The sequence below is a fragment of the Misgurnus anguillicaudatus genome, chromosome 10 (genome assembly GCF_027580225.2).
Source record: "Misgurnus anguillicaudatus chromosome 10, ASM2758022v2, whole genome shotgun sequence".
NCBI lineage: Eukaryota > Metazoa > Chordata > Actinopteri > Cypriniformes > Cobitidae > Misgurnus > Misgurnus anguillicaudatus.
In genome coordinates, this window is record NC_073346.2 from 16,968,351 (window position 1) to 17,112,529 (window position 144,179).

The 144,179-nt window shown below is 37.5% G+C and overlaps 6 protein-coding genes, 3 long non-coding RNA genes and 1 pseudogene across 13 annotated transcripts; 4 read left to right on the forward strand and 6 right to left on the reverse strand.

Moving 5' to 3' along the window:
• The first annotated feature begins 2,020 nt into the window (after positions 1-2,020).
• On the forward strand, positions 2,021-7,307 carry trim109 (tripartite motif containing 109). Its single transcript, XM_055209752.2, has 6 exons — positions 2,021-2,542; positions 5,022-5,117; positions 5,552-5,785; positions 5,982-6,076; positions 6,154-6,269; positions 6,360-7,307. Exons 1-6 carry the CDS (start codon positions 2,093-2,095, stop codon positions 6,863-6,865), a joined length of 1,497 nt encoding a protein of 498 aa, XP_055065727.2. The 5' UTR covers positions 2,021-2,092; the 3' UTR covers positions 6,866-7,307.
• Positions 6,730-25,778, reverse strand: rusc1 (RUN and SH3 domain containing 1). Of its 4 annotated transcripts, XM_073871991.1 has the most exons (13): positions 25,165-25,778; positions 21,105-24,221; positions 17,163-18,146; positions 16,601-16,720; positions 16,427-16,503; positions 14,938-14,955; positions 14,532-14,706; positions 13,909-14,014; positions 13,763-13,809; positions 12,519-13,308; positions 11,508-11,666; positions 10,886-11,001; positions 6,730-6,865 (listed from the first exon to the last, which is right to left on the reverse strand). In XM_073871991.1, exons 2-13 carry the CDS (start codon positions 24,133-24,135, stop codon positions 6,852-6,854), a joined length of 5,637 nt encoding a protein of 1,878 aa, XP_073728092.1. In that variant the 5' UTR covers positions 24,136-24,221; positions 25,165-25,778; the 3' UTR covers positions 6,730-6,851. The 4 variants fall into 4 exon arrangements, with proteins under 4 accessions (XP_073728092.1, XP_073728090.1, XP_073728091.1 ...); XM_073871989.1 differs by lacking the exon at positions 6,730-6,865 and having other exon boundaries at positions 7,649-11,001; positions 25,165-25,544; XM_073871990.1 differs by lacking the exons at positions 6,730-6,865; positions 14,938-14,955 and having other exon boundaries at positions 7,649-11,001; positions 25,165-25,539.
• Positions 25,779-25,923: 145 nt separating this feature from the next.
• Positions 25,924-110,611, reverse strand: fdps (farnesyl diphosphate synthase (farnesyl pyrophosphate synthetase, dimethylallyltranstransferase, geranyltranstransferase)). Of its 2 annotated transcripts, XM_055209753.2 has the most exons (10): positions 30,106-30,262; positions 29,376-29,531; positions 28,716-28,856; positions 28,501-28,581; positions 27,734-27,856; positions 27,472-27,560; positions 27,180-27,252; positions 27,020-27,097; positions 26,734-26,868; positions 25,924-26,627 (listed from the first exon to the last, which is right to left on the reverse strand). In XM_055209753.2, exons 2-10 carry the CDS (start codon positions 29,484-29,486, stop codon positions 26,427-26,429), a joined length of 1,032 nt encoding a protein of 343 aa, XP_055065728.2. In that variant the 5' UTR covers positions 29,487-29,531; positions 30,106-30,262; the 3' UTR covers positions 25,924-26,426. The 2 variants fall into 2 exon arrangements, with proteins under 2 accessions (XP_055065728.2, XP_073728093.1); XM_073871992.1 differs by lacking the exons at positions 28,716-28,856; positions 29,376-29,531; positions 30,106-30,262 and adding an exon at positions 110,477-110,611.
• Positions 43,405-46,852, reverse strand: LOC129448616 (uncharacterized). Its single transcript, XM_073871986.1, has one exon. The coding sequence runs from the start codon at positions 46,840-46,842 to the stop codon at positions 44,761-44,763; it is 2,082 nt and encodes a 693-aa protein (XP_073728087.1). The 5' UTR covers positions 46,843-46,852; the 3' UTR covers positions 43,405-44,760.
• Positions 54,384-100,830, forward strand: LOC129447633 (uncharacterized). The gene is made up of 4 exons (XM_073871988.1): positions 54,384-54,746; positions 98,815-98,843; positions 98,983-99,467; positions 99,556-100,830. Exons 2-4 carry the CDS (start codon positions 98,821-98,823, stop codon positions 100,065-100,067), a joined length of 1,020 nt encoding a protein of 339 aa, XP_073728089.1. The 5' UTR covers positions 54,384-54,746; positions 98,815-98,820; the 3' UTR covers positions 100,068-100,830.
• Positions 55,986-65,591, reverse strand: LOC141367220 (uncharacterized). The gene is made up of 2 exons (XM_073871987.1): positions 65,489-65,591; positions 55,986-59,634 (listed from the first exon to the last, which is right to left on the reverse strand). The coding sequence occupies exon 2, from the start codon at positions 59,618-59,620 to the stop codon at positions 57,539-57,541; it is 2,082 nt and encodes a 693-aa protein (XP_073728088.1). The 5' UTR covers positions 59,621-59,634; positions 65,489-65,591; the 3' UTR covers positions 55,986-57,538.
• On the forward strand, positions 86,774-88,010 carry LOC129423612 (uncharacterized). Its single transcript, XR_012371463.1, has 2 exons — positions 86,774-87,361; positions 87,700-88,010. It is a non-coding gene; the product is annotated as an uncharacterized lncRNA (long non-coding RNA).
• LOC141367221 (uncharacterized) lies at positions 88,160-92,261 on the reverse strand. The gene is made up of 4 exons (XR_012371462.1): positions 90,169-92,261; positions 89,971-90,039; positions 89,794-89,900; positions 88,160-88,984 (listed from the first exon to the last, which is right to left on the reverse strand). It is a non-coding gene; the product is annotated as an uncharacterized lncRNA (long non-coding RNA).
• Positions 110,612-130,219: 19,608 nt separating the features above from the next.
• Positions 130,220-136,823, reverse strand: LOC141367351 (uncharacterized; annotated as a pseudogene).
• A 3,498-nt stretch (positions 136,824-140,321) lies between these two features.
• LOC141367352 (uncharacterized) lies at positions 140,322-141,317 on the forward strand. Its single transcript, XR_012371707.1, has 3 exons — positions 140,322-140,368; positions 140,906-140,934; positions 141,055-141,317. It is a non-coding gene; the product is annotated as an uncharacterized lncRNA (long non-coding RNA).
• Positions 141,318-144,179: the final 2,862 nt, after the last annotated feature.

Genomic DNA, 144,179 nt, shown 5'->3' on the forward strand with positions numbered 1-144,179 from the left:
TTTTTGTGATATATCCCCTTTAAACACAAGTAACTGATTCCTGCATTTTCTGGATATCAAACCGATAACCTTGGCATTACAACTTTTCTGTTTGAATTACAGTAACTTAAGTTAAAATAGTGATGTTTAATAGAATGAGGTCAAAGTTTTACTCTCTCTAAAAAAAGTTTAAAGACAGTAGTCTGAAAAGGGAGCTGGGTAGGAGGCTCCAAAAATTATACAATTTTAAATATATTTTAAAATATGTTTACATAAAGGTAAATATATTTTTTGCGCCATTTTTTTGTATATTTTGAAATATATTTTAAAAATTAATATATTTTAAAGCATATTCACGTCGATTGGAAAGAAAAACTTTATTATATTTTGCAAAAATATACTTAGAATTGTATATTTTTACATGAACATTTTATATTTTGGCCATTTTTTTTTTTTTTTTTTTTTTTTGCTGTATGGGTTGTACAATTACAAATGTATTTTTGGCCCTGGAATACATTTTGAAAACTATATTAATATTTAAAGGTTAAAAATGTTTTTTTTTTTCAAATTAAAAAAATATATATTTAATTAAGCTTTCTACAAAATGTATTTAGAAGATTTAAAACATATGTTTAGCCAAATACATTTTTTGCCATATGAGCTAAACTTAACTGTAAACATCAGATAGTCCTGCTTCTATAAGTTTATTTCACATTTCATAATTATTAGTACTGGAAGGAAGAGGAGTTAAATGAACCTTACATAACATCACAACCTAGTGGACTAAATATCTGAACACATAATATATGAACACACATCCACATCTTTTAAAATGTCTTTTACAAATCAAGTGAAATAGTTTTGTGTTTGTATAAAAGTAGAAATGTACGCTGATATATGTGACCCAGTCTGTAAAAACCCAGGATTTATTGTTTTCTACATATAATCATCCTACATAATGTAAAGAACATTCTGTGAAAAATTTTAAAGTTTGATTTCACATTGATTTAAATCGTTACGACTTTCAATATTAATCAATATTAAAGATTAATATTGAAAGTCGTAAAGATTTAAATCAATGTGAAATCAAACTTTAAACTTTATCTAAAATAACAGAATATAAACCAGGAGGATGAGGTTTTCTATAAAAAACTGAAATTTACACTGCAAAAAATGACTTTCTTACTTAGTATTTTTGTCTTTTTTTCAGTACAAATATCTTAAAAGGAGTTAGAAATATGTTTATTTAAGTGAATTTGTGCTTAAAACAATATGGTAGGGTAATTTTCTTGAATTTTTCTTGAATTAAGTGTCAAGAAAAAAGTAAACTTATTTCAAGATTTTGTTCTTACCCCATTGGCATATTTATTTATTTTTTTTGCTTGTTTTAGGCATAAATTTACTTAAATATTATTTTGTTAGACTTATTTTCTTCGCTTATCAAGAAAATGCTTCTTAATTTAAGAATTTTTAGATATTTGTATTGAAACCAAGAACAAAAGTAAGAAGTATTTTTTGCAGTGTAAGCCATATCAATAAACCAAATAAAATGTTCTGTGGAGTATTTCTGTGTCAGAGATACTAATAATAGACGTGACAACAGTATAGCTTGAGCACTGACCAAGCCCTGCTGGTATTATATCCTCATGTGATTTTTCAACCACCTGTTGATTCCTTGTATATCACAGAGAAGGTCAAAGCTAACTTTTGTAACTTAAGACAACCATTTGTTTTGTTACATTTGAACACACATTCTTGGTAGAAATCAGGCTGTAATGTAAAAGTGTTTGTCATGTGATATGATTTATATGGGGAGTTCATCAGTGTTGGGAGTCAAATGACTCACTTTATTTAGACCAGTAAGACAAACATGTGTTAGTCAAGTATGGGCAGGGGGAGACTTCCCAAACACCTATCCCATCACAGCGCATGTGGTGGTGGACGTGTTGTTATTTGTCCCAAAGCCAGAACCACAGCTGTTAGGACAACACCTCAAACAGTATCTAAACCCTCTGTGCCAGAGACTGCTTGGGACATTTAGGGGACACGAGCTGTGTTGTTTCATTGTGGAGACACCTAACAAAGCAACAGCCATATAGGCTTTACATGAGCAATGGATTCTCTTCTGTCCAAACAGATTCAGTGCTCTGTGTGTTTGGGGGATTTCACAGATCCAGTGAGCTTGCTGTGTGACCACACGTTTTGCAGACAGTGTATCAGCAGTCATTCCCACAGCAGCCGGCTCAGATTGTGTCCGGAATGCCGCAGACCCTACACCATGTGGGATCTTCGATCCAACCGGGTCTTACGGAATATGGTGGATGCGGTGAAGGAACATTTGACCGAACAACAAGCCCAGAGGGACATGGTTGCTTCTGGAGCACACAGCGGGGCCATGAGACTGTTCGAGGAACCTGAGAAGCTGGTGTGCTCCGACCATAAGGAGAGACTCAAGCTCTTCTGTGAGACAGATCAGAAACTAGTGTGTCTGATCTGTAGGGATTGTGTGAAACATCAGGGACACACGTTCAAACCTGTGGAGGAGGCAGCAGAGCCCAGGAAGGTCAGTGAAGTATGGTGAATTAATGTCTATAAAATACCGAGACTTCGGGGAGGTTTCCTGGACAGGGCTTAAACTTAGTCCCAGACTAAACTGCATGTTTGAGATGTCTTACCTGAAAACAGATTGCACTGATGGTTTCAAAAGCAACAACATAAACAAACGGCTTTTGAGGACTAAGCGCAACTTCCGGTGGACTTCCACATAGAATATATAACAAGTAGTTTATTTCAGAGAACTAGGGAAATAAATGACAAGTGAAGTAAATAACTTTTATTCATTTGTCATATCTAACACGTATCAACTATTGTGCTGAGCTAACTTTACTGTTTAAAATGAATGTATACAATATTAGCTACAGGACCTTGAATTCTTCCCTGGCTGCCAAACCTCTCTGCACAGTTGTGATATATGCTCGTCTTCTTTGTCAAAACCAAAACATTTTATTTTCGACAAGGTATTTGTTTTAGAGATCAGTTAAGCCACTAGCCTGACCAATAAATAAATACAGACCGGAAGTTCACTTCGGTTCAGGCGTGTAACCGCGACAACGTGTGTGGGTTTAATGAAAACATTGGGTGTTGCATGTCGGTCTGACGTACAGATGTAAAGTCGGTTTGATGTCAAAAACCAATATGAGCCTAACTTCTAGCTGTAACATTGGCCTGACATCAAAAACCAACGTTGGCCTGACACCAAGCGGCAATGGGTTGACGTCAAAAACCAACATCGCACTGATGTCAAGCTGTAATGATGGGTTTACCTCAAAAACCAACATCGGATTGATGTTAAAAACCAACACCGGACTGACGTCAAGCTGTAACGTCAGGTTGACCTCAAAAACCAACCCTGGATTGATGTCAAAAACCAACACTGAACTGACGACTAGCTGTAACGATGAGTTGACATCAAAAACCAACGTCGGTTGACATTAAAACCAACATAGGACTAATGTCAAGCTGTAACGTCGGATTGAAGTCAAAAACCAACATTGGTTGAAGTCAAAAACCAACATCGGACTGACGCCGAGCTGTAACGATGAGTTGACATCAAAAACCAACGTCGGTTGACATTAAAACCAACATAGGACTAATGTCAAGCTGTAACGTCGGATTGAAGTCAAAAACCAACATTGGTTGAAGTCAAAAACCAACATCGGACTGACGCCGAGCTGTAACGATGAGTTGACATCAAAAACCAACGTCGGTTGACATCAAAACCAACATTGGAGTAACGTAAAGCTGTAACGTCGGGTTGACGTCAAGCTGTAATGTTGGGTTGATGTCAAAAACCAACGTCGGTTGACATAAAAAACCAACGTTGGTCTGACGCCAAGCTGGAACGTCGGGTTGATGCCAAACACCAACATCGCACTGACGTCAAGCTGTAATGATGGGTTGATCTCAAAAACAAACATCGGGTTGACTTTAAAAACCCACACCAGACTGACGTTAAGCTGTAACGTCGAGTTGACATCAAAAACCAACACTGGATTGATGTCAAGCCGTAAAGTCAGGTTGACCTCAAAAACCAACATCGGCTGAAGTCAAAAACCAACACTGAACTGACGCCTAGCTGTAACATTGAGTTGACATCAAAAACCAACGTCGGTTGACATCAAAAATCAACATCGGACTGACGCCTAGCTGTAACATTGAGTTGACGTCAAAAACCAACGTCGGTTGACATCAAAAACCAACATTGGAGTAACGTAAAGCTGTAATGTCGGGTTGACGTCAAGCTGTAATGTTGGATTGATGTCAAAAACCAACATCGGTTGACATCAAAAACCAACGTTGGTCTGACGCCAAGCTGGAACGTCGGGTTGATGTCAAACACCAACATCGGACTGACGTCAAGCTGTAATGATAGGTTGACCTCAAAAACAAACATCGGGTTGACTTTAAAAACCCACACCGGACTGAGGATAGTCCCACACCTCAATACTGTAACGTCGAGTTGACATCAAAAACCAACCCTGGATTGATGTCAAAAACCAACACTGAACTGATGACTAGCTGTATCGATGAGTTGACATCAAAAACCAACGTCGGTTGACATCAAAACCAACATTGGAGTAACGTAAAGCTGTAACGTCGGGTTGACGTCAAGCTGTAATGTCGGGTTGATGTCAAAAACCAACGGCGGTTGACATCAAAAAACCAACATAGGACTAATGTCAAGCTGTAACGTCGGATTGACGTCAAAAACCAACATCGGACTGACGCCTAGCTGTAACGTTGAGTTGACGTCAAACACCAACGTTTTTGCTTTTAGACACAAAAATGTATTATTCCAGTTAATGAGTTTCTAAATATACTTCTAAATGTGTAAAAGATCTTAGTAAAGAACGAGTTAGTGACCGTAAATGTTTGAACAATAGATAAATTAGCGTATTTCAAAATGTATGTTTGCATGTATAACTTTGAGATGACGTGTGAAATGTGATCAGACACAAACAACTCTGTCCTGTGTGTTATAGAATTCGTTGTTAGAACCCTTGAGTTTCCTCTCAAAGGAGAACGAAGACCTGGAGGCCCTTATGAAGAAACAGACTCACGAGATCTCTAAAACTGAGGTAAAAAATACCAGTCCATACATCCATTCATACTGATTCTCATACTGACTTATGATTTGTCATTTCTGCACTTATGTCACCATTAATGAGGTAATGACACGTTTCTACTTTTGGCTGGTAGATAGTCCCACACCTCAATACTATACTCTAAAGCTAATATGTCAGGCTGGTCAAAATACTCTTACTTAGCAATGTTTACAGCACTGCATAGCTGGTGTGTTTACTTTTTTAGAAAAACCAACCCAAAATAAATGGCCACATTAAATGTATTTTTACATTTTAATAGTAGATTTTTTTTAAATACTGCTTTTTGAAGTTTTGAAATAAATAGAGACACATCCTATTTTTAAGGCTGACATAATGGTAAACATAGATAACCATTACGAGCACAACATTTACCCTTATTTTAGAGATATTTTTGTTTTTTGCCACAGGAGAGATCCAGACAGCTCTCTGCCCAGATCTCTGCTCAGTTTGAGGAGATGCATCAGTTCCTGAAGAAAAAAGAAGAGGAGGTGAAGAAACTGTTGGAGAAAGAAGAGAAGGACATGGTGGAAAAGATGAAGAGAAACAGAACAGAAATTGAGGAAAAACTGAACGATGGAAGAGAGAAAGAAGCAATTCTACACTCGGTCTTAGAGACGAATCAGCCAGATGGGTTTCTGCAGGTTCAAACTAATTGAGATGCATCATTTAGGATGTAGAACAATTTGTACATAAACCAAAGAAGTAAAACACGGAAAACAAAAATTATCATAAAGTACATTATATGTTTATATAACTGATCAGCTAATAATGTAATTGTTATGTATTCATATTGTTGCTTTAGTTCTGTTATTAAAACTGTTTGGCCTTTTCCTATAGTGGTGGATTGAGAAAGGGATGGAATTTGTTGAAGAAATGAAAGATGAAGAAAACCACAATGATGAAAATAATGAAAGTGTTTCTCAAACAACACAGTAAGTACTCAAGAGTACCCAACATCATTCTCAATGCAAATATTATAGTCAAGTTCACCTAATCTTCTGCATTTTAGGTTTAAATCAGCGGTGAAAGATCTGAACGTGACACCTAATAATCTGTTTCTTGGCCTTCGTGAAACTCACTTGCAGTTTAGTGTGTGGAAAGAGATGTTGGGTTCCATCAAACCAGGTTAGGATTAGTAATATCAGTACAATATCAGCATATCATGTACATGTCTTATTAACATTGTTCATATCTTCTATTGTTTTTTCTTCTTAGTCCCTGATCATAATGTCATATATGACTGTCACGACCCATACCTGCGGGTGTCCACGGATAGTCGCTCTGTCGTCCGCACATCCAAAAAGGGAATTTTTTTGCGTCACAAAGACTACAGGCCTGTGGCAAGAACCCACAAAACCTTTCAGTCAGGACAACATTACTGGGAGGTGGACGTAGGAGGGAAGATAGACTGGAGTGTGGGCTTTGATGGCGGATGTATAAGTAACTTGAACAAAGACATTGGACTTCACCTTAAGCATGACCGAGGATACTGCATCAAAGAGTATGACACAGTGAAAGAGATAGATCTGACAGTGAAACCACAAAGGATAGGGCTGTACCTGGACTGTGACAGGTGTCAGGTGTGCTTTTATAATGCGGATGATATGACATTACTGCACACCTCCACATACCCTTGTGCCATACCGTACTCGCTCAGCCTCTCTCCAGGTGCTTATCTTGCCGGAAAGAATGCTGATCCACTAACAGTTACCTGGAACTGACTGAAATGGAAAACAATCAGACGGTTATTTAAGATGGTGTAGTTACCAGAGATTGCAGATATAGTGAAAACAGCTATTTAATATTCTGTCTATAGGAAATATTAACTGCTTTAAGAAGATAAGAAAAGCCTGTTGTATTTACTGAACTTGTTCTCAAATGTGCGATTCAGCAGGTGTTGGTTTCAAAGGTGCAGTGTATAACTTATATCAGTGGTTCTCAAACTGGGGTCCGGGGCCCCCAGGGGGGCCGCGAGATGGTGCCAGGGGGGCCCCAGTTTTATGACATTTTATAAAATACATTAATTTATCATGAATTCTGTGAAATTAAACCTAAAAAAAATAAGGCAGCACTACTTTGCATAATTTAATGTTGTGTCTAATTAAAATGTGAAGTTTTAGAACTGTTTTTTTGTGATAAATTTTCTTTGGGGGGCCCACATTTATTTATGTAATAAAAATGAAATGTTTTAGAATAAGATGTAAGATTATGGGATGTATAGTCTCTGCTATAAATGAATCTGGTTGAAAAATACTTTTCTAAATCTTAGTCATGATTATTGCAAAAGGTCTAATTATTCTCTTGATGATCAGGTTTTCATGCCTGTGCATTATTTTTATCACGTTTGTCCTTTAAGGACCTTCGATCCATTAAGTGAATTCCTTACATTGCAGAAAAGACCTTAAATTGCTGACTGGAAGAATTGACTGGAAGAATCTGGAAGTTATAAAACGCACTGTATCTCATAGAGATACTTCACCACAACACACGTCAATAGCCATACACATTTTTTTCATGTTTTATTGGGTTTATTTACAAACACCAACATGCATAGAGCTGTTTGACAGGGAATGAGAGACCTCAGGAGTGTGGTACATTACATATTATGCTTTAAATGTGCTACCAGCAATGGGCAATATCACATAGAGCTACACAACTCACACAAAAGTCTTCTCACACACAACAAGAGATAGATAGAGAGATAGACAAGAGGAACAGATAGAAAGCAGGCCATTTTATATAATTAACAACAAACAATGCACTACTGTATATTTATATATATGATGCAACAACTCTTTCTTTCTCCAAATCACATGTCAAGTCAAATGTTAACTCACAATTGTAAATCTACATTTCACACTGTCCCACAACAAGCTCATAATCATTTGAATTTGTTAAGACTTTAATGACTTTAATGGAAACCAGTCAAGTAGTCAAACAATTTTAAATAATATCAAATGCATTACAAATAATATATTTAGTCAAAAACCTGTAGGTTATAAGTTTAATCAATTTGTTGCTAGAATGTGTGTATTATTTTAAATAAATTTCAGCGGGAGTACAGGTCACACACTAATGATTTTGCCAAGTGGTTAACCTAAAAAAGAGACTGGGTTGTACATATTTTTAATGAACGCTATTAGGTTTTATTATCAGCTATCAAATAATAATGAAAATAATAAGTTAACAAAAATTCCTTAATCATTTATGATTGCAGTTTGCACTGTGAGGTAAGATTATAACTGAATCTCGCGTCACTGTAAAAAAAATAGCTGGTTCAACTTTAAAAAAGTAAATAACCTGGTTGCATTAAAGGTACAATTTGTAAGATATTTGCAGTAAAATATCCAAAAACCACTAGTCCAGTGTTATATATTTTGTCCAGCTGATTACTAACAATATCTATAATGTTTTCAACTACTTGTAAATTGCCATTCTAAACAGTGACACGGGGCAGTGCAGTCGCCTGTAAATGACGTGGATATCTACGTTACCCTTTACTGACGTAAAAACCACATGACAACAGTGTCGTGGACAAATGCGGAAGTAATAGCGTCTGTCGGGCCACTCGCTTTTTATGGTAAGTTTGTTCATCTGAACACTTAATTCTGTGCTGTGTTAACAAACCATCGTATTGGACTTATACTGTAACATCTATGACTAACAACTAACAATTGCGTTTTGAACATTACATGAAACCTTACATAATGAAAAAAATGATGTCATCAAACACAACATTTATAAAACGTGATTACTTTACCTCATGTGTAACATGATTTCTCGTTCCCGTCTGATTGATGGCCATCAGCGTTTGAGTTAAAGACAAACAAATCCCATCAGTCTACGCGGCTTCAGAGCGTCATTAATCTACGTCATTGTTATTGATTTGATCTGGCGCCCTCTAGGGGCGCAGATTATACAAATTGCTTCTTTAAAATTAAAACAAAATTTAAAAATATTAGTTGACACAACAATTTTTACACAATTGATTCAACTAATATTTTAATTTAAGGCAACCAGGTTACTTACACTGAAAAAAAACCTTCTGGGCATCGGTTGCACATGAATTATGTTTCCTTAAAATTAAATTAACAGTAATAAAAATTATTTTCATTTTAAGAAAACTTGACTCAATCAATGTTAAACTGGTGTATATAATTAAAGTACGTAGATCCAACAACTTCAAAATTAAAACTAAACTAAAACTTAAAGCTGTGTTTCATGCAATCTAGCACATTAACATGACAACTTTCTCCAGATCTCTGACAGCTTCAGTTTCATCCGTCAATGAGTGTGCGATATAGCAGCCTAGTGTGCATACTCTGTTTCTTCCTTAATGTTTATGTCAAGATACGTTTGATTTGAAATTGCTGTTGTGTGACACAAATGTTGTATAGTCACATTCATGTTTTTGGAAAATACAGTGTCATTTAATAGATGAAGCAAGCTCATATTAAAAAGATCTTTCTTACTACAATCCAAGCCCATATCCTTAGCACAGAGTGTGAATATTTTGAGTTATGTACCTATGCATGCTCACAAATGAAAAGGAAAGTTGTATTAATGATTAAGTGACAATTTAAAGACACATTCATACACATTCATGCAGGTTTTATATGTAGACCTCCGATTCAAAGTATTTAACCAACACAGAATATCCATTCAAAAGAAAATCATTAATGCTATCAATCATACAGTATATGGTTTCTCCAGCAACAAACCTCATAAATATTACAGTACAGATTATGCATAGTCATCACTATCAAGCTCATGATGATACAGATCTTACCACATTACCATCACATTGTAAAGAAAAGTTAAACTATTATCTACACACTACAGCTCTGAGATATTTGACTATTACCATTGAGAGTTACAACAATTCTTATAATGAAATTATATAAAGCTACACCAATCTGATATTTCAAAAAAGAAAGATTTTGCTCTTTTTGGGGCATATTTAGGCAAAATCAAGTGTTCATCTTTCTTTTATTATTAATTGTTGGTGTACACAGGATAGCAAATATAATTATTTTAAAGAATTCATTTTAATTGTTTTTACTTTTTTGGATTGACTAGCTCAAAATATTTAATAACACCAAATCATTGATTATAAAATAAACAAATTTTAGTAAAATAGTCTAATACAGCCCCAAAATAAGCCAAAATACGGCTGATCTTATGGTATAATAGTAAAAGTGGTGCAAACTGTACCAGTATTGGTTATATTTATTTATAGACTTGATGTGATGTGATGTAATGTAATGTAATATAATTTTGTAAATATTATTTTGTATTTCGATAACTATGTGCTAAGCATTTTTCTGGAAGCATTTTGTTATGGCAGAACACCTGATAATAAATACAATATTATTATTTTATTTTATTTTTTTAACATGATTCTTTTCATTTCACTACTTCTATTTCTTGTTTATCTGTCTATCTATCTTAGTAAAGTCTATGGTAAATATATAACGATTTATTTATCATTTATACAGTAATTTATAGTGTCTGTATATACCACCGAAAATATTTCAGACATCACAAACCAGGCAACAAGGCTCATAGATAAACAAATAAGCACATAACACTGCTACGAATTACTACATCTTAATATGGTTTCATTTTCCTTATTCAGTAGTCTATATCCCCTGATATTCACACAAACATACAAGTGGAAATAAGTATAAGTCACATGACAAGTGAAGCATAACCAATGGGAACAAGGCCCTCTTTGTCACCTTGACGACACTGTATCCAGTCATGGTCCACACCTCCTAACAGAACAAGCTCCTCCCCTTTCCTGAAGCTCAGCTCTGCACCAGTGCCTGTGTAGTCACACAGAGTTCTGATCACCCTAATAAATCACAAAACAATATTCGTCAAGACTGAGAATCAGGGGGAAACAATAATACAATATTAAAATAAATTAATATCTGGGTCTTGATACAACAATTACAATTCTTTATGTTTGATATAATCTCTATAACTAATCGCTTAGCTGTTTCCTTGCTTCGAGATGTTTTAGAGTACAATGTCAAAAGATCTAGAAAAATAATTTAATTGGTTAAGTACTCTTGTATTTGCATCTTTCTCATGTCCTATTAAATGCATTAATCAGTGGGCGTGGTTAAAGAGACAATGAAGTAGGCGTTGCTCTTCTGCAAAGGCATTCTTTCATCGCACTATGACATCATATTGAGACAAAATCTCACATAAAGCTTTTTGGCAGCTTTGTTTCAATAAAAGCTGGGTTTGGACTATTGAGTTTCATTTCTCAATTTATCACCCAGAAAACCAGATAGTGAAGCCTGAGCATTTAACAAAAAATCAAAACAATAAAACATCTTACTGAAACTTTACCTCGGGGGCTTCGGTTGATCTCTGGTTTTCTTGCAATTTTCATTTTCATCTTTTTCCTCATCTGTGTTTCTCTCTCTCTTTTCAGATGGAGGATCCTGGCCACGAATCACAAAGCGGTTAAGAACAGAGACCCCAGGTGAGAGCCACTGCGAAGGCCGTCTGTGGAAGAGCATCAGGAAGATGAATTGAGAAAAGGCACAAGAGACTACAAATAAAAACATCTGACATGAAATACTCCTACACTATCAGAATAAAAGGTACAAAAATAGGGCTGTGACGGTTGCAGTTTTTTACCATCGTGATGGTAATGCACCAATTCACTGAGGTGGTGTGGTGGTTATAAAATGTGTGAGTGGGCGCACATGTAGTCATGCATGTACGTGCACGCACGCATTGATCCATATAGGCTTATATATATGCATACATATATTTTGAAATATAAAAATGTAAACAAGGATCAGATATACATTTCTTAACAAACGTGCATGTTCATAGTTGCTGATTTCTTTTTCCGCCAATGGGTGCTTGTCACAATGTAAAGCAATGCTTGGGTTACTTAGCAACGGCAGATGCTCTGGAGATGCTCTTGCCTCATTGTTCTGCTCACAAGCCAGTGGGTCATCGCTAATATCAGTTGCCTCCCCTTACAAATACCGCATTAACTCTGTCTGCTAGCCATTTGCGTTCACACAAACTTGAAGACATCTCGCTGGGCGAGACTTTACTTTTTCATAGTTTGTGGCATGCACACCATGTCACACGATGGTGCTGTGGTTATGACAACATTACAAACCTATACAAGAAGGTCCAAAAGTTGTCACTTGTGTGGTGCCTTTTCAAAAAGTAGACTTTTGTATCTTAAAGGTGGAAATTGGTTCCTCAAAGGTGCATACTGGTACCTCAAAGGTACATCCTTAGAGGTACATATTATAACCCAAATGATACATACTGTAGGACCGTCCCAGTGACAACTTTTGTACACAATAGTCCTAGACACAAGTATAATCAAACCTGATTGTTGTTGGTAGGTTGTTGGGGCTCTTAGAAGCTCCAAAAAGCCTTCCAAAGCTCCAAGGAACAGTTGTCCCACGATCCCACAAGGAAAGCTCCTCTCTTGCTTGCTGTCCGTTTTCAAATTGACTTTTCGGATGCAGTGGGAAGGCCGTCTTCAAGTCATCTTGTGAATTGGGGCTTTTAACATCCTCTGAGGAGCTAGAGGTGGCCAAACCAAAGTTTTGCCCCAAACGCTCCCCCAAACGCATAACCGCCCCCCAACCTTGCTGAAAAGCCTGGCCTGCCTGCTGAGAAAGACTCGCTCCACTCTCACTACTAAAATGCATTGGAATATCATTTCCCTTCAGCCATGATAATGAAGGACTGGCTTCTTCTTTGGTGACACCTGAAACAGGATTGCGATAGGCTGAATCTTCAAACACATCAAAAGCATGACTGGACAGGCTTGTGAGGCCTGGATTGGAATTAGGGCCTTGTAAATCCAAGGCCTTGTGGTCTTGCTCTAATACGCTTCCAAGATGATGGCCACTGCCATTGAAAAGCCCCTTTGGAGACAAGTAGAAGCTGAAGTCTTCATTTGGCGGACTACGTACGTCGGAGCTGTGACTGGCTGGAGTGAGAGTCGGGGAGGTGGGGTCTAGGTGGTGATGCTGAAACAGCAGATCGAGGTTGAAGGTCAGAAGAGAAAGAGGCTGTAGCAGAAGAAGAAGCTCCTCAAAAAGATGCTGACAAGAAGTGAGTGACAGTCGCATGAAGGACGAAGGCCGATAAAAAGTCTCCAACACATCTGCAGGAGAGGAAATGCTAGATGTTATTGACAGGAATCAGGTAAAAGCTAAGACCATCAATTAATCCTGTATAGTCTTGCAGTGAAATCCAGCTTAATAGTTTTTTGTTTTGGAAAATGGTCAAGGCTGGTCTGTGCTGGTGGACCATCTTAAAGTACAAACAAACCAGCTGATCTAATAGTTAATCAAGTTCTAGTTTTTAAATCTCAAGACCAGCCATAAAAAATTATCATTTTAGACCAACTACCATGTTATGTAAAATAAAGCAAAGCTGTAGCTCAGTTTGCAGACCATTGCATTTGCAGTGCAAAGGTAATGGATTTGATTCAAAGGGAACACATATACTAATAAAATGTATACCTTGTAATGCACTATAAGCCACTTTGGATAATGCATGAATGTAAATTTTACAAATGGAACCACAAAGGTACTACAGGACATGTTGATACCTACCACAGCAGGAGTGCAGATGGGAAAACCAGTAATCCAGAAGCTTGTTACTGCGTGACAGGGTTAAAGAACAGGAAAATAGTCAACTCATTTAGCCAAAAACGTTATTGTAGAGTACTTGAGGTAAAATGAGGAAAGCTGTGGCTTACTTGAGAAGACCAAACAGGAAGGCGTTGAACCTGTGTCTGCTCTGCTTAAGCTGGGGAAGCCCCGCTACTTTAGCCTGAAGGTTGTGCAAGGCCTGTGTGCTTGGGCCTAGACAACCACCACACACAAAAAGGGAGGAATTTAAAAGACATTTTTAAATATTATTACATTTAGAAAAGAAGGCAACAGAATCAGTGTGTGCTGTACAGAAAACGAGTGCCAGGAACAAAGAGAATAAAACAAGGGAGATGCATAGAGAGAAGATGATGTGAAAAGCACTGGGGAACAATAAATATGATCTTTATACCTGCCATTAAAGAGATACATCACCAAAAAATACAAAAACTGTTAACTGTACCTTTAAAGGTATAGATACTTCATCTACAGTAATGTAGGCTACCCAAAAAGGTACAAAATTGTATTATGTTTAGTATACCTGTAAAGGTACAAAATCTTTAGGGTACAGAAAAGGTACAGTTGTGTTTAACATTCATGACGCATGACAAAAAACACATGAGGTCAGATGAAGTCAGAACACCCGGTGTAAATAGATGTAGGAAATAAAAAATGACATGGTTACCAAAGTTAATTTTTTGCCAGTTATAAGGGTCCAGGTGTCTTATACCTGGTTTGGTGGAGGCTAAAACCAATCCCCATGGTGAATTTGGCCTTCTGCCTGAAATGAGGTCACTCTGATGGGGTTTGAGTCCATCACAGAGCAGACTGCGCAGGGCTGGGCAAAGGCACTGCAGTACCAGGCGACCCAGAGAGGGATTTACACTGCTGTCTCCAGAGAGAGCCTGTAAACAAAGGTCAAGAAAAAGCAATGGAAGATAGAAGAGAGATGCAAATGTGCAAAATAAGAAATATAGGACATAAGAAAGAAATATATAAAGTGTTTAAAAATGAATAAAAGAAGTAGATCGAAAATGAAAATAGGTGATAGAGGTGAAAGCAGAAAAGGTGCATGAGGTTAGTGAGCAAATAAGTTATTGACAAAGCTCATGTTTACAATATGAACTTTGCAGTACCGGATCTACTGTGTGAAACTTGAGAAAGAAAAAGATAGTGTATGAACGTGGCATGAAGAGAGAAGGAACAAACAAGCATGATTTACTAATTCTTTATTTGTTTATTAATTCTATTCCAAGACTTTTAGGATTAAGTGGGAATGTTCAGATCAAGTTGAAGTGGTGTTAATGGTTTGACTTTATGTAAGGGATAATATATAGGCAGCCGGTTGTTATCTCAGAAATAAGCCAAGACTGTGTGATTGAAGGGGTTTATTATTTTGCGATAACATGCTGCCTGTACGTTTTCCTGATTGTTACACAGCTATTTAACTTATAAGTAAGGTAAGGAACATTAAATATTGACTTGAAAATTTTATTTGCTCATTTTTAACAAATGTTGACCTTCCATGAGGAAAACCTATTTACTTTTGGTTTTAAGATAAAACAAGACGTTCAAATATCACAAACACACTATTTGGTTAAATCATTTGTAAATATAATGTCATATATGTTATTAAAAGACATATTTATATTTCATTGTTGTGTAATATTAAACTAAAAACATACATTGGAATGCCCTGACAGGCCAATCAGAAACAAGCATTTTTATACAGGGAGTGCAGAATTATTAGGCAAGTTGTATTTTTGAGGATTACTTTTGTTATTGTACAACTACAGTGCTCTTGGTCAATTCAAAATGTTAACAAACCCTCAACCCTGAACATTTAAGTAGTAAAAGTGAAATTTTGGCTTTATTAAGAGAATATTTCTATGTACATCATTATTAGGCAACTATTAGTGTGAAGAATTACTAGGCAACCAAATTAAAAACAAAGATTCTACCATCTCACCTGTTCCCTTTCACCTGTCAAAGTGAGAACAACAAACAAACTCTACATTTACAAAAAAAAACAATAAAAAAATAAAAAAATATATAGACTCAGTGACCAATATAGCCACCCTTCTTTTCGATAACAGTCACAAGCCTTCCATTCACGGATTCAGTCCGTGACTTGATCTGGTCTGAACAAACATTTTGTGCAGATGCAACCACAGCCTCCCAGACACTGTTCAGAGAGGTGTACGGTTTACCTTCACTGTAAATGTCCTGCTTAAGAAGGGATCAAAAGTTCTCAATAGGGTTTAAGTCAGGTGAAGAAGGGGGCCATGGCATTAGTTTTTCATCTCTAAGGCCTTTACTGGCCAGCCATGCAGTGGAGTACTTAATGTCAATGATTAATATTTTATAAGGTTAAATTTGGTAATTAACCCCCCAACTCATAAATATAAATTGCACTTTGTGTGATGTTACATATGTGTCACATCCTGATTAAAAAAATACATATTTTGAATATATTGAATCTGTATTTTGAATTTTAATCAGATTTCAAATGCCCTAGGAATGTGGTTTAAAATACAGTTTTTTGTACAAAATTTGATTTTTGCTGTTTGTCTGAACAAGACCAATGATGGTAAGTTTGAAAGAAAACACTGGCAAAGAACAAACCTTCTGCACAAGGGTCCTAGATGACTTGAACTGAGCCAAAATGGCCTCCACTGCCACACTGACTGAACTGACAAGAGCTGTATCACAAAAATACAAAAAATGAAAGTATTGATTTACAAATATGAACCAATGCTGTATATCAATTGGATAACGACAAGCTATGTAATACTTTACATTTCTTTTCCTGCAGGCACGCAGAAGACAGCCCTTCAGTTCTCATTAGGGGCCTTGCATCATCTCCTATCCAGGCCACGTTTTTCTGCTCAGAGCCAGCAAATGAGACGCTGCGAACAGCTACAAGGATGGGAGATAAAAGGGTGGGGTTAGAAACTCGATTAACAGAAGATAATGCATCTTGGTGAATGCAGTACATGATAATCACGTGTAAACTTATATCTTATAGAGATATTAATGAATAAATTATATAAAATATTTATTCATTTAAGAACATTGGTTGACCCAGTTGGAGTTGCCACATGCATAAAACGAGGTGAGTGAACAACAAAACATGCTAAACATCATTATATGACATGGTAAATAACGCAAACAAAAAGAAACATTAACAGTGTGACAGTAAAAAAGTAGCATGAAATAATGAATAATAAGTCTTCATGCCACATACAACAAAACAAGACTTGAAAACACACCAACAAACAAACATGGTGCTATACATTTAAATAAAGCAGATGGAGGTGGAAAATAGAGCGAGATGAGAATGAATGCACTGATCTCTTACTTAAAGTATGTGGTGAAGGAGTCTGCTGAGAGTGAGGTACAGGGACTGATGGCTTCTGCAGAGGGGCTTCAACAGGTGGGGTGTAAAGGTAGGGGTAATAAAGGGGGGCAGCAAGGGCAGGAAGGGTGTGACTTCGAGGGAAAAGGGGAGAACAGAGTCGGGCAACATCTGTGCCAGGAATAGGAGGTCCAGATCTATGGGGAGGTGAGATTGCACCTACGGGGGACAGCCGTGGGGGTGCCCCTTTATGCAGGGGGCAGTTTTTGGGATGGTACAGGTAATAGGCAGGAAAAGACAGAATCTGCTCTTTATTTTGTGTAGTGGTTTTATTACTGTTGTGATCTGAATAGGAGTAGAGTGAATCAAACTGTGTATCTTTGTAACTGTTGTTGTTCGCGTAGCTCTGTTTTTTGAGCTTTCGCATTGTTATGTAGCTTTCCATGTCAATGTTCTTATATGGCGTTATGTCGCCGTCATTGAGTGTGTTAATGTAAGTTGGTGGTTCTGGGTCTGTGAAAAGCTTTAGGGTGTTTCTTTTGTATGTTTCATTGTAATAAAGGGACTCGTCGTTTTTTGTCGAATCTAATTGACTGTTATACACAGAGTTGGTTTTCTTATTTTCTGAATCATGTTCGTAAAAGTACAACGAATCCAGAAAGCTGTTCCCATGCTTACACTCATGATACAATGAATCCATGTTAGCATTAAAATCATTTCCTTGGTTATAGAACAAAAACGCATTGTTTTCTGTATCAGTACAGTACAGGGAATCTGTATAGTCTGTATATTTTCTGCTAGGGTTAAAGGTGGAATTTATGCTTGATGGTTTTGAAATGTTTATGGAACCCTCGCATTGATGCACGGCATGATCCCTGTTAGAGTCAGTGTGGTACAATTGTGAGGCTTGTGACATGGGACCAGAATGTAGGAAATAAGGTGAGGTCAAAGGGTGAGGCGTGGAGAGAGACAGGGGAGGTGTGGACACTTTAATAAGAAAATGGTGTAGAGAAGTATTAATGTGTAAGATGGTGAAGAATTATGAAAGTATAGCAATGGAGGAGATCCGGAATAAAAAGAATGGGCAAAATGACAAAACACAGCAAACAGTGAAGAAAGGGAGAGAAAAAGAGAGAATGGAGAACATGTTAGTGTCATTTTGAAAAAGAAAGAATGCATTTATGTAAACATGAAGCAAGATGTTACAAAATTCAATGTATTCAATGTATAGAGTACTTGATGGGTCTAAACCATACAAAGATTGGAACCAGGGTTCAAAATTAACTTTACGAAACTTTAATTCTTTGTACTGTTTTCTTGACTGTAGTAAATGCTTTGGTTTTAACCATTGGCGACGCTTATATAAGCAAGGGTCAGCCCTACAGTTTATTCTCAGTAATTGCAAATTTTCATGAGAATTGTCTCATCATGGTAATTGTTAATTTTGGACCCTGATTTGAACACTGTATAACATAACACACCATAACAAATGAGGAAAGAAATATGGATAACAGTCATTGTCCAACGATGAATTAATTAAAAAAATATAGTAATTACTAGATTATAGGGATAGTTCACCCAAAAATGAAAATTCTGCCATCATTTTCTCTCATGTTGTTACAAAAGTGTATAAACTTCCTTGTTCTGATTAACACAAAGCAAAATATTTTAAGAAATGTTTGTAATCAAACCGTTTGTGAGCCCCATTTACTTCCACTGTAGGAAAAAAAATACTATGGAAGCGAATGGGGCTCACAAACATGTTCATCAGAACAAAGAAATGTATTCAGGTTTGTAACAACATGAGAGTAAGTAAATGATGACAGAATTTTCATTTTTGGTTGAACTATTCATTTAACTCCTGATAACCTTCACAGAGTGCTGGCGGTCACAACTTTGTTTTTAGTTGCTGTTTTTAACTCTAAAACATCCTCTTCAGAATTTTTTTTTACAAAAATCCTATTTGTATGGCAGTTAATAGTAGTGATGCACCGATGTATCGGCCGCCGATATTTATCGGCCGCCGATATTTATCGGCCGATTTTTTATGAATTTGAAACCATCTGCATATCGGCAATAGCACGAGAAAGGCTGATACCAATTGTTTATTAATTAACTGCATTAAGAAATCCATTATAAGTAAAAAACGAGTTAATGTTGTTAATAAAATAAATGCTGAATAGCAAAAACCACCTTTGAAGGTTGTCATGCTGTCTTATTATATTTATTTTAGCTTAATTTGTGCCTCTCTTATTATGTTGGTCAGTTGAATGTTAATTAGATCCAATCCATGTTCAGTAAAAATTATTTGATGCAGAAATAAACTAGCAAATAGACCAACTATATAGTATTGTATACAAGCGTTTAATATCCGTATCGGCATCAGCCAGAAGTTGTCTGTTTAAATCTGTATCGGCCCAAAAAAATCCTATGGGTGCATCCCTAGTTAATTGAAACCATAACAGCACCGTATCTGATCTAAACTTTGTACGAGAAAGCACTCCCTAACTAGAATATTACTGCATGAGCTGGAGTAGGATCACATTTCACCTGCCATGGAAGGACTCCAAACACACAGGCTTCTCAAGATAAACACTTTCTGTAGTATACTGAAAAAGTATAGCCTAATTTTTTATCATCCTGTGCACATCTCTAGATTATGATTTATTCAGGTTTTTCCGTTTACTTTTCCCTACTTGTGTCTGCTACCTCTTATGGCAAATCAAAATCTGTCAGCTTGTACTGTGATTGGTTAAAAGGTCTAAATGATGCATTTACTACACTTAAAAGTCCCTGTGAACCGGAAAGCACAATCGACTTTACTTACGTGTTGTGACGTATTTCCGAGTGAAACGGAATATCACACAAGAAAACTAGTGGACATGGCTTGTGTTTGCCACCGTGAATTGATTGGATATAGAAAAGTAGGCATTTTGTTTAGAAATGGAACTCACAGCAGACTGACAGTTAAAGGGGGCGGGGTTGACGGATGCTCCCGGCCAAGCCGTCTAGTTTAATGATTGCCACAAGAGAAAATTTTCTGATTTTGATTATGCAAAATAATAATAATTACCCATACGGATAAATTATTTATAATGAACACTGCCATATTATATTAATAAATAAGATTAGTCAGTTTTGATGTTATGGCGACTTTAAAAGCATAATGTCATGTTCACTGGCTATCTGACAACCAAAAGAGTGAAGAAAAATGCAACAATAATGATTCAGTTTACTCATAAAAAACAAAACAAAAAAATGCATGGATACACAGCCATGCAACTTTAAGACAAACTAAAGTAGTAAATTGTTTACTTACTAATATCTGTGAATAAGATAAATGTGTATATTGCTAAGGCACGTAATATTATAGCTTTAATGTATTAACCTTGCAAACAAAAATGGGGCTCCGTTGAAAATACATTTGCTACTCGATTTCCAGGCACATTAGAGGCCATAAATATATCTGATGTCAAATGTGAAGTAACCTGATCTAGGCAAATTACCATTGGAGAGATACAGAAACAGTACAGAGAGGAGCAGTGCAAATCAAAAGAAAGAGATGTAGAAAATATTCTTTACGTGGTGACATAATTTAAAGTTGCTCATGAAATCCCTTTGACTTTATTTGAGGTAGAAATAAAATACAGTATATGAGAAAGTTGTAAAGATGTACAGAATATGGTGTAGGTGAGGGGATGAATAAAAAAAGCTTTATGACATCAAGAGAAATAACATACAGTAGGACCATTACCCTGCTGCATCCTGAAGTTCTCCCCAGATTTGGCTGAGTGACTCTATTATGGCTCATCACTATGTCATCAGCTCATTGTCATTTAACTCTTTTATATACTATCTTTCTTAAAAATTTACATTGGTGTACAATGTGAAGAACTCTGTAAGCTTTATAATTCAGAAACCAAAATGTAGTATTTGCAACTTTACCTGTTGTCCTGGATTCAAAGGTCCATGCTCCATCTGCCATTCCTCTAACTTCCACTTTCTCTCCATCTTCCATCTTTTTGGGTTGACCCTCTTTATATCTTTCATCACAAATAGTCCTTAGGCTGCCATCACTGACTGAACATCCAATTTGTTGGAAAGCTTTGGGTTCTGCTGGACTCTGCCGGTCTTGTATATTCAGGTGGCACATTTCCCTGAAAAGTGACAATGAGGCAGGAGTGGGTGGTGGCTGGAGAAAAGAGGCTTGTGCTTGGGAAGTATATTCCCAGCCATCTCCATCAATCTTCCCTCTCCTCCATTTCAGGTTGTACAGAAAATCTGGATCTGGGGTCACTACAGCTGGATCAGGTTCTGATAGAACATGGGCTGGTGGTAAACCCTGCTTGCTTCTATTGCGTAGTTCTTTAAAGGTTGTGACTTTTGAGCCTGAAGTTGATTTTTGTAACGTGTCATCATTGGTTGGTTTTTGCTTCTCAAGGGGTGGAGACTCTGTATCTGGGGTGAAAGCTATCAGCCAGTCAAATCTTTCTGGACGAGAGGCATTGGCAGGTACAGTGCATGGCTTGAGACGGGGAAGTTCAGGAGGATTGGAGACTATTGGTGGACGAGGGGGCAAAGGTCTTGGAGGCGGAGGAGGAGGGGTGTCAGAAATTGCTGAAGTATAATCAAAATTCCCAAAGCTAACATCTGGAATGTCTGCACTGCTAAGTCCCGTACTGTAATAGGCGTTGGAAGGTAAAGTAAGATCAGATCCAAATGTACAACTGCAGCTATAATTACAGTTTCCATTATTTCTCTTACGTCGTCTTGCCATTTCCGTGAAGGTTGTTGTTCTGTGTGCATCTTTATGCTCTTCTTTAGAATCTTCCTCTTCACTGAGCACATCTAATTCCTTTGCACTTGAGGACCTGACTTTCCCAAATGTAGTTCCCTCTCTCAATCTGGAATCCAACTCCTTTTGTGTACTGTTTAATCTAAGTTCTCCTACCTCAGAGATATCGGATGCTGACTGTTTCTCATTCTCCAGAACAACATCTACGCAGACTCCCAACTCTGGACTGAGTTTAAGCAACTCAGCTTGGGTAAGACCTGCCAGTGCAAGCAACTTTCGGATTTCTACATCCAATGCATGAAAAGATGGAGGGGGTGGGAGCGATGGTGGAGGTGGAATAGCTGGAGGTGTGGTCAAGGCAGGTGGAGGTGGCAGTGGAGGAGGTCTGGAAATTGGAGGTGGAAGGGACTGGGTGGTCTTTTCTCCTTTAAGCTCAGCAAGCCTCTGGGCCTCTAGACGGGCTTTATGACGTCTTCTAGGAGGTGGAATGGGTGGTGTGGGGGAGATGAGAGTGGATGAGTCTGTATTTAGAGTAAAGTAGGGCACAGGCTGTGATGGAGGAGGAGGAAGTGCAGGTGGTTTTGAGGTTGGGGGTGAAGATGACAATGTAGGCAATGTAGGATCAGACACAACTGTTGAAGTTTCATTGGTGGACAAGACTGAGAAAACATGTCTGCTGATGTTTGTGTATATGTGAGATTCTGGCTGGGCACTTACATGCCTTTTTGGAGGTTTTGGGGGTCTGGGAGGGGGAAGAAGATCCAGTGGTGACGAAGCCAGAGAATCAAGAACAGGGGTTTCATCAAAGTCAGAAGGGGCTGTCAGATCCACCCCTGCATCAGAAAATTCCTGGGAATCACACGATTTGTTGCTTTTATACAATTTCCATGGAATGTCAGTATTTTCTATTTCATCCAAAACTCTGGGAATATCCTCATTATTAAGGTCCAATCCTTCTTCCTGAAGTTTCACAAGATAAGCCAATTTAACTTCTTTGTTGACCCTCTGAAGCTTCTGTTGGTGATCCATCCTATCTCTCACAATCAACTCATTGTCCAGTTCCCAACGTGCCAAATGAACAATGCGGTAGAACAGATCCACTTTGCCTAACTCTTCCATTGAGTCTAAAAAATTAAGGAGATTTACTTTAATAGATTTTCCTTCTGATGCCTTTCTGTCTGTGTAGTCAGAGCCGGGGGAGGATGGGGCTGAGGGATAGCCTTCATCAGGCGAGCAAAGAGAAAATGGTGGTCTTGCAGAAGTGTTGTGATCAAATGGTAAGACACTGGTCTCAAAGGCAGGGCAATGAGAGACGGGGGAATGAGAAGACGGATCAGGGACCTCTTGATCCTGTGATGACATTGAAAATGTATCGGGGAAGTCGCACTCCAGATCTGAACAGCTGCTAATGGATGTGGAAGAAGATGAGGTAGAAGATGTAAGAGAGAAGTCCAGCATGGATTCTGGGCAATTGCAAGAAGAAGGAACAAGAGTATCATCATCTTCATCATCATCGTCATCATCACCACCATTGCCGTTTCCATTCACATCAATGTTGCCATTCACATTTACACTGTTGTCACCGTTCTTGAGGTCATCTCCATCTTTTGCATCCACATTGCCATTTTCTTCATCTCTCTCCTCCACTGGAATGGCGTGAGGTTGCTTTACTTCTGGCTTGCACTCATCTTCTTTGACATCATGTTTTAAAATAGCCAATTTATCCTTGTGAGGAGGTGGAGGTGGTGGAAGTTTCATTTGTTGCCTGATGGTTACAGTGTTATTATTGTTATGGTTGTGATTAAAAAGGCTGTTACTATCCTGAGGTGAATGGCCATCACAACACAAACAAGGTAGGCTGGGCTCGTTGCAGTTTGGATCCACAGCTGGGGCAATATTTGATACAGTGTGTCCACTTTTTGGTTTTGAGATTGCTGATATTGCGTGAGCACCAATCTTTTGTGGACGAAACAATTTGGGCTGAACTACTGGGGCTCGTGGACCTTGACTGGGGCCCTTTAACCTGGAAGTCTCAGGTGGTCCCCGAGTGCCACGACGAGATGATGCAGGGTTCATGTTTTTGTCCTCCTTCTTAGTCCCTTGGCTTGGTTTTGCCTCTATGTGCCTATTGTCAAATCTTCGGGAACGAGGGGGCACGGATGGGCGAGAGGAAGGGTGCATGGTGGGATAGTTTTATATGTGCCACTTTTTTTGGAAATTGTTTAAGAAGCCTGTTAATTTATGAACATCTTGGGTCCTGTTAGTACCTGAAATATTGAGAGATATCTGTCAATATCAAGACAACATCAATGACAAATGAATCACCCTGCTTGGGCAGAGATAGTAATTTACTACAGCATATTACTCGGAGCATATTATTTTGGACTTATTTAAAAGCGCGTTGATATTTTAATTTTTAACATTATTCGATGGGGCTGAAATACATGCAAACAGTGTTTTGTCTTATGTTGTACCAATATCATAAAAGTATACGCCTGTTGAATGACAGACAATGCTTATAAACACTACCAACTGTTAATTTAATTCTCACAATCTTTACATTATTTATTCAATAATATATTAAATATCAGGGCAAGCTTTTTCAGATACTACATTTTAATTAAGCCGAACAAGTGTATTCGCAATATCTAGACTCAGATTCCAGTTTAGACTTTATTCAGAAATTAAAGTAAAGTAAAAATATGTATTTCAAAAAATGTAGCATATGGAGCAACATAGCAATGACTAACGCTGAGTTATCCGCTTTTTATGCACACAGTGCCGTGGGCAATGCACTGCTCGCACATCCAATGTCCTTGGATACAGAGGATGTAAATCTAGGCCTAGCCTGCGCTTTAGTAAATAAGCTAATTTTAAAATACCTTTAAACATCGTGCATTGTTATAAGCCTATGACTGTTAGTTTATGTATACAAAGTAGTAAATGTTTAATAGTATTATTATTATTTATAGACCGTAACGTTATAGGCTGTAAGATGTCTTATAAGATGATACATTAATAAAATAGCACTGCCGTGTCACCTCTTCAAAGACTTTGAGGGACTGTATAAATAAGAGCTGGACACTATAATCATTTCATCGTAACGTATCGTTTTGTTATTTACATTCGATGTATAACGTTACTGTGATTGATAAAATAATCGATACACCAGCAAATCCGACAATAACCCAAAGTAACAGAAAAAATTACCTCATTTTCGAATGGACAGAAAGGACGTTTTCTTCTGGCTCTTGCTCTTTATTTCAGCTCATAAACCATAGCTCCGATATTATTTCACACCGTAATTCTCTTTCCACTGTCTATCGCTCCGTCATCTAGCCCTCCCCTCTCTTATCCCATCTATGTGACCCCACCCCTCAACAGCATCTTTCGAGGCGTGTTCGACTGTATGCGGCGCGCGGTGCGCAGCTTGTGACATCGAAGTACCGCGAGAACGACTCGAAAGCGAATCAAAACGCGGTACTTCGATGTCATACGCCGATCCGTCTGCGCAGCGCTGCGTGAACTGTGGCAGTGTTTGGAGCGGAGAATCTTTAAATTTTCTTTAAAATTTCTGTCAAATGTCCAAAACAAGCCTACTAGCCAACATGCCTTAATTTGTATTTTAGATTTTTTTAATCTTTACTGAAAGTTAACATGGTTTTATGGATTTGCTATTCACCAACAACATGCATGATATACAGACACTACAGATGAATTTGCTTTGATATAAAAAAAAGAATCACATTTCTTATCTGTGTGTCTCATATCTTCTAAAAAGGTAGCCTATTGTATAATAGGATCCAGCATTTGTATATAGATCAACACATGACAAAGGTATCTAAGGGGTTTACAATTTACCATTGACATCTTAGCAAACTTTCCCTTATGGAGGCTTTTTTAAAACCTATTATTTTACACAAAATATTGATTTAAACCAAAATCTCTAAATGCATAGATACATGAAAATATTTGAGCAAGTTATTTATTAAACGCATGTTGCTGCCTTTCTATAATCCAACATTGAGGGTTACAGTTGTGATGAGGAAAGAGATCACACGACCAAAAGTTGACAGACAGACCTAAGTTGTAACAGAAGTGGTAAAATTGTGATACGCCCCAAAAAATACAGAATTATGGCTCTGGTAAAGTCTTAAAATGTACAAATGTATATTTTAAGGTATAAGAAAACCAACATATCAGACTCAGAATAGTTGTATCACTTCATATCACACAGCTGACACTGCATGCACGTGTTTACCTGGAATACAGGTTACAATATACTGAATGTTTTAAGAGTCTCTAAACCATGTGAACAGATTTAAAGTGCAGATAAAATCTACTATATCCAAATTTAGATAACAACTAAAATACCCCACATAGCATTTCACTGACTCGAGTTTGTGTGCCTAAAACTCGAAAATACTAATCTCAGTATCCATTCAAGTCCTTTCTGTTTACATATCCACACTTCATTTGTTCCTCCTATATATTTTCTTTGCAAAATTAAGAAAAACAGCATGTGGCAAATTCTTGGCGTGAAGCTGGATGAGTTTTTGAAGGCGCTGATAACTCTCCTCTTCATGTTGGTGGTATCGGATGGGCATTTCCAAGGTATCATACAAAGCCTTGACCCTTTCAACACTTTCAGCATCGGTATGCCCATAACAAGCCTGAGAGATAAGGTTATTTAGATTAGTTTATTTTAATAGTGAACTGACACTGATTGCAAGCCTAGGATATGCAAGGAGGAGTTGGGACTTTGTCACACTTTCTCACCTGTAGTTCTGCCCTCTGTTCTGCAGTCATGATGCCCAGCGCGCTTACCACCAGCCAGCTGCATTTGTTGTCCTGGATATCTGTGCCAATCTTTCCAGTCACTGCGGGATCACCATAGCAATCAAGGTAGTCATCCTGTTAATGGGTGAAAATAAAGTGTGTGCAGCAATATTTTTCATATATGTTTGGAGTCATTCTGTTAATGACATCAAGATACTAAACCTTTACTATATTACAACCAGGAAATGTGAAATTCTATATATCTGAAGATGCAAAGAACTCATACCTGTATCTGAAAGAACTCTCCCATCTCAAGCAAAATTGTTTTTGCATTATTGTGTTCAGTCTCATTCTCAATTCCTGCCTGTATTCAATGATATAAAGACCACAGATTATTTAGATAAACATACACAAACACACATACGCCAAACACATCCAAAACTCACCATGTACATAGCTGCAGCCACAGGGAGGTAAAAAGAGTAGAATGCTGTCTTATATCTCACAATGGCTTTGTACCTGAGAAAAAACGCTGTAAATTAGTCAACGACAATAAACCAGCAATAAAACTTTGTTCGATCATTTTTTTAGTTTAATGTTAAGTCTAGTGTTGGGGTCTTCAGCTCCAACCATTGCACCAGCCTGTAATTTTACATTACGGGACACCCCGCTCTAAAGCCCCTTATTCTTTCCTTTGTCCAGTTCCATTTACATTTATGAACACCCTCATCCTCTTACCTCTCCATGGTGAAGCGGTCAAGGTCCACTTTGTGTGGTGGTGCAGTCATTAGATCTAGTGCTTGACCCAACTCTGTCTGGAAAGATACCTTGAAAGAAGAAGTTTTAAGATTAAACAATGCATCTAATAAGCAATATCCAATATAGAGGGGAGACGAATCATATTTTACTATGGTATGGTCGTAGTGTGCAATGATTAGTTGTGTATAAACGTGTACATGTTAGTTACAGCATTTTAATTAATTAAATGTGGGTGGTTTACCTCAGTAAAAAGCTCCAGCAGGTGAATGTAGTAGGGTTGTTTTCTACAATGTCTGCGAAGAAGGCGATAGATGGCCCCCTCCAGAAGAAATGCATCATTGATGGCATCCAGACCAATACCATCCTGATATAAACAGAGTAGAAGTTAACAAAGAAATGATAAACTGCACACAAAAGATATATACTAATAAACACTTAATCTATAACATTAATCCATAATACAAAAATGTGGTAGTACTGAAGTTTCTGTTAAAGGTAGCATTCTTTATCCATCTTAGTATGTGAATTAGACACATAAACTTATAAGGGGACATGTACGCATTTAAACGGCAACTTTGGGCGGGTGTCAGCTTTGGATGAGACTTTTGTTCTGTTTATCAATCGTTAAAAGATGCGCCAGTTGGATGTTGTGATATTTGTCCTATCCCTCCTCCACTGTGATTGGACGGCAGAGAAAAAAGTGACATTGATGAGCAAAGTTAAACACTTTGAATGCGAAAAAAACCCGGCAAGCACCGATGCTCAACGCTGACAAAACCCACCAGCTGCTGGTGTTTTTGAACAGCGTGGCGCTTAAAACATACACCGGTGTACACGCCCCCTAAGATTAGACACTTCTCAGCTATCAAAAAATTAAAATGCTACATTGTAGAGAAGCATTGTATCTTTAAAATTATGAGATGCAGTCAGTTTGAACATATTTTTACACTCTTTCTTATTTAAATTTAAGCACCATCAACATTCTCACTAAAAACACAAGTCAATCACCTTCTTATACCAACAAGGTTGACCCCTTCGTGTCACAGATGCATCCATGATGTCATCAGCAACTAGGAAGAATGCCTGAAGCTGAGAAGACAAAAAAGAAGAAAAGAATGTACACCTCCAACTTTTTAATGCTATAATATTACACTTCAGTCTCCTCAGGGGTGGACAACTGTATAGCAACTAAAATACAAAATAAATGTCGTGCCTTTACATACCAGTTCAATGCACCAGCCAACCAAAAGTGCACGGTGAACTTCATCAGGAGAAAGCTCAGATGGCGAGACCAGCTCCCGTAAAGAGCCAATCACAGACAAGCCTCGGTTTCTCTTGCCTCCAGGGGCATTGTACCGAAGCACCTAGAAAAAAATAATTTATGCTAAATACTTAACAACAAAAGCAACAACAAAACTAACAAACTAACATTTCTTAAACCAAAAGGATAAAGAGCAGATTTTCCTAAAAATGGTCAAATAAATCCAGACTGAATCAGGTTGTGTCTCCTCTCCAAAATAATCTGTTATTTCAACATTTAATATTAATGTGCTATGCAGACATTTGGTGGCTAAAATTACAATTAGTCATTTTCTATGATTTTAAATAAGGCTGCTGCAGTCGTCATTTTAATTTCAGTCATAATCTATGCTTCTCTAATGAAAATTCTTCTCCATTTATATACTGTACGTGCCACAATGTTTCTCTTTTTTTAAATACTGTATATTATATTATTTATTTCTAATTTTCTAAAACTTGTTTTTGTGTAATGTTGTTGTTGTACAATGCGGGGTTGAGGGAATGTAATTTCTATACTCTTTATGTCTTGTACATTCAGCAGAATTGACAATAAAGTTGACTTTGAAAAGTGAAGTTTAGTGCACCTCTCTGAGTCTGTGTAGGGCATCAGATAGAAGTGGATCTGTGAAATCTTGCTCTGTAAGTTCAGACACCAGATTGTCAAACTCCTTGTCAAAGAGCTGAGCATCACCCATTATTTTCCCCTGCTGCAGGACACTGTTACTGCCCCTGCTGTCTCCCTGAGGTAAAGAAGATCAAAAAATGACAGAAATGTATGTGTAATCATAAATTAAGGAGAGATTAAATATGACAAGATACCATTATTGTTGTAAACTGGGAGGCTATATTACAGTACCCTGGTTTTATGTAAACGTTTGTGTTTTTGCCTGACCAGATTACAGTATTACATTATTTTATAAAAAGTCCAAGTGATGGGTCATAATAACTAACATAGTTACTATAGTAGTTAGTAAATAACTATTGGAATCTTAAATATAATCTTAATCTATAAACTATAATATAACAATAATCGAATAGTCCCGTAGATCACTGGCTATTTACAGTGATAGCCTTAAACAGTGGAAAATAATTTGTCAGATTAACAGTTGATAAACTCACTATGTGCAGTCTTTAAACAAAAACTGCTAACTACTGAGGCGATGCAGAAAAAGCAAAGAACACTTTCAAAAAACATTGTTATTGTGTGTTGTATGAGATTGCTAGCTTAGCTTAGAAAGTAACTAACTGTAAACCAGTATTATAATAACACTTTATGTTCTTCTACATTTTTCCAATACGTTTATTTTCACTTACCGTTACCAGCGGGTCCTTGCCTTACACTACCTTCCGTGACACATATCTGGGTGCTTTTATTTCACCTGTCGTATGCTAAAGTCAAGACGGCCCATAACACAGAAGGCGTATCTCATATTGTAGTTTTTCAGTTCATTTGTGGCTGTTGCAAGTGTAACAATCAAACTACAACTACCATAATTCCTTGCGCATGATCTGTTTCGACGTTTATGGAAGGGCTCATATGACATCTCGGCCGTTCATTGGTTAAAGCCATCGAACGAGGATGGGCTCCAGAGATATCAACCAATGAGAAGAGAATTTGCCGAGTCGAGGGTGGAGTCAATATCATTGGACCTATCAGACTTTACAAAGGAGTGAGCTTAAACACATGACGCTTTGCTGTTATTTTTCCTACACTTGCAAGTTTACATTGCTTTTTTGTAATACATGTTGTACTAGAATGTTTTGCTGCTGTCCTGTTCACATTATTGTATGTGCATATTTATATTTAGCTCGTGACAACATGCCCCACTACTGTAAATTCTGTTTTGCAAATTCTGTTAATATCACTACACTTGTCCAACGTTTTTTCAGTATGTAATGTTAAATTTTATTCCATGGTATCACAGCAAATTCTTAATGCAGATACATTTCTGTTCTTGCTATTATTGCAAAAAACTTTTATAATTTTCTCTTATTTTCCATGTAAGCTGGAAAAGGGCATGTTCAGTTCTATATGAAACCTTTTATCTATCATATTATGTCACATACCCTGAGAAAATTTTATACTGTTTTAATAGATTACAGGTTTAATAAAAATGTGCAAGAATGATGTTTATTCTATCCTGTATATGCTACACAGTTAATTATTGATTTGTGAACCAAACCAATTCCAGAATTATGTAAAGAGAATGTAAAAAATTTAATTTGCTTTTGACAATAAATATTGCAGTTAATAAATGACACACATTTTTAACAAATGCAGCAGTTTGTCCCCTTAAAAACAACAAAATCTTGCATCAGCCAGACACACTCTTGACACAGACAACCGTTTGCTTAAAAGATAAGTTTACCTTCAATATTTAGTTGAATTTGCACAAATTTATGCCTGTATGTTTAATTGTTTACACAACAGCTTAGCATTAATATATGGATAATATTCACAAATATGTTTCTAATTTAAGAGGCTTTAAATGAGGTGTTTGAAACCAACATACAACACAATATTGGTAAAAACTCCTTTAAAAAGTGTTTTTTAAATTTTATTTAAAACCATATAGTTAGCAATATAAAAATTTATAAAAATAAAAAAAAAATTTTTTATCATGGGACTTGTTGTTTTTCTCTAGGGGGACGTCTAAAGGACATTTCTTCTTAAAGGGATAGTTCAGCCAAAAATGTAAATTCTCACTCTCACTTTGTTACAAACCTGTATAAATTTCTTTATTCTGATAAACACGAAGTAAGATATTTTTAGGAATGTTTAACCAAATCGGTCATGAACCACATTCACTCCCATAGGAAAAGAGAATACTATGAAAGTGAATGGGAGTCATGAACGGTTTGGTTACAAACATTCCTCAACATATCTTCCTTCATGTTCATCAGAACAAAGAAATTTATACAGGTTTGTAACAATATGGAAGTGAGTGAATGATGACATAATTTTGGATGAACTACCCCTTTAATGTTTTGTAGTTATAATTGTGAATATTTTTAGATTACTTAAGTTAATGTTGCTCAGACATCTTTTCATAGTCTTATCTGGTTAAGTTCATGTGTGCTTTAGATTGTTTTGTTAATATATGTATGTATGTATGTAGGTAGGTAGGTAGGTATAGACCCTTTTACAGCTCACGTGATCAAATAGCCTGCGCATGCATTTTGGCAACAGAAGTGTTATTCCCCATTGGTTCTAACGTGGTAGCAACTCAGAAAGTTTATTAAAACGGTTTCCCAGCATCAAAATGTCTGGTTGTTGTGTTTGGTTGCACTAATATAATATACTAATATACGTATATATGTATCTGGCAACTTTATTTTTGGCCATCTGCTAACGTCTTCTATCCACTCAGTACACGGATGGATCTGGTAGCTGTGTTGAAAAAGTTAATAAAGTCAACTTTTTAAAATAACTTTCTCTGTCTGTGTTGCTTCACTGCTGATTCTTACAATACTTCCGTTGCCTAAATGCGCGCGCATATGCAGCCACCTCATCATTGTGTACAAACAGTAAAAGGGTCTATAGATAGATAGATAGATAGATAGAACTTGAGAATTTGTCTTTTGTCTTCTGCTATTCTGAAAAACTTTAATTTAAGAAAAACATATTCATATTGTTTCACACCACCTCCCTCTTTGGTTCCCAACTGAGCAAAACTAGGTTGCCATTGTTGCTCAATAAGCAGAAATGGGAAAGCAAAATGTATAAGTGATCTGTTACAGCATTCTGCATTTATTGTTTTTAACAGGTTTCACAGAAAGTATTAAACAACCAAACATAAAAGCTGCGAAACTACAGCTTTATCATGGTTTCAAGTGTCCATCAAGTATCCTTTCCATTACATGACATTAAAGTCACAAATAAGCAAGCATGCATACATATGATATTTTAAACAGTTCATGTGGTTATACTGTATGTGATATGTATGTATGTATGTATCCTTTCCATATAGGTGACAATGGAGTCAGAAATAGACAAGCATGCATAAGGTAAGATATTTTATTTGGTTCATGTACTGTATGTAATTTGTCACATCGTGTTTTTCCATTGAGTGACAGAGTCAAAAATAAGCAAGCGTGCATGTGGTTTATTATTTTAAACATTTCATATTTAGGGGTCAAGCACCAAAGGTGCTGAGACACCTATTGGAATTGTCAGTATTATTATTATTATATTTCCCCAATGGGAGTCTATGGCAGCCCTATGAACCGTACATAGGAAAATGCTGAAAAGTCAAGTGACCAAAAATGGGGTCTCTAGCACTAACTCTATAGCGCCACCAGCAGTACAAAAATGCAATGTTCAAATGGTTATAACTGCTGATCCGCTTGATCTATGAAAATTCTACTTAGTTCACGTGATTGCCCTCCTCATGCTTATTGTTTTTAATGCCTTACAGTAAAACTCCACCCATTACAGTAGCGGCCATTTTGAAATGTACAGTATTCCGTTTATTCGCTACTCCTCCTTCAAATTTGGTTCAATTGTTATGAAATTTGGCACAGGTGAACTTTCGAGTGAGTCGCACAGAAATGACTGAACAGAATTTTGATATTTATCTTTGTTCAAAAGTAATAAATGCGCAAACTTAACGAGGTTGACGCAAAAATGGTTCTGAAGCTGTAGCTCGGTCATTCTTTGATCAATTTAAATGAAATTTGGTACACTTCATGTGGACCATGAACTTGGGGTTCATGCCAAATTTGGTGACAGCGCCACCTATGGGTCATTAGATATGAAAATAGGCTATTTTTGCCCATAACTTCTGAACTGTTTGTCAGAAAATTATGATCTTGATGTCTATGGATTGCTTACCTCATGCTGCATCTGTCGATGTGTATTATGCCAGGTTTGACTAAACCGCCTGTCCGCCATATTGAAATTTCACATAATTTGTTATATTTTTTAAACTGTTGGACAAATCTGCGCAAAAATCGGTAGGAAGCTTCGGAATGATGTCCTGAAGGTACCTGGGAAGTCAGAGTACACCGCCACCTAGGGGTTATGAACAGTTCTTATAGAACTGCTTATAACTTCAGATTTCTTTGTCTGATATACATTTTCTTTGTGAAATTGTATTCACTGGTTTATGCCAATCGCAACAATACCTTGTTTGTCATTTTTTATCATTCTGTTCATGTGTTATTGTAAGGCATATGGTAAATGATTTTTTCGCTGCTACTTTTACAAATTTTGTTTATTTTATGCCAGGTTCTGCTAGTAAAATGTTTGGAGCAATCCGCACAGACGTGACTGAACAGATTTTTCTGCTGCGTGTCAAATTTTTGAGAAATACCTCTGTAAAGCGGACCATGCCTGTCATGCTGTCCCTTTGTCATATTAAAAAGAATCTGACAAAATTTGCCCATGTTGTTCATTATTGTACAAAATGTTCTTCACGAATTTAGTGCCATTTAAGTTATCTGATTGCCCTACACTTTGTATTTCTGTTTATTTTTGCTTTGTTGTGTTATTTCTGCACTTTCAGTGATTGGCATGTCAATGTTTGCAGCTTTGAAGCCTCTTTTCCACAGCCTTTCAACCCATGATTACTCAGTGGCACATGCAGTAAGTGCTGTGCTTTGGGAACCTGAGTTCATGGGTTCGAATCCCATGTGCAGTGGTTTTTTGTCTTAACTTTTTTTTTCACTTAAGTTTTGTGATTTTCATACTATACATTGTATTTCAGTTATTTGTGCTCTCTGTTGTCATTTCTGCACTTTTGGTAATTGCTGGATATCAATGTTTACAGCTCTAAATCTCTATTCTATAGCTTGGACACACCAACTCAATGGTTTAATCGTTTACTCAGTGGTGCATGCGGTTAGTGCCGTGCTTTGGGAACCTGAGTACATGGGTTCGAATCCCATGTGCAGTGGTTTTTTGTCGTAACTTTTTTTCTCACTTAAGTTTTGTGATTTTCATACTATACATTGTATTTCAGTTATTTGTGCTCTCTGTTGTCATTTCTGCACTTTTGGTAATTGCTTGATATCAATGTTTACAGCTCTAAATCTCTATTCTATAGCTTGTACACACCAACTCAGTGGTTTAATCGTTTACTCAGTGGTGCATGCGGTTAGTGCCGTGCTTTGGGGACCTGAGGTCATGGGTTCAAATCCCAGCTCTTACTTTCACTTATTGAGATTTCCTTTTGTGTTTCCTTTAACACGTTCTTCTCGACCTGTCTGATTTCCACACGTGTTATATTTTTGCCATCTTTACTGTTGTTGCTCTGCACTGCAGTGGTTCTGCTCTGCATTTGCTTTGCTTCGGGTTCGGGCTCTGTATTGCGCGCTTTCTGCGCTTTGCGCATTTGCTGCGTCGTGTGGTTTTTGCTGTGCTTTGGGTGCTCATTGCGCTGAAGGTGCTTGGCCCCGCAATTGCTGCTTGCAGCTATATTGTTATATAGTATGTGTCACTTTATATTCAAAATATACAAGACATTATAATATATTGTTTTGCTATTCAGTGACATGTCATGTGTTACTTGAGGTGTGTCCCACATTGTTTACATCCTCAGACAGACATTTACACAATTCTTAATCCTGTTCCAAAAGTCTCTCATATTCTCATTGTCTGCTTTGGATGGAATGTATATTATTTATCTTCTGTTTGCAAACTAAAGCAATAAACCCCAAGAAGCAGTGGGTTACCAGTGCATTTTATAACAGCTAAGGTGTGTTGTTAAACCCCCTTAGCTGTTATGAAATGCACTGGTAACCCACTGCTTTGCGGGGTTTATGGCGTTTATAAAACGGTTACATCATATGCATAGCAGGGTTTCACTAAATAAAACACAAATAAGTTGTAATTATATTAGTACAGATATTACTCTTCCGCCAAACAAAGTAGTTCCTCAGAATCAAGTGAGACTGAAACAGAGCGCAGTTCCCAACCAACACAGACGCAACAAAGACACAATGAAAATATGATTAAAGATTGTGGTGTTTATTAAAGCAATAAACCCCAAGAAGCAGTGGGTTACCAGTGCATTTTATAACAGCTAAGGGGCATTGTTTGCGGAGTGCCTAAACCCTGTAAGACAATTTCCTGAATAAATATAGCACCTCCCCAAAGGATACTGCATGGGGGCAAAGTGAGTGCTCGGGAAAGCAACTCTCTACGATTCACAGTGGACTTCCCACTGAGAAACATTTGGGTTTCAAAGACACACCTTTAGGGTGTCATACATTTGTATTCTTATTGTCTCAAAGCAAACTGTATCTGAAATGCTACATGCACAAAGAATCTAAAATCTGTATCTTATTTGTTTTTCATTGAAATATCTCATTGCAAGTGGTTACAATGGTCTCACCCATATAACAACAGAATACAATGTTAAAGTATATGTGAAACTTCATTCAATGTTAATAGACACCTCCCATTCTAAGCATAAACCAATCACCCACTGTATACAGATTAAGGACAGCCCTTAGATCTACAACAACCAATCAGTACCAAATTCCTATATGCTTTGTTCTCTGGTTATTTAAGGAGATGTGTAGAAGATTTAGGCGGGACTTTCAATATCTAGAAATGCACCCCCATGATGCTGTATCTTTGATATAGCATCATGTATTTTATTTTATTTTGAGGAATCTGTAACCAGATCTTCATCTCCTCACCAGGTATGCAATGGTTTTTCGTTTGTTTTGTATTTGAATTGGAATGTAAATTGGCTTCTGAATTATGTTTTCCTTACCTGGTTAATAAATTGTTATGTTTGATTTTATTCTGTGTTGCTCGGTAAATGTTGACACTGCAAGTAATACCGTTGTATCCGTAGTTACAGTAAGGACAGAAATCAGGCTAGGATCGGCCCAAATCCCAGTTAGATAGTGAATAATACATCAGCTGAGGATTTGTGAGATACGACTAGCAAATTGGCGTTAGTTTAAGTGTACTTAGAAGCGTGGAGGCTGTGTTTCCGTTTAGAGTAACATCTCTGATTACTCTAAATAGGGTAAGTCTCAACCTCTGTTTATTTCAATCTTATTCTATTCATTCATTTTGATTAGAAATAATTATTGTAATAATTAAGTGTCACCTCTAAGGGGACTAAATAAAGTATGTTTAAAGTTGAGCACGCAGAGAGCGGCCGCTTAAGCGTATAGTCCAACCTCTGGCAGCGACCAATACTGATTCGCTTATGACCGTTGACCAGTATATTAATTATGAGACCCGTACTAGGATCATGTGCGACTATGAGAACCGAATGAACGAGTGTAATACCAGAGCTTTATCAGAATAAATAAACAAACATCCATCTAAATTCTGTAAGTTTTAAAAGTAATACTCAATCCAATTTGTAATATAATATAAACTAAATCTTTATCTTTGGAGTCAGATAAGAGATAATAATACAAAATTACATAAATGCCAAAACGTTACCTGCAAGCGCCGGAAAAGACCGAACGCGCTATTACCCTTCGTTTGGATTCCGTCGTTGGGCCAAACGGATGGATGGGGTCATATTTGGACCCCTTACAAAGTGGTGATCCCGACGTGATATTCAACCAGTGAGAAACCTCATCAAAATACGATTGATGCGATCCCTGGAGAATAAGAGTCTTTTCATGGAGCTAAAGGTTTGAACTTCTTCTATTTCTTCAGCTGATGTGGTTGAAAGCTGTAAATCCTGGCCAGAGATGTCTGGCCACATCAGACAAGACAGCAAACCCTGCAGAAAAGCAATCTAGAAAACGGAGGATGGGTGTGAAGACATTCAAAGGCCATTTTACACCTCACAACACTATACCATCATGAATAGACATGGCCTCAAAATTTGCAACACTAATTGTTAAGAGATAAAATCCAGCCATCTTCCAGACAAACACTGACTGTACAGCACACACATTGACTAAAACAACCTCGTAACACATTTGGAATAGACGTAAAGTCTATCCAGACATAAACACTACACACCATACAACATAGTCCAAACTTAACACCACATTTAAAATCAACACTCTCCTGTTACACAAACAGGGACATCTAATCCAACACAAATTCTAAGTGATATCATTCACACCCATATTAGCAAAACTACAACATTCATAAGAAACTTACATGGCAAAGTCACACTTTGATGATTATGTTTTAATTGCAATAACAAACTTACTGTCTAAATCTCAAATCAATAATCTGACTGTTGTTGTCATAAGTGAGGACAGTTGGTGCCCTGATCCTCAACTTATCACTAAACAACAGCACAAACAATTTTCAAGAATCAATCAAACCACTTACATCTCAACTCCCAATATCAAATGTGACTTAGCCAACATATCACACACACACACACACACACACACCTATATAAGTATTCACATATCTCTACACTCATACACCTACTTAAACACACAAACACATTGAAATCTGAGATTCTAAATCTTCAAGTGTATGGACTACACATACTCATAAACATGCCTATACACACATGTACATACAAATACAGATACATACACATAGGCACATACCTGCACACATAGAAATCTAACATGAGATTCTGAATCTTCAATTGTGCTCATGGACTCAACATGTTCTGAACATATTCTTAAGATAATCTTAGGCCTACAAGGTGCTTATATTAAGAGAATTCAGAATTCCCTCGAAACATTCATTATAGATGTGTGTATGGAACGATTACACAATTATGTGCCTATTATGATTATTATTATTATTATTATTATTATTATATATGGTCTACAATACCTATACCTAAATTTATTATAGCAGTATTTTACTATCACTATTATTGATACACCCTATAGTATGCATAACCAAAATTTTATTTTAACACCTTCTGTTTTTTTTTATTTTATTTTTTATTTTCACATGACCCAATATGCATACCTGTATGTTATTTTAACACCTTTTGGTTTTTATTTTTCCACATGACCCAATATATGCATACCTGAAGAAGGTTATTTTTACATTTTCTGGGTTTTATTTTATACAATCTATAACATGCATACCTGAAGATCATTTTAACAATTTCTGGGTTTTATCTTCATACAATCTGTAACATGCATATCTCAAGGTTATGTTAACATTTCATCTTCTGGGTTTTATTTTTATAATATGCATACCTCAATGTGATGTTTTTATTGCTTTAACCTGATCTTTTGCATCCTCTCCTTCAATATCCAGAGACCAAGTACCTTTGAATTCAGCTAAACTCCAAATACAACAGTGGGAAAGAACTTTGGTAATTTTATATATCAGATATATTTGACCTGGTGAGACCGTACCACTTGCACTTTTCACATCAAGGTATCATGTGTTATGTTTTTATTTATTTTATTTATGGTTTGCCCTATGAATCTATTGATAATGTTGCTGAGTCTATCAGTATTGATCAATGTTCAATCAATGAATGGTCCTTAAGATGTGCAGGTGTTTTCACACAGTGATGTATTGTCAATGACATGATCCCCACCTGACGATGTCTGAAATCAGAGATGATCACCGTTCAGAGGTGACAACTTTCTTCAAATGGATAGAACGTCTAAGAACAGGTGGTTTTTCGCAAAAGAATGGGACATTCATTGAACAAAGCACACGGGCCTTGGTTGACACACTGAACTTGAAAACTACGAACACTACAGAGATTGGACACCACCAAGAGCTAACATCTTACTGTATGTTGATCCCATCGGGACTGTTATGTTCTCCGATATGATCAAGCGGCGGAGCTGTAAGATAATTTCCTGAATAAATATAGCACCTCCCCAAAGGATACTGCATGGGGGCAAAGTGAGTGCTCGGGAAAGCAACTCTCTACGATTCACAGTGGACTTCCCACTGAGAAACATTTGGGTTTCAAAGACACACTTTTAGGGTGTCATACATTTGTATTCTTATTGTCTCAAAGCAAACTGTATCTGAAATGCTACATGCACAAAGAATCTAAAATCTGTATCTTATTTGTTTTTCATTGAAATATCTCATTGCAAGTGGTTACAATGGTCTCACCCATATAACAACAGAATACAATGTTAAAGTATATGTGAAACTTCATTCAATGTTAATAGACACCTCCCATTCTAAGCATAAACCAATCACCCACTGTATACAGATTAAGGACAGCCCTTAGTTCTACAACAACCAATCAGTACCAAATTCCTATATGCTTTGTTCTCTGGTTATTTAAGGAGATGTGTAGAAGATTTAGGCGGGACTTTCAATATCTAGAAATGCACCCCCATGATGCTGTATCTTTGATATAGCATCATGTACTTTTATTTTATTTTGAGGAATCTGTAACCAGATCTTCATCTCCTCACCAGGTATGCAATGGTCTTTCGTTTGTTTTGTATTTGAATTGGAATGTAAATTGGCTTCTGAATTATGTTTTCCCTACCTGGTTAATAAATTGTTATGTTTGATTTTATTCTGTGTTGCTCGGTAAATGTTGACACTGCAAGTAATATCGTTGTATCCGTAGTTACCGTAAGGACTGAAATCAGGCTAGGATCGGCCCAAATCCCAGTTAGATAGTGAATAATACATCAGCTGAGGATTTGAGAGATACGACTAGCAAATTGGCGTTAGTTTAAGTGTACTTAGAAGTGAGGAGGCTAACAATGTGTTTCCTTTTAGAGTAACATTTCTGATTACTCTAAATAGGGTCAGCCTCAACCTCTGTTTATTTCAATATTATTCTATTCATTAATTTTGATTAGAAATAATTATTGTAATAATTAAGTGTCACCTCTAAGGGGACTAAATAAAGTATGTTTAAAGTTGAGCACGCAGAGAGCGGCCGCTTAAGCGTATAGTCCAACCTCTGGCAGCGACCAATACTGATTCGCTTATGACCGTTGACCAGTATATTAATTATGAGGCCCGTACTAGGATCATGTGCGACTGTGAGAACCGAATGAACGAGTGTAATACCAGAGCTTTATCAGAATAAATAAACAAACATCCATCTAAATTCTGTAAGTTTTAAAAGTAATAATCAATCCAATTTGTAATATAATATAAACTAAATCTTTATCTTTGGAGTCAGATAAGAGATAATAATACAAAATTACATAAATGCCAAAACGTCACCTGCAAGCGCCGGAAAAGACCGAACACGCTATTACCCTTCGTTTGGATTCCGTCGTTGGGCCAAACGGATGGATGGGGTCATATTTGGACCCCTTACACTTGCATGTACTTAGAGTCAATAGTATGAATGCAATCTCATATATTTACCCTGTAAACAGTGTGTCAAAATTCAGCATTTATTATCATGTGCATGTTTTGATGTGGCATGATTTTACAGGGACGTGCACAGGGGGGTTGCTCAGGTTGCCCGGGCAACTGCCCATATGCCCTTCTCGACTCAAGTTGCCCTTCCGAGGTGGACATTTTTTTACTTTTACTTCGTTTACATTGTGCAGCGTTCCTTCGTTACTGTATTTGAATTAATTACGAAATTTATATTTTATTATTAAATTGCTGTCTCGTGTTTCTGAGGCGAATTAATGACTCGTCTGAGTCGATGCCTTACAAAGTGTTGCAAATAAATGAGTCTTTTGAATCGATTCTTTACAAAGCAAATGGGCCAAACTTTGAAATGGTTCGCGAATCAGTTTGAATGAATTGTTCAGATCGCTGCAAACACGGAATCGTCTGATGCTGTTTTACTCGTAGCCTATGTATAAACACGCAGAATATAAACAGTTTTGGGTGACGTGGATATGAATTTACCAGTCTTTTAACTAAAAGCAGAACTTCACACATGTACCCGCCATTATATACGCGTGACCTGTTCGTCGTCAAACACAGTTAAACGCGCGCAGCCTCCAGAAAATCCATCGATGATTGACGTCTGATTCGCTGTATACTGTACTGATGTAAGTGATTCTCACAAAACACACGTGACATGACGACATAAGAAAACATGAGTTTTGTCTAAAATCAGTTTGTATCATGTAAGTGTAAACTGTCAATGTCCTCAGACCATCTTAGGAGATTCTAACTTTATATATAGTGAATGCAAAACTCTTATCAGTTTACAGTCTGATATTTCAGCTATAAGCTACATCAACATTGAGACTAGAGTTAATTTGTAATGCTTGTCTATTCTGTGTTTGTATTCTTTTTTCTGTACTGTTTGTGTATGTTGCAGTTTTACACATAGGCCTAATGTATAGACCGTTTCAGCAGTAACAACGTAAACAAGCAGCTGTCGCGATCCGCACGTAACCTCCGGTAAAGTCCGCTAAGAATAAATAACAACAAAGTTCTTTAAACGTAGTTTATTTATATTACAAGCAAAAAAACAACGCATAGATTACCTAGAAAACCAAAACATTTGTTATTTTCGACGAGGCATTTGTTCAAGAGATCAGTTTAGCAACTAGTCAGACCATTAAAAAAACGAAACCGGAAGTAATGTTCGGATCCAGACGTGTATCACGTGCGTCCGATGAAACCGTCTATAAGTGCCCTTCATAAGTATTCCTCTGTTTGCTGTGGAGTCAAGAAATGTCTAAACATTAAAAGATGAACATGATACAAAAGTACAGAATCTGTCACATTATTTTTTATGGGCACTGAGCTGTGCCCTGATTGATCCTACACATTTTATGCTTTTCATGTGTAAACAGTGTAGGATCAGTTTGATTCACTTGTGTGCATTTGGGTACAACACATAAGTCAGCATTTAATGCTGTTGTTCTTTGTTGTTAAAGCATGTATGTGTTGAAACATAAACAAAGATTAATAAAATGTGACATTCTAAACTTCTGACATACTGATATGTATCTTACCAATATCTGGTCTCCACAGCAAAAAGAAAAATGTTGTCTTTACTGTTTTGATACTTGTGGAGGGCACTGTATTGTGGGTGTGTGTGCGCGTGCATGTATGTATACCTAGATTTATTTTTTCATCAGTAACTAGTAACTCGCTACTTGAGTATTATTTTCATTGCATACTTTTTACTTCTACTTGCGTAATTATTTCTTTACTCACTTGTACTTTTACTTAAGTAAAGTTATTGGCTACTCTTTCCACCTCTGTTAAAATCTTCATAAATCCAGGCTGAGTTTGCCACGTTAGCCTAAATAATTAGACAGATAGCAGCTAGCTATCATAGCTTGCAGACAAGCAGCCTATAGGCTACTATTTTTTTTGGCAGGCATTAGGCAAACACGGCCTATATGAAGGACTGAGAATAACAGGGTCTTTATTAAAATCACCAAACATAAGTTTTTTTTCAGGGGGGTGCCCTTTTTTTAGGACGGAGCAACTGCCTTTAAAAATTCCTGTGCACGTCCCTGTGATTTTATATAATTGATGTATTTATGATGATTGTCTTTGCCAAATTTTATTGTTAATTTAAGTAATATTAAAGCAGTTATTCAACATCCATATCTCATTTGAGTAGTGATTTGTTTTATTTGCATAATATAGGTTACAACATTCTGCATCATTTATTGATTTTCCATTAAGTGACAACAGAGTCAAAAATAAACAAGCATGCATGGTATGCAGGGGCGTAGCACAAGGTCCCGGGCCCTATGCATAGGCAGTCGTGATGGGCCCCCCCCATGTTTCCATTTTAGTTTCTAATCACTACATGAACAAACTGTATGATAACCAAACAAGATTTGATTCAGTCATATTTTATTTTGCTGAATGCTGAAGGCATTACATTTTTACATTACTTAGAACATTTATTTTTATCATGCTACATTAACAAAAAGCTCCATTCATAATAAAAGGCAAACAAAACTTCACTGTCACAAGTCATTTTTATCTAGAGAAAAAAGGCAAAACGAAACAAATGCTATTGCTTACATGCTATAGCCTAGCTTCCTCAAATGTATAGCTTATACTGAAATTTATAAATGCCTCCTGGCGTTTATAATATAATGTTGACATGATATGCACCAAGCTAGCTATGACACTGATTAGCCTATTATTGCTTATTTTAGATATTATAGCCTATTCATTTAAAAATAAACATGTTTTTAAATTAGGCTATTATAACAGAGTTTTGTATGCAAATAGCATTGTTAGTATACAGTTTATTTATTTAGCCTTTCACCTCAAATTGCATGAAAGTCTTTAACCAAATTATCATCTGAAAGTGTATGTTCTGCTTTTTCAATGGGTTGTCTCAGTTCATTTTTAGCATTAATAATCGCGGGGATATTCAAACAGTTTAGCACTATAGATTTCGTGTTCTAGTTTGTCCTAACCTTTCTTTGAAAGTAAGTCCGTCACAAATCGTTTCCCCTCTTGTTTCCTTCTCCTGTCTTTCCTTTCTTTTTTGGTGGCCTGATTTAGCTTTCTTGGAGAAAGCCAATTCAACCGCACCGCAGAAATTTGCGCACCACCAGACGCTCAAAAACGTAAACAAAATGCGCGTGCAGATGGACTAAACCATTTGGCGCATTAACAACGTGGGACCGTGAGACTTTAGATAGTTTATACTTATACAAAATGTAGTCAGTCAAACAGTTATTTAGCCAATACATTAACTTTACATTTCATCTGACATTCATTATAAAATTTAATTAGGAAATGAAAATATCCAGGTGAAATAAATTATATTCCAGACTTTTCAAGGGCCCTCTCTTCCCTTGGGGCCCTGGTAATCAGTAATGGTTTTACCCCCAGTCCGACGCCCCTGATGGTATGTTATTTTACAATTTAAATTGATTATGTGTGATCAATGTCACTGTATAATCAAAATAGGCTACACACATTGTAACATGTTGTTTTGCTTTTAAACGATATATGTGTTTGGTATTTGACAAATCTACTGTGTCCCATATTGTTTACATCCTCAGACATTTCCAAATTCTTGTTTGAAAAGTCTCTTAAATCCTCATATCCTTTGGATGGACTGTGTGTTATTTATTTTCTGGTAATGCATACTTAGAATTTCTTCAGTTTTTTGACTGAAAGGATCTAATTTGTTGATTCAGCATGTGCCATCATCAGTAAAATGCTGCTTCTTCTTCCTCAGTGAATCCAGCCTGAACAGCCTCTTGAATTCTTTTGGTTTCCTCTGGAGGAGCAGCGGGAAGAATGGCCAGCAACTCGTCATCAATCTGTTGTTGTCTTGCAATGCTCTTCCTTTCAAACTCCTCTTTATTCTTCAAGACAAGCCCTAAGATGCCTTTTTGGGCTGCATCACAAGACTCCTGTAACATCTGTCGTTCATGCTCAAATTCTGGCTTACTTTTATCCATGGCCATCAATTTGCCCAGTGAACTCACACGGTCCATCAGGTACTTGTTGGACACATCTGTGTATGTTCCAGAGATCATATTGACAAGACTTGCAATGTTACAAGCTTGGAACGCTTGAGTGTAGAGCAAATCTTTTGAAAATAGCTTTGCATTGTAGGAGAGGGCTTGGGTTTTCTCAGATGTTGAAACAAAGTTTGTTAAAGTTTTGCTAAGGCTAGTTTTGACAATGTTGGAAACCATCTGAAAAAAGTGAACCATCTTCTCCCATTGTTCCTTCACTCTGCCCATGGCATCCATACCTTTGACCAGCATCTCTGTGGTGGTTTTGAAGTCAATTTCCTTTAGTTCACAGTTTCTCATAGTGACCAGAATTTCAGTTAGCTCCTTTTGGTTCTTTTCTAGGTTCTCCACACACTTTTCATAGGTCTCCATTGTCTTGTTCTTCTGAGCTCGGCTCTGCTCTATGGCGAATCGTGCATTATCTGTTGCTCTCTGTGAAGGACTTGTGCACTCTGATCTGTTTTCAGTTTTTAACATCATTGGAGGTTTTGAAGAGATGGCTGGAGATTTTGTGGTGTCTTTGCTTTTGCTGTCAAAAACACGGGCTGAGTTAATTAATTCCAAGACCTCCTCTACTATCTTTATGTTTATGTCTTTGTCACATTTGCCTTCCGGTGCATATTTTGCTAGTTGATTGCACATGTTAATGCCCTTTAGGCATAACATCTGGGCTTCTGACTTTGCTTTGCAGTCATTCATTTTCCCCAAATCACTGTTGATTCTTTCAAACTGATTTGCAATGAAATCAGACTGTGTAGTTTTCTTCTTCTGATCATAAAGTTTTTTCCAGGCAATGTCCTCATCCTTATTACTCACATCCATTAGTTCTTTGATAGTCTGTGCACATTGTAGAATTTCAGCAGACTTACTATATGAGGTTATTTCATCAACCGCATCTCCTACAGGTTCCTCACTTCTAAGCTGGCTTGCAGTATCAGCAATCTTTGTTACTGCACCACACGCACTTCTCACTGGGTGAGTTATAAGAGATGTCACTCCAGTAACAAGGCCTGTTAAACTCTGTGTTAACCCACCAACTATATCCATAGCCATCATATTCCATCCAGTAGGAAGAGAAGCCATAGCTTTATGGTAACTATCATTAGCGCTCTCTAGTTCTTTCTCCAAGGCGTTAACTGCCTTCTTTGTCCTTTCCTGGGTTTCTTCTGCTGACTGCTTCCTCAGTTTGCTCTCCTCTATTTTTTTCTTGATTGCTTCCATCTCCTCCCCATAAAAGTGCTCTGCATTTACACATGCTTCTAGTAGCTCTTGGATAATTTCGATGACATGCATGAAACGCTCTTTAGTATTGGTAGACAATGTGAGACATTCATCTGCAATGTGTCGGATATTGTCCAGCTGATCAGGAAGATGTGCTTGAACGACCTCATCATTATCTTGAAATAGAATCTTCACAGATGTCTTCATGTAATCTGGAACTTGGGCAGTATGGAGACGAATTTGGTCCATGCTTGTATGAGCTTCATTGAATGCCCACCATCCAGAGTTACACACTTGCATAAGGCTAGCTCGAAAGGATTCTGGGTATCTGATGTGTTTGTAACCACCTGCGGGGGGATTTTTATTGATAGAGAAATCTGTTGCAGAAGAGATGAATACCAGTTCTCCCAGGATTGCTATGGATAGCGGTGCTGGAGTCAAATACTCTTCCCAGTTGGCATATGGCTGCATTATAAGTTTGGTTTGGTTCCTCATGTCCTCAGCAGAACTTAGTGTTTGAATAGCCTTTGAAATAGTGGAATCCATGACTTTTTCTGTTCCTGTTCAAAACAAACAGAATGATAAAGAAGGATATTGTGATTTGTGTTTTAACATGATGCAAGACTTGTTAAGGGACCTTTTCCCACATTGCTTTAAAGTGTCAATGAACCCCACTCTCAAAGTTCAAGTCTAACTTGAAATTGTTTTTACAAATTGCAACTTAAATGGACATGGAAAGCTGCAAGTAGAAGAAAGGGATGTGGGAGGGCCAAACAACTGTCATCTGTTTGTGGACACCAACTATTTATCAGATGTTACGTTTATTGCAGGCAAAGTTTAAGCCTTTACCTTAAAGGGATACTCCACTTTTTTGAAAATAGGCTTAGGCCAAGAACTCTCATTCCAGCGTAATAATCAAGGACCTTGTAGCCGTATCGTGGGTGCAGCAGGCGCAATGATAATGACTATATTGACTTATTGACCGATATGTGAACATGATGTCAGTATATTACCATATTGTTTACATGTATGTTTGTTTGCAAAAAAAATTAATGTCATTAGCATTTTAGCCGATCGCAATTGCCTCTGTTATTTCTGCCTGCTGTCTGTTATAAGTTACTGTAGTGGCACGCGCAGCTCAGAGTCCACATGTGTTTGAGTGACAGTTGACAGGCGAAGAGAAAGCTAATCAAACTGACATTTTTTGTTTTTCTGTTTCAAATTTGAATGCATATTTTATAATATTTATTTACGTTTTAAATATTTCGAATATACATTTTTTACACTCCAATTTCATATTAATATTTCACATTTTTTTATCTAAATATTCTTAAAAATCAAAGTTGTGTTCTTAGAAAAGATGTTCTTGCATTATTATGCTATTTAATAGTCTTATATCTAATCAGTGACATAAAATGGTCTTAAAAAGACAATACCATCGACTATCGCCATTATTACTGTGTCAATGAACCGACCTATAGAAAGTAGCTATCACGACAGGCCTACATCATTCTCAGTACACAATGTAACTACAGAAGAGTCAAGTTTTAAATAGGAAAAATATTGAAACTCTTTGGTTATTTTTGAGCGCGATGCTAATGGTCTAATCAGATTTAATTAACTGTGCTAAGCTATGCTAAAAGTGGTACCGCCAGACCCGGATATCAGCATAGTCATAATAGATTACAAAACGGTAAACCTCAATTGTTTATCTCTTGGAGAGCTGTAAAAATGAGCCTATATAAAAAAAGTGGAGTATCCATGCATTTAACTTACCTTAAACTAAGTTTTCTGTAATGTAATGTAAACTACTGTAGTTGGATAGAAAGAGAGAATATTGTTACTCATAGTGATGTCTCCTAAAGCAGAGGTGTTCAACTCTGATCCACTACCCTTGCCTGTAATGATCAGGTGATCCTGAAGACCTTGTTGATTCAGGTGCGTTTGATTAGGGTTGGAGCTAAACTTTGCAGGACAGTGGGTCCCTCCCCACATGGTAAAAAATTCTTTGTTGCCTCAAATTGTTTTGTTTAATCAACTCAGATTTACAAGTCATTTCAACTTACTACATTTATCTTGACTAGAGATGAGTTGTTATAACTACAGATGAGATAACTTATAAACTATAGTTGAAAAAAGTCAACTTAATTTTATAAGTTGTAGCAACTCATCTCTTGTCGAGATAAATAATAGTAAGTTGACGTGACTTGTAAATCTGAGTTAATTCAACAAAAGAAATTAAGGCAGCAAATATTTTTACACTGCACGAGCAAGGTTAGAAACCTCTGACCTAAGGTGTCCCCATAGGAACCTCAAGTAACCCCACCCCTCTTTCTCCTACGTCGAGGCCTAGCCACTCGTGCTTTTTCAAAAGCATTTACCTATGGTTGTAAGTTCCGTCGTTACCAGTCTAGTTCAATGTTTTCGGAAGTTTCCCGAAACCATGGTACAAACATCCACAAACTGCATAACAACTTGCTCGACCCTGGAAAAATCTAAAAATTAGTTTTTTCTTCTAAAAATGAAGTGTTGGGGTGTTAACACATTGCGACAAATAAAAAGCTGATTTTACTTCATGACATGTCCACTATAATGGACAACAGGGGTCCATGTACGTTTTATTACTTTGATATCCTATCTGAAATTGTCATGATCCGTTCTGCGTTTCCCTAGTCTTGTCTCTTATATTGAAGTTCTGTTCTGTATGCCATGTTTCTAGTCCTTTTGTTAATTGGTTCTTGCGTTGATTGTTTCCAAGGTGTGTCTTGTTATCTTGTTACCCATGTGTATATAATCCCAGTGTCTCAGTTGTCTATCGTTAATGTTTGTAATGTGACACTCTATTTTTATACTCTTTTTTTCAGAGTACATACATTTTACTTATGTATTGAAATATAAAGACAGTTCAAACAAATTTGGAAAAAAGTGTTTTAGACTTTTTTAGACTAAAAAAACCTGCCTACTTTGCCTTTAAGGATGTTTTCCTGAATCTAGGCTAGCCCCAGATCACAACAGCAGTGACGTAGATAGTGACGTGTGCAAAACCTGTCCCAATTCTGCTCTTCACAGCTTCGGGCCCTTGCGCACTTACTCTGCTAAGTGCATTTTCAACAAGTGTCCACTTCGAGGAAGACCCTAGGGCGCAGTGTGAATATTGGGACAAGGCCTATATTAATTCTGAAGCGCCCCCTTCATCTGGTTGGCCAAACCGCGGCCTGGCTTCCTTGTGTCAGGCGGAATAGAGAGTATGCACATGACGTCGGCGGGAGGGACTGCGGTTACACCCACTGAGTGGCAAAAGACAGAGCTGGAGCATTTGAGTACAGCGTGACATTGGCGAAAATGCGTCAAAATGGGAAAAAGCTGTTGTGCGATAGACTGTACCAACAAGAAATCGGAGCTATCGTTTTACAGACTGACAAAAATCACAGAAAGGAGAAGTAAGGGGCCAGTCACACCAAAAGCGCTTTAAATGCTTGCAAACGCAAGGCGCGACGCACTTCCTTTTTTTAAAAAGAGCAGTGCGACGCGGCTTTTCATATTGCTAAGCAACCACCGAGTCAGCTGTCTTGTCAATCAAATATTGAAGCGTGAGCGCTCTTTTGCTGTTAACTGTCATATTAGCAGAAACTTTAAAAAGAGGACGCTTGATCTGACCTTGTTTGAGGGTGAGAGGTGCACAAACACGCAGGAGAGAGTGAGCGAGTTTCTTCAAAGCAACTGTAAACTTCCCTCACCACAACGTAAGGCCCGCCTCTCCCCTCATTCGATTGGACAATGGAAAGACGCGAATGACGTCGGGCGCTTCTCTGCTCTCAGTGCTCTTCAAAAACGCGTGCGCGGCAGGCGGCAAAAAAACGCAAATCGCTCGGCGCGCATAAACAGCGCGCAAACGCGCCCTGCCCATAGAATATCATTCAAAAAAGGCGCCTGCAACTGCCATAAACGCTTTTGGTGTGACTGGCCCCTAAATAGATCGTTCATGCCAACGTCCACAGACCACAGGTGGGTTGCAGTGGCGGCTGGTGACTTCTTTTTCTGAGGGCGCACGATGCGAAGTTCGTCACAACATGTATGTAGACCGTCATGTGTGTGGTATGTAATTTCAAAATATGTGTTCTGCGCTTTGAGAGATCGTGTGTGCATCACGTGTCATGCCAAAATAAGTGCCTGCTGCAGAAGCATCAAAGGGTTTATGATAAAAGAGACGATCATGTTTGCCAGGTACTCGCATAATCTCATGCCTAATCAGAGTTTAATGTTAAGGGAGTGCCTTTTGGAACATGAGCGTCTCTTTTATCATAAACGGTTTTGACGCTAGTCCAGCAGGCACTTATTTTGACAAAACACGTGATGCACACATGATCTCTCGACACGCAGGACACACATTTTGGAAAAGGGAACCACACACATGATACTCCGAGCACTTATTTTGAATTCGCGCCCTTCGGATGAGAAGTCACGAGCCGCCACTGGTGGGTTGATAAGTTGCTAGGGTCACTATCAAGCAGCGGGTTTACTTTCTATTTAAATGTATTTTTCAAGTATTTGTATTTTATCCGTGTTTTTCTTTGGAAAACATACATTTCAAAGCATATTATCATAATTTTTATTTTATTACATTTCATAAATACACGTGTTTGTTTTAGATTACACACTCAAGTAAAAGTACACAATTTTTATGTAATTAGGTATAAAATAAAATTTAATACGCAATATTAAAGAATACACAGTATGATTCTATGCTTTAGAATGTAGTGAGGTAAAATTTTTCCTAATACAAACATCCTAATAAAGCACAGATGCTTGGAAAATGTAATTAATGTAACTAAGTATTGTCTACATCTGCTATCAAGTCCAACAAAATTCAATTTAAGCTGATAATAGTCAGATTTACTGGCATTTTCGCAGCAACCCCTATGAAAACCAGCCATTTTGTTGCACGTTTTGCCACTCAACCGGGCGAGCTCACGTGGAAAAGTGACGTCAATGCATACCCTCTACAAGAGTCCTTAAAGTTCGCGATGTAAAGCAGGGCTCACTGATAATTCCGCATGACCTTTGATGCGGAAATCTATTTCTCAACACATACTTAATGCTGCTGCGAAGCTTTGCCTCTAGTGTACAACACGGAGTTTGAGATTGTAACAATTTTTGATTTGGGTGAGGATAGTTTTTGAAGGAGCTTTTACCTTTCCATGTCCCAGTGAGGAAAATTATCCGATTATCTCGTAAATGTAACGTTAGTATTAAAAATGTTAAAATGTTGATTTTTACGTCAAGTCACATACAAGTGTAAAATATTACAATATATCGCACTTGTTCTTAATAACACTGTAAACGCGTGTACTTCGTTTACACGAGAAAAAATTAGTTTTGTATGTTTGTAATATTCCTGCTGTAATTCTTTTCGCTATAAGGCGTCTTGCTAATCTAGAAATCACAAAGGGGTTTGGCATAATGATGTGTAGAACATTTGTTTCCAATTCCTGCAGTGTTTTCAGTAAATAAAGTTTGACGAATTGTTGTAATGTGCGTATGACTTGCGAATGTAATGCTCACCTAACTGAAATAAACCAGGCTTGATGACGTATGCAGCCTGCATATGCGACCTTCTATTTTGAAATGTCCAACATTTTAGAGCAAATGGATTGCACTATATATTTCCTAATTTTCTCATATGGGTGTGGCTTTCTTTTTTACATAATTATTTGGTTACACTTTACAATAGGATTATATTTGTTAACTTTAGTTAACGCATTGGTTAACATAAGTAAGGAATAATTGATGATGGGACATTGAATTATAAGAAAATAATGCACACCAAGGTGGTAAAGCGGCATGACGCGAAGCGGAGTCAAGTATTATTCTTATACCACGGTTACCACAAACATTGCTCTGGTGCCTATTTTTAAGACATTTGACAAGTTAGGTGTGCGGTTATCGGAAATTAATGAATACCCACGGAACATTTCTCAGCCAATCAGAATACAGCATTCAACAGACCCGTAGTATAAACTAACAATAAACAACACTAATTGTTGGTTCATGGTAGGTAATGCATTTAATAATGTTAACAAATACAACCTTATTGTAAAGTGTTACCAATTATTATTATTATTTTTTTAAACTTCTCTGCCTCTGTCTTACAACTGCCTATTACAAGAAGTGAATCAAACATACACAAAGACCTGATGCCCACTACAAAGTACATTTATAAGTAACAATATAAAGGCCTATGTCTTAATCTGAATCAGTTCCCATAAACTTTTAAAGCTATACATGTTTAATTTACTGTTGTATAACATCATAATACAAATGAAATGGTCTTACCTTGTTTATTTTCAGGAGGCTGTTGGTTAAGACACAGGTTCAGGTTTCTTAACACTGATGAAACACTGACTGCCTTTTATACTTTTATACTGGACAGGGTTGGGCTTGTGTAAGGGTGGGTGATGATAATGCATTAAGCTGGGTGGGCAATCAAAAGCAAAAGTATGTTCTTTTAGGGGATTTTTAGGGGATTTTAAGATACAGTTTATAACAAAACATCAAATGCTTACAAAAAAAAAGGATAATTTATTCATCCTTGTGTCATTCACGTTCCCTAAGGCTTTACATATAAAAGCTCTTTCTGTATTTTTCTTAAAATTAAATAAAACAAAAAAATAAAATAATTAATTATATATAATAAGTATAGTATAGTATATATATATATATATACTTTTATTATATTATAATGTAATTTTATTTATTTATTTATGTACACTAAATCTATTTATACACTACTACTAATAATATAATAATAGCATGTAATAGTTTATTTATATTAATTTTGGTGTAAATAATAAATGGTACATGTCTAGGTGATTGATTTCAAGCAATTTTGCATTGCACAAGCGTTTGACATTTCCTACTGACCCACTCTGCACATTTTGTGTGTCTCCCTTTATTTAACACACCTCGTGTGTCTCCCTTATTTATTAAGTTTAATGCATTGAATGTTTAAGTTTACTCAACCTCAGATTTCTTAAAGTGCAAGTGAAAACATATAACATCAGGTGATTCACATCCAGCCTGTTAAGCTAAAATACCTTTCATTCCAGTAATTTGAAACTGAAAGTAAAAGTTGTTTTCAGAATCAGAACTGGCCATATGGATTAGGTGTGAGTCATGAAAAGTGGATGAAAGTAGGAAGGCCGGGTCTTTCCCTGCCTATGACAGAATTTGCACTGTGCGCGCATACCATTTTTCCAACCGTTATAGCAAACAGCTTTAGACCATGCTTGTTAGATGGTTAATATAGGGCCCTATGTGTATGTTTGGATAATCGTTCTAAATCTGATCTGAGCAAAAGTCTTTTACAAAAATGCTGTTATTTTTTGTTGAAAATGTGATATTTATGAAGAAACCTACCCATAAAAAGAACAAATGAGGAGTTCAGATGCAAAGCCACTAAACGCCACCTCAGTCAATAATAAGATAATGATATTGACCAAATGCTCTGGGCATGTATTATATAGGTTTATTAAATACCTTATCTTCCAATCTGCTTAATCCTGAAATACCTTGTTGTTGTTAGAATCCGCTAAACGCCACATTGATTTGTTGTCAGAATCCGCTAAATAGCCATGTCGCCTTTGAGCACTTGTCCTCTAAGTGCATGAAAGATGAATTAGATGAATGAAGACAAGCAAACAACCGTGCATCACCTTCAAACTTGAGTCTACTTTAAAAGTGGAAGTTTTTGCCAAAAGCTTTCAGAGTCAATAGTATGAATGCAATCTCATATATTTACCCTGTAAACAGTGTGTCAAAATTCAGCATTTATTATCATTTGCATGTTTTGATGTGGCATATGTCATGATTTTACAGGGACGTGCACAGGGGGGTTTGCTCAGGTTGCCCGGGCAACTGCCCATATGCCCTTCTCGACTCAAGTTGCCCTTCCGAGGTGGAAATTTTTTTACTTTTACTTCGTTTACATTGTGCAGCGTTCCTTCGTTACTGTATTTGAATTAATTACGAAATTTATATTTTATTATTAAATTGCTGTCTCGTGTTTCTGAGGCGAATTAATGACTCGTCTGAGTCGATTCCTTACAAAGTGTTGCAAATAAATGAGTCTTTTGAATCGATTCTTTACAAAGCAAATGGGCCAAACTTTGAAATGGTTCGCGAATCAGTTTGAATGAATTGTTCAGATCGCTGCAAACACGGAATCGTCTGATGCTGTTTTACTCGTAGCCTATGTATAAACACGCAGAATATAAACAGTTTTGGGTGACGTGGATATGAATTTACCAGTCTTTTAACTAAAAGCAGAACTTCACACATGTACCCGCCATTATATACGCGTGACCTGTTCGTCGTCAAACACAGTTAAACGCGCGCAGCCTCCAGAAAATCCATCGATGATTGACGTCTGATTCGCTGTATACTGTACTGATGTAAGTGATTCTCACAAAACACACGTGACATGACGACATAAGAAAACATGAGTTTTGTCTAAAATCAGTTTGTATCATGTAAGTGTCAACTGTCAATGTCCTCAGACCATCTTAGGAGATTCTAACTTTATACATAGTGAATGCAAAACTCTTATCAGTTTACAGTCTGATTTTCAGCTATAAGCTACATCAACATTGAGACTAGAGTTAATTTGTAATGCTTGTCTATTTTGTGTTTGTATTCTTTTTTCTGTACTGTTTGTGTATGTTGCAGTTTTACACATAGGCCTAATGTATAAGTGCCCTTCATAAGTATTCCTCTGTTTGCTGTGGAGTCAAGAAATGTCTAAACATTTAAAAGATGAACATGATACAAAAAAATTATTTTTTATGGGCACTGAGCTGTGTCCTGATTGTTTACACATGAAAAGCATAAAATGTGTAGGATCAGTGTAGGATCAGTTTGATTCACTCGTGTGCATTTGGGTACAACACATAAGTCAGCATTTAATGCTGTTGTTCTTTGTTGTTAAAGCATGTATGTGTTGAAACATAAACAAAGATTAATAAAATGTGACATTCTAAACTTCTGACATACTGATATTTATCTTACCAATATCTGGTCTCCACAGCAAAAAGAAAAATGTTGTCTTTACTGTTTTGATACTTGTGGAGGGCACTGTATTGTGGGTGTGTGTGCGCGTGCATGTATGTATACCTAGATTTATTTTTTCATCAGTAACTAGTAACTCGCTACTTGAGTATTATTTTCATTGCATACTTTTTACTTCTACTTGCGTAATTATTTCTTTACTCACTTGTACTTTTACTTAAGTAAAGTTATTGGCTACTCTTTCCACCTCTGTTAAAATCTTCATAAATCCAGGCTGAGTTTGCCACGTTAGCCTAAATAATTAGACAGATAGCAGCTAGCTATCATAGCTTGCAGACAAGCAGCCTATAGGCTACTATTTTTTTGGCAGGCATTAGGCAAACACGGCCTATATGAAGGACTGAGAATAACAGGGTCTTTATTAAAATCACCAAACATAAGTTTTTTTTCAGGGGGGTGCCCTTTTTTTAGGACAGAGCAACTGCCTTTAAAAATTCCTGTGCACGTCCCTGTGATTTTATATAATTGATGTATTTATGATGATTGTCTTTGCCAAATTTTATTGTTAATTTAAGTAATATTAAAGCAGTTATTCAACATCCATATCTCATTTGAGTAGTGATTTGTTTTATTTGCATAATATAGGTTACAACATTCTGCATCATTTATTGATTTTCCATTAAGTGACAACAGAGTCAAAAATAAACAAGCATGCATGGTATGCAGGGGCGTAGCACAAGGTCCCGGGCCCTATGCATAGGCAGTCCTGATGGGCCCCCCCATGTTTCCATTTTAGTTTCTAATCACTACATGAACAAACTGTATGATAACCAAACAAGATTTGATTCAGTCATATTTTATTTTGCTGAATGCTGAAGGCATTACATTTTTACATTACTTAGAACATTTATTTTTATCATGCTACATTAACAAAAAGCTCCATTCATAATAAAAGGCAAACAAAACTTCACTGTCACAAGTCATTTTTATCTAGAGAAAAAAGGCAAAACGAAACAAATGCTATTGCTTACATGCTATAGCCTAGCTTCCTCAAATGTATAGCTTATACTGAAATTTATAAATGCCTCCTGGCGTTTATAATATAATGTTGACATGATATGCACCAAGCTAGCTATGACACTGATTAGCCTATTATTGCTTATTTTAGATATTATAGCCTATTCATTTAAAAATAAACATGTTTTTAAATTAGGCTATTATAACAGAGTTTTGTATGCAAATAGCATTGTTAGTATACAGTTTATTTATTTAGCCTTTCACCTCAAATTGCATGAAAGTCTTTAACCAAATTATCATCTGAAAGTGTATGTTCTGCTTTTTCAATGGGTTGTCTCAGTTCATTTTTAGCATTGATAATCGCGGGGATATTCAAACAGTTTAGCACTATAGATTTCGTGTTCTAGTTTGTCCTAACCTTTCTTTGAAAGTAAGTCCGTCACAAATCGTTTCCCCTCTTGTTTCCTTCTCCTGTCTTTCCTTTCTTTTTTGGTGGCCTGATTTAGCTTTCTTGGAGAAAGCCAATTCAACCGCACCGCAGAAATTTGCGCACCACCAGACGCTCAAAAACGTAAACAAAATGCGCGTGCAGATGGACTAAACCATTTGGCGCATTAACAACGTGGGACCGTGAGACTTTAGATAGTTTATACTTATACAAAATGTAGTCAGTCAAACAGTTATTTAGCCAATACATTAACTTTACATTTCATCTGACATTCATTATAAAATTTAATTAGGAAATGAAAATATCCAGGTGAAATAAATTATATTCCAGACTTTTCAAGGGCCCTCTCTTCCCTTGGGGCCCTGGTAATCAGTAATGGTTTTACCCCCAGTCCGACGCCCCTGATGGTATGTTATTTTACAATTTAAATTGATTATGTGTGATAAATGTCACTGTATAATCAAAATAGGCTACACACATTGTAACATGTTGTTTTGCTTTTAAACGATATATGTGTTTGGTATTTGACAAATCTACTGTGTCCCATATTGTTTACATCCTCAGACATTTCCAAATTCTTGTTTGAAAAGTCTCTTAAATCCTCATATCCTTTGGATGGACTGTGTGTTATTTATTTTCTGGTAATGCATACTTAGAATTTCTTCAGTTTTTTGACTGAAAGGATCTAATTTGTTGATTCAGCATGTGCCATCATCAGTAAAATGCTGCTTCTTCTTCCTCAGTGAATCCAGCCTGAACAGCCTCTTGAATTCTTTTGGTTTCCTCTGGAGGAGCAGCGGGAAGAATGGCCAGCAACTCGTCATCAATCTGTTGTTGTCTTGCAATGCTCTTCCTTTCAAACTCCTCTTTATTCTTCAAGACAAGCCCTAAGATGCCTTTTTGGGCTGCATCACAAGACTCCTGTAACATCTGTCGTTCATGCTCAAATTCTGGCTTACTTTTATCCATGGCCATCAATTTTACAAGTGAACTCACACGGTCCATCAGGTACTTGTTGGACACATCTGTGTATGTTCCAGAGATCATATTGACAAGACTTGCAATGTTACAGGCTTGGAACGCTTGAGTGTAGAGCAAATCTTTTGAAAAGAGCTTTGCATTGTAGGAGAGGGCTTGGGTTTTCTCAGATGTTGAAACAAAGTTTGTTAAAGTTTTGCTAAGGCTAGTTTTGACAATGTTGGAAACCATCTGAAAAAAGTGAACCATCTTCTCCCATTGTTCCTTCACTCTTCCCATGGCATCCATACCTTTGACCAGCATCTCTGTGGTGGTTTTGAAGTCAATTTCCTTTAGTTCACAGTTTCTCATAGTGACCAGAATTTCAGTTAGCTCCTTTTGGTTCTTTTCTAGGTTCTCCACACACTTTTCATAGGTCTCCATTGTCTTGTTCTTCTGAGCTCGGTTCTGCTCTATGGCAAATCGTGCATTATCTGTTGCTCTCTGTGAAGGACTTGTGCACTCTGATCTGTTTTCAGTTTTTAACATCATTGGAGGTTTTGAAGAGATGGCTGGAGATTTTGTGGTGTCTTTGCTTTTGCTGTCAAAAACACGGGCTGAGTTAATTAATTCCAAGACCTCCTCTACTATCTTTATGTTTATGTCTTTGTCACATTTGCCTTCCGGTGCATATTTTGCTAGTTGATTGCACATGTTAATGCCCTTTAGGCATAACATCTGGGCTTCTGACTTTGCTTTGCAGTCATTAATTTCCCCCAAATCACTGTTGATTCTTTCAAACTGATTTGCAATGAAATTAGACTTTGTAGTTTTCTCCTTCTGATCATAAAGTTTTTTCCAGTCAATATCATCATCCTTCTTATTCACATTCATGAGTTCTTTGATAGTCTCTGCACATTTTAAAATTTCAGCAGACTTACTATATGAGGTTATTTCATCAACCAGATCTCCTACAGGTTCCTCACTTCTAAGGTTGCTTGCAGTATTAGCAATCTTTGTTACTGCACCACACGCACTTCTCACTGGGTGAGATATAAGAAATGTCATTCCAATAAGAAGGCCTGTTAAACTCTGTGTTAACCCACCAACTATATCCATAGCCATCATATTCCATCCAGTAGGAAGAGAAGCCATAGCTTTATGGTAACTATCATTAGCGCTCTCTAGTTCTTTCTCCAAGGCGTTAACTGCCTTCTTTGTCCTTTCCTGGGTTTCTTCTGCTGACTGCTTCCTCAGTTTGCTCTCCTCTATTTTTTTCTTGATTGCTTCCATCTCCTCCCCATAAAAGTGCTCTGCATTTACACATGCTTCTAGTAGCTCTTGGATAATTTCGATGACATGCATGAAACGCTCTTTAGTATTGGTAGACAATGTAAGACATTCATCTGCAATGTTTCGGATATTGTCCAGCTGATCAGGAAGATGTGCTTGAACGACCTCATCATTACCTTGAAAAAGAATCTTCACAGCTGCCTTCATGTAATCTGGAACTTGGGCAGTATGGAGACGAATTTGATCCATGCTTGTATGAGCCTCATTAAATGCCCACCATCCAGAGTTACACACTTGCATGAGGCAAGCTCGAAAGGATTCTGGGTATTTGATGTGTTTGTAACCACCTGCGGGGGGATTTTTATTGATAGAGAAATCTGTTGCAGAAGAGATGAATACCAGTTCTCCCAGAATTGCTATGGATAGCGGTGCTGGAGTCAAATACTCTTCCCAGTTGGCATAGGGCTGCATTATAAGTTTGGTTTGGTTCCTCATGTCCTCAGCAGAACTTAGCTTTTGAGTAGCCTTTGAAATTGTGGAATCCATGGCTTTTTCTGTTCCTGTTCAAAACAAACAGAATGATAAAGAAGGATATTGTGATTTGTGTTTTAACATGATGCAAGACTTGTTAAGGGACCTTTTCCCACATTGCTTTAAAGTGTCAATGAACCCCACTCTCAAAGTTCAAGTCTAACTTGAAATTGTTTTTACAAATTGCAACTTAAATGGACATGGAAAGCTGCAAGTAGAAGAAAGGGATGTGGGATGGCCAAACAACTGTCATCTGTTTGTGGACACCAACTATTTATCAGATGTTACGTTTATTGCAGGCAAAGTTTAAGCCTTTACCTTAAAGGGATACTCCACTTTTTTGAAAATAGGCTTAGGCTAAGAACTCTCATTCCAGCGTAATAATCATGGACCTTGTAGCCGTATCGTGGGTGCAGCAGGCGCAATGATATTACGCAGTACCCGAAAAAAGTCTCCTTGGTGACTTTCAATAGCTGGGGACTATCTTCGGGTGCTGCATAATATCATTGCACCCATGGTATGGCAGCAAAGTCCTTGATTATTACGCTAGAATGAGAGTATAGTTCCTAGCCATATCGGCCTAAAAAAATTGAAACTTTGAATTGTATGGAGGGCTGATGCGATAATGACTATATTGACTTATTGACCGATATGTGAACATGATGTCAGTATATTACCATATTGTTTACATGTATGTTTGTTTGCAAAAAAATTAATGTCATTAGCATTTTAGCCGATCGCAATTGCCTCTGTTATTTCTGCCTGCTGTCTGTTATAAGTTACTGTAGTGGCACGCGCAGCTCAGAGTCCACATGTGTTTGCGTGACAGTTGACAGGCGAAGAGAAAGCTAATCAAACTGACATTTTTTGTTTATCTGTTTCAAATTTGAATGCATATTTTATAATATTTATTTACGTTTTAAATATTTCGAATATACATTTTTTACACTCCAATTTCATATTAATATTTCACATTTTTTTATCTAAATATTCTTAAAAATCAAAGTTGTGTTCTTAGAAAAGATGTTCTTGCATTATTATGCTATTTTATAGTCTTATATCTAATCAGTGACATAAAATGGACAATACTATCGACTATCGCCATTATTACTGTGTCAATGAACCGACCTATAGAAAGTAGCTATCACGACAGGCCTACATCATTCTCAGTACACAATGTAACTACAGAAGAGTCAAGTTTTAAATAGGAAAAATATTGAAACTCTTTGGTTATTTTTGAGCGCGATGCTAATGGTCTAATCAGATTTAATTAACTGTGCTAAGCTATGCTAAAAGTGGTACCGCCAGACCCGGATATCAGCATAGTCATAATAGATTACAAAACGGTAAACCTCAATTGTTTATCTCTTGGAGAGCTGTAAAAATGAGCCTATTTAAAAAAAAGTGGAGTATCCATGCATTTAACTTACCTTAAACTAAGTTTTCTGTAATGTAATGTAAACTACTGTAGTTGGATAGAAAGAGAGAATATTGTTACTCATAGTGATGTCTCCTAAAGCAGAGGTGTTCAACTCTGATCCACTACCCTTGCCTGTAATGATCAGGTGATCCTGAAGACCTTGTTGATTCAGGTGCGTTTGATTAGGGTTGGAGCTAAACTTTGCAGGACAGTGGGTCCCTCCCCACATGGTAAAAAATTCTTTGTTGCCTCAAATTGTTTTGTTTAATCAACTCAGATTTACAAGTCATTTCAACTTACTACATTTAACTTGACTAGAGATGAGTTGTTATAACTACAGATGAGATAACTTATAAACTATAGTTGAAAAAAGTCAACTTAATTTTATAAGTTGTAGCAACTCATCTCTTGTCGAGATAAATAATAGTAAGTTGACGTGACTTGTAAATCTGAGTTAATTCAACAAAAGAAATTAAGGCAGCAAATATTTTTACACTGCACGAGCAAGGTTAGAAACCTCTGACCTAAGGTGTCCCCATAGGAACCTCAAGTAACCCCACCCCTCTTTCTCCTACGTCGAGGCCTAGCCACTCGTGCTTTTTCAAAAGCATTTACCTATGGTTGTAAGTTCCGTCGTTACCAGTCTAGTTCAATGTTTTCGGAAGTTTCCCGAAACCATGGTACAAACATCCACAAACTGCATAACAACTTCCTCGACCCTGGAAAAATCTAAAAATTAGTTTTTTCTTCTAAAAATGAAGTGTTGGGGTGTTAACACATTGCGACAAATAAAAAGCTGATTTTACTTCATGACATGTCCACTATAATGGACAACAGGGGTCCATGTACGTTTTATTAATTTGATATCCTATCTGAAATTGTCATGATCCGTTCTGCGTTTCCCTAGTCTTGTCTCTTATATTGAAGTTCTGTTCTGTATGCCATGTTTCTAGTCCTTTTGTTAATTGGTTCTTGCGTTGATTGTTTCCAAGGTGTGTCTTGTTATCTTGTTACCCATGTGTATATAATCCCAGTGTCTCAGTTGTCTATCGTTAATGTTTGTAATGTGACACTCTATTTTTATACTCTTTTTTTCAGAGTACATACATTTTACTTATGTATTGAAATATAAAGACAGTTCAAACAAATTTGGAAAAAAGTGTTTTAGACTTTTTTAGACTAAAAAAACCTGCCTACTTTGCCTTTAAGGATGTTTTCCTGAATCTAGGCTAGCCCCAGATCACAACAGCAGTGACGTAGATAGTGACGTGTGCAAAACCTGTCCCTATATTAATTCTGAAGCGCCCCCTTCATCTGGTTGGCCAAACCGCGGCCTGGCTTCCTTGTGTCAGGCGGAATAGAGGGTATGCACATGACGTCGGCGGGAGGGACTGCGGTTACACCCACTGAGTGGCAAAAGACAGAGCCGGAGCATTTGAGTACAGCGTGACATCGGCGAAAATGCGTCAAAATGGGAAAAAGCTGTTGTGCGATAGACTGTACCAACAAGAAATCGGAGCTATCGTTTTACAGACTGACAAAAATCACAGAAAGGAGAAGTAAGGGGCCAGTCACACCAAAAGCGCTTTAAACGCTTGCAAACGCAAGGCGCGACGCACTTCCTTTTTTTAAAAAGAGCAGTGCGACGCGGCTTTTCATATTGCTAAGCAACCACCGAGTCAGCTGTCTTGTCAATCAAATATTGAAGCGTGAGCGCTCTTTTGCTGTTAACTGTCATATTAGCAGAAACTTTAAAAAGAGGACGCTTGATCTGACCTTGTTTGAGAATGAGAGGTGCACAAACACGCAGGAGAGAGTGAAACGAGTGGAGTCCGGTTCTTCAAAGCAACTGTAAACTTCCCTCACCACAACGTAAGGCCCGCCTCTCCCCTCATTCGATTGGACAATGGAAAGACGCGAATGACGTCGGGCGCTTCTCCGCTCTCAGCGCTCCTTCAAAAACGCGTGCGCGGCAGGCGGCAAAAAAACGCAAATCGCTCGGCGCGCATAAACAGCGCGCAAACGCGCCCTGCCCATAGAATATCATTCAAAAAAGGCGCCTGCAACTGCCATAAACGCTTTTGGTGTGACTGGCCCCTAAATAGATCGTTCATGCCAACGTCCACAGACCACAGGTGGGTTGCAGTGGCGGCTGGTGACTTCTTTTTCTGAGGGCGCACGATGCGAAGCTCGTCACAACATGTATGTAGACCGTCATGTGTGTGGTATGTAATTTCAAAATATGTGTTCTGCGCTTTGAGAGATCGTGTGTGCATCACGTGTCATGCCAAAATAAGTGCCTGCTGCAGAAGCATCAAAGGGTTTATGATAAAAGAGACGATCATGTTTGCCAGGTACTCGCATAATCTCATGCCTAATCAGAGTTTAATGTTAAGGGAGTGCCTTTTGGAACATGAGCGTCTCTTTTATCATAAACGGTTTTGACGCTAGTCCAGCAGGCACTTATTTTGACAAAACACGTGATGCACACATGATCTCTCGACACGCAGGACACACATTTTGGAAAAGGGAACCACACACATGATACTCCGAGCACTTATTTTGAATTCGCGCCCTTCGGATGAGAAGTCACGAGCCGCCACTGGTGGGTTGATAAGTTGCTAGGGTCACTATCAAGCAGCGGGTTTACTTTCTACTTAAATGTATTTTTCAAGTATTTGTATTTTATCCGTGTTTTTCTTTGGAAAACATACATTTCAAAGCATATTATCATAATTTTTATTTTATTACATTTCATAAATACACGTGTTTGTTTTAGATTACACACTCAAGTAAAAGTACACAATTTTTATGTAATTAGGTATTAAATACATTTTAATAGGCAATATTAAAGAATACACAGTATGATTCTATGCTTTAGAATGTAGTGAAGTAAAATTTTTCCCAATACAAACATCCTAATAAAGCACAGATGCTTGGAAAATGTAATTAATGTAACTAAGTATTGTCTACATCTGCTATCAAGTCCAACAAAATTCATTTTAAGCTGATAATAGTCAGATTTACTGGCATTTTCGCAGCAACCCCTATGAAAACCAGCCATTTTGTTGCACGTTTTGCCACTCAACCGGGCGAGCTCACGTGGAAAAGTGACGTCAATGCATACCCTCTACAAGAGTCCTTAAAGTTCGCGATGTAAAGCAGGGCTCACTGATAATTCCGCATGACCTTTGATGCGGAAATCTATTTCTCAACACATACTTAATGCTGCTGCGAAGCTTTGCCTCTAGTGTACAACACGGAGTTTGAGATTGTAACAATTTTTGATTTGGGTGAGGATAGTTTTTGAAGGAGCTTTTACCTTTCCATGTCCCAGTGAGGAAAATTATCCGATTATCTCGTAAATGTAACGTTAGTATTAAAAATGTTAAAATGTTGATTTTTACGTCAAGTCACATACAAGTGTAAAATATTACAATATATCGCACTTGTTCTTAATAACACTGTAAACGCGTGTACTTCGTTTACACGAGAAAAAATTAGTTTTGTATGTTTGTAATATTCCTGCTGTAATTCTTTTCGCTATAAGGCGTCTTGCTAATCTAGAAATCACAAAGGGGTTTGGCATAATGATGTGTAGAACATTTGTTTCCAATTCCTGCAGTGTTTTCAGTAAATAAAGTTTGACGAATTGTTGTAATGTGCGTATGACTTGCGAATGTAATGCTCACCTAACTGAAATAAACCAGGCTTGATGACGTATGCAGCCTGCATATGCGACCTTCTATTTTGAAATGTCCAACATTTTAGAGCAAATGGATTGCACTATATATTTCCTAATTTTCTCATATGGGTGTGGCTTTCTTTTTTACATAATTATTTGGTTACACTTTACAATAGGATTATATTTGTTAACTTTAGTTAACGCATTGGTTAACATAAGTAAGAAATAATTGACGACGGGCCACCGAACTATTTGAAAACAATGCACACCCAAGGTGCAATGCGGCACGACGCGAAGCGGAGTCAATTAATTCTCTTATACCACGGTTACCACAAACATTGCTCTGGTGCCTATTTTTAAGACATTTGACAAGTTAGGTGTGCGGTTATCGGAAATTAATGAATACCCACGGAACATTTCTCAGCCAATCAGAATACAGCATTCAACAGACCCGTAGTATAAACTAACAATAAACAACACTAATTGTTGGTTCATGGTAGGTAATGCATTTAATAATGTTAACAAATACAACCTTATTGTAAAGTGTTACCAATTATTATTATTATTTTTTTAAACTTCTCTGCCTCTGTCTTACAACTGCCTATTACAAGAAGTGAATCAAACATACACAAAGACCTGATGCCCACTACAAAGTACATTTATAAGTAACAATATAAAGGCCTATGTCTTAATCTGAATCAGTTCCCATAAACTTTTAAAGCTATACATGTTTAATTTACTGTTGTATAACATCATAATACAAATGAAATGGTCTTACCTTGTTTATTTTCAGGAGGCTGTTGGTTAAGACACAGGTTCAGGTTTCTTAACACTGATGAAACACTGACTGCCTTTTATACTTTTATACTGGACAGGGTTGGGCTTGTGTAAGGGTGGGTGATGATAATGCATTAAGCTGGGTGGGCAATCAAAAGCAAAAGTATGTTCTTTTAGGGGATTTTTAGGGGATTTTAAGATACAGTTTATAACAAAACATCAAATGCTTACAAAAAAAAAGGATAATTTATTCATCCTTGTGTCATTCACGTTCCCTAAGGCTTTACATATAAAAGCTCTTTCTGTATTTTTCTTAAAATTAAATAAAACAAAAAAATAAAATAATTAATTATATATAATAAGTATAGTATAGTATATATATATATATATACTTTTATTATATTATAATGTAATTTTATTTATTTATTTATGTACACTAAATCTATTTATACACTACTACTAATAATATAATAATAGCATGTAATAGTTTATTTATATTAATTTTGGTGTAAATAATAAATGGTACATGTCTAGGTGATTGATTTCAAGCAATTTTGCATTGCACAAGCGTTTGACATTTCCTACTGACCCACTCTGCACATTTTGTGTGTCTCCCTTTATTTAACACACCTCGTGTGTCTCCCTTATTTATTAAGTTTAATGCATTGAATGTTTAAGTTTACTCAACCTCAGATTTCTTAAAGTGCAAGTGAAAACATATAACATCAGGTGATTCACATCCAGCCTGTTAAGCTAAAATACCTTTCATTCCAGTAATTTGAAACTGAAAGTAAAAGTTGTTTTCAGAATCAGAACTGGCCATATGGATTAGGTGTGAGTCATGAAAAGTGGATGAAAGTAGGAAGGCCGGGTCTTTCCCTGCCTATGACAGAATTTGCACTGTGCGCGCATACCATTTTTCCAACCGTTATAGCAAACAGCTTTAGACCATGCTTGTTAGATGGTTAATATAGGGCCCTATGTGTATGTTTGGATAATCGTTCTAAATCTGATCTGAGCAAAAGTCTTTTACAAAAATGCTGTTATTTTTTGTTGAAAATGTGATATTTATGAAGAAACCTACCCATAAAAAGAACAAATGAGGAGTTCAGATGCAAAGCCACTAAACGCCACCTCAGTCAATAATAAGATAATGATATTGACCAAATGCTCTGGGCATGTATTATATAGGTTTATTAAATACCTTATCTTCCAATCTGCTTAATCCTGAAATACCTTGTTGTTGTTAGAATCCGCTAAACGCCACATTGATTTGTTGTCAGAATCCGCTAAATAGCCATGTCGCCTTTGAGCACTTGTCCTCTAAGTGCATGAAAGATGAATTAGATGAATGAAGACAAGCAAACAACCGTGCATCACCTCCAAACTTGAGTCTACTTTAAAAGTGGAAGTTTTTGCCAAAAGCTTTCAGAGTCAATAGTATGAATGCAATCTCATATATTTACCCTGTAAACAGTGTGTAAAAATTCAGTATTTATTATCATTTGCATGTTTTGATGTGGCATATGTCATGATTTTATATAATTGATGTATTTATGATGATTGTCTTTGCCAAATTTTATTGTTAATTTAAGTAATATTGAAGCAGTTATTCAACATCCATATCTCATTTGAGTAGTGATTTGTTTTATTTGCGTAATAATAAATTTTTGTACCGTATCTATTTTTAACTTAAGAATGTGATTTTTTATACACATATTCATTATTGTATGACACCTCGTGTAATGATAAAATAAAGTTTTTCATGAAGTCTCTCGCTCTCGGTCTAATACTCATTTGAGGTCTGTGTCTATAAGGGAGAGGCTCATCTGAAAGCTACTCTCATATGTTTCATTGATCATTGTCCTGCTACACTATCTACAAGCAGGGGTCGAAATTTTTCAATGGTGCGACTTAAAAAAATCTGAGGTTGCACCGGTGCGACCAGCCGTTCAAGAGTCTCCGCAATTTGAAAGTCTTCTTGTGGTTCAACCACAGATGTACATTAGACACACACATACTCCGTGGTCTAAACCAATCAGATAGTGAAGGGCGGACACCACCCTCTCTCATTATGGGCGTTTCACACGGTACGCTGCAAAATCCCCTAAAAGAACATACTTTTACTTTTGATTGCCCACCCAGCTTAATGCATTATCATCACCCACCCTTACACAAGCCCAACCCTGTCCAGTATAAAAGTATAAAAGGCAGTCAGTGTTTCATCAGTGTTAAGAAACCTGAACCTGTGTCTTAACCAATAGCCTCCTGAAAATAAACAAGGTAAGACCATTTCATTTGTATTATGATGTTATACAACAGTAAATTAAACATGTATAGCTTTAAAAGTTTATGGGAACTGATTCAGATTAAGACATAGGCCTTTATATTGTTACTTATAAATGTACTTTGTAGTGGGCATCAGGGCTTTGTGTATGTTTGATTCACTTCTTGTAATAGGCAGTTGTAAGACAGAGACAGAGAAGTTTAAAATAATAATAATAAATATAGGTGCAAGCAGCGATACGGGGGCCAAGCAACAATGGTCCTGCAACACACCATGAAGCCTAAAGGACATGCAATTGAAGAATGCAGTGTAGCAGATATGTATGGAAACTTACAGGACTCAGAGATGAAAATGCACATATTGAATAAATGAAAATTTTGAAGTATAATATTTATTTGCATGCTGAAATAAGGACTGATTAGTCCAATGCTGACCTAGAAAACAATTAAACCGCCAAACCATCATACTTGTTACACATGAGACTTAAACCAAAATAGCACAAACAAAATAATACCAGAAAAAATAATAAAGTAAAATACAAATAATAGGGATGCACCGAATATTCGGCCACCGAAAATTTTCGGCCGAAAATGGCCCAAAAGTGGTTTTTCGGTTTTCGGCCGAAAGACTTTTATCACCGAAAAAATACGGCCGAAATAATGTGATGACGCAAACAGAAACCGCGACCTGCACGTGCTTGTCTGAAGTAACATATCTGCGGTGTGGACTAGGTTTCTCTCAAACCCGCGTTCGCCGAATTTGTGACCAGGATGCCCGAAACCTGTGAGTTCCACTCCCGCCCACGACCGTAATGTTTGTGTCCAAACCTGCGGATTTTCTCTGGGCATTTGTGTACAGTTTTCACAAGCTCCGACTAAACATTCGTTCAGATTAACATCCAGAATAACAGACATTAAACATGATTGCTTTTAAAATTAGGGATGTGCACGAATGGTCAAATATTCGATCTGCAATAATAATTAGAATGGGGAAAAAATGATATTCAAATGTTTTTAATCCGCCACCGCAGCATTACGGCTACTGCTCATTGAATCCTTTTTCACTTCTGTACGGTCTTTTACAGACTTTAATATAAAATATACATGAAAATTAATATGTATGTATTTCTGATTGTTTTGGTAATTCAGATTGCAGACTCATTTAAGTGTTTAGAGTTTTAATGCCGGGTTTTTGACGTGCTTCTCCGCCGCTGCATCAGCGTGCATCATGAGAGATTTGTTAGCTTCCTTATATAGCCTAGTTTATTTTGTTGTTAAAACGATACGAGACACGCATGGAAAGCGAAACGGAGAACGTTTATTTTATCTGTGGATATGGTTATAACAAACCCGATAACTGCAAATGCCGTAACAGCAAACAATAGCTCCGTTTTGTGAAGTGTTGCTAAATTAAGCTCGTAACTTTGCACCCTCAGCAATAATGTATCAAGCCAGCTTGCGTTATTTGTAACATAATATTAAATTCAGATATATTTGTTAGATCCGTTTGTTGTTCTCACTGGATAACAACAGAGCAGAGTTTTTTCTGCAGCTGGCATTAATGAGAAAAACGGGTTTCACCGGAGAAGGTAGGCTAAATATGATTTTCTTTTTAAACAAAAACATGTCAGACTAAATAAAGAAGATATTCATATTTGACTGAGCCTTCGACCCATTCGGGGTTTTAACGTGCATTAAAATGCCATCATTTTTTTATCAGCATTTTGTAACATTAACGTTAGAACAAAACCACAACTAGCACATCTCAGTTTTTAAATGTATACTGCATGGCAAACAAGCACCAAAGGATTAATCAAACAAATCCTTCAGCCTATATAACTGAAGTTGGGTTTGTTTATGCCACATGCTGTTTGGCTTATTTTTCTTCTCAAATTGTGTGTGTTGACTCCATTTCTATTACACACAAAAAGACCAGACGTGCAATGGTAGTACTAATAATTGGCATAATTTCTTTCGGTGTTTCGGCTTTCGGTTTTCGGCCTTGGTTTCCTCTTTTTTGGTTTCGGCCAAGAATTTTCATTTCGGTGCATCCCTATAATGAATTGAAGCTTTTGACTCTAAAGTAAGAGACTTCAATTGTGCCCTACCCAGGATTTCAAACCACAATTTCCAGGTCTGATGCCTATCACTCATTTGGTTGAGCTACAGGGGAGGCATACTAATACACAGCTGCTGAAGCTAGGTAGCTTAAGTGACAATGACTGCATTTACATGCAGCCAATAACCCGTTCAAATCCGGAATATTAGCAATAACCCGGTCGCGCACGTCCATGTAAACACCGGCAAAAACCCAAATATGCTCATATTCCTGTTTTTAAAATCCTGAATATTACCCCTGGGTTACCTCTTTTGCAGGGCTGCACTGGGACAAAAAATTGGCCCTGGCATTTTGGCCCAGACCGGCCAACTACATAGGATCACAAATCTTTGTGCAACCTTGACAAACTCCATATAATGATTAAGTAGAAAACTATAAGAGCTGACACGTGACATTACATAAGCACTGTAAAAGGCTTTGCAGGTTTTAAAAATAATAGTGTTAGCCAGGTAGTGCACAATGTTTAAACGAACCATTCTGTATACCTTATGATAACACTGAGACCTGATAAATGTTACAATGAAGTCGCAGTCTCGCGACAGGGCCACGAGTCCCATTACAGTGTGTGCAGAATATTTTGATCACTTTTTTCTAAACACCTTTTACCAGTTCAAACCACAGTCATTTTAATAACCAACATTAATTTTGTATATATCTTTTTCTTTCATCCTATATTATGCCCTTGCTGCCCAAATCAGGATTTCTTGTATAAAGGTGACACCTCAATATTGCAATTTCATGCATGGCATCTTTCTTATGCACATTCAATAATGAATTTCCAGTGTGTGTGTTAAACATTTTTTGGCCCATTTTAAATGTAAAAGAAAATATGCCTAATATTTCTGCACTCCTGAATATAAGGTGCTTTTTTCTCCAGCCAGCCATCATTAACAATAATGTATTACTTATAAATGCCTTATTTACTAAATTAATGGTAGTTATGGTTTGGAATTAGTAAAATATGTTTAATAAAAACTGTGATCAAAATGTCACGACTGGGATGCAGGAGTGAGGAAGTTAGGACGCAAGTGCAGAGTTCACAATGAAATAAATAACATTTATTAACAGAACGAGAATAAAACAACGGGCAGGGAACACAGGAACATCCAATAGAAGAAACAGGAACAGACATGAAAGTAGTGACAATGACACAGCAGTGAGCAAACAGAAGACAGAGGTATATATACACACAGACTAAATGACAAACAGGTGTAATGAGGCAGGTAATTAATCAATGAATGTCCAGGTGATAACAATCAGAACAGAGACAAGACATGACACGGATTAACCGTGACATTACCCTCCCCTCTACGAGTGGCTACCAGACACTCACATAAAACACAACAAAAACAAAGTCTGGTAGCGAGAGTCCAACGGAGGGGTGGAGGGCTTGGGGACCCTGGCGAAGCCGGCAGCCGCCGGGATGAGACCAACAGGAAGGTTGGCCGGACTGCGCCAGGAGAACCAGACGAGGCAGACGAATTACCCCCCTCCTGGGAATCGTCGATGATCAGATGCCCCCGGAAATCATCTCCCATCCCCTCGTGGAAACGGAGACCCTCGGTAGCCACCCCGGGGAAATGATCGGGCGTGGTCTGTTCCGGATCCCCCTGCGAGCAGAATGGTGGTCCTCCGAGGGACCGTCGACGACGACTCAACCGTTGGGGGACCGCTTGGGCCGATCCTCCTCCAGCAGGCCCGCAGGAGCGAGCGATCGCTCACGGTGGTCCCCAAGAGACATTGGGGCTGATGGGGAATGAACCCCGATGTCACTACTCCCCCTCGACGAAACTCCTGGGGGAGCCGCCCTCTGTGAACCTTCTGCGTCCAGTTTGGCTGGATCATTCTGTCACGACTGGGATGCAGGAGTGAGGAAGTTAGGACGCAAGTGCAGAGTTCACAATGAAATAAATAACATTTATTAACAGAACGAGAATAAAACAACGGGCAGGTAACACAGGAACATCCAATAGAAGAAACAGGAACAGACATGAAAGTAGTGACAATGACACAGCAGTGAGCAAACAGAAGACAGAGGTATATATACACACAGACTAAATGACAAACAGGTGTAATGAGGCAGGTAATTAATCAATGAATGTCCAGGTGATAACAATCAGAACAGAGACAAGACATGACACGGATTAACCGTGACACAAAAGTTTGATGTAGCTACCTAATAATTCTGCCCACACTGTATTTTATTGCAGTGTAATCACTGTCATTTTGCAAACAGCTATTGGTCTATCATTTGTGTTTTTGACTGCGTTTTATCAAGAGGATATCTAACGACAGTGTTTTAAAAGCTGTTTTGCTTACCGCACGTCAACTCGCTTCTCAGTTGTCTCTTATTTTGACAGACGTACACTGATGCTGCATGCTTCATAACATGCCCTAAATGTTGTGGGCTAGCCAAATGTCAAATAAAAAAGAACCAATGGGCTGCTGATTAGGTGTCTCCTGGGCCGGTCTGTCCGGAAAAAAATAAAATACATCTTTCGCTAACTTTTTTGGAAAATGCAGTACATTGCCACAGCGCTTTTTAGCGCCATTAATTAATTACTTAAAAAAAAAAAAAGAAAGCAACGGGCTGCGTTGCACAAGTGGCTGGTCAGACAAAAACAGTGTGAGATGTATGATACGTCTGTATGATACTCGCACGCTGTTACTTGTGTCAGATCATCGTTCTCTGTTTCCTCGCTCTCTGTTTCTTGTGACTGTGCATCTGACACAAGAAACAGAGGGGGAGGGTGGAGCTTGTTAAGAGATGATTGGGCCAGCCCAGTGTCAGTATGGAAAATGAACCAATGGGCCGCTGTCCCTGCTTTATGGGCCGGACGTTGGCCAATAAAAAATATTATATAATATAAAAAAATATTATATTATATTGAAATATTATATTCAAATAAAAACCAAGGACGTCGGCCCACCGGGCATTTGCCCAGTATGCCAGATTACCAGTCCAGCCCTGCTCTTTTCTAACCCGAAATTTTGCTCATGTAAACGCGCATCGGGATATTCCCATCAAAAGGAACATTGATTTGTGTACTGCGCATGTTCTATTCGCAAGGAATCTTGGTCTTTTGAGTAGAGGTACTTCTTGTATTTTTTTTTTTTTTTGCTTTATTATGTATTAAAATAATTATACAATGAAAACATAATGTAACACCATAACAAGCATAACAATTACAAATAACATTTAAAGTAAAAGAAATACACTTTAAGGAAAAAAAAAAATAAAAAAAAAAAATAAATAAATAAATAAATAAATAAATAAATAAAATAAACAGGGTATACAATATAATTCTTTCAAAAAGAGGAATTTAACGCATTATAATATGCCATAGTCCTGGTAGCTTTAGGGTTTGAGAGTCCTTTCAATGTTTCAAAATAACTCTTCATCTGAACCTTAAATTGGGTAATATTGGGCTTAGTCCGAGCCCATTTGCATTTATGAATGTAAAACTTACCATATAAGATAATAAGATTTAAAAAAAAATACATGACCTTTAAGCAAATCATTTTCTCCATAAAAGAAAAAAACATCTTTTTTCTGTATTTTGATTTTCTCTCCACAGAATAATTCAAACAAATTTTCAATATCGATCCAAAAAAATCTTGTATATATGCAATCAAAGAAAATGTGTACAATAGTTTCATTATTAATATTACAAAATACACAAGAATCTGAAAGATCCTTTTTGAATTTTTGCAGGAATTGGTTCGTCGGGTAAATTAGATGTATAATTTTAAAATAAACCTCAGTAACTTTGTTAGTAATACAGAACTTATTATTGTAAGTCCAAATTAAAGGCCAATTCAAATTCCCAAAAATATTTCCCCAATATTGTTTGCTTCTACATGTCACAGGGTGATAAATCAAGCTTCTAAAAAACCTATTATTACATTTGAAATCTTTAATATTAATCCCATCTAAAATAATTTATTTTTGAAAGGTCAATTTCTTTTCTGAATCTGTATTACCCTGTAATAGTCTTAAAAAAACAGCTGGAATAGCATCAAATACAATACTATATTCTTTTGGCAATATTGGGATATTAAATTTCTTTAAAAATTCAGAATATGAAAGCAAATAACCTTTGTCATTAATCAATTGTGAAAGCAATAAAATATCATTTTGAACCCAATTGTCATAAAATATTGATTTATTCTTATATTTAATATATTTATTATTCCAAATGAAATGTCTGTGGGGAGAAAAATTGTGTTTATAAATAAGGAGCCAACATAAAAGAGCCTGTCTGTGAAAGTTAGATAATTGAAGAGGAAGTTTGTTAATGTCATAATCACACCTTAGGAGAAACTCTATACCACCAACCTTTTTGAAAATAAAGTTTGGGATTATATACCATATTTGATCTTTATGTTTAATAAAATGTTTAATCCAATTTAATTTAAAGGTAATATTAGAAGAATGTATATCGATCACATTCAAACCCCCCTGATTGTATGGATTACATAAAATATTTTTATTTAGGTAGTGAGGCTTATTTTTCCATAAGAAATTAAACAGAATAGAATAAATTTTTTTGGTAACTATTTTAGGAACATCCAATACTTTTGCAAGATAAACTACACAAGATAGTCCTTCAGTCTTTGATAATATGACTCTACCTTTGAGCGATAAATCCCTCATTAGCCACATATCAAATTTGTTCTTAATTTTTGAAATAACTGGTTGGAAGTTTGATTGTACTCTATCGGTTTGATTTTTGCATATTTTTATTCCCAAATATGTTACTTCATTCTTTATTGGAATTCCTTCATATTCAGTCAAATGGATAGGCCTACTGTCATCTTTAAGTGGAAGGGTATATTTCTTAATGTTAAGGGATAAACCTGAAACCTCAGAGAACACATTAAGACAATCTATAACTTTTTTAACCTGCATTTCATTCTTCAAAAATATTGCTGTATCATCAGCTAGCTGACAACACTTAATTTCTCAATCTAAAATTTGAATACCTTGAAAGGAATCATTATTTATGTGTAATGCCATTGCTTGCATGACTAACAGAAATAAAAATGGAGCAGCAGGCTCTCCTTGCTTTATGCCTCTGGAAATTCCAAATCTATGAGTAGTTTCCCAAGAAAGTTTAACTGAACTGTTGCAATCACTATATAAAGTTTGTATTGCACTTTTAAAGTATTTTCCAAAGCCAAAAAAGTCTAGTAAGTCAAATAAAAAATCATGTTTTACAGTATCAAAGGCTTTATATACAGTATATCTATAAACAAAATGTAACTGTTGTCGGTTAGGCCTATATAAGGCTCATAATCAATCAAATATAATATTATTGCTGATATGTCTCCCTTGCATAAAACCTGACTGAATGTCATCTATAATTCTATCCAAACATAATTTTATTCTCTGAGCAAAAATGTGAGCTAATACTTTAGCGTCATTGTTGATTAAAGTTATGGGTCTCCAATTGTCTAGCAGCAAACAATCTTTACCAGGTTTAGGTATCAGAGTGATTAAACCCTGACACATAGAAGGAGGAAGCTTACAGTTTTCTATAGCCTCCTTAAAAACCATCAACAAGAATTCAGTAATATAATCTTGAAAAACTTTATAAAATTCACCGGTAAGACCATCATTGTTACGGTAAAAAACAGACAGAAAGATCCCAGAGCAGATGACAAAATATTTATTAAATGAAAAGTAATAAAGTCAGTAGCACGTCTGGGCGCAAAGGCCACTCCGAGGCAGACGGCAAAAGGAAACCACACACACACTGGGCTTCAGAGATAGACCACACACGTCCGGGCAACTGCCACACTCAGGCGAACGGTGGGAGAGAGAAAGGAGATCACACGACACAGCAGGAGAGATCCACAGCTCACTAGGGCACAACGCCTACTCGACAGGCGAGCGAGATGATCCTGAGGCGGGCAGAGAGAGAGAGAGAGCGTTAGTGGTGCTGTGAGCAGACAGGAGAAGCTGGACAGCTCCCCAGGCGTGGGACCGCCCAGCTGGACCGCGACAGAGCTGCAGTGAGAATCCTTAGTTCGCTGAAGGAAAGGCAGTCTTTAAACAGCGGACGAGAAAGCGGAGATCAGCAGATGACAGAAACTGGAATCCAAAATCTACGGGTAGCAGATAGCACAGATTAAACGGGGCAAAATAAAACTGACAAGAGTAACTGGGCAACTAGACAGGACAAGACTAGAATCTAGCAGCGCTAGAAACCGGCGAGCACATACTAAGACGGACTTGCAAAGAACACTAAAACACACAGAGTTTAAATACTGAAACAATTGGCCATGAAAATATACTGCAGGTGAGTGGCGCAGGTGAAACAGATAACACTGATTACACCCGTGATTGAAACGCGCACATGAAACTATAAACACAAAACACCAACACAGAGAAACCAAAAATAAAGCAGTCAATGAAACCAAAGTCATAACAATCATTACCTGGAGATTTGTTATCTTTCAATGTATTAATACTTTTTTTAATTTCTTCTAAAACAATATCTTGATCACAAACTTCCTTCTGAGCTTCATCAATAATATGTGCTTTGTTTTTAATTTGAGAGGAAATTTAAACTTTGACCAGTGTTATGCTCAGAGTATATTTGTTTATAAAATTCTTCTACATATTTGGAAATGTTTGTGGGATCTTCAGAAATATGGCCATTTATTTTAAGTTTATGTAAGCTATTTACAGTGATATTTCTTTTTTCTAAACTATGAAAATATTTTGTATTTCTTTCACCATATTCTAACCATTTACGTCTAGAACGAATAAAGGCACCTTGTGCTAAATTTTGATAGATACTGTCCAATTCCAATTGCAACTCAGATAACTTATTAAGATCATTTTGAGTTTGATTGCTATTGTCATAAATAGAAATGATTTCCTTAAGAATTTTATCTTGTCTCAGTCTTTTTTCTTTCGATAAATCCTTTCCCCTTTTGACTGCCATAATACGAATTTGAAATGTAGTATATTCCCAATGTTTTCCATATATTCTTTCTTCTTTAGCCTTCCTCCAATTTTCATTAATAATTTTAATGACTTCTTCTCTGAAGAATTCATCCCTCAAAAGCGTGCTGTTTAACTTCCAATAGTTTGGATTATACCGATTTGAATGGTTTCTTATGTTTATAAGTAGAGAGATCATTTTATGATCAGAAAATATTGAGGGTTCTATTTTTGTTTCTTCAACATGGCTGGCTAAATCATTTTATATTAACCAAAAATCAATCCTCGATCTCCTAGAAAAATCCTTGTTATTCCAAGTAAACTGTACTTGATTCTGATTTCTTTGTCTCCATATATCACAACAATCCAAATGTACACAGATATTGTTAAATTCTCTATAAGAACGTTTTAAAGATCTTTGTGGGTGACAATCTTTAGTGGGATCACTTATACAGTTCCAGTCCCCCCCAAGTATTAATTTTGCATTCAAAAATGAACTCATTAACACATTTATTTCTTGTTCAAACTCCTCAAAAAGAATTCTATTTGTATTACTATTATTATGACCATATATATTACCAAAAATAAAGATATCTGACTTAAATTCAACAACTAGAATTATCCATCTTCCTGAATTATGAGCAATACTTTTCATTATTTTACCTTGAAAGGAACCTTTTAAAATAGCTACACCAGCAGAAGTATTGTTCCCATAAGCCATCCAGATATTATCTCCCCATTGATTTTTCCAAACACTTAAATCTAAAAATTAAAGCATGGGTTTCTTGTAAAAAATAAAAATCTGCTTTGAAAGTTTTACAAAATAAAAAAACAGCTTTCCTCTTAAGCGTATCTCGTATACCCCTCACATTAAACGAATAAAGTGATAAAGACACTTTGAACAATAGAACACTATGTTAACAGTAAGTAAAAAAAGCGTTTAACGTAGAACGCGAGTTTAAAGGATTTCCTACACCTTTCAAATATCATTTTGTTATAGAACAAACAAGAGTTTATACAACATTGTCCCTAAAATGGTACATTAAACAATATGTATAATAAAGCATATCACATCAATGCTATGCATATTTAGGGAGAGAATTTATGCTTCCCAATGAAAGCATAAGTTATCAACTTATTAATCACAGTTTAATTTCTTAACCCTCAATTATAGCTTTGGCTCCGACGAAAAAGGCTTTCTTTCCTTGCTTTCGCGCCTCCTCAAACTGTGGCCATAATTTGCTCCGTGTCTCCTTATCCTTTGTAGTAAGATCTTCACCGAATTTAAGTTTCTTAGTCTTAAGGAATTCCGATGTCTTTGCGCATTTCCAGACCTTTTCTTTGGCCGTTCTGGATGTAAATCTTGTTATCACTGGCCGAACTTTTCCATCTTCTCTCCGTCCAATCCTATGACTCACGTCAATTTGGAAGCATAGATCTTCCTCGTTATCCTGAGTGACTGCTTTACATACATTTATCATTCGTTGTTTAACGTCCTCTCCTTCCTGCTCCGGTAGACCATACAATCTTAGATTCCATCTCCTGTGATAGCGTTCAATATCATTTAGCCTGTCTTCTAAACTGATTATTTTTTTCTGGTGCTCATCACTTGTTTTCTTGACTGTATTGGTTTCCGTCTTCAATTCTTGGACTTCCTTAAAAAAGAAACTCCGACGACTCCTTCAAAGCCTCAATGGTATCAGTGTTTTTCTTAATCAAACTTGCAAGACTGTTTGTATTCTCTTTGATTTTCTCCGCCAAAAGTCTCACAATATTATCTTGCAACTCAGAGAGTGTAGGTTCTGTTTTCCCTTTTTTGCTTATAGGAGTGCACGGAGCTGAGTCAGGAAGAGGGGTACATTCGGAAGTTATCGGGTCAGTACTGGTGTATGAATGCATCTCACCTAATTTTACCACTTCCAAAACAGTTTCGATTGAATCTCTGTTTTTTGAAGTAAGCGGAAGCATCTTGTTTGTCTTTTTACCGTGGTCTCTTGGTCTTTTGTCTGCCATCGTTGATAACTCTCCAGCTGCACTCTTAATTGACGTTACATTTCAACCCTATATCACGCAAATACGTGACTATTTCACGTATGGACCAACGTGAAAATGACACGTTTTGCCGCGTTTGAACGTGAGCATGTCACGTTTCCTTTTTGTCTCACTTTCACGTTTTGGTTACTCAACTTTGTTGTCCTAATTTCAAACCATTTTCGCTCCGTTTTAGGGTTGACTTAGTCAGTCATTATTTATATGCTATAGCATAGTTTAATTTCCGCTACTTGTTTATTGACTTATTAATAACATTTAGCTAAAGAATATTTGCCGGTCGGGTCTGTGTCTTCCTGGACGTGTTCGGGTCCAGATTTTAAATAATAGACGAGTCCGCGTCGGATCCGGGTCCAGCTTTTAAATAATAGACGGGTCCGGGTCGGTTCCGGGTCCAGCTTTCAAAACAACAGGCGGGTCCGGGTCGGTTCAGTGTAGCACATTTACAGGTCTGATCGGGTTCGGGTAGGAATTTTTGGACCCGTGTAGACCTCTAATTCAAACCCTCAACCTTTGAGTTTTCATGCATGTGATGTATTAGACTGCACTACACAGTTGGTGTAGTTTGCTAAGGTTTTCGGAGCTGCAAGCATTTAAATGGCCCAATCAAGGAAGGCGCAGACAGGACATTGCAGAGCAGAAATAACAAAATTACAATTTATATGAGAATCAGTCAGTTTAAGTGAGAAGAGTTACAGTTTAAGTCAAGAAAATTGGGAAAAGGGATTTATTTGCGACAACAACTTGGCTGGCTGTAACAATCCCGCTAATTTCACAGCTAGTTGCCATGAGTAAATATATAGACATAACATTTTGATTTGATGTCTTTTATTCACTTATTTTAAGAAATACAAACCTTCTGGGAAAACATTTCTTAATGGCTAAAAGCCAGACGCGTTAAAACAAGTTAAAAGTCAAAAGATGAACATTCGGTTTAATCATTGTAAATACAATCTCATATACGTTATTAATTATGCATATTTATTCTGTATTAATTTGTAGGTACTAAACTGTCCCTGTTAACGTGACTTGCTCGCAGTACCCGGGTGAGGCTGTGTTTCAGGCGGTTTTTCAAGGAATAAAATACCTTTGAATGTTGCGACTGGCCAATCAGTACCAAGCATTTTACATTGCCATGTAGTAATAATAATAATAATAATAAAATAATAATTATTATGTATATATCACTGATTCTTGAGAGTCGGGACAAAACATGTCCCATTTAGAAAAGTCTAATTAATAGCAAAATTTAAGAAATTCATCATGATTGACATAATTACAAAGTTAAATATATAGGATTTGTATATACCAATTTGATTTTTAGAATAAACTCTTTTATTTTTGGGGGGATTTTTTTTTAAATGTGTGGTCTGTGGTTAGAAGGTCCATGTTATTGCACTTGTCCTCAGCAAGAGGTCACAATATTAATCATCCCAAAAAACTTTAAAAAAGCTCTACAATTGTGAAAACATATATATCCAATAAAAAATAAGGGGTATAAATATAAAAAACAATGCATGAAGTGAACATCAAACAATATTTTCCATAAAAATCTACCTATTAAAGTTGTGTCCTCAGTTTCTGTCAACTCCGTCAGATTTTTTTTATAAAGCTATTTAAATCAGGAAATTCAGGTCAGCTATATCCCTGAGGACCCATTTTCATCTCCCTGCCTGTGGTGAATGCAGCACTACCACACATTCTCTGTTATGTTTACATTTGTTAAATATTTTAGACAAACAATGTGAATATTCCTATGGTCACAGCTGTACCATGTCAACACCATCTTTCTGTTAAGATACTTTTTTTAAACCATAGTGGATTGAATGTAAGCATTTTAGTGAGGTTATTGGGACAGCTAGCAACTGAGGAAAAATTACCTAGCTGCAGTGTACAATAAATGTTTTGGAGGGAAAATACATGCTCTTATGTCAACTCCGTCAGACGTCAACTCCGTCAGGTTCTATGTCTGACGGAGTTGACCTGTAAGCTGATGGAGTTGACAAATCCACCAATAACCTCTTAATGTGCGATTATAATATTATTTGTGAATATAGTGAAGGATTAAACCGTTATTTCAGGGTTTTATTTACACATAAATGCACATATAGCATGCATTACATTATTTAACAATACGCATCTGACTTGTAAAGAATAGGCAGGCAGTGGTCTGCTTGTCATTGTGTAACATGTAACTTTATATATATACATATATATATATATTGTAACGTGTTCCCTGTGTCCCTGTTATCTGGTGTTTTGTTATACTTGTGTTTTGGATTTATATTATGTCTCTGTGTACTTGTGTTTAACCGGTGTTCATGTATACCCTTGTTCCCAGTTGTATCTCCCTGTGTTAATTAGTGTCTCCGCCCCCTTGTTTGTAACCATGGATATTCATTGTGATCATGCTTCTCCCCTTGTGTGTTGTCCTAGTTACTGATTGTTTCTGCTTTGTCATTGGTCTTAGTCATGCATATATACCCTGCTTATTCATTCTGTGTTTGTGGATTGTTGTTTGATGTAGATGATGTCCCTAGTGTTCCCTGGTTATGTTTTTGTCTTGTTTACACTTTTTACTCATGGAATAAACTGCACCTGGATCCGCATCTTGTCTCATCGTGTCTCACCTGGTCTTACCCGTGACAGATATATATATACAAACTCACCGGCCACTTTATTATGTACACCTTACTAGTACTGGGTTGGATCCCCTTTTGCTTTCAGAACTGCCTTAATCCTTCGTGGCACAGATTCAACAAGGTACTGGAAACATTTCTCAGAGATTTTGGTCCATATTGCCATGATAACATTACGCAGTTGTTGCAGATTTGTCAGCTGCACATCCAGGGCACAAAGCTCCTGTTCCACCACATCCCAAAAAAGCTCTATTGGGTTGAGATCTGGTGACTGTGGTGGCCATTTGAGTACAGTGAACTCTTTGTCATGTTCAAGAAACCAGTCTTAGATGATTTGCACTTTATGACATGGCATGTTATCCTGCTGGAAGTAGCCATCAGAGGATGGGTACACTGTGGTCATAAAGGGATGAACATGGTCAGAAACAATACACGATGCTCAATTGGTACTAATGGGCCCAAAGTGTGGCAATAAAATATCTCCACACCATTACAACACCACCACCAGCAGCCTGAACCGTTGATACAAGGCAGGATGGATCCATGCTTTCATGTTGCTGATGCCAAATTCTGACTTTACCATCTGAATGTTGCAGCAGAAATCAAGACTCATCAGACCAGGCAATGTTTTTCCAATCTTCTATTGTCCATTTTGGTGAGCTTGTGTGAGTTTTAGCCTTAATTTCCTGTTCTTTGCTGTCAGGAGTGGCACCCGGTGTGGTCTTCTGCTGCTGCAGCCCATCCGCCTCAAGGTTCGACGTGTTGTGTGTTCAGAGATGCTCTTCTGCATAACTCGGTTGTAAAAAGTGGTTATTTGAGTAACTGTTTCCTTTCTATCAGCTCCAACCAGGCTGGACATTCTTTTCTGACCTTTGGCATCAACAACGCATTTGCGCCCACAAAACTGCCACTCACTGGATATTTTCTCTTTTTTGGACCATTCTCTGTAAACCCTTGAGATGGATGTGTGTGAAATTCCCAGTAGATCAGCAGTTTCTGAAATACTCAGACCAGCCGTCTGGCACCAACAACCATGCCACTTTCAAAGTCACTTAAATCACCGTTCTTCCCCATTCTGACGCTCAGTTTGAACTGCAGCAGATCGTCTTGACCATGTCTACATGCCTAAATGCAGTGAGTTGCTGCCATGTGATTGGCTGATTAGAAATTTGCATTAACGCACAGTTGGACAGGTGTACCTAATAAAGTGACCGGTGAGTGTATATATGTATATATGATGCAGGGCAATCATACATCCAACACACCCAAACACACACATGTGAAATGAAAACAGAGGCGGAGGAGGGCCCCTGGTTTCCCTTATTGTTCTTTTTTTGATAGTAGGAAACGGTGTATGTGCAATATCTTTATTATAGTTTGCTTTACAGTAAGTTCAATACTCTAATAACAATGAGTAGTTTTAGTAGTAGTGTTTGAAGAGCACATCTGTTCAATAATCAGCAATGCACACATATTTTTTGTCAACACCGTAAGATTTTCTGTCAACACCGTCAGATTTTCCAACAGCGTTGGATGTATTTTTTGTTAATCTTTTGGGGAAAAAATATTCTTTCTTCAGTTTATGTTGTTTTTCTAATAAAGGACCATCTGATCTACCATCTCTTATGTTTTATTTATTTAAGGAAATTGTTTTTACAATATTAAAGTTAAAATCAATGTTTGAAAATGCTAATATTTAGAAATCTGAGTTTTCAGAATAGTGTGGAATCACAACCTAAGTTTATATATTGTATTTTTTTTTTACATATCAGAGTAACTAAACACTGTAACAATATACTTGAGAACTTTAGATTCTGGTTGGATTGAAAGAATTTTAATTTGATACTTTTTAGTGTGTCTGATGGAGTTGACACAAATCCAGTTCTGAAGGAAAACATGTTTATTTTTTTAAAATGTGTTTTATATATACACATACATATATACATACATATATATGTCTCAACTGTATATATATATATATATTAATCTCAACCTCATTGGGGGCTGAAACTTAGGTAACCTCGAGAAAAAAAGAGATAGCGATGAGAAAGAGATAGAAAAATACAGTAAAGGGTGCATAGTTAGGGCCCCGACACACATGGTTTTGCCTTGGGCCCCAAAATCACTGAATCCGCCCCTGAGGTTTGGAGAAGTTGTTGCCATTTGAAGGTAGGCACTCCAAAATTCTTAATGCTGAGAAAACAGCTTTTAGAGTTTGTGCAGTTTTTACCTCTCTCAGCTGCTGGGAGTGACAATAGGGCTCATTTACATCTCATTTAGATAAGCCTTACTCCCTGTAAAGCTCCCCCTGTGACTTACCAGCTGGCAACGTAACTGTTACGTCCTTGGGAGGTAATTTTATTACCATTACAGTACCAAATCACTATGTTGCCAGTACGGTCTCCTAACGTCGCGAGGTAACCAAGTACGCTCCAGTTACGTAATATATTCGTACTATTTTGGTAATTTCATAACTTACTGGCAACGTAACTGTGACGTCCCAGGGAGGTAATTTCATTACCATTACAATTATATAAACATTTATTTTATTTTATATTTAGGTTAGCCTTAAACTTTTCAGTCTTAAAAGTTTCCCTTAAATAAGTCAAAATAGAATAGATATTTAACTACCATGCAAGCTGCTCTTTACAAAAAACAGCACGCGTTTCCCTCCTTCAGCTGAACTCAATCAGAGTGCGACACCGCGCGTGCACAGTACGGCGTCTGACAGGACCGGTCATTTTTCTGAACTGAGACCCAAACACAATACTTACAAACACAAAACTTTTAATCCATTACGTTGTCACGACGTGCCCACGACAGGCAGATTACGTTGTGAAGTTGCGTCAAGGCAACGGATCCAGGAATTTCACTTTTCCGGTCGCCATGACACAAGTTTGGTCATCATATTACGTCGACGTAAGGTAACAGTTACGTATTTGTGTTAGCTGGGACTCTTATGTACACTGAATAAAAATAATAAGATAAACTCTTATACTGTAGATTATTTTTTCTAATGAAAGAGTGCATAATCCCATCATTAAAATTATAAAATAAGGAAACAACACACAGATAGCTATTAATGTTTATTTATTAAATATTTCAAACAAGCATACAATGCTTGAAATAAAAACTATTATAAAAAAGGAATTTGTTTTAATATTAAAAATAACGTTTCCTAAAAATGTAGAAAAATGTAGAAAGTTATTTTTGTAAACAAAATAAAAGACAAAAAGGACTTTGTGACCCAGTCCAATTTCACATCCACATCTTCTTCTGTGTTGTGACCCTTTGTGCTGGGCATGTGATGTGTCTTGCCTTGTCAAAAATGTTTAACATCATGGCTGCCAATTATAGGTAATTTTACTTTACTGAAGTAAATGTTGTGACCAATACTTTTTTACTTTTAATTCACTGTAAAAGTTAGTGGTTAGACCTGGTTTTAGTCTAATGATTAAAAAAATCCTTACAAATATTTAGTTAGCATCACTTTCAATTCAAGAATGCCAATAGGCTTCAGGTTTACGTGAGCTTAGTGATTAACATCAGTCAATTCAAGCATTATTCAAATTAATAGCAGATGCTCACATTGCCATCTAAAAACTCATTGGGGTTTTGGCAATCAAAACCACAGTCCTGAGCTAAAAATAACTTTGGGTTTTGGCAATCAAAACCCCATTCAAAACCACAGTCCTGAGCTATCTAATAACAATAGGGGTTTTGGCAATCGAAACCACAGTCCTGGGGCCTCATTTATAAAATGCTGCGTAAAAACCATCCTACATTTGATCTTACGATCATTTAACAAAAATGCGTACGTGTGATTCATAAACCGAAAGTACGCGCAGAAAACGCGCGTACCCCTTTCAAATCTATCAATCGCAAATGAACTTGAACTTCTGCGCAGCTGAGCAGTTTCAGATCTCCACCTTTAAACGATGCCTAATTAATGTCACAGACATATAAAAGAGCACTTCTCAACGTTTAAACCCAATTTTCGAGCAGCAAGATTGGCTTATTTTCCAAAAACCTGCAGCAATCAGACAAGCAAAAGTGCGTACGTCTGCCCAGACCCTGACGTGGCGCTAAGCACTTTTCCACGTCAAAGACAGTTTTTATAAATATGGACTTTGCCGTCAATTTTTGCCTACGCACACTTTACGATCAAATTTGTGCGTACGCACGGTTTATAAATGAGGCCCCTGAGCTAGCTATTAACCATTGCACTAAATGGGAAGGTCTACGTGTACGTGTTCTTAGAAGGGACACAAACGACAAAGAAACAGAAAAGTATTCTTGCAGATCTCGATGCCTCCAATTAAATAAGTTGTTCGGGTACACTTTCTCTTTGTCTGTGTCTTCTTTGTGGATGTAATCATTTCCGAAGTTTGCACTGTGCGTCTGTTTGCCTCTAAATGTCAAATAATTTGCATGTTCTGCCACTCTTTTTCCGCAACTAAAGAATCCAGCGTTTTTTTGCGTGTGTTCGACTTCAAGCTGCGTTGCAAAAACTGACAGGGAGATGACGTTGAAGTACCGCAAGAGTGAGTAGAAATTAGACTACTCCGTAAGAAATCTTGAATAGCTCTCGCGGTACTTTGACGTCATCTGACTGCGGCGCAGCATAAAGTCAAACAAGCCAGTGACGCGGCTGACGCACGAATCATGAAAATGATAAAGTTTTTTTGCTATGACTTTTATAATTTTTGAGATATTGACCTGAATCTTTCAGGAGAAGCTGTTTGCCATATCCTCTACATATTCTATTTTTGAAAGTCAGATATATAAAAAAAACAAACCACTAATAACACCAAGTAACACTCTTTATTCAGAATATCGCTATAACCCCAAGATTGGCTCCAAGATCTCATTTGTTTTTAAAAAAGGGTTTTGTATCTAAACTCCTTTACAAGTTTTAGATAAAAAAATTTATTCATAACTTTTTTATTGTTTTACATTTACATTACATTTCGCACACATTCTAATATACAGACATCTACTACATGGCTATACGGCTGCTTCACAGCATTATTGCTGCTTTGTCCATTCAAACAGATTTGGGGGGGTGGTAAAACTCCCGTGGTCGTCGTTCAAATTTATTTAAATTTCGTTCACTTGTAGTTTAGCAGTTAAACTAAATGTCTATTACAATTTCAAGAACGTCTTTACTCAACTTCGGCAAAAACAACGACGATTTTACAAACAACAGACTTTAACGAGCTCGCACGGCCAGTAGTTAAAGGCGGAGTCCACGATGTTTGAAAAACGCGTTGGAAAAGGAGACGGGCTGACTACCAAAACACACTTATAGCCAATCAAATCAAATCAAATGCCGGGTTGCGTATGTGTGGGGCGGGTCTATCAACAGAAGGTCCAGATTCTATTGGGGTAGGGGCGTGTTTGTTTATGCTAAGTTCACACTACATGATTTTAAGCCAGATTTAAGCCCGATTTGCAAGTCGTTCGCTCGCCGACAGGTCGGGGTGTGATCGGGTGCAAATCGCGGGGGATTAGCGGGCGATCGACGTTCGCGAATCTGTTGGTATGAAAGAGCCAACAACGCATCAAAGACGCTCGCAGACGCCTCGCAGACGCCTCGCAGACACCAGAAAAATATCTAGCATGCTAGATATCTGGAGCTGTCGCGCGACTCAACCTCCTGTGATGTCACGAGCTGCAGCCAATCCGACCAGGGGTTGAGGTCACACGGAAAGAGTAGCATGTCACAGTTATGAATGCCTGTATGACGTTTCACATATATGTACTACAACTGCGCTGAGAAAAAGAAACGGTGGAGAGAAATAGCAAACGCTGTAAAACAGCCAGGTGAGCAAATGTTATTATTACATTATCTAAATGTTATAGGGTCAAATGTAAATTGATTGGTCATATTTCCATATACATGGATATTATTGTAATCCTATTTTTGGGATATGTCTGTAAAACATTATAAAGTGTATAATTATTTTTACTGTAATTCTGTTTATTGTTATATATTGTGTATTAGAGGATATTCAGCTACATTACAATCTGCCTTTTGTACCAGTCGAAAGAGCTTAAACCAAGGAATAAATTCTCATTTTTAGTTTGAATAAACAAATAAAATAAATGAAAGTGTGAATGTAAATATTAACTGAAAAAATGCATTTCTTTATTGATTTTAGACTTTACTGTTGCACAAGTGGACTCACAAACAACTACATCAACTTCATTTGGGAACCATGGCTTTGGAATTGAGGGATATTGAAGACCCAGTTCTTTTATCACATCTCAAAAGAAGCATAATGTTGATGATATTCAATGCCCAGGAGACTGACAAAAGTGGATCAATGTTGTCACCTGAACAACCTACCTTATGCATATATCATACATGACATGTGCGGTCCCGATGTGTTTTTGTTTACAAACTATTGACTTTACTATGTATTACATTTATCAATAAGGTGATTAAACTTGTTAAAGGGTTTAGATTGAATTTCCCAGTATATTCCCGAAAGTAATACATTTAATGCAACAAAGTATAAAAGTATTAAACACATTGAGTCATATTTTACAAAAACAGGCAATATGAATAGTGCTTTAGTGCAATGTAGTACATTAGAATGTATATTATGTGAACAGACAAAATATACATTGTTAGAACACATGCAGTGCGCCGCATTAACACAATTAAACATTACAAAACTCCCTGTGTAGAGCTCCTTTAAGGGCTGGGTGATATATAAATATCATAATATAATTGTGTGTGATTGGCTGTTAGATTAATCCACATTGAGTAAAAATGCCCAGAGCTTATCATCACAATAGCCATAAATTTTATCATTATCAGATTTGTTGATGTTTAATCACCCTAGTATAGAAACATTGTTAATGTTCTGTGAATAATGAGTGTGGATCAAGAAATAAAGTTAGTATAAGGCACTTAATTGCAACATGCAGATTGCCTTTATTACATTCCTGCACCTTTTGATTTGTATGCAATTAAAATGTATTCAATAATAACACAACAATAAACAGAATACTTAAAACAGTGAATAAGTGAACCATGTGTGTGTTCTTTACAAATACAGGACTTTAGAACACACAAGAAAACGAATGTCCTAAACTGACAATAACTGGCTTTAATCTGCTGTTTGCAGGGATAACTCTACATCAGGTCCTTTTAAAATGTGATGAACTTGCCTATAAACACTACCCGCTGGTGAGGCAAAGTTGTCCCGCATCAGATTGCGTTGCACTTTTGCTATTGCCATACAATTGCGATGTGAGGTGTATTTCATCGGTTGAAAAGCACAAATCCCGTGAATCTTCCACTGCCCATCATCCATGTTGTGGTCAGCAGTCTGCTACAGCTCGAGTGGTAGCAAGTATCCCAAAGCAATGTGGAAACTGCCACTTCCTTTCGAAGTCCATGGCTATTGTATGCCACTCTCCTTCCGTTGATGGTGTCTAAAACAATAGGACACCAAATGTCACTGATTAAATTATTATATATTCAAGACTACAGTTTACAATGGATTTATTTGCATAGTTATATGCAGAAAGTTGGATAGCCATGCTTTTGTGAGTCAAACATCTTGGGTCTCATTTATAAAACTGTGCGTAGGATCCTTACTAAAAGTCTACGTATGCACAAAAGCGAAAAAGGCATATGCCAAAAATTATTAAGACAGACAAAGCAAGGTTCCCTTTCTGCAAGTGTGCGTACATGAATCATCCTCAGACCCCGCCCTGCAAGCCCATTCTCCCATAAGTTTTTTTTTTTTAATAGATCACAACCTTTGTGTGGGAACTGGTGCACGCACGTTTCCAGTCCTGTTTTGTGCGTACGCACGCTTTATAAATGAGACCCCCTCTTACTTAATCCATATAAATAAGTATAACGATAAACTAAACAACATGTAGAATAACAAATATTACAATATTAGGTTTAGAAGTAATTTTATATTTATTGTAGTGTTAGTTCCACAATTCATGTTTCTACACAAAATACTTTAATATACACATAGTGTAAGCTCAGATAAAATTATATGTATAGACATAAAATAGAATTACTTATGCTTTTCAGAACTATATCCCTGTTTCTAATAATACTCTTTACTAAAATACTTTTATCAAAGATGAAGGGTGTTCTTTTTTTTAAATGAAGTAGTAGATTATATATATATATATATATATATATATATATATATATATATATATATATATATATATATATATATATATATATATATATATATATTTTGTAATAACCCTACCTTCAAGAAATCGTCCTTTATAACCTGGTACAGAGCAGAACATCCAAAACTATTTGTGAGATGGTCTCCCATCCTGGACTTGAACCTGATGAACTTGAACGTGTCACCTGTAAGACACAAAAAAGTTCAAAAACATACCCAGACAGAAAAATTCGTTTGAAATAAAATCACACAAACCTGTTGCATAGAATCGCAGGGTCAAAGACAAACGCTCTCCAAATCATGTTTTGTGAAGCCTGTCCTATTCTATTTGAACGATAATTAAATCAAGAAACACAGCTTTTAAGCACAGTAGACAACACTTTGATATTTAAATGTGATCATAGCCAAACATAAGCATGCAGCTATATTAAACAAGCTATAACAGTTACTCACCTCAAATCTTTAATCCCTGCTGTCCGCGTGTGGTGCTGATCCACCTCTCCACATCACATCTCTATATTTTCTTCTTTTGCGGCATTGCATCGCGCTAACGGTTTGCAGCACTTATTTCTGTCTGAAGTCTATATATACAAACAAAAGTTTTGCGCGTCTTGTTTCTTCTTCTGTGGGTTTTTACCGGCGCGCGTGTAGTTTCGCGTCATTTCCGGTTTGTTTTATCGCGTGATTTTTCGTGACAGAACGGGGTTTGTAGACAAGATAAAAATCGTTGGGTAATAGAGTTGTTCTCAACTCGTGTAGTGCGTTACCTCCTGTTGTGGGGCATTCACGTTGTGTCGTGTGGTGTGAACTGCTCAACAACGTGAACACTCCTGATTTCACAGAGAGCAAGTCATGTAGTATGAACCGCACAGTTCGGACCTACGGTTCAAAGTCATGTAGTCTGTACGAGCCTTTAGGTGATTTCAAATATCAACATTGGCTTTCAAACATCATGGACTCCGCCTTTAAACATGAAAGGTGGTGACTGAAAACGAGAAGGTGTCTATGGTTCTTCCGGTGGTGTTAACAATAAAAACTCAGAAATTTCGCCATCAACAAACTAACAGAAGCATTATTTTCAAGAACACTGCGCGCCGCCTGAGGAATGAGTTTTCGTTGAGCGGAACCAAAAAGTCAGCCATGACAGCGGAGTTAGCAACATACCTTCTTAAACTGTGTTCCGAAGATGAACGAAGGTCTTCTGAGTTTAGAACGACATAAGGGTGAGTCATAAATTACATTATTTTCATTTTGAGGTGAACTATCCCTATTAAGTAGCCACGCTGTAAATACACACAGACAGTGACGGCCCCCGCTGCACACTAGAATCTCAGATTTCAACTGCAAAATGTAAGCTTTTAAATATACAAAAACTGCTATCTCAATCATGGAGAGGCTTCTTCGTGATCTCAACTAACAGATTCTGCAAAAAAAACGAAAATCACCAATTTTGAAAAAAAAAATTCTCATTATCTCAAAAGTTGTGCTGCCGACTTGTGTCACTGGTTTCCGTGACGGGTCACATATTTCCATAAGCGACGATGTTTAACCTGAAGGCCTGCTCTATCCCCTCGCCTCCTCCATTTACCAGGCTTATTGGGCGGGTGCACAGAATTCCTTCTCCAGTCATGGTGCAGCGAGAAGCCGCAGCCCGGTAAGCACAGACGAACACAGGATGGTAGAGGGGTGGATTACTAATTCCCATGCAACTAGACATTTCAGATCTAATAAGCAGCAACATTTGTTGATCATAAACCAGCGCCGCTGATACATTTGTGGACAAGAATAGTAGTATTAAAAGGCATATTACAATAAGTATCAGAGAAGGGCAGTGGCAAAGCCAAACACAGGCACCATCACCAAATCCCGTAATCCCATCCAATCTAGGACATTTTTGCTGGCAATTTAAAGTAATCTCTACAGTGGCGGCCATGTTGATGGCCTCACGAATGTAAGCATATAGCAAGTTGAACGAGGAGAAGCAGTAAAGTTGGGAGAATGAAAAGAAAGAAAAAAGTTGTTAAAATCCCGAAAAGGATGTGGAGTTTACCGGGATATGTTAAATAGGAAGCCAGGGACCGGTATGTGGACAAAATCCTAACTATTAACGGTGTGGATCCATATGAAAAAAGAGTGAATAAAGAGCATTTTTAAGAGCATGGTTGTTGTGAGAGCACAATTTCACGCCAATCTGTAAGCAAAGTCACGTAGGACCTAGCATCACAACTCGTCGTACTGTTGTATATATAAATGTCATTTATATGTCATTTATACACATTACTGAGGGGTTGAGGTTAATGTTTGGTTTTCTGCATAGAATATTCAATTCAATTCAATTTTATTTATATAGCGCTTTTCACAATACTCAATTGTTTCAAAGCAGCTTTACATTAATAGAAGCAGTAAAAGCACAGAAAAACGACAGATAGCACAACATAATACACAATAGCATAAGCAGTCAAATTTGCTGCGGCTATGACGCGACATTATGAGCGAGCTTATTACTAATGTAACGTCAAGGAGAAGAAGCTAAGTTAAGCCCAAGCAGGCTACCTCCCCGGGGTAAAAAAACCCCTAGGAGAAAAAAAAAAAAACCCGGGTTGTTTAGCCGAGGAAATAAAAATAAAAAGTCCTAGGAGGGAAAAAACCTTGGGAGATATACATGTATACACACACATATAAACGGATAAGGAGCTTAAGCGGAGATTAAGCAGAGATTAAGCAGAGATTAAGCGAATATTAAGCGGGTCCTGCCGGTCGTCGTTGGTCAGGCATCAGCTGGGCATCACATTGAAGGACGACCAGTAGATCAGAGGTGTGCCGACTTTCACATCTACCGGAACTGGGTCTGTTTGTCCCATTGTCCTCAGGGTCAATGGGACCCAGGGACGAGACCGGGAGAGAAAAACAAAATCATATTAGCGTAGGGGCCGTTCACATGTAATGCAAGTGTCACACAGTGATGTGGTTTAATCAGCTTAGTTTCAGACAGACTAACTATTGCGGCATAATTATATTATCCACAGTTGAGGATTTTGCAAATTGGGGGCCCACTGCGACGGTATATATTGTAACTAAGGGTCACCTTCCGATTTTGAAGAGAAAATGAAACCTGTCGACCCGTTTGACTAAGGCCTGTAACCCCACTGTCGTCGTTAATGCTCAGTGGCAAACGGGTCTATATTGCATACTATTTACAAGATCACGAGAAAACGCCAACATCGCAACCTGACCATACGTGTCAACCCGTTTGACTAAGGCTGGAGGCCCCACTGTCGTCGTTAATGCAGGTTCAGTGGCAAACGGGTCTGTATGGCATACTATTCACAAGACACAAGAAAGCGCCAAAATCGCAACCCGACCATACGTGCCAACCCGTTTGACTAAGGCCGGAAGCCCCACTGTCGTCGTTAATGCAGGTTCAGTGGCAAACGGGTCTGTATGGCATACTATTCGCAATACAAAGAAAGCGCCAAAATCACAACCCAACCATACGTGCCAACCCGTTTGACTAAGGCTGGAGGCCCCACTGTCGTCGTTAATGCAGGTTCAGTGGCAAACGGGTTTGTATGGCATACTATTCACAAGATACAGAAAGCGCCAAAATCACCACTCAACCATACGTGCCAACCCGTTTGACTAAGGCTGGAGGCCCCACTGTCGTCATTAATGCAGGTTCAGTGGCAAACGGGTTTGTATGGCATACTATTCACAAGAACACGAAAGTTCCAAAATCGCAATCCGACTATAGGTTAAGATAAGGTTTTTATTTATTTATTTGGTTGGTCTGTGTTATGACCGCGAGTGCTTTGTTTCATACAGATAACTATTTAGAGTTAAGTACTTTTACTAGACAAATTATGCGAATGCTTTGTTGAAGAGAAAAGTTTTAAGTCTAGATTTAAAATTATCGACTGTGTCTGATTCTCGAACATTGGTTGGTAAATCATTCCAGAGCTTAGGGGCTAAGTAGGAAAATGACCTTCTTAGACACTTTTGATAGTCTAGGGATAATCAAGAGACCAGAATTTTGCGACCGTAGTGTGCGTGATGGATTGTATTCTGATAGTAATTCTCTAAGATATGAGGGTGCTAGGCCATTTAAAGCTTTGTAGGTGATTAGTGATATTTTAAATTGTATGCAATATTTAACTGGTAGCCAGTGTAAAGATGCCAGAATTGGGCTTATGTGGTCATACTTTTTAGATCGAGTAAGTACCCTTGCGGAAGCGTTTTGAACTAGCTGAAGCTTGTTTACTTGATTTGCATGGCATCCCCCGAGTAGCGAGTTACAATAGTCTATTCTAGAGGTCATAAAAGCATGGATAAGCTTCTCTGCGTCAGATGTAGACAGTATATGGCGTATTTTCGAGATATTTCTAAGATGGAAGAATGCTGTGCGGCAGACGTTGGCGATATGACTATCGAAGGATAAGTTGCTGTCGAACATCACACCTAAGTTCCTAACCGTGGAAGATGGCACCACAGTGCAGCCATCTATGTGCAGCTTGTAATCTGACATATTATGTTTGTAGCGATTCGGTTCAATAATAAGTATCTCTGTCTTATTGGAGTTCAGCTTAAGAAAGTTATGTGCCATCCAGTCACTAACATCGCTAAGGCAGTCTGTTAGCTTAGAAAACGTGTTTGTTTCGCTGGGATGTGAGGAGATGTAAAGCTGGGTATCATCCGCATAGCAGTGAAAACTTATGTTATGTTTCCTGATAATGTCTCCTAGAGGTAACATGTATAACGAGAACAGGATAGGACCTAAAACCGATCCCTGCGGTACACCGTATTTAACCAGGGAGTGATATGACTCTTCCTCGTTTACATAAACAAAGTGATAGCGATTGGTTAGATACGACCTAAACCAGGCTAGCGCCTGACCACTGATACCAACATAATTTTCTAGTCTATTGAGTAAGATTGTATGATCTATTGTGTCAAAGGCTGCACTAAGGTCTTATAGTATAAGAATTGAGATTTCACCACGATCGGATGTTAATAGGAGGTCATTTGTAACTCTAAGCAGTGCTGTCTCTGTGCTATGGTGGGGCCTGAATCCTGATTGGAACTTTTCATATGTACTATTATTTGTCAAGAATAAAACATAATGAAGTGTTGTCCTTATCTGTCATTTTTAATGTGAATTGCTACTTTATTATTAAGACAGCAATGGTTTACCATTGTAAATTAATCAAATTAAGACACACGACTGAGAGGGAGATAAACAGAGTGCAGTAGTCCAAGTAGCAGTAAAGGAGGCAATCAACATGGTTTGCCATGCCAAGTAATGATGTCATGACGGCCAAGCCCTATTCAACACATAAAAGCTAGATCAATATCTAAAAACAATTTACATCAAATTTAGATCATAACTTATGTAATTTTTTCACATAAATTATTTTTTTGTCAGGCAAGCTAATGGTGTAGTTGAGGAATTTAGTGGTAAACAGGTAAAAAAGTACTTAATTTCTCCCAAAACACAGCATTAATGTATAGATAGTAAACAAAAACAATGATATATTTGTATCATTAAAAATGTATATTAAAAAACATGCTTACAACAGCACAATGAGGTCCTCTCCTTCATGGCCATGGGGAAATGGGAGGGGCTTGGAAACATAATTTTTACATGACCACAGATCATACCTGTCAAGTATCCCGTTTTGGCCGGGAAAGTCCCGTATTTTACCCTTCTTTCCCGCCGTCCTCCCGTATTAGTATTTTCCCGTAAATCTCCCGTATTTTAACCTGCGTTATTACACAAATAATACTGCCCGGGCGGAGTAATAAAAAACATTCCCAATCCCAGATCGCTAAAGATCCACTGATTCCGCTAATCCACTTCGTGTTTTCTCACCCGCTCCGCAGCATCTCTGTGTGCACTCTTTGCTTGGAGAGCGAAGACGACAGTTTCTGTCTGAAGTTTGTTGCATTAACAGGTAGATTTATTACATAATATATCAGTTGTTAAACCGCAGAATTACTAATTTGGAAGTTTGTTTATGTATTTCTTTGGTTAATGATTTGCTGTCGGTGTTCTAAAAGTGCTAACAAGTTAGCAAGCAAACAGCAACAAAATATCCACATTATTATCGTTACAATGCTTGTCTAATGAATTAAATGTTCCCGGTCAGATCTAAGTTAACATAAACACTAAATTTGCTGTTGTTGGCACACTTTGTAGACAAAAAATACCAAAAACACCAATGGCTTCACAAAATAAAGACAGAGAACGGAAAGGGAGGCTGGTAAAGGCAGTTCAACATTGCAAACATTAATTCAAAGCTCCATCAAGCCAGCAGGTAAATCATTGAATATCTATTGTCACACTTTAATTCTTGTTATTATATTTTCCCATTATAATCACTTGTAATCACTTGTCTAAATTGATGCTAGTAATATAGTAACACATCATTTATTTATAGTACTTTATTAAAACCATACTATAGTACCACCCCCATAGTGCCCTTTTTGGTTTGGGCCACTGCCCCATCTAGCATTTTCATTTTCTAAATGACAGTTCTCATTACTAAGAAAAGTGAATGGTTTACAGTATAAATAATTTTGGCATTAAGGTATAATGCAAAAGAAATTAAATTAAGGCTTTTCAAACTAAGGCCATTGGGTTTTGTACAGATGCAATTTTGTGTGTATAGTATGTACAGTATGAGTGTGACTTATGAAATGTAGCTTTCACAGAGCTGTGTGTTTCACTAGTTTCTTGCTAATGAATTAGTTTGTTTAGTTAATTTTAACACAATTATCAGCACTAAGGTTTAAAAAATCTTATCCGGCCCTCACCAGTCTTAAAATGTAAGGAATACTGGAGCTTGTTTGGGTTGGTGGTGGGACTGTTTGCGGTGGGCGCCGTAAAATTTCCCTTATTTTCAAATCCAAAACTTGACAGGTATGCCACAGATGTGTTTCATTGCCTAGATATAGGGGGTGTCTCACATTACCCCATTCTCCCCTACTGTATGCGATCTGGTAATTTTTAGGTCTGCATTATTTCTCCCTAAATGAAGAATTTTGTGCATGCATGCAGTATAGTATAGCCACCATTTACTTGTTACATCACAATCTAGTACTGTACCTGTCACTTCAGTAGGACACTCACATGCAAAATCAGCAAGTAACATGCAGTAGGGGAGAACCGGGGTGAAAGTAACTCTGGACGAAAGTTTGCATTTCAAACTATGACTGCATCTTTAGCACACAACCCTTGACAGAGCGGACAAATATCACATTATTTCTTCACCGTTTTGCGCATGTAGGTCCAGAAAGCTGTTTTCAACCATGATAATTGAATTCCTATAGTGTTGTGTTTTCCTTTCCTGTGTTTAAGTACTGATCAATCTACAGGTTATTTAGTGCTCTAACACATCCTGAAGTTTGCCTTTTCAGAGTTTTTTTAAATAAATGTAAATTAATCGGGTTAAAATGTCAGGAGTTCCTGTCGAGACGAAAGTAACACTTATTACTTTTGTCATGCTGCTAATACTGTTGCATTATTGTAATTTGATTTAATTTAATATTCAATATTCAATTCAATTTCATAGTGTTTAAACTGTTGAAAAAGTTTTTTATTCTTAACAATTTAAGTTTGTACTGTCGGTTGCTTTTGAAACATTTAATAAAGCTAAAATTTAAAGGTCCCATTCTTTCTGTGTTTCTGAAGCTTTGATTGTGTTTACAGTGCGAAATATAACGTGTTCATGTTTCATGTGTAAAAACGCAATATTTTTTAAACAATTTACTAATCTGTATGGCACTGTTTTTGCTGTCCTAAAAGTGGAGATTGTCCTCACAGCAGAACACGACATCCAGGGGGCAAGGTTGGATCTAGATCCAACTCCTCCCACTTTATATACTTTGCTCTGCCAAATTAAGCAGTATATTTGCGTTGTTGCAGCCTCAATTATTTGCAACCTGTGGTCGCCAACGTTTGCTCTTATGAGTTAAAGTGTACATTTGATTAATAATATAGTCGAGAAAGATTCATAATTTAGTAAGTAATGATCACAGTTAGGTGTAAGGGGAGGTAAGGGACACGTTCTCGACATGATGATATCACTAAAGAGATTTATTTGCGACCCGGTTGGCTGACATTATCCCACTTATTACACTACTATTCCTATATTCTAGAGTAAATATAAAAATGCACAATTTTATTTGATATCTTTTATTAGCACATTTGTAAGAAAAGTAAACCTACTGCAAGGGAAACCGCTGTAAGCAAAAACGCATTAAAACAAGTTCAAAGTCCATACAAGACATTCAATTTATTAATTTCTAAATAACATGCCAGATATATGTTAATTATTATGCATATTTATACTGTAACCATTCATAGGTATTAAACTGCGCATGGTAAGATTACTCGTAGTACCCAAAATGTTTTACTGCAAAACATCATAGCAAAAAACCTTACATTTCACCTTAACAGGCTGTCTTCTTTGTTCTATGAAGTCCCTCCTTCAGTAATACATAACGAGTTCTGATTGTGTAGTTTGTTTAGTGTGTTGTGATTCGAAAGCAGCTTAGCTTAGACTGACGTATTCCTGTGGGCGGAGTTTAGTCAAAAACTCTTTTATTGACGTCATTCAATTGGGAAATAAAAACTTGTCCAACACTGCATGTGTGTTACTTTTATCCCAGCTGAGAGTGTCAAAAGTAACAATTCACTACTTATGTTCAAAGTAAAATTATACTGAAGTAGTTTTTACATTTTTTTAAATTCCACCTGCTATTGATAAAACACACTTGTGAGTTACTGACCATGGCAAAAAATCTATCTCAAACATTAAATTTTAAGAAACATTATCCTTTTAAGAAAAGTCGGATAACAGCATTCTTCAGATGCTATGTTATTTACAGCAATAACCTGACATTAGTTCAATCTTAAACTGATTAACGTTATTACTTTACAATCTGTGAGATATCAGTAAGTGTGTTGTTAAACCAGTGTGGTTGGAACAATGGATGTGTGTCAAACTTAATACTTTGCCTAATTGTTTGGAGGTTTTTAAGTAATTTATGCTGTTTCATGACCCATAATTAACCCTCTCTTCATTTGTGTCTTTTTAACAGTTTAAAATGAGCCAGATTTGCCTACCTGAGTAAGTTTTTAAACAGCATTCTTACACAAATTAAAAGTGCATGATACATTATTAAAATGGTATTGTAAATTAAATATTACAATGTCAACACACTCAAAAGTGTTAATATCTGTTATTTTCCCCTCCATACCATGTGCAGTGTTATGGATTTGCAGTCTATGAAGGCAGTCAGTGATCTTCTGCAAGACGGTATTGAGTTTATTTGTAATATCAGTACATCCCTCTTTAATGCCCATGTAGATTACAACACTGGCAAGTGTTTAAATTATGAACAAATCAGGAAACAAATTGAACATGCTGACCAGTGTCTGAAGGAGTCAGAGAAGATGAGTGAAGAAGAGCTGCAAAGTTTGGATGAATCCATGGAGCACCTTGTAAAAGAGAAGAAACGTGTTGACCAAATAATGACAGAGAAAAACATAGCCATGGATAAACTCCATACCAACAAGACAAGTGCAGAAAAAATGCTGAAAATTTCTAAGACTGCTGTAGAGCAGGCAGAAAAAAACCTATCCTCAGAAAAAGAAGCATTAGAGAAAGAGAAAGCAAGGATGAACTCAAGTGCAGTGTTAACAGGTGTTGGGGCAGGACTGCTTGTAATACCAGTGGCTGGATGGATTGCTGGTAAGAAATCTGCCACCTCTTATCATTTTAATCCATCATTATTCTACTAAACGTGTGAAAATATGAACTAATTTTCATTTTCCTTTAGGTGCAATAATGATATGTGAAGGAGAACGGGGAAGGCATGATGCAATGAATGGCATTAGGGCTGCTGAAGAGGAGATAACAAAGGCTGAATCTCAGTTGAGAGAATATACCAGTAAAGTGTCTGATTATCAGTCCAGAATCTCTGAATTACAGAATAAGATTGAGAAAACAAATGAAGATCTGAATAAGATTCAAGAAGAGATTGAACGGCTCAAGCAGCATCTAGAAGTAATAGCTGACATTCAAAAAAATGTTAGGCAAGCTGTGTGCCTTTTAAGTGTTCTAAGTGGAAGAGTCACTGTATTGGAAAAACAAACTGAACGTTTCATCATTTGGGAACCTGTGATGAAGGTGATGGAAGATGTGATGAAGGCAGCATTTAAAATAGCAGAGAATCAGCTCCTGTATAGTCAGGGTCTTCCAGGTCTCATAAATAGTTTGAGGGAAAATATGGATAGAGTATTGGCTATATGCAATCCTCCCAGCAATTCAGAATATGACAGCTATTACTGATAATCCCCATTTAATGTTAGAACTAATATAAAACTCAATATATGCAAAGTTTTACAAAAAGAAAAAAAGATGTCCATGATGAAGTTAGACTTTAGATATGAGACATTGTAGAGATTGTAGTGTCTATTTACAAGATGGAAGTAACTCTGTATTGCGTCTCTCATTTTATTTTGCTGTCTTCCTCAATTTTGTAAGTCACTTTGAATAAAAGCATCTGTGAAATGCCTAAATGTAATGTACTGTAAATGCAAAATCTAAATCAATGCTAATAACTTTACATGTTTTCCTTGTATGTTATATAGCCTATATTATACCATGGTCTGTTTAAATACTCAATTCTGATTGGCTGGAAGGTGTGCATTAAAACTGTTTGTACCAGGGACGTGCACAGGAATTTTTAAAGGCAGTTGCTCCGTCCTAAAAAAAGGGCACCCCCCTGAAAAAAAACTTATGTTTGGTGATTTTAATAAAGACCCTGTTATTCTCAGTCCTTCATATAGGCCGTGTTTGCCTAATGCCTGCCAAAAAAATAGTAGCCTATAGGCTGCTTGTCTGCAAGCTATGATAGCTAGCTGCTATCTGTCTAATTATTTAGGCTAACGTGGCAAACTCAGCCTGGATTTATGAAGATTTTAACAGAGGTGGAAAGAGTAGCCAATAACTTTACTTAAGTAAAAGTACAAGTGAGTAAAGAAATAATTACGCAAGTAGAAGTAAAAAGTATGCAATGAAAATAATACTCAAGTAGCGAGTTACTAGTTACTGATGAAAAAATAAATCTAGGTATACATACATGCACGCGCACACACACCCACAATACAGTGCCCTCCACAAGTATCAAAACAGTAAAGACAACATTTTTCTTTTTGCTGTGGAGACCAGATATTGGTAAGATAAATATCAGTATGTCAGAAGTTTAGAATGTCACATTTTATTAATCTTTGTTTATGTTTCAACACATACATGCTTTAACAACAAAGAACAACAGCATTAAATGCTGACTTATGTGTTGTACCTAAATGCACACAAGTGAATCAAACTGATCCTACACTGATCCTACACATTTTATGCTTTTCATGTGTAAACAATCAGGGCACAGCTCAGTGCCCATAAAAAATAATGTGACAGATTCTGTACTTTTGTATCATGTTCATCTTTTAATGTTTAGACATTTCTTGACTCCACAGCAAACTGAGGAATACTTATGAAGGGCACTTATAGACGGTTTCATCGGACGCACGTGATACACGTCTGGATCCGAACTCCGGTTTCGTTTTTTTTAATGGTCTGACTAGTTGCTAAACTGATCTCTTGAACAAAGGCCTCGTCGAAAATAACAAATGTTTTGGTTTTCTAGGTAATCTATGCGTTGTTTTTTTGCTTGTTATATAAATAAACTACGTTTAAAGAACTTTGTTGTAATTTATTCTTAGCGGACTTTACCGGAAGTTACGTGCGGATCGCGACAGCCGCTTGTTTATGTTGTTACTGCTGAAACGGTCTATACATTAGGCCTATGTGTAAAACTGCAACATACACAAACAGTACAGAAAAAAGAATACAAACACAAAATAGACAAGCATTACAAATTAACTCTAGTCTCAATGTTGATGTAGCTTATAGCTGAAATATCAGACTGTAAACTGATAAGAGTTTTGCATTCACTATGTATAAAGTTAGAATCTCCTAAGATGGTCTGAGGACATTGACAGTTTACACTTACATGATACAAACTGATTTTAGACAAAACTCATGTTTTCTTATGTCGTCATGTCACGTGTGTTTTGTGAGAATCACTTACATCAGTACAGTATACAGCGAATCAGACGTCAATCATCGATGGATTTTCTGGAGGCTGCGCGCGTTTAACTGTGTTTGACGACGAACAGGTCACGCGTATATAATGGCGGGTACATGTGTGAAGTTCTGCTTTTAGTTAAAAGACTGGTAAATTCATATCCACGTCACCCAAAACTGTTTATATTCTGCGTGTTTATACATAGGCTACGAGTAAAACAGCATCAGACGATTCCGTGTTTGCAGCGATCTGAACAATTCATTCAAACTGATTCGCGAACCATTTCAAAGTTTGGCCCATTTGCTTTGTAAAGAATCGATTCAAAAGACTCATTTATTTGCAACACTTTGTAAGGCATCGACTCAGACGAGTCATTAATTCGCCTCAGAAACACGAGACAGCAATTTAATAATAAAATATAAATTTCGTAATTAATTCAAATACAGTAACGAAGGAACGCTGCACAATGTAAACGAAGTAAAAGTAAAAAAATGTCCACCTCGGAAGGGCAACTTGAGTCGAGAAGGGCATATGGGCAGTTGCCCGGGCAACCTGAGCAACCCCCCTGTGCACGTCCCTGGTTTGTACCATGGTCTGTTTAAATACTCGACTCTGATTGGCTGGAAGGTGTGCATTAAAACCGTTTTATGAAAAGGTAGTTCCAGTCAGTTTGATTACAGTAAGAAATAAATCCCTCTCTCTCTCTCTCTCTCTCTCTCTCTCTCTCTCTCTCTCTCTCTCTCTCTCTCTCTCTCTCTCTCTCTTTCTCTCTCTCTCTCTGCGTGTTGCATGTTGGGAGTGCGGGTAAGGAGGACTGAGTGCGCGTCTCAGAGTGATTGTGCAAAACTGTTCACTTTTTCTTATAGTTTTTCTTTTCTTTTTTTCTTTTTTCTTGTCCCCTCGTTTTTCGATCTAAGTTAAATAAGGTTACGGTTTTGTGTGCCCGTGTAGGACGCCAGGATGGCGTCTCTTCCCGGGCGAACACCGCCTAATCTATCACTCAGAAATGGGTGCAGGTGTGTACCAGAGCCTGGCGTGACAATAGAAGACTGGTTGGTAGCGGTGGGAGAGCAAGTAGGTTATGACAATATCGTTTCAGCTTCACGGATGAACAAAGCAGTAGTTGTTTTTCTGAATGCTGAATCGTTGATAAATCAGTTGACTGTGAGCGGTTTATGGGTTAAAGAACTTTTTGTCCCAGTTACACCATTATCCGCTCCATCAACAAAAATCACGATTTCGAACGTACCACCTTTTATCAGTAATGATGTCATTATAAAAGAGCTTCAAAGATTTGGAAAAATAGCAGGCCCGGTACGAATGATTCCTTTAGGCTGATAAAACGTCGCGCTTAAACATGTCACTTCTTTCCGCCGGCAAGTAGTTATGTTTTTGACCTCACCAGAGTGTACTCTGGAAGTTTCGTTCCGCGTCAATCAAGGAGATAATTCGTATATGATTTACGCGAGCACGGAAATTTTAAAGTGTTTTGAGTGTGGTGATATAGGGCACAAACGCTTTACGTGCCCACACAAAGACGATCAGCAGCCATCTACATTGCGTGGAGATGCACACATTGGCCCTCATTTATCAAAAGTGCGTACACCAAATTTCCAGCGTACACCTTGCGTACACCCAAAACCACGGTGAATTTGAGATTTATCAATATGGACGTTGGCGTACGGCACGCTCAAATCCTACGCCAGCTCAGGAGGTGGTGTACGCACATTTTGAGTTAGTGCAGAAATGCGCAAACACTTCCTAACACCACAAAACGCACTGACAAACTAAAATATATGATATATTATGACCCACTGTAAAAAAAAAACATAGTAATTATGAACTTCAGTGTTTATTTTTATGCAACACTGTTCAATGTTAAATTTGTGATACTTTACCAAAGCATTTGATTTGTATGCATATGTATTCCTTTCAGTCGAGAGCCTGTGCGCTTTGCCTGACGTTTAACAGCGAGCATGTGAACGGAGCTTAGTGGGAGCGGAGCGATAATATTACCATAAAAGCGCCTTTCCGAAAATTCCGCTCCCTCAGCACCGCTCGTTGAACCCAGAACGCCCTTTGATAATTTGCTAGTTCGAGAATCTGTAAAAACGTCTAGCAATAAGTTATGGAATTCAAGCCTAATACATAAATGTAAAGTAAAAATCAAAGTTAAGATTGAGCAGGAAGAAAAATTGAAAGGGACTGCGGAGAGACTGTAAAAGTTTAGCAATCCTGGAATCTGAAGCGGCACATTGCAAGAAAGCACAAGGATGTGCCACGAAAACATGGTAATGCAATAAAAGGTAAGCTAGTTACATACCATTCGATGATAAATAAATACATATGAGGTAAGGTAAAATGCTTGTGTTGAATGGAGCCGTAAATCCGATCATGATGACATGCGGACAAAATTATGTCCACGAATTATTTTTTATGCTACATTATGGACACTTATTTTTCTTATTTAGTCTGAAGTATGGCCATAAATTTAGAATTTGTTCCCAATATTCAACAGTTTGCTCCTTGGAATTAATTATTATAATATTTCGTAATTACTATTACAATTATTATTACTTCAAATTATGAATTAGCTTAGTAAAACATGTGGATGTCGTGGAAACAAATTGTTAATTTGAATTATATCCGGAGCTCCGTATCAAACTGGATCTAAGATACAGCTAACAAACAACTGTATGTAAATACAGAACAACACACTACAAAAGTTACTACATCATTTTAAAATATTATTTAAAAAAATTAACTGAACCATTAAGCAGACATAGAATTTAGATGTAGGCAACAGTAAATAATAATAATAATAAATAATTATTCTTCTAAATATCAATTAATAATAAAAATAAAAATAAGAATATTACAAATTGTCATCCAATTATTAATGTGTCTTAAATCCCACTCTTTAAACTCCCAAATAATTTTTTTTTTTCTTTTCACTTCCCCGGATTCTCTTCTTTGCCGTCTTTCGTGTGTCAATGGCGTAAAATGAGGGCGTGGGGGAGGCGGAGACTTGAATTTATATGGGCTTGTTATTCTAATGACGATCGTTTTCAGCAGTGGCATTTATGAAGGGCAGATATTGCGTACACCTGAATATCAACGGTACGCACAGTTTTATAAATCAGGCGGTGAGAGGAGTGTAAGCATAATCTTACGCCAACATATACGCCCGTTTCTACGCAAGAATGATAAATGAGGGCCATTGTGAGCCAACTTCAACAGGTTACAGAAAAGCAAACACTTCAGACGCAGGAGAAAACAGCCTCAGAAGAGGTGAGTGATGTTAATCTTAATGCTGAGAGTATTGAGCAGCCGGTTTCTGAGACTGCAATGTTAACTGATACAACTGATGTGACTGGTGTGAATGAGATGAGTAATGCTCAGATAACGTTAGCTGTTGAAAGAACGAGTGATTTCAAAGAAACAAAAGCAGGAGTTTCTGAAGAAAACACAATTGATGAGGTAGATAATATGTCCCAATGTTCTGATATTGTTTTGAGAAATGATGATCAGTGGTCTGATAATTCTGATATAGTAAGAGTGGCTGAAAAGGATATGTATACGTTAGAGGAGATAAATTCTTTTTTAGATGAAACAAAAGGTAAAGCAGGTGTAGAGGTCAGTGATTTTTTTCCAGATCTTGAAAAGTTTGTTGCCTCTGTTGTTTGGGCAAGGAAAACAAGTACCTTTGATGAGCTTTCACAGCAAAAGAGGTTTCGTTTAAAAAAACACATGACTGTTATTAGGCAAGGAAAACAAACAGGGAAAGAACGAATGACGAGGGGAAAGACAAAAGAAAAGCTTAAGAATAATCATGATGACTGTTAATTTCTCTTATTTTTGTACTTTTTCTCTCTTTCTCTCCCTTTTTCTTATGGAAGTCCTACGGGTGGGATCACTAAACATTAATGGAATGAGGGATGGGAAAAAGAAAAAGTTACTTTCAGAGATCATACAATTGAAAGATATAGGCGTGTTTTTTTTACAAGAGACCCACAGTGATCAAAGCAATGAGGCTGATTGGGGCCTATGGTGAGAAGGAGAGCATATTCTTAGTCATGGGTCCAATTTGAGTGCTGGTGTGGCAGTACTTTTTTCTCCTATTGTTAAAGTGAAAATCTTGTCAAAAAATGAAATTGATCCTGGAAGATTGCTGACTGTGAGAGCAGAAATTAGTAATCTTATTTTTCTTTTTGTGAATATTTATGCTCCAAATACAGGTGCAGAGAGAATTCGATTGTTTAATAAATTAGAGGATTTTTTAAGGCAACAACCTGAAGGTGATCTTATTATATTAGGGGGAGATTTTAATTGTACCTTGGATTTTATACAGGATAGAAATGGTGCAGAACCTCATGTACAGAGTGCTCTTTGTTTAGCCAATGTGATAAAAAATCTAAACCTATCTGATGTATGGAGAGAACACAATCCTCTTTCACGTCAATATACATGGGTGAAGATTAGTAAAGAGAATTTTTCTGCTGCACGTTTGGATAGACTCTATACATCACGTAATATGAGAAGTAGAGTTATAAATTCAAATATTTTTCCTATTTCAATGTCTGATCACAAAGTTGTTACCATGGAATGTACTCTATTAAAAAGAATACATAAAAGTAATTTCTGGCATTTTAATGCTAAATTATTAGAAGACAAGAATTTTCGAGAGAATTTTAATTTTTTTTGGGAATCGTGGAAAATTGAGAAGGATTGCTATGAGAATTGCATTCAATGGTGGGAAATAGGGAAGGTACAAATAAGGAATTTTTGTCATCAGTATTTATCACATTCATCGCTTTGTATCAAAAAGTCACTGGAATGTCTTGAAAAAGAAATTATTGGTGTAGAGCAAAATATGATTGTAAATGACTCTGTATACCTTAAAAACCTGTGGACTGAAAAGACTAACTTGCTGAGCTCAATTTTAAATGAAAGAGTTAAAGGAGCCCTTGTGAGAAGTCGATTTGTAACTGTAAGAGATATGGATGCTCCTACTTCCTTCTTTTTTAACCTTGAACGTAAAAAAAGGTCAAGAAAAATTGATGTATTGTTTGAAAGATTGCAATGGACAGGACACTTCTGATCAAACGGAGATGCGTAAAATTGCTGTGGACTTTTATTCTAAGTTATACGCCTCTGAAAAGTCAGATGATCAATGTAGGAATGAACTGCTTTATGATCTTCCAGTTTTAACCTCAAAGCACAAAAATATCTTAGAGACTGAACTTACTTATGAAGAAGTCACGGCTGCTTTTATGGGACTTTCTGTAGGTCGTGCACCTGGGATAGATGGATTGTCTGCCGAATTCTATAAGGCTTTTTGGCCTATTCTTGGACAAGACTTTTTTGAAGTCCTTAAAAAAAGCATTACAGAAAAAATTCTTCCTAAGAGCCTTCAGCGTGCAGTTTTAACGTTATTACCAAAGAAAGGGGATTCAACACTTATGAAGAATTGGAGACCTATAGCAATTTTGTGCTCAGAATATAAAATCATCTCTAAATGTTTGGCGAATAGGTTAAACATTATATTAGATGACATCATACATAAGGATCAGTCTTACTGCATAAAAGATAGATCTATTGTAGATAATCTACATTTAGTAAGAGATTTGTATGATTATGCTTTTGATAATAACATTGAAATGGGTTTTTTATCTTTAGATTAAGAGAAGGCCTTTGATAGGGTGGATCACACTTTTCTTTTTGATGCTTTAAAGGCCTTTGGTTTTGGTGATAAATTGCAGATGACGTTACAGTTTTAATCAGAGGAGAAAATTATGTTGAGGTTGTAAAGAATGTCAATATTATCAATATTTTGTTTAAATTGAAATTAATTTCTAATTGCAAATTGCAGTTAACCTTTTTGAATGGGTTACTATTAAGGAGTTTACGGAGTGATTCTAACTCAATTTTTATTTGTTGAATTTAATTAATGATATTGCTTGTAATCTGTTGCCACACTTTTATTGAGTAGATATGGCATAATATTTTTTATTGTATAGTGCTAGATCTTTGTCTAGTATACCCAATATTTTTGTTTAACTTTTAATAAAACTTGTAATCTGTTGCCACAATTTTATAGATGGGGCATATAATTTTTTTACAGTGTATGTACTCCAATAAACAGGCATTCGGCGGCGCAGCTTTTTACATCAAAGGCCGACAAGTTATGCCATTTAGGTAGCGGCGTTCGATGATCCCCCTATATTTTTAAAAATCCTAAACATGGTTGGACCTGTCGAACAGGTTGAGCACTTTTATGTTGAGCAAAAAGGCTGCACAGTTTGACCAGCAGGAAGCGGCCGCACAGCCGCCAGACGGGGTTGCTATAACTCGCAATGTATAACTATTATCAGACCGACCCTTGCAGCCTCAAAACACTACCGGCCCACCGGGAAATGTCCCGACTCTCCCGATGGCCACTCCGCCACTGTTGGCGTTTTAGTAGTTATTGAAGCAGATTGGTCTCTCTAAGCGAGTTTCCAATTTGTCGGTCACGACGTGATGTCTCCGTTCCCTCCTTCAGGGAACGAGGGTTACATCCTTAACCGAGACGTTTTAACCTTCCTATATCAACATGAATTTCTAAATATATTTTAAGGCCGAGCAAATTCATTTTTAAATTTTACATCCCATATGGCAAAAATGTATTATTTCCAAAGACATATTTTAAATATATGCTAAATACAAGTTAATTTTATAAGTTAAAACTATATTTAATTTGAACCTTTTTAAACTGTCATGTTTACATGTTCGTAACAAAAAGTTTTTCTTTCAATGTCACATGAAATTGGATTGAAATATAGGGAGGGCTAAATATATTTTAATGTCTTAAAATGTATTAATTTAAAAAATATATGTCAAAATGGCCAAAGAAAAATGGATAAAATATATTTTTGTGAACATATTCCAAAATATATTTCGGCAAAAATATTTTTGGCCATTTTTTGTATATTTTGAAATATATTTAAAGATATATATTTTTTGCCGTATGGGCAAGCATGTGAAAAAATAAGTAATTAAAATTGTCTCCCCTTGTGATGTCAAAAGAGGATAATGCCACCCCTTAATCTGCACTATCCAACCACAGCACTGGCATTTAGTGCAAAGATCAGCTCATTTGCATTTTAAAGGACACACCTCACACCCACAAAGTAGCAATTTTCACATGCTATAACAAATTTGTTGTGGGCTATTTTGAGCTAGAAGTTCACATACATACTTTGGGCATACCAAAGATTTATTTGACATCTTAAAAAAGTCTTGTAAAATGTCCCCTTTAAGTACTTTTAACAAAGAAATTATAAACCTCACACTAATAAATACTTAATCCATAATACAAAAATTTATTATAAATTGGAAGTGGTACTACTGAAGGAAAAAGTTTCTGATAAATTAGCCTTCTCTACGCATCTTAGTATGTTAATTAGACACATGAACATATAGGGGGGGGGGGGGGGGGGGGCGTGTACACACAAATTTGGATGATTTTCAGCTTTGATGATACTTCTGTTCTGTTTATCAGTCGTTTAACGATGCGCCAGTTGGTTGTTGAAATATTTGTCCTATCCATCCTGCACTGTGATTGGACGGCAGAGTGAAAAATAACATTGATGAGCTGAGTTGAACAGTCTGGGTGTGGAAAAAACTTAAACGTTGGGGCTCAACGTGGACAAAACCTGCCAGCTGTTGGCATTTTTGAAAAGCATGGCACTTCGGAAAGAATTTAAAACATATGCTGGCCGCAGACGTAAACACCTTAGTTGTCACGACTGGGAAACAAAGGAGACGAGGAAAACCCAAACGCAGACTAAAATAAAGAATACTTTAATATGTACAAACACACAGAACCAAAACACCCACGAGGGGGTAAAACATACAATAAACAGACACGAGAACTAACTAACTACATAAACACTGAGAACGCTAAACTACATAAACTTACACAGGATATCAGGAACAGGAAACAATCAGGGAAACTTGCAGGAAACACAGAAGAATACCAACGCACGGAGGACAGGACAGAAGGGTATTAAATAGGGCATACTAACAACATACACCTGTAGCTAAATCAAACATAAGGGAGCGGGAAACAATTCACGAACCCTGAGAGAAACGTGGACCTCGGATGGGCCTGTCACACGACTCTCTCAGGGCAGACACGTACTGTCACAACCTGATCTCTCACAAACTCGGATAAGACAAGAAACCGAGAGATCAGGTCATGACATTAGTGTACACGCCCCCTAAGATTAGACACTTTTCAGCTATCAAAAAAATAAAATGCTACATTGTAGAGAAGCATTGTATCTTTAAAATGATGAGATGCAGTCAGTTTGAACAACTTTCAGCACAATCAACATTCTCACAAGTCAATCACCTTCTTATACCAACAAGGTTGACCCCTTCGTGTCACAGATGCATCCATGATGTCATCAACAACTAAGAAAAATGCCTGCAGCTGAGGAAAAACAAAAGGGGGAAAGGAAAGAATTTACACCTTTTTAATGCTACAGTATTACACTTTAGTCTCCTCAGGGGTGGACAACTGTATAGCAACTAAAAGACAAATCAATGTTGCAGCTTTACATACCAGTTCAATGCACCATCCAACCAAAAGTGCACGGTGAACTTCATCAGGAGAAAGCTCAGATGGCGAGACCAGCTCCCGTAAAGAGCCAATCACAGACAAGCCTCGGTTTCTCTTGCCTCCAGGAGCATTGTACAGAAGAAAAAAATTACTAGAAAAAAATTACTAAAAATGGTCAAATAAATCCAGACTGAATCAGCTTGTGTCTCTTCTCCAAAATAATCAGTTATTTCAACATTTAATATTAACATGCTAAAATCACAATTAGTCATTTTCTATTATTTTAAATAATGCTGCTGCAGTCGTCATTTTAATTTCAGTCATAATCATGGGCGTAGATTTAGGGTGGGACGCTAGCAATAATTTCGACCAAAATTAATCTGTATTAATATATAACCACTGATGTCCGTCTTATTCTTGTGTTTTCTATTTTTTACTTATTATATTTTTTTCAGGAATCATTTAAGTGAGATTAAAAATCTTTTGCAATCCCGTTCTGTAAAAATAGCGCTCTATGTGGTACACAAACGGTTAACAGCTTTCGTTCTCTGCAATGCCCACCTCCGTAACTCACATCGCTAATATGATTGGCTTTGCATTTCTTTAGTCCCGCCTCTCTAACTCACAATGCTAATATGATTGGATTACCATTTCTTGAGTCCCGCCTCTCTAACTCACATTGCTAATTTGATTGGATTAGCATTTCTTGAGTCCCGCCTCTCTAATGCTTGTCTTATGACTCGCTACTTGTGATAGGATGGTTTCACTTTGTACAACGTGCCAAAGTTCACTCAACAAAACGCGCGTGATAATTTGGGCTACAGGTAAGTGATGAAGAAAGTATTATTATACCCACTGTAACTGTTTCATGCACAAAATACGGAACAAGTTGTGTCACATAATGATTCAAGGACAGTGTTCGTTTCACCAATACACGACAATCCCATGTTAACCTGAGGAGTTGCAAACGCGTGTCAACCTTTTATAAATGGGGTAGCAAGGTTATTTAGGGGGTCCCTAATCCATGAAAGAAAATAACCCCAACATGGTAAAAACATGAATTCATGTCATGATTGCTGAATACTTTACATTACTGCACTGTGGTGATTACTTGCACAGATGTAGACATAATGTAAGGTTGCATTTTAAACTTAAACTATTTTTTTCACACTGATTAACGAAGGTTATGCAGATAACCACGGTTCTATGAGTTTCGGATGACCGCCAGAGGCGGTGCTTACAGCACATGAATGTCCATCACACGAACGTGCAGGTCGAGTATTAGTAACAACAAAGTCACCTGTGACATGGTTGACGTCATCGATGTGCCCCGGCACAAAAGAGAAGTCAACCCAGGAAGTGACCTCTTGGCTATCTTCTCGTGTTCACTCTGAATGACAGCCAAGCTCTGGCGTTCATCCGAAACTCATAGAACCGTGGTTATCTGCATAACCTTCGTTCTATTTCGTTTCTTCTGACCGCCAGAGGCGGTGCTTACAGCACATGGATGACTAGTACCTACAAAGTCATGAGGAGTGCTTACCCATCTAGAGATGCTGTGACGGGCTCGGGAGTATTACTGTTGTCAGGGGGTTATGGGGGACCACATTGACCCTGTAGAACCTTGTAAAAGTGCAGCTTGATGTCCAGGAGGCTGCTCTGCATATGTCAGAAAGGGGCACGCCTCTCAGTGATGCCCATGAAGTTGCTACACTCCTTGTGGAGTGTGCTTGGACTGGCTGAGGGTTTGGGGAGCCACTCTGCCTGTAGGCATGCTGGATAGCCTCCACTATCCACCTAGACAATCTCTGCTTGGAGAGTGCCTGACCTCTCTTTGGCCCTGTGTGGCAGATAAACAGGGCGTCACACTGGCGGAATCCCTCCGTTCTCTTGATGTATATCCTGAGGGCGCGCACCGGGCATAAAAACTCTGACCTCAGGTCTGACCCCTCTTCCTGGGCTGACTTGAAAGCTGGCAGGCTAAGTGGCTGGTTGGTAAATGTAGAAGAGAGGGTCTTTGGAAGGAAGGAGGGGTTTGGCCATAGCGTGACTCCGCCATCTCCGGAATGCCACTGCAGGCAATCATTGCTGACTGAGAGTGCATGCAGTTCCCCGACTCGCTTAGCTGACATTATGGCTAGGAGAAAGGCTGTCTTCAAGGCGAGCCAGTTTATGTCTGTCGTCCTCAATGGTTCAACTGGTGCTCTGCAGAGAGCCTGCAGCAACAGAGGGAGATCCCACTGGGGTACCTGGCTTCGTCGGGGGGGGGTCTCAATCGGAGAGTGCCCCTCAGAAAACGGGTCACCAAGACATGTGATCCTACTGTGCTCCCTTCGACTCTGCTATGCTGCGCTGAGATGGCAGCTGTGTACACCTTGATGGTGGAAGATGCAAGTCCTTTGTCAAAAAGTGCCTGAAGGAACTGCAGGATGGTTGGTAAAGGGCAGCATGTTGGCGCCTGTCCCTGCGTTCGGCACCATTCAGAAAAATGTTTCCACCTGTTTGCGTAGAGGGCATTGGTGGAGGGTGCCCGAGAGCTGTTAATGGTGCTGACCACAGCTGGTTCACAGAGGCCTAGCAGAGGGTCTGGCCCTTCAGTGGCCAAACCCATAGCTGCAGTCGAGCTGGATCCGGGTGCCAGATCTGGCCACTCATTTGTGACAGCAAGCCTTCCTCACTGGAAGGCACCAGGGTTCTCCGTGCAGTAGCCGCAGCACCATAGGAAACCAAACTCTCCCTGGCCACCGAGGAGCGATCATTAAAGTCTCGTGGTGTTCCACTATAATCCTGTGCAGGGTGGGCAGGATTAATGGTAGAGGGGAAAATGCATAAAGCCTTCGTCTCGGCCATGCATGTGCCAGTGCGTCCTGGCCTAGAGGGCTTGGTTCGGAGAGGCTGAACCAGAGGGGGCAGTGTGTTGAGTCCTGACTGGCGAAGAGGTCCACCTCTGCCCTGCCATTATGCTCCCAGATGGTCTGTACTACCGCTGGGTGGAGTCTCCATTCCCCTGGGTCGGGGTTCTGGCGGGACAGGAGATCTGCGGCTCTGTTGGAAATGCCTGGTAAATACCTAGCCCGCAGACTGGCAAGGTGTTGATTGGCCCACGGCAAGAGCTGCTGGGCTATCTTCAAGCACTGCAGGGATCTGGTGCCTCCCTGGTGGTTGATGTAGTACACCACTGTTGTATTGTCTGTCCTCACCAGTACGTGTCTGCCTGCCACTTCCGGGAGAAAGTGTTATAGGCCAAAAAATACTGCCTGTAGTTCCAACACATTTATGTGCTGTTGCTGCTGTAGTGGACTCCAGCAGCCTCTGACTGTCCTGCACTGCCAAACTGCACCCCATCCTTCTTGGGAAGCATCTGTGGAAAAGACCTCCCTCCTGGAAGGGATAGAGCCTAAGGGAACCCCCTGCATCAGGTACTCCCTCATCCTCCATGGCCGGAGGGGCCGTCGGCAGCTGTGCGTGGCCCTCACTAGTCTGTGTACATGCCGTGCAGGATGAAGGTGGCGGTTGTTCAGCCACCTTTGAAATGGGCGTAGTGTTAAAAGCCCCAGTGGGACCAGAGATGAGGCAGCAGTGAGCATGCCCATTAACTGCTGGAATGTTCTTAGAGTCAGTAACCTGCCCCTTCTGAAGCGGCCAGCCAGCTGGCGGATATTGTGAACCCTTCTCTGGGAAGGGGTTGCTCTCATTGTCTGCGAATCTAACTGTATGCCCAAGAACACTGTCTCTTGGCTGGGTACCAAAGAGCTCTTCTGGTGGTTGACCTTGAGCCCCAGCTCTGAGACATGCGCAACCACTGCGGCAGCTTCCATGCGGGCCTGAGCCTCCGACTGTGAGCAGATCAGCCAATCGTCGAGGTAGGGTAGAATCCGCATGCCCTGTGCCTGTAATGGCCCCAACGCTGCTGCTATACACCTGGTGAACACACGCGGTGCTAGCGCTATGCCAAATGGTAGGACGCAAAACTGGTATGCCTGTCCTTCGAAGGCAAACCGGAGAAACTGCCTCTGATGTGGTACAATCGGAACATGGAAATAAGCATCCTTTAGATCGATGGTTGTAAACCAGTCTCCCTCCTGAATGCTCTGGAGAACATCTACAGTGCGCAACATATGAAATTTTAGGACCTTGAGGTGGGTATTGAGAGGTCTTAGGTCTAGAATCGGTCGAAGACCGCCATCTTTCTTGGGAATTACGAAGTATGTTGAATAGAACCCACCGTCCTGTGTCTGCCTGTCGATTAGTGTAATGGCCCCTTTTTCTAAGAGAGCATTGATCTCTTGTCTTAGGGCTAGGGCCTTCCCTGGGTGGCTCACGATGGTGGCTTTGACCCCTCTGAATCTTGGCGGTCGTCGTTGAAATTGGATGCTGTAGCCCCTTGACAGAGTTGCCAACACCCAGGGGTCTGGTGTTATCGCTTTCCAGCGTTCGAGCTGCTGGCTGGAAAAACGTCTGACCGCCGGCGTTATGTTGTCACCGTCTGCCCGTCCGCCCTCTCTGGTCTTTAGAGGGGCGACGAGTCTCGGCTCTGTTATCCTGTGCAGAGCCGCGAGTCCTGGAAGTGGTAGGGCGACGAAACCCATCTGTGTGTCGTGACTCCTGACGGGTAACTGGCCACGATGCGAGTGCGGGCGGTGGCCCCCTCGAGGTTGGAGCCCTGTGTCTTAGCTGGCTCCCCCGGCGGAGACTGGCAAACTGTTGTCTTGCCTGTACTACCTGTGTGCTTCTATCCAGGGCCTGTTGTGCGGCCTGACCAAACAACTCCCCTGGGAGAACAGGGAGGGAGCGAAGGACTCTTCTGTCGGGCTCTGCCAGCGGGGACTGGGCTAGCCATATCTGGCGGCGGGCTAGGGTTAAATATGACATCAGTCTACCGAGTTCTCTGGTCATATAGGCGAGGGCCTGGAGTGACGTATCACACAGTTCCTGAGACGATGTCTGGTCCGTCCCTTGCAACGTCTCGGTAAGGGCCAGCATCAGGTGTGACATTGAATTCCCAATGCATCCCATACGTGCTGCCGTGTCATAGCTTCTTACAATTAAGTCATCCGTGACACGGCACTGTGCACGGGGGCAACGGACGTCAGGTCTTAAAGCTTCATTGGGTGATAGCACTAGTGCTGCTACTGGTGGTTCTATGTTCGGCATGTTCTGAAGACCATATGTGGGTGCGTCCTGCATGGCCGCCAGTACTCTGCAGTCCCTGGGGAGATGGGAAAGCCGTCTAGGGCCCGCCCAACATCTCTGCAGCTCTTCAATATACGGGGCTGAGGGTGGCATTACCCATGTGGAGGGCTGTGTGGACCCTCTAAAAAAAACATTCGGCTTGGGTACAGCTGCTGGTGCTGTATCCAGACCCAAACGGGCTAATGCGGCCTTTAAGACTGGCTGAACTGACGCTCGACCAGCCTCTGATGCCACCGTTGTACTCTGACTTGTGACCTGGGAGCCAGTCTGAGAGTCATGTGAATGAGATGTGTGTGGCTCAGGTTCACCAAGCTCAAAACTCTCTGAGGCTCTGATGGATAGTTCGTCCTGCGCTTTGCCTGTTGATGACGATGATAGCGATGGCAGATCAGCTTGCCTATCTGGTGGGGTTTCAGCGAGAACGCTGCTGCCCTGTACGCTCGGTGCGGGTGGCTGCAAATTAGTGAGTAGAGCCTTAATTTGCTCAAACTCCGCGGCCATCTTATCTACCTTTAGAGCTAGGCCACCTTTCTGTTTCTTCCCTTTAGGGGCTGTGTGTGTGGCCATGCCTTGGCGCTTGGTGGGTCTCCCGGCTAGTGCAGCCTCCTGCCCCCCTTTGCCATGGGAAGTACCGTGTTGCTGGTCCACCTGGTCTAGCCTGGCTGTCCGTACGGCTACACTTAGGCAAACACAGTTCATGCAGGCCTGTTCCGTTAACCCCTGCCTCAAATGTTCAATACCCAGGCAAGAGGGACATTCTGTGTGGCCGTCCTCTGGTTCGAGGGGGGCCTTACATCCCGCACAAGACGAATACATAGGCAGCATATTGATTGCTGCTACACTTGGTCAGCTAGGCGGGACAACACCAGGCTGGTTAATTATACAATACAGTAGCCACCAGCGAGTACACCCTGGCTTTAAGTAGACTGCTGTACTGCTGCTTAAGTTAAAAATAAATAAATAAATAAATAAATAAATAAATAATAATAATAATAATAAATAAACAAAACAAGACACTTAATAACAATCTGTAAACTATGTCAATAGATTACCTGTCAGAAATTTAGCGTTGTCTTATTTCATTGCAAAGATACGCTCTGATTTTAAACGTATACATAACAACTGAAATGGCGTGTTTGCCCGTAACTGAAAAAAACAACTGTTCACGGCGAGAACACCGTTTGGCGACACACGTTGACAGCAGCCAAATGTACAACTAAATCTTACTAATGACTTACCTTAGATGAACCGGAGCTGACCGTGGAAAATAGTCACCCGCGAGTCCGCGGCGAGAAACGCCGCCACGCTGGGCTCAATATTCCCTCTGAGCGAGGCCACTCAGCGCCGGTTTTAAAAGAATTATGGCTAGACTAACGCAGTCTCTAGGAGGGTAAACAAATTGGTTACAGCTCCAACCTCTACGGGTAGCGAAACTTCAGCATCTTAGTCCAACTTCGATCCTGCTTCAAACGCGAGAAGATGCAAGAGGTCACTTCCTGGGTTGACTTCTCTTTTGTGCCGGGGCACATCGATGACGTCAACCATGTCACAGGTGACTTTGTTGTTACTAATACTCAACCTGCACGTTCGTGTGATGGACATTCATGTGCTGTAAGCACTGCCTCTGGCGGTCAGAAGAAACGAAATAGAACTGTCTGTTAATGAAAAGAAGATTTAATGTGAACTACAGAAACATTAATAAACGTTGTTCAGGAAACAGCATGATATACATACCTAACTTACTTTAACACTGGGATTTTGTTGGCAAAATTTAATTAAGAATTAAATATTAATTGTATATTCTTCAATGTTATAAAGTAAATATGGATTCATATATGTTACAACGTGATTTTCTTTTCTTTTTTGACAAAGACTTAAACAGTTACTGTTTATTAGGCTCTAGGACATAACTAATTGTTTATTATAGTACATTACATTTGGGATGGGGGCACCGGGGGTGGCGAGTCAGATGTCACTGAGTAAAGAGCATACTGAGTTGTCTTTGTCTTGATTTTGCAATGCGACCATTTTATTTATGTCCCCACCAATGCCAGGAGCAAACCTACGCCCTTGGTCATAATCTATGCTTCTCTACTGAAAATTCTCCTCCATGTACACTGAAAAAAAATATTCATTGAATTTAATCAATTTTTTTAAGGTAAGTGGTTGCAATCAATTTATTTAAGCTACATTTAAACAAAAGTTTTATATTTTATTTTACTTTACTAATTTCTTTTATTTAAATGTAGCTTAAATAAATTGATTGCAACCACTTACCTTAAAAAAATTGATTAAATTCAATGAATCTTAAAATACTGTATATTATTTATTTCTTTTTTATTTCTGTTTTTGTGTAATGTTGTTGTTGTTGTTGTTGTACAATGCGGGGTTGAGGGAATGTAATTTCTATACTCTTTATGTCTTGTACATTCAGCAGAATTGACAATAAAGTTGACTTTGACTTTGAAAAGTGAAGTTTACTGCACCTCTCTGAGTCTGTGTAGGGCATCAGATAGAAGTGGATCTGTGAAATCTTGCTCTGTAAGTTCAGACACCAGATTGTCAAACTCCTTGTCAAAGAGCTGAGCATCACCCATTATTTTCCCCTGCTGCAGGACACTGTTACTGCCCCTGCTGTCTCCCTGAGGTGAAGAAGATCAGAAAATGACAGAAATGTATGTGTAATCATAAATTAAGGAGAGATTAAATATGACAAGATACCATTATTGTTGTAAACTGGGAGGTTATATTACAGTACCCTAAACCATTGGTTTTATGTAAACAGGACGTTTGTGTTTATGCCTGACCAGATTACAGTATTACATTATTTTATAAAAATTTCACATTCAACATTTTTTGTTGATCCTGGTTCAACGTTTTAATCAAATATACCCCAACCTACCCTTAACTCAAACCCTTACCATTTTTAAACCCTCAAATTAGTGTGAAATAATAGTTTGAGGACTATTTCTTATAAGCCCCTAACCCAATCCTTATGTGACGACAGGTATAACAGATAGGAGGCAAATGCAGGATAAAAGGTTTAACAGTTTATTTATAAACATGAAACAGATGAGATGATTGACAGTCCAGAGACAGACAAAGGCTACGGTGGCAGATCCAGGTGCTTGTGGGTGAATGCAGTGTGACGGAGACGAACCGGATACACAAACAGGCATAAATCCACATGAAGACGAGACAACTGGAACACACGAAGACAGAGCGGCTTGAACTGGCTTGTAGTGAAATCATCTGGCAGTGAGAGGAGAGAATGGATGAGTATATATGCCGGCTGGGTAACTACCGCCAGCTGGAGCAAAGAAATCACGCACACCTGCACTCACTCAGATCATAAGCGATCAGACACACACACACAGGCTGTTTCCGAAACCGCATACTGTATAGTAGGTACTGAATTAGATGAAGTACCTACTTACTTGACGTTAAAACAGTAGGTACTGTATAGTATGAATCCTGGTAGTATGAATGAGATTCGGACGTACTACATCCGCCATGTTGTTACATCACGTGACATACGTCGTCATCACATCGTGTTATTTCAGCGCGAAAACAGCCGCGTGCCTCTTCTTCTTCGTTGGATAACTCCTCGTCCGGGGCATCATGGGATAGTGAAGCGTCCATCGTATGCACACTGCAAAATCTAACCGGAAGTAGTAGGTCATCCGGGTACTTTTCGCATACTGTTTTTCGAATACTATGTATTCGGACATACTACTCGCCTCGCCTACTGCTTTTCGCGTACTATATAGTATGTAGGAGGCGGTTTCGGACGCAGCAACACTCATGCTTCTGTCACACAGACAAACACAACACATCAAGTCACAATAGACTTATCCTACCATGACACCTTAACCTAAATCTAACATACACACTAATCCTAATCCTGCAATCTGATTGTTTAATGAAAATGTTGATCCAGGACCAACAATGGTGTTGATCCAGGATCACATCTTACTTGATGAAATCACGTTCACCCATAAGGTCCATACCTACTATAGTAGTTAGTAAGTAACTACTGTAATCTTAAATATAATCTTAATCTAAAAACTATAATATAACAATAATCGAATAGTACCGTAGTTCACTTGCTATTTAAAGTGACAGCCTTAAACAGTGGAAAATAATTTGTCTAATTAACAGTTAAAAATTAACTTTATACCATGGGCTGCTGAAATACTCGATTCTGATGCACAGGTAGTTCCAGTCAGTTTGATTACAGTTACAAATTAATCCGCTAATATAAACATTGGTAACCATAGTAACACAGTTACACTTGCAGAGAGAGACCGAGCGAGTGAGCGAGAGAGACGTGAGTGCGTTCTCTTTAAAGTGCATCTCTCTCTCTCTCTCTCTCTCTCTCTCTCTCTCTCTCTCTCTCTCTCTCTCTCTCCCTCCCTCGGGTCATTTTCTTTCAGTTCTCTGTCTCTCTCTTTTAATAATAAATTTAAATAAATGTGATAATTCATTTAAGTAAAAGCAATAATGGCACTACTTTATTTAAAGCGGACAGAGTGCGAGCCTTAATTTAAGAAAATGACCGTCACTTTTACCAGTCTGTTAAAAAATTACACTGTAAACATTAATTACAGCTTTAACTTCTTTAACTCTGGGACCCTGTACCGGGTCCAGAATTATCTCATTTTGACTTAATATAAAACATTCCTTTAATTTTTAATGGTCTGTCATGGACCCAGTACCACATATGAGATACTGTTTGAAAGCTTAGACTCTCTACTTTCTGCAGATATGCATCACTTTGACATATCTTTTACTGTAAGAAAGTTATTTACAATTAATTTACACTATCACCCCCCCAATATTTTTTAATATAATTTAATATTCACATATTTCATATTTTTCAAGTATGACAAACATGGGCAAGTCTTATATCAAATGAAAGCTCTCACTCTCAGGAATAAGGCTACAGCGTTATTTTTGTCCTATTATCATCACCTAACAATGGTCGAATGAGTAATGAGGTAAAAAATTGACTTTTGTAAACATATGGGAAACTTGGGTGTGGACTGCCTCAGATAGCACATATAGCCACAAATGATACACCATCTTTTCTCTTAGGTCCTACTCTAAAAAATGAGTCCATTCACAGCATTTTCTTTGGTTGTGTGTATGAATAATCCCTTGTTATTTATTATATGTGCAAAACAAAAAATTTATATTTATATGAAAAATGTATTATCACACCCTTCAGTAAAATAAGAATAACTTTTGAATGCGACATGCTAAAGAGTTCATTATTTTTTGGGTGTTTACTGTCTGCTGCTGCTAACAACCAGAACTGTCTGCAGTCTACTAGAGCACCCAGAACCAGAGTTATACACTATCAAAGACAGTATTTACAACATAAAAAAGACAATTTGGTGTTTCATCATTTGAAAAACACCCTAAATAACAATATTTGTCACAAACAGCAGCTTTTTATGTAACTTCAAAGGGTTTTCTGCAAAATGATATAAAGATATTGCATTTATTCCACTGTATGTGGTTATGGGAGCACTTCAAATATTTTTGGGGGGAAAATAAATACAAAAAGGGTATTATTCCTCCCTTCAGTTGGAGTAGAATAACTTTTGCATTTATTATGATAGAGAAAAAATTCATTTTTTCTCTGTAAGCTGGCAATTGCTGGAATCAAACAAAACTGTCTGCACGTTTCGTTACCATTCAGGGCCAGAGTTATACACTTTCCAATAAAAACTTTAGAAAAAAAACATCAAAAAGCGCCTATTTATTTTTGTGTTTATTAGAGGACTGACATCACATACAACCATGTTTTGCACTTTCAACAGTGTTTTATGAAATTTCAAAGGGTTTCCTGTAAAATGATACCAAACTTTTATATGTACACCTCTGCATGTGGATATGGGAAGCTTTTGAAATTGGGTAGGCCAAATCCAGTCGAAAATCCCCAAAATAGCCTCAGAGTGTATAACCAAGGTATAAGCGGGATAATCCACGGCTAGCCATGCATTAAAGGGTTTTAATGCACTTCGCAGAGGCTACGCGTCGGGTGGTTCTTCGCCTCTACGTCGTGCATGAAAACCCTTTAATGCATGGCTAGCCGTGGATTATCCCTTACATGTGCAGTCTTTAAACAGACACTGCTAACTTATATAGCTTGAGTGACTAAATGGAATTCAAGCGTAGTTCAGGCAGACCACTGATCGCTAACTACTCCAGCTGACGCTCAGCTGCTTAATCACTCTCACCTGCTTTAATCAACAGTATTTAAGCAGTCAATCAGACGCTCTGTAGCACCTCTGTCGCACCGACAATTTCACTCTGTCGCACAGACAATTTTACTGAGTCTGTCGCACAGACATTTTTTATAGAGTCTGTCGCACAGACATTTTGCATAGCAAATTGTAGACTGAGCCAGTACTCATGCGATCGATAGAATTTTATTCCTTACCCTTTTCGGCGTTACCATGGCTTGCTCGGAAGCGGAAGATGTTGCAATACTCTCTGTGGAAGTGCCGGAAGACATCCATTCCGTACAGGTATTAAGATAATTTGTGCGTATATCTCCTGTCAAGCCCAAAGAACTTATGTTTCCGTGATTTTTGAACGCGCTTTTCAGTGCGTGAGCTTTGAGTTTGTGCACGTATGCGCACTGGAAAAAGTTCACTTTAGTATCTTTGTCGCTCAAATAGTCTAAAATCGCTATGTCACTGTAAACAATAACTTTCTTATCAACAGTATAGCAGGATGTTCTATTAACAGCATTTCATGCAATATTTAGAAGTTTTACCATATTTACATTTACGTATTTACAGCAGTAGGCCAGTAACGTTAGACCAATGTGACTACAAGCAAGGAGTATGTCCGTCATTCGTTCCAATTCATTTCGATATAAATCGTTCAGGTCACCTTGCAGTGTCAGTGTATATATGTTGTTTTAATTGATTCCCTCAAAATTCGACAGTTATAGTTTTACAGCATTTCGTGTCTTACACTTGATTTAACGTCCCGAAGGCAGTCGCTCTACATATCTTCAACAAGCATGTAAAGCATAAGAAACCAGTGTTGCCAACTATTTTCAATGGAAAGTAGCTAAGCTTGCTTGGAAAGTCGCTAAATGTCGCTAGATTACGTCATTGCGTCATTTGCATAACAGTGACGTCATCATGTCACATTTGCATTCTTACTACACTGGCTTACTACATTATTTCACGTTTCTCTTTCTCTCTGAACTGTCAAAATTGTTATTTTAAGACACATGAATGCTTGAAAATGTTTTCTCGTTTGTTTATCTGCTTATGTTCTCATAAAACAAAATGTGTGTATGTTCATGTTTATATGGCCAAACAGTCCAGTTTCAAAACATACACTGATAAATGATGGAAAACGTTGTTTTGTAGGTAAATAGCCCATTAAAGCCGAAAGTATACTAGGGACGTCCGCGTATGCGCGCCGTCCGCATGACGTCATTTTCGTCATCAAGAGGGTCCGCGGACCGTCCGCGCGGCCGGCAGCCCAAAATTTGAGACCGCGCGGACAGTGCGCGTACAGTCCGCGTACGACAGCGCATGCGCGTGAACATATTTAGACAGGGCACTCCACTATAAACAATTATACAAAGGAAATAGACAGCATTTGCACACACACTATCGTTTTTCCTCTTTAACTTTTACTTCTTCCAAGAACAGAAAGCCCTGGAGCATGTTTGTTTGATTTTTGTTCTTTGTTGTCTTATTGTTTGTTCTAAACTGTGTTTGCAATGGTGGATCAGTTACTTTTCTTCACCTATCCTAATGTTTTAATGTACTGTAAATGTCGCCAAATCAGTGCTGCCCTGACAGCCTGTTAGACTAATAATTTGAATAAGAAATCATTTGAATTGCGTATAGTGTCGAACGCGGCCATCCGCGTGTAGCCGCGGGAACTATACTCGGAAAGCTGCGCGGACGCGTGCGCGCGCAAGCCGGACGCGGAAAAAAAGTATACCCGGGCCTTAACGCGTCAGCTCCGTACAGTTGGTCTGTTCTAAATGTGCTGCTGCTCAGCTTCCTCAAGTACATTTATTTTATGTACAGTGATTCATTTTATTCAAAGACCATTTTATATTTATATCTCGCCATTAATGTAAGCCATCACGGGATCCGCCTGCTCCGGCTTCCCGCATGCACGATTATGCCGTCTGGACGCGGATAGATAACCACTTCTCCTGCCCTGATTGCAACTGGGAGAGACTCTGCTCTGCTGCGCAAGGACTAGACCGCCTGTGAATGCTTTGGGTCGGGGGTGGAGCCCACAGAAGCAGCGGTAGCTGCTCATTGAGAACAGTGAATGTCACGTAAAAAGTCTCCAACAATGCCAAGATGTAAGAAACATCTTGCACGCTTTATCTTGTGTTGGGGGTCCGTTAATTAATGATTAACTAATGTCAGCCTCAGCTGTCCTTCATTTTATTTCTCTCCTCTGAACCTGCCTGTTCCAAATCTGATGAATATCAGGGAACCGCGTTCCCTTTAGAGGTATGCTACCCAACATGCCAGGAGCCGCGTACTCCGAGACAAGCAGTCTCTAGAAGTTATGCACTCAACTACGTTGTTGTGTTTGGGGGATACATGCAAAGGATGCATCTTAAAGGTGCAGTATGACAACCGAGCCCCTTGATTCCTCAGCCTTTGGCCAAATTCAGATATTTGTTATAATATATAAATATATTATATAATTTGGTATTCTTAAGTGGTCCTGACTGAAATATAGCTTGAGTGACTAAATGGAATTCAAGCGTAGTTCAGGCAGAACACTGATCGCTAACTACTCCAGCTGACGCTCAGCTGCTTAATCACTCTCACCTGCTTTAATCAACAGTATTTAAGCAGTCAATCAGACGCTCTGTAGCACCTCTGTCGCACCGACAATTTCACCCACCACCTCCCCTTCACCTCCAATATCTCAGTTTTTACAACCATTGCACCCCTTTTTAATTATTGTATTTGTAGCATACTAAAATGTTGGTTATGTGAGGCTGGGGGATACATGCAAAGGATGCATCTTAAAGGTGCAGTATGACAACCGAGCCCCTTAATTCCTCAGCCTTTGGCCAAATTCAGATATTTGTTATAATATATAAATATATTATATAATTTGGTATTCTTAAGTGGTCCTGACTGAACTAAATGTTACTGACGCAATGCAGAAAAAGCAAACAACACTTCAAAAAACACTATTATTGTGGTTGTATGAAGTTTGCAAGCTTACCTTAGAAAGTGATTTACTGTAAACAATTATTCTAACAATACTTTATATGTTCTTGTACATTTTACCAGGGCTGCGTTCTCCGATAACGTTGTCTCGTAGCGAGTTACGAAGACTGAAAAGGTACACCTTAACTACAGGTATACCTTTCCTATGTGTGTTCTCCGAACTATACCTTAGGATGTTGCTTAACTCTTTTACCGCCAGTGTTTTTAAAAAAAGTTGGCAGCCAGCGCCAGCGTTTTTCATGATTTTCACAAGAGTTTAATGCCTTCCAGAAAATGTTCTTCTTCAAATATATAAACATACAATATACCAAATGAAAGAACAGACCCTCTGCTTTCAAACAAAAAAACGTTTCATCCTACCTTGAGCAGTTCTTTTGTAATCAGCTTTTGAATATGGGTAGGTTTCTGCAAAAACACCACATTTTGAGCAAAAAGCAGAGATAATTCCATTTTTGTGACGGACTTTTCATAGAGATTCCATTCAGAGCGATCTTTAAAACGGACATGGACATGCAGCAGCTTGCCATAGGGCAATACTTCCGGGTTTAAAAAGTTGCGGAAGGGCGCCACCTGGGGGATAATAGCGGTATTGCAGAAAGACGGAAATACTCGTCATTGGCGGGGAAGCGTTTTCTCTTGATTGACGAGATATCTCGTCAATGGCAGGGAAAGAGTTAAAGGAACAGTATGTAAGAAATTTATTTCAATTAACCATAAAATGACCCTGATATGTCACTTGACATTAAGAAATCATTTTCATTTCAAATACTTATATCACTGACAACAGTGGTCTGGCCAGGATATTGTCATTTAGAAAGTGGAGTTGCAGCCCTCAACTGATGTTTATGTTGTCATTTTGTGTATTGGCCACCAGTTGTGTGATTGCAGTACCAGTTTTAGCCACAAGTTTTGTTATTGCAATACCAGTTTTGGCCACAATCCTACATACTGTTCCTTTAAAGTAAACCTTCTTAAGTTCGACCTTAGCGGGTGCTGTCCATGGTGGAGGTGCTGAATAGGTTGATATCGACTGCTCGACAATCAATTATTCACTTTATGTAATAGGTTTCGCTGCAATGTGAGATAGCGGTGGTCTTTATTAAAGAAACATTTTAGAAATAGTTCAAGTTAAATTTTTTAGGAATATCTGTTAAAATATTTCAAATTGCAAACAACTAAATTCAACCTTCTATATTTTATATCAAACCCGTGCAAAACCCGCAACTTTATTTTCAAACGTATCATGTTTAAACTGCTCCAATTCTTCCGCTATGCCTTCACTTGAAAGGATAATTTATATTAGGGGTTCCCAATTGCACAGGGGAATAAAGTGGGTCGTGCAAGTACTTGGTTGTGCATTACACTTAAAATATATAAAAACAAATTGTTGTAGTTCATTAGTTCACGCGTTTATTGTGCTTGGACACTGGATGCGCAAGCAGCGTCGTTACAATGCGGATAAAGCTTGATGGACGCATTTCTGGAGCCTGTCTATCTACCTCAAATGTAACATATACTGTATATAGTACAGCTTAAGGTACAACTTAAGAACGACGTAGCGTTAAGGTAGTTTCGGAGAACGCAGCCCAAGACGTTTATTTTTACTTACCGTTACCAGTGGGTCCTTGCCTTACACACTACCTTCCGAGACACATATCTGGGTGCTTTTATTTCACCTGTCGTATGCTAAAGTCAAGACGGCCCATAACACAGAAGGTGTATCCCATATTGTAGTTTTTCAGTTCATTTGTGGCGGTTGCAAGTGTAACAATCAAACTACAACTACCATAATTCCTGGGGCACGTTCAATCTCACAGCGGTGCGCAACGTTTTGCTACGGTTTCCGGGTTGAACGACATGTTTCCTGGAAACGGTGTGCAACAGCGTGCAACAGGTTTAAGATGCGTTTTCTCTTTTGTTTGGTGGGTGTGTCAGAGATGTCGGCCCAATCAGCGGCAAGATGTATAAAACCACGCGGTACTAAAGAGACAGCTCGCTCAATGGGTTCAAGTTGGAATTTTGTTTTTCATTTTGGACAGCAAGGTGAATGACAGTAACATCGAGGGTATTTTACAGTATTAAACACACATTTATAACGATTTCATCAGGCTTCAGAAACATTTAAAAAAGAACAAAAAGAATGGCCTCTCAGCTACCATAGTTGCAACTCTTGCGTCATCACAACAGGGTGTTCAATGCATCATCGTTTCTGTTTAATAAACGTTGTGCAACGTTTTGTCGGGGCTGAACGCAGCCCAGTTTCGACGTTTATGGAAGGGCTCATATGACATCTTAGACGTCCATTGGTTAAAGCCATCGAACGAGGATGGGCTCCAGAGATATCAACCAATAAGAAGAGAATATGCCGAGCCGAGGGTGGAGTCAATATCATTGGACCTATCAGACTTTACAAAGGAGTGAGCTTAAACACATGACGCTTTGCAGTTATTTTTCCTACACTTGCAAGTTTACATTGCTTTTTTGTAAAACATGTTGGACTAAAATGTCTTGCTGATGTACTGTTTACATGATTATATGTGCGTATTTATATTTAGCTTGTGACAACATGCCCCACTACTGTAAATTCTGTTTTGCAAATTCTTTGAATATCACTTTGTCACTACACTTGTCCAATGTTTTTTTCAGTATGTTATGTTAAGGTGTATTCCATGGTATCACAGCAAATTCTTAATTCAGATACATTTCTGTTCTTGCTATTATTGCAATTTTTTTATAATGTTCTCTTATTTTCCATGTAAGCTGAAAAGGCAAGTTCAGTTCAATATGAAACCTGTTATCTATCATATTATCTGATTAAATGTCACATAGCCTACTCTGAGAAAACTTTATACTGTTTTAATAGATTACAGGTTTAATAAAAATGTGCAACCATTATGTTTTTTCTATTCTGTATATGCTACACAGTTAATTATTGATTTATGAACCAAACCAATTCCAGAATTATGTAAAGAGAATGTAAAAAATATATTTTGCTTTTGACAATAAATATTGCAGTTAGTAAATCATACACAATTTTAACAAATGCAGCAGTTTGTCCCCTTAAAAACAACAAAATCTTGCATCAGCCAGACACACTCTTGACACAGACAACCGTTTGCTTAAAAGATAAGTTTACCTTCAACATTTAGTTGAATTTGCACAAATTTATGCCTGTATGTTTAATTGTTTACACAACAGCTTAGCATTAATATATGGATAATATTCACAAATATGTTTCTAATTTAAGAGGCTTTAAATGGGGTGTTTGAAACCAACATACCACACAATATTGGTAAAAACTCCTTTAAATATTCAAAACCATATAGTTAGCAATGTAAAAATATATTAAATAAAAAAAATACTTTTTGTATCATGGGACTTGTTGTTTTTCTCTAGCGGGACGTCTAAAGGAAATTTCTTCAGGTACTTAAAGGGATAGTTCACCAAAAAATGTAAATTCTCCCTCTCACTTTGTTACAAACCTGTATAAATTTCTTTATTCTGATAAACACGAAGGAAGATATTTTGAGGAATGTTTAACCAAACCGTTCATGAGCCCCATTCACTCCCATAGGAAAAGAGAATACAATGGAAATCAATGGGACTCATGAACGGTTTGGTTACAAACATTCCTCAACATATCTTCCTTTGTGTTAATCAGAAAAAGAAATTTATATAGGTTTGTAACAATATGTAACAATTAACTATCCCTTTAATGTTTTGTGGTTATAATTGTAAATATGTTTAGATTACTTGAGTTAATGTTGCTCAGACATCTTTTCAGTGTCTTATCTGGTTAAGTTCATGTGTGCTTTAACTTGTTTTGTTAATATATGTTTGTATTTAGGTAGTTAGGTAGGTAGGTATAGACTCTTTTACAGCTCACGTGATCAAATAGCCTGTGCGCGCATTTAGGCAACAGAAGTTGTGTTATTCCCCAGTGATTCTAACGGTAGCAACTCAGAAATTTTATTAAAATGGTTTCCCAGCATCAAAATGTCTGGTTGTTGCGTTTGGTTGCACTATAATATACTAATAAAGGCTACATATATATGTATCTGGCTACTTTATTTTTGGCCATCTGCTAACATCTATCCACTCCACTATAGTACACAGATCTGGTAGCTTTGTTGAAAAAGTTGATAAGTCAACTTTTAAAAATAACTTTCTCTGTCTGTGTTGCTTCACTGCTGATTCTTACCATACTTCCGTTGCCTAAATGTGCGCGCAGACGCTGCCACGTCATCATTGTGTACAAACAGTAAAAGGGTCTATAGATAGATAGATAGTACTTGAGAATTTGTCTTTTGTCTTCTGCTATTCTGAAAAACTTAATGGTTAATTTAAGAAAAACTTATTAACTTAAACATATTGTCTCACACCACCTCTCTCTTTGGTTCCCAACTGAGCAAAACTAGGTTGCCATTGTTGCTCAATAAGCAGAAATGGGAAAGCAAAACTTAGAAGTGATCTGTTACAGGATTCTGCATTTATTGTTTTTAACAGGTTTCACAGAAACTATTAAACATCCAAACATAAAAGCTGCAAAACTCCAGCTTTACTATAGTTTCAAGCATCCATCAAGTATCCTTTCCATTACGTGAAATTAAAGGCACAAATAAGCAAGCATGCATGATATTTTAAACAGTTCATAAGGATATACTGTAGGTGATATATATGTCACATTAAGTATCCTTTCCATTAGGTGACAATGGAGTCAGAAATTGACAAGCATGCATAAGGTAAGATATTTTATACGGTTCATGTGATTTGTCACATCATGTGTTTTCCATTGAGTGACAATAGAGTCAAAAATAAGCAAGCGTGCATGTGGTATATTACTTTAAACATTTCATATTGTTATATGTAATATGTGTCACTATATATTCAAAATATACAAGACATTATAACATATTGTTTTGCTATTCAGTGACATGTGTTACTTGAGGTGTTTGACAAAACTACTGTGTCCCACATTGTTTACATTCTCAGACAGACATTTACACAATTCTTGATCCTGTTCCAAAAGTCTCTCATATTCTCATTGTCTGCTTTGGATGGAATGTATATTATTTATCTTCTGTTACTGCAAACTCTGCTTTAATCCATTTTTAAGATGTCTTTTGTTGATATTCTTCACTTATTTGTCTTAGTTGATTTGATTTGTTGATTATGATAGGAAATTGCCATGCAGTTCTTTTTAAAGCTACTTTTGACTAATAGCTTGATAATATTACCAGCCCAGATTAATACAGTATGTTGCTGGTAAGCAAGCATAAGTTTCAAAATATTGTCTGAGGCACAGAACGATTATTTATACTCATATATTACTTCAGTGTATGCCATTAGTAGTATGATGCTTCTTCTTCCTCAGTGAATCCAGCCTGAACAGCCTCTTGAATTCTCTTGGTTTCCTCTGGAGTAGCAGCGGGAAGAATGGCCAGCAACTCGTCATCAATCTGTTGTTGTCTTGCAATGCTCTTCCTTTCAAATTCATCTTTATTATCCACAACAAGACGTATGATGCTTTTTTGTGCTGAATCACAGGACACCTGCAACATCTGCCGTTCATGCTCAAAATCTGGCTTGCTCTTATCCATGGCCATCAACTTGCCCAGTGAACTCACCCGATCTATCAGGTACTTATTGGACACATCTGTGTATGTTCCAGAGATCATATTGACAAGACTTGCAATGTTACAGGCCTGGAAAGCTTGAGTGTAGAGCAAATCTTTTGAGAAGAGCTTTGCATTGTAGGAGAGGGCTTGGGTTTTCTCAGATGTTGAAACAAAGTTTGTTAAAGTTTTGCTAAGGCTAGTTTTGACAATGTTGGAAACCATCTGAAAAAAAGTGAACCATCTTCTCCCATTGTTCCTTCACTCTGCCCATGGCATCCATACCTTTAACCAGCATCTCTGTGGTGGTTTTGAAGTCAATCTCCTTCAGTTCACAATTTCTCATAGTGACCAGAATTTCAGTTAGCTCCTTTTGGTTCTTTTCTAGGTTCTCCAAACACTTTTCATAGGTCTCCCTTGTCTTGTCCAGCTGAGCTCGGTTCTGCTCTATGGCAAATCGTGCAATATCTGTTGCTTTCTGTGAAGAGCTTGTGCACTCTGATCTGTTTTCAGTTTTTAACATCATTGGAGGTTTTGAAGAGATGGCTGGAGATTTTGTGGTATCTTTGCTTTTGCTGTCAAAAACACGGGCTGAGTTAATTAATTCCAAGACCTCCTCTACTATCTTCATGTTTATGTCCTTGTCACATTTGCCTTCTGGTGCATATTTGATTGCATATGTTGATGCCCTTCAGGCATGCCCTTCAGCACAGATGTCTGACAAGACCGTGACAATCTGGGCTTTTGACTTTGCTGTGCAGTCATTAATTTTTTTCAAATCGTCATTGATTCTCTTTAAATGCTCAGCAGTGACATCAGATCTTGTGCTTTTCTCCTTCTGATCATAAAGTTTATTCCAGTCGATATTATCATCCTTATAACTCACATTCATGAGATCTTTGATAATCTGTGCATATTGTAGAATTTCAGAAGACTTGCTATACGAGTTTATTTAATCAACCAAATCTCCTACAGGTTCCTCACTTCTAAGGTGGCCTACAGTATAAGCAATCTTTGTTACTGCACCACACGCACTTCTCACTGGGTGAGTTAAAAGAGATGTCACTCCATTAATAAAGCCTGTTACAGTCTGTGCTATCCCACCAAATATATCCATAAAAACCATACTCCCTCCAGAAGGAAGAGATTCCATGGCTGTCTTGTAACTCTCACGAGCAAGCTCCAGTTCTTTCTCCAAGGTGTTCATTGCCTTCTTTGTCCTTTCCTGGGTTTCTTGTGCTGACTGCTTTCTCAGTTTGCTCACCTCTATTTTTTTCTTGATCGCTTCCATCTCCTCCCCATAAAAGTGCTCTGCATTCACACATGCTTCTAGTAGCTCTTGGATAATTTCGATGACATGCATGAAACGCTCTTTAGTATTGGTAGACAATTCCAGACATTCATCTGCAATGACTATGATATTGTCCAGTTGATCAGGAAGATGTGCTTGAACGACCTCATCATTACCTTGGAACAGAATCTTCACAGATGTCTTCATGTAATCTGGAACTTGGGCAGTCTGTTGATAAATTTGATCCATGCTTGTATGAGCTTCATTACTGTAAATGCCCACCATCCAGAGTTACACACTTGCATAAGGCAAGCTCGGAAGGATTCTGGGTATTTGATGTGTTTGTAACCATCCTTGGGGGGATTTTTATTGATAGAGAAATCTGTTGTGGAAGAGATGAATACCAGTTCTCCCAGAATTGCTATGGATAGCGGTGCTGGAGTCAAATACTCTTCCCAGTTGGCATAGGGCTGCATTATAAGTTTGGTTTGGTTCCTCATGTCCTCAGCAGAACTTAGCTTTTGAGTAGCCTTAGAAATTATGGAGTCCATGGCTTTTTCTGTTCCTGTTCAAAACAAACAGAATGATAAAGAAGTATATTGTGATTTGTGTTTCAACATGATAGATAAGAGCAACAGATTGACAAGACTTGTTAAGATACCTTTTTTCACATGGCTTTAAAGAGTCAATGAACCCCCCTCTCCAAGTTCAAGTCTAATTTGAAATAGTTTTAAAAATGTGCAACTTAAATGGACACGGAAAGCTGCAAGTAGAAGAAAGGGATGCGGGAGGGCCAAACTGTCATCTGTTTGTGGACACCAACTATCAGATGTTACATTTATTGCAGGCAAAGTTTAAGCCTTTACCTTAAAGCAGCGCTAGTCAACTGGCGACCCACGGGCCAAGTGCGGCCCTAAAATCATCTTTATCTGGCCCACCGGTCATCTTTGGCCATTTCTCAATCGGAAGGCTGCAGCCTCCGGAGGTCGCATATGCAAACTGCATACGTCATCAAGTTTAAGTTAACTGAGCATTACATTCACAAATCATAGACATATTACATCAATTTACGATCAACTAAGAATAATATTCAACTTTATAACTGTTAATATTCTGAAATAAGACTTAATGGGGCTTTTTACACCTGGTCACTTCATGCGTTTTCTTTGATCGGATAGCTATCTGATCGTAAAAAGACCAGGTGTAAATGCCCTCTGAAACGTTTTCGAGATGCATTTATATCCGATCGCTCAAACCACTTTAGGGGCCTCATTTATAAAATGCTGCGTAAAAACCATCCTACATTTGATCTTACAATCATTTAACAAAAATGCGTACGTGTGATTCATAAACCGAACGTACGCGCAGAAAACGCGCGTACCCCTTTCAAATCTATAAATCGCAAAGGAACTTGAACTTGTGTGCGCAGCCGAGCAGTTTCAGATCTCCGCCTTTAAACAATGCGTAATTAATGTCAGACATATAAAAAAGCGCTTGTCAAGGTTTAAACCCAATTTCAAATAGCAAGAATGGCTTATATTTCCAAAAACTTGCAGCAATCAGACAAGCAAAAGTGCGTACGTCTGCTCAGACCCTGACGTGGGGCTAAGAACTTTTCCATGTCAAAGACGTTTTTTATAAATATGGACTTTGCCTTGGATTTTTGCCTACGCACACTTTACGATCAAATCTGTGCGTACGTAAATGAGGCCCCAGGAGGTGGTCTGGGACGCATTTCAGATGAAACAGGACAAGTGTAAATACATCTGGTTTCTAAAGCCACATATGTCAGCACTTTACTCCTCCCAAACGTAATCACGTCACCAAATAGTTAGCTGGCAAAGAGGCAAACAAACAAAGATGATATGCTCGTTGCTTTATGGAGTGATGACAGCGGGTAAAAGCTTCCTAGAATCAATAAAAGAGTCTAATGACAAACTCAAATGATATTAAACAAAGAAATAAAACTTTAAGAGACAGTTTTGTGAATGCTTTTCCCGTCATGGACCTGCATTAAATCACTGCGCTGTCACTCTCCTGCTGTGCTGTACTGCGAGCTTCAGCTCATGCCGAGCAAGGAGAAGCGCGTCCCGTGTCCAACATACAGTACAACATACAGTAAGTGCTGCCTATTGCTGCATAAACGTCATCTTAACTTTTTTAAGGCGGAGTAATAAATAGTGTATTTGCATTTTGGGCGGGGATAAAAGATCGGATTCATATCCGTTTTGCCAAGACGCATTTATGTGGCCAAATGTAAATGGAACAGTTTTAACAAATCAGATAGCTATCCGATCAGAGAAAACACATGAAGTGACCAGGTGTAAAAAGGCCCAATGACGTATGCAGCCTAGAAATGTGACCTCCGGAGGCTGCATGATTGAAAACCGGCCATAGTCCGATCCAATTCGAGCATGTGCTACTACACTGCAGGTGACACGCCAACCGAAAGTGATGTATTTCAGTGTGTTCCAATTAAAACACTGTGTGCAAAGTGAAAATTATTAATCCTTTTTTGTTTCACTTTATCAGTAACACTTGAATACTTTAAAAACAATTGATTAAATTAAATTATTAAATTATGTAATTTATTAAGTATAAATATATTTGTAGATTAAAGGCTCTCTGGAATGAGCTTTTGTCCCATGACTGATTTAAGATTAAACTGAAATTTCATATCTGCCACTAGGGGGCGAACTCTTGACAGTTATGTCCTGATGTAGTGTAAAATGTAAAGAACGTTTAGCCTATATATATATATATTTAAAGTTATTTCAACTTACTGTTATTTATCATGCTAGAGGTGAGTTGTTATAACTACAGATGAGTTGTTATAACTTATAAAATATAGTTAAAAAAAGTCAAGTTGTAGCGACTCATCTCTTGTCAAGATAAATAAAAGTTGACATGGCTTGTAAATCTGAGTTGCTTCAACAAAAGAAATTAAGGCAGCAAAGATTTCTACACTGCATGAGCAAGGTTGAAGACCTCTGACCTAAGGTGTCCCATAGGAACCTCTGAGGTGAAGTCAAGTAACCCCATCCCTCTTTCTCTTATGTCGAGTTCCGGCCACTTGTGCTTTTCCAAAAGCATTTACCTTGTATGTTTCGGGTGTATCCCGAAACCATTGTACGAACATTCACAAACTGCATAACTTGCTCGACCCTGGAAAAAAGATCTAGAAATTTGTTTTTTCTTTTAAAATTAAGTGTTGGGTTCAGTAGCGTAGCCAGAAAAGAGACTCTAGGTGTGCATCTGAAAATCTGGGTGTGCCACACATTGTCATATTACTGTGTTATGAGTGAGAAGGCAGAGGAAGATCCAAATGCACCAATTTATTAGACAAATAAGCCAGGAAAAGGTCAGTATCGGAATCAGAAATATTCAAACTGCTTTTGCGCGTTGGTTGGTGCTGAGCCAGAGACAGACGCGATCAGCGCTTGTCATATTATATCACAACTAATATGCAGTGTTTTCAACTAACCACAACCACATAATGTTTATTTTATGTTTCAGACATTTAAATACACATAACAATACATTTGTAGTTTGTAAAATATACACTGATGTCTATGAAAGGGAAGCAGAAAAAAAACCAATCTGTAATTTGTAATTTGCCGACGTGTTTTATTCATATCAGACACTCATAGCGAAACTATAAAGTCTAACGATACTCTATTTTTCCTAGTTAAACAGCCCCTTTTTTTCATATATTTCGGGAAAAACTGGGGAATTCAGGTGATGTAATTCCGGTTGACAGGACTCTCTAAACTGCAGCGCTCATCAAGATAATTTATAAAGGTTTTTAAACGAAGAATTGGAATATCAGATAGCTGACATGGTAAGCAAGTTAGTGAATATTTTTAATAAAAAAAGAGGAAAAACGAAATATAACGAATAGCATACATCTGTTAGTTATTGTGGCTGTGGTGTGTCAAAGTGTCAGTTAAAATATTTTTTAATTAATATATATTTTTAGGTGTGCCAGCTGCCACTGTGGGTGGCACCGGCACACCCGTGGCTATTGCTTATTCTATTTGGGCTTATTTTTACTTCATGACATGTCCACTAGTGAACAACAGGACTTCTGAATTACATCTTTATTGATTTAGTGTTTTTGGCATTCATTTTTCACATTTATTTAATTTTTGCATTTATTTTAGTTTTTACTACAATATTCAATTAAAGGTTACAAATGTCTGACAAAGGTCCATCTTTGCATCCTGACAAACTTCTGCAAACATTTTGAAATGTCCTGTATTTTAGGGCAAATGGATTGCACCATATTTCCTAAATCTCTCATATGGGTGTGGCTTTCTGTTTTATATGATTATTTGGTAACACTTTACAATAAGATTGTATTTGTTAACTTTAGTTAATGCATTAGTTAACATAAACTAACAATAAACAATACTTCTAAAGCATTTATCAATCTAAGTATGTTCATTTCAGAATTACCAATAAATTTTTTAAAATCAAATTTTGTAACTGTTAATATTAGTCAATGCACAATGTACTAACATAAACAACTGCATCAACATTAACTAACATTAACTATCATTAACAAAGATCAATAAATGCTGATAAACTATATTGCTCAATGCTCGTTGATTCATGTTAGTTAATGCATTTAATAATGTTAAAAATACAACCTTGTAAAGGTTTTTTTAACTGCCTATTACAAGAAGTGAAACAAAGACAAGTACAAAGACCTGATGCCCACTACAAAGTACATTTATAAGTAACAGTATGTATGTCTTAATCTGAATCAGTTACCATAAACATTTAAAGCTATACATGTTTAATTTACTGTTGTATAACATCATAATACAAATGAAATTGTCTTACCTTGTTTATTTTGAGGAGGCTGTTGGTGAAGACACAGTTTCAGGTATCTGATGGAATACACTGAAGGAACACTGCCTTTTATAAGGCTATGGACTAGAAATCCCCTGTATATCCTATGACCATGTGACTATCTTTCTGTAAGGGTGGGTGATGACGATGCATTAAGCTTGATGGGCAGTCAAAAACAAAAGTATGTTCTTTGAGAGGATTTTCAACCTTAAAGATACAGTTTATACCAAAATGTCAAATGCTTAAAGACAATTTATTTTTCCATTCACATTTCCTAAGGCTTTACATATACAAGCTATTTCTGTATTTTTCTTAAAATTAAATGAAACAAAAGATAAAAAATAAACTACTAACTATATAAAATAATATTTATTTATTTATTTATATAAACTTAATGTATTTATAAACTGCTAATAATATAATTATATCATGTTATAGTTTATTTATACTGATTTTTGTGTAAATAATAGATTGACATGTCAAGGTGATTTGATTTTAAGCAATTTTGAATGGCAAAAGAGTTTGAAATTCCCTAACATGGATTGCAACATGTTTAATTATATGATCAAAAATGATTACTAATTTACTGTTTGCTGGCTTTATTTATTTGCTTATTGTTGCCTTCTCTGATAGATATCTGTTGTATTTACTATATAACTTTGATGTATTCCTGTGATTAAGCTCTGGGTGGCAGTATAATGAAATGAAAGTGTTCACTTGGGATAGAATGTAGGTTGTTATAGGAACAGAGTTATTTTGTACTAACCATGGTTTTACTATAGAAAGTAACCATGGTGCTTTGGTTTTAACTGCACGGTAAAACAAATTCTGCCTTAATTTTTCAAGTTTAATCAACTCAGATTTACAAGTCATTTCAACTTTCTAATATTTATCTTGACAAAAGATGAGTTGGTACAACTTATTTTAACTATACTTTATAATTTTTAACAACTCATCTTTTAAAAATAAATAGTATAACGTTTAAACTAAAACTAGTAACTAGTTTGATTAAACTAAAAAATTTAAGGCATCATTTTTAAAGTGTGCTGTGGCTAATTTTGGCAAGAAGAAGTTTATATATTAAATTTTGACCTTATTAATGATGATGAAGTTCAGGAATGGCTTAAACATGTTGGAACTATGAATTAACAAACAACAACAACAACAACATACAAACTAGATGTATTTCATTTTTTATTTTTGATCAATTTTAAGACAGTGAGCACTGAAGAAAACCTTTGCCACATTTGTTTATTAAGGTTGATTACTTGTTCACTTTAATAATTAAATAACAACTTGAGTTTCTAATAATTTTTTACATTTGTGTAGACCTTAGAAATTTACTTAATAAGTAGTAAGTTGTCTAATTATTTTGTATAATTATAAGTTGGTTCAACTGATTTTTATGAAGTATATGAGGCCAGTGGTTCTCAAATCTGGTCCTGGGGACCCACTTTGCACATTTTGTAGGTCTCACTTTATTTAAAGGGACACAAGGCAGCATTTTTATGTTAATAAATCATCTTCGTAAGTCGGTATATGGTTAAATGACTTATTACCGGACGAATGAAGTCTCTCTCGCCCGCCCCTACCGTCTGTATAGGAAGAATACCCCACTTGCAAGTTCGCTGTATCCGACCCGGTGTCCTTCAGTCTCACAAAGTCTCAGATATCGCGAGAAGCAGTATCACTTTACAGCAAACAACATAGAGACAGGCGAGCTAAACACGGCTAGCGATTGTTGCAAATGGCAGAGCCGGGGAAAAAGCATCGAAAACCCTTGACGGAAGGGAAACATAACTGGTTTGGAAATAAGCTGATAAACTTTGTTCCGAGGGGGGAGGGACAACAGTTCGTTTTTACGACAGTGTGTTTGAAAGCATTTACTTTTAGACACTAGGGGGAGCTCGTAGAGAAATATTACGCAGACTTGCCTGGTTTCCCTTTAACACACCTTGTATGTCCCCCTTATTTTTAAGTTTGATGCATTGAATGTTTAAGTATACTCAACCTCAGATTTCTTAAAGTGCAATTGGAAAGATTTAAAGCTCTTAGTACTTAGTTTCTGTTTGACATTAGCTGATTCACGTCCATCTTATTAAGCTAAAATACATTTACTTTCAGTTTCAAATTACCGGAATGAAAAGTTGTTTTCAGAACTGGCCATATGCATTATGTGTGAGTCACGAAAAGTGGATGAAAGTAGGAAGGCCAGGTTTTTCCCTGCCGATGACAGAATCTGAAGTCATTTAAGACCAAGACCACTGTGCGCACAGACAACTTTTCCCACCGTTATAGCAAAAGTGGATTCGTACACACCCTGTAAGTGAAATGCAAAAGCCATTAAACGCCACCTCAGTCAATAATGAGATAATGATATTGAATACCGCGCTTATCAACTAGATGGTGCACTTACCCACTTTATAAAAAAAACTGAAGCAAAAAATATATTTACTAATTTTAAACTCTGTGTATGTTTTGATAATCGTTCTGAATCTGATTTCTGAACAAAATGCCTTCACAAAAATGCATTTCAGCTTTTTGCTAATTTTTATATTTTTTAAAGAAAAATATCCATATTTAAGTGTTTTTTAGCAGAGAAAGAAATATAGATAGGATGAAACGTTTTTTCCCCCATTTTGTTTGTTTGTTTGAAAGCAGAGAGTCTGTTCTTTCATTTGATATATTTGTATGTGTATATATTTTTAGAAGAACATTTTCCTTGGAAGTCATTTTGTGAAACTTTTGTGAAAATCACAAACAATGCTGAGGAGACAACTTTTCAAAAAGGGACTGGCAGGGAATGAGTTAAAAACCTTCTCTTTCAATCTGCCCAAATCTTGTTTCGGCCTGATGCTCAACCTTATACAGTTCACCAAATGATGACCACTGCAAGGTGATGGAAAACTGGTTATCACAGTCTACTTCTCAAGATCAATATGACAATAGCAGACCCTATATTATCTTACTCCTATCTGACCAATGTTCAACATCATTGCCACAAAAAACAAAACAAAACAAAAAAAATATTGGATGGAGTATGCACAATGACCCAGCAAACAAAATAATATGGACTTTTTTGTCTAGCTACTGCAAACAATAACACAATCCTATAGACTATTGTTTTTAAAGTTAGTAAATTAACATCCGATTCATTCTTATTCTATGGCATCTTTCTGTTTGTGCTAATGTGCAAATTTATACATCTAGATGTAATGTCATATATTTACGCTGTAAACTGTGTCAAAATTCAGTATTTATCATTTGCATGTTGTGTTTGATGTGGCATATGTCATGATTTTAATGATTTCATATAATTGATATCTATACAATGATTATCTTTACCAAATTTTATTGTTAATTGAATTAATATTTAAGCAGTTATTAAACATTAATATCTCATTTGAGTAGTGATTTGTTATATTTGCATAATAATCTGTATATTTATTTTTAACTTAAGAATGTGATTTTAATACACATATTTATTATTGTATGACACATCAACATCATGTAATGAAAAAAATAAAGTTTTTCATAAAATCCCCGGACTCTCTCTTTCTCTCTCTCTCTCTCTCGCTCGCTCGCTCTGTCTGTCTCTAATACTCATACTCATTCGATCTGCTCTGTCTGTAAGGTAGGCTCATCTCATCAGTTCCTTTGATCATTGTCCTGCTATAACTACAAGGTAAGTTAATTTCCTCTATATTACACATTACATGTATAGCCTACCTAGGCTCTGAATTTTGATTTTACATTATATTTGTTCTAAATCAACTTTAATATACAAACTGGCTTCAATGACTACAAGATACATTGTTCTGTTTAGAATGAACTGGAAAACGCATTAATGCAGCAAAAGAATTAATATGCTACTTAATACAGATTCTACCAATAACATGTTAGGAAGAAAACCTATACCTACATAATATAGAGCGTATTTGTTAATTAACAAAAGTCACCTATTGTTAAATAAAACTTATTTCATTACTAGGTTTAAACTGTTTAAACTGAGTAAAATATACAAAAGTTTAAAACTACTGACTCAAAAACTAATAGTAATAAAACAAACAAACATTTATTTTCACTTTTTACAGTAATAACCCAACCATTTTTAGAGTATATGCAACAAGCTTAATTTTGCCTATTTGTTTGGAAGTTTTTAAGCAATTTATACCATTTCATGACCCATAATTACCCTCTTTTCATTTGTGTCTTTTTACAGATTAAAATGAGCCAGATTTGCCTACCCGAGTAAGTTTTTAAATAGCATTCTTACACAAATTAAAAGTGCATAATGATGCATTATTAAAATGGTATTGTAAATTAAATATTAAAATGTATCTGTTTTTTTCCCCTTCATACCATGTGCAGTGTTAAGGATTTGCAGTCTATGAAGGCAGTCAGTGATCTTCTGCAAGAGGGTATTGAGTCTATTTGTAATATCAGTACATCCCTCTTTAATGCCCATGTAGATCACAACACTGGCAAGTGTTTAAATTATGAACAAATCAGGAAACACATTGAACATGCTGACCAGTGTCTGAAGGAGTCAGAGAAGATGAGTGAAGAAGAGCTGCAAAGTTTGGATGAATGCATGGAGCACCTTCTAAAAGAGAAGGAACGTGTTGACCAAATAAAGAAAGAGAAAAACATAGCCATGGATAAACTCCAAACCAACAAGACAAGTGCAGAAGAAATGCTAAAAAATTTTAAGAAAGCTTTGGAGCAGGCAGAAAAAAACCTAGCCTCAGAAAAAGAAGCATTAAAGAAAGAGAAAGCAAGGATGAACTCAAGTGCAGTGTTGACAGGTGTTGGGGCAGGACTGCTTGTAATACCAGTGGCTGGATGGATTGCTGGTAAGAAATCTACCACTTCTTAGCATTTTAACCTATCATTATTTTAAAAACACTACTGAATGTGAAAATATGAACTAATTTTCATTTTCCTTTAGGTGCAGTAATGATATGTGAGGGAGAACGTGGAAGGCATGATGCAATAAACTGCATCATGGTTGCTGGGGAGGAGATAACAAAGGCTGAATTTCAGTTGAGAGAATATACCAGTAAGGTGTCTGATTATCAGTCCAGAATCTCTGAATTACAGAATGAGATTGAGAAAACAAATGAAGATCTGAATAAGATTCAAGAGGAGATTGAAGGGCTCAAGCAGCATCTAGAAGTAATAGCTGAAATTCAAAAAACTGTCAGGCAAGCTGTGTGCCTTTTAAGTGTTCTAAGTGGAAGAGTCACTGTATTGGAAAAACAAACTCAACGTTTCATCATCTGGGAACCTGTGATGAAGGTGATGGAAGATGTGATAAAGGCAGCATTCAAAATAGCAGAGAATCACGTCCTCTATCAGGGTCTTCCAAGTGTAAGGATTTACCCCGTTAACCCAGTGATGGAGTCCAAGGGGTGTTGCGAAGGTTCTTTCTGGCGCTATTGTTTCTGTTTTAACATTAGATAATTTTATCTGTTTATTTAATATTGCACTTGTTCATTCGGTTGCCAGAGTCGCACAAAGTCCTTGTAGCGGCTGTTTTTTTATGCTGGCTTATGATTACAAACTTGACTGTATTACCAGAGGTTACACTGTAAAAAACAACCTATAGAATTTACTCAAAAAAATTGTTGTAACAATTTGCACTCACTTTGTTTGAGTAAATTATATCCTATATATTTGAGTAAAGAGTACCTAAATTTAATTACTATGATAAACTAAAAAAATTAGGTAAGTTCTACCTATTTTTCATATCTAATTACTTATAAAAATGAATAACATTAACCCTATTGGTATTAAGCCACAGATCTATTAAATTATTATTAATAATGATTAGCCATTAAGAAACATTACATATTACTTATTCAGAGAGGGTTTAATAAGAAAATAGTCATACACAAGATTGCATAAATTGCTTGCTTTATTGACCAGATAACATTCTGTAAACATTTAAAACTAATTAATGGAAGTACAAAATAACCCCAATACATTTCAATTGAAATACAACATATCATAGTTTTACATAAAGCTTCTTGAACATATTATTTCATAAAAAAATAAACCAAAGTCTTCATGAGATGTTAAAAAAACATTAAAAGCAAGATTCCTAAATACTGTTCTTCATGTTATCATTAGAAAATTAAAGAAGACAATAATATGAGAGGAAAAACTGATCTCATTTACCTCAGTAGACTAGCATGCTATATCGATACAAACAAACATTTCAACTTCATTTAAAACTTAAGTGCAAAAATACAACTAAATATTATGCTATAACTCACAGTACACGTCCATAAAACATTGAACACTAACAAGAAGTACTTACATTCAATTAAATGTTATTCAACTTCATATACAAGTCACATATATAACATATGAACTCCGAAATATTTTTTTGAACAGACATTAAATTAAAAAGCGAAAGGCAACGTTACGTATATATCCGTAAATGATAATAATAATAATAAAATGACTTCATAAATGAATCCCTTCTAAAACAAAACTCAATATATTAACATATAAATGCAAGAAAACTTTTACAGTAATTATCTAGCATCGACAGCTTTACCGTTGTTTGTCTGCTCAACGCCCTCCCGTCTGTATCGTACATCAACCGTCCGCTGCTCTCTCTCGTCACGTGGCTTGCTAAAGTTCACTTACTCATATTGAGCAGCTCCGCTGTTCACGAGATTCAGACCTGTTAATAATAATAATGGAAGTTAATATTTTAATCATAAATATGGATTTTTATTCGTATTCGCAGGTGCAAGAACTGGGCAATGTTTCATTCAAAGCTAACCTGACTGACATTCTAACCTAATCTGTCGACAACAGAGACAGAAAAGCACGCAAATGACTAAACTTCTGGTAGATTTTACCGTTAAACAACTTAACATTTCCATTCATGATGATATCAACAAGTTAAATAAAAACTTACCTGTCAACAAACCGCAGTTCTCCCGCCGATATGATATGAAAAATGGTGACTCGAGTCCCGCCTGGATGTTGATTCATGCGCACTTTGAGGTGCTAAGGCCAATATTTTGGGGTATATGTTACTTATTGTTTTAGTATTGCAGTTATTACTGTTAAAAATTGGATAGTGAAGGTAGAATATACCCATTATTTTTTATTTTACTTGCTAGCTTATATACTTAATTAAATTATAACTAATTTTCATGGGTTAAATTTAACACCCTCCAGAGTAATTTTTTACAGTGTATGGCTACAGCAATTTAACAATGCTATCCAATGCTTGCTATTATTGAGAGGTACCATGTAGCCCCAAACAATCGCCTATATAACAACTTAGTTTAAAACTCAGCCAATAATAAGGGGAAATGGCCAGCACCATAAGGTATTTTATCTGACCCCTTATTTATTAATGTAACAACGTAGTAAAAGCAGAGACAATAAGCGGTTTAAATAATATATAATGGCGATATATATATATATATATATATATATATATATATATATATATATATATATATATA

Coding starts and splice junctions, on each gene's coding strand:
- trim109 (XM_055209752.2), top strand. CDS start 2,093: ATGGATTCTCTTCTGTCCAAACAGATTCAGTGCTCTGTGTGTTTGGGG. Junction 6,077..6,153: donor AGTGTTTCTCAAACAACACA/GTAAGTACTCAA, acceptor TCTGCATTTTAG/GTTTAAATCAGCGGTGAAAG. Junction 6,270..6,359: donor GTTGGGTTCCATCAAACCAG/GTTAGGATTAGT, acceptor TTTTCTTCTTAG/TCCCTGATCATAATGTCATA.
- rusc1 (XM_073871989.1), bottom strand. CDS start 24,135: ATGCACCCTTCCTCTCGCCCATCCGTGCCCCCTCGTTCCCGAAGATTT. Junction 16,721..17,162: donor TCCTTCACCACATACTTTAA/GTAAGAGATCAG, acceptor CCATCCTTGTAG/CTGTTCGCAGCGTCTCATTT. Junction 11,667..12,518: donor AACCTACCAACAACAATCAG/GTTTGATTATAC, acceptor GCTCTTCCACAG/ACGGCCTTCGCAGTGGCTCT.
- fdps (XM_055209753.2), bottom strand. CDS start 29,486: ATGGGTGATGCTCAGCTCTTTGACAAGGAGTTTGACAATCTGGTGTCT. Junction 28,857..29,375: donor CCCTACACAGACTCAGAGAG/GTGCACTAAACT, acceptor ATTTTTTTCTAG/GTGCTTCGGTACAATGCCCC. Junction 27,857..28,500: donor AACCTTGTTGGTATAAGAAG/GTGATTGACTTG, acceptor TGTTTATATCAG/GATGGTATTGGTCTGGATGC.
- LOC129448616 (XM_073871986.1), bottom strand. CDS start 46,842: ATGGATTCCACTATTTCAAAGGCTATTCAAACACTAAGTTCTGCTGAG.
- LOC141367220 (XM_073871987.1), bottom strand. CDS start 59,620: ATGGATTCCACAATTTCAAAGGCTACTCAAAAGCTAAGTTCTGCTGAG.
- LOC129447633 (XM_073871988.1), top strand. CDS start 98,821: ATGAGCCAGATTTGCCTACCTGA. Junction 98,844..98,982: donor AGCCAGATTTGCCTACCTGA/GTAAGTTTTTAA, acceptor TACCATGTGCAG/TGTTATGGATTTGCAGTCTA. Junction 99,468..99,555: donor AGTGGCTGGATGGATTGCTG/GTAAGAAATCTG, acceptor ATTTTCCTTTAG/GTGCAATAATGATATGTGAA.